The sequence below is a fragment of the Lissotriton helveticus genome, chromosome 9 (genome assembly GCF_964261635.1).
Source record: "Lissotriton helveticus chromosome 9, aLisHel1.1, whole genome shotgun sequence".
Classification (NCBI taxonomy): domain Eukaryota; kingdom Metazoa; phylum Chordata; class Amphibia; order Caudata; family Salamandridae; genus Lissotriton; species Lissotriton helveticus.
The window spans coordinates 839,974,429-840,118,607 of record NC_136070.1 but is presented as its reverse complement, the minus strand read 5'-3'; positions in this window follow the sequence as shown (position 1 = coordinate 840,118,607).

The window sequence follows — 144,179 nt, the reverse complement described above, 5'->3', positions numbered from 1 at the left end:
ATTACATGTATATAAACATCTTAGTCATTTGAGATATGGGAAAAACATATAAAGAGTACATTATTATCGCATATTTAACTCCCATATATGTTGTCAACATGTAATCCTCGTGGTTCTAAAAGGCTTATGTGTTCAGAGTCAAAATTCAAAAAATGTACACCACACCACACCACATTAGTTACTATGGATGTGGTGTCCTTATATACCAGTATTAATCCTAAACTGGGCATGGAAGCCATTGACAAACTACTATCAAACAGACCAGCATCACTATGGGCTCATACTAAGATGCTATTGAACATGATGGACCTAATCCTGAAAAATAACTGCTTCATTTTTGATCGGAAATGGTACCGTCAGAAAAAGGGCGTTGCCATGGGTTCGAAATTTTCCCCCTCCTTTGCTAATCTCTTTATGGGAGCATTGGAGGCGGAATACATCTGGGGTCCAAAAGGAGCGAAATATATCGACTCTGTGGTCTACTGGGGTCAATACATCGACGATTGTTTTCTATTATGGTCTGGTACTGAAGAAGCACTTTATTCCTTTTTTGAATATTTGAACTCAAACACTTGGGAAATCAGCTTTACGATGCAACACAGCAAAAACAAAATGGAATTTTTAGACTTAGAATTTTATGTCAGTGAAAACAAACTACATAGCAAGCTATACAGGAAACCCACTTCCTGCAATTCCATTCTACATGCTACCAGCTCTCATCCACAACACCAAATACGCTCCATCCCATATGGCGAATTCCTAAGAGCCAGACGTAATTGTAGTGAACAAACTGAATTTGAACAGTGTATCACCAACATGCATGGCAGATTTCTACGAAGAGGTTACTCTAGAGATTCTGTGATAAAAGCTGAGAAGAGAGTAAAACGCACCACTAGACCAGATTGTTTAATGACACGCACCAAATCTACATCCTCCAATCAACAAGTGAGATTAATCACTGAGTACAATGCTTTACATCATACTATAAGGAAGAGCTTCAACAGACATTGGAGCCTACTGACAGCAGATCCTGTCCTTAAAGAATGGGTACCCAATAGACCTGCGATTACATACAGAAAGGGCCATACACTTAGGAATATACTTAGTCCCACTGTTCCCCATAATACTACAGTCCATAATTGGCTAAGTACTAAGAGCATGGGATTCTACAAATGTGGTTTCTGTTCTATGTGTATATGGGGTAAACATGGGACTTTCACCTTTAAAGGTTTTGACAAAACGATGTATAAAATCAAACAGAATATCACATGCTTGACTAAGTATGTAGTTTACATTATCGAATGCCATTGTGGCAAAATATATGTTGGCAGCACCATCAGGGCTCTGAAGGATAGACTGGCTGAACATATGAGAGCGATACAAAAGAGAGACCCTAAATATCCGGTGGCCTTACATGTTGCAGAGTGCCAACCTATGGAGGATGACATTAAAGTGCGTTTCTACGGCATTGATGTAGTTCCACTGAATATTAGAGGTGGAAATCGAGAACTGACACTAAGACGAAGGGAAGCCATGTGGATCATGCGCTTGCAGTGCGTGGAACACGGGCTTAATTATGACCCAGAATTGCAATTTTTCTTGGGCGATTGATTCTTCCATTAGAATTCCCAGGGATCCACGATTTACTGTACATTTTTTGAATTTTGACTCTGAACACATAAGCCTTTTAGAACCACGAGGATTACATGTTGACAACATATATGGGAGTTAAATATGCGATAATAATGTACTCTTTATATGTTTTTCCCATATCTCAAATGACTAAGATGTTTATATACATGTGATGCACCAAGTCACACACTGCGGAACAACATCACCTGTTTTCCATACGCACCACCTTTGTACAGTTATAATGCATGAAATCACGAACCCTTGAAATATTGGGGCACTTTACAATTGAATGACAAGGTTTTTCCAATTACTTGACGTACCACTGTATTGTTAGAGAAATTCTTCTATCTTTTTTCGCTTTCTAAATCTATATAAGACAACATCATTTTTCTACCATTTGCTAAACCATTGCACTGGTACAATACATAGAGTCATGAATCATTTTATTTTAATGCACAATATATCAGAAGGATACTCTACAACATGCCAATCACATGTTGACTTCCGGGATGTTTATTTACATCTTGCCATCTATGTATACCTAAAGATATCAACATATCGGAAGACTGACTTCTTTCACATCGTCTTTAATGAGGGAAACATCCGTTACAACGCGGATGTTTCCCCGCGGTGCTGTTACGACGCGTCCGTAACAAGGCAAGTCGTTACCACGACTTGCGCTGGAGGGCGCTAGAAGATTAAAAATAGTAAATTTACTATTCCAACACCTTCCCTAGTGTCCACGGGGACTGGTGTTAGAATAGTAAATTATACTATTCGACATCCGCGCCCCCAACGCAAGTCGTGGTAACGACTTGCGTTGTAAGGGGACGCGTTGTAACAGCACGCGTTGTGACGGTACGCGTTGTACCGTCATACATCCCTTTAATGAGGATGGCAATTTTTAACACTCCCGTTTTTACGTTTTCCATTTTTTTCGTTTTGTCTTCCTTAAACCTGATTGGCATCTTTTACTTTCATATTTATTCTACGCACACTGAGGGCATTATACACAATGGCCTGTATGCTCTGAACGATTGTTTATATACATATACCAGAATAGGCGACTACCCAATATGGTGGATACGTTTTTTCTTGCACGGTCTAGTTTACTGACAAACTTTTGCACAGATACACTTCCTGTTTCCGGTCACGTGTCCGTTCTTCGGTAAACGGCGACCGGGAAACTTCGGAGGAGGGATACCGCGATTCTGGTAAGAACGCGTTTTTTTTTTTTTCTCTCACTTTGATAACAGAGAGTCATTTAGACGATCTTTTGTAGAAGGGAAAAGCATTACTTCTGCTGACTAAGTCACCATAGTGACCCCTTCCTCCTTTTTCTCTACCAGAACTAAACACAAAGACTGCGAGAGATTTTCCCATTGAGTGAACGAATTTGAAGTGGATCCCCTCCCGGTAACTGCCTAATACCTACACGTATTAAGGTACAGTGTGGTTTTTGTAGCCCTTAAAGCCCTGGAGAATTTAAGTCTCACGTGACATAATGTACTGGTGGTACTCCGCCATTAATACCAAACATATGGTTTTCTTTACACAGCATAATTTATTAATACCGACAACTCGGCATGCTCACCCTGGACAGAGGCATATACTCTTGTTCTCTGGTTCCCTGAATGTTGAATTCTGGTTTACCTTCCGCGTTATCAATTATCTTTCTATAACTACTGGTAAGCAGAATTCCAATTCTCTCTCTCAATGGAGATTGTACTATTAGTAATTTTGCCCTCTGCTTATGTTTCTCTTGTAATTTTAATTCATATAGATTCACATCTACTCTGATTATTTATTCGTCAAGTCCTGGTTACACACAGGCTTGCCACAAGGTAGGCCTTTTTTTCTCGCTTACGAATATTCTATCCTTATGTCCTATTTTCATCCCTCAGCATGCACCATGGAGTTGCATGCAACCACTAAATAATCAGACAAGCACTTTTTACTCTGAGATGTTTTGTATTTGATTTAATGTTTACATTTATTGATTGTTGTCAATACGGCACATGCAAGTCCACGTCATTCAGAATTACTTGACTTGAATAGTCATATAGAGGTAGGAGATGTTGACATGAAACACTTTAATGTATTTGAAATGTCTCTTGTAATCAGTCACCCTAGTCACAGTACTCCTTCACAAACCTTGATTTATGGGGACGAACGGCACAGTATGGGTGTATTACTAGCCACACTCAGTCACCATTTCGATTTGGAAATGTGCTGTATTTTTCAACATTTTTCAACATATTTCTATACACACTTTGTTGTTTTCTGTCACCAGCCCTGAAGAGTCGTTGTGAATAATTTCCACACGACGAAACACGTGTCGGCTGGTTGCGGATCTATAAGGCCAATTGTGGACCTATTAAACAACCCACCTTAAGACATACAACCAAGAATCTGCATCTGTCCTTTTCTTGCTGCATTTAATTTGTGTTGACTACCATTGCCTACCAGTTGTAAACTCTGTGTTATTGTGTGCGAGAGCATTGCTGTTTTTCAGTTTCTGTGAAAGTCTTTGATTTTCATTTTGAGTGGTTAGGGTTTTTTTTCCGCTCGCTCTGAACGCACCACATTATCATTTAGCATTCAGATACCTGACGTATACACCAGGCAGAGCGCCTCACTTTAACTGAGTTTTTCGAAAAAATCCTTCATTGCTGCATTCATTTTGGTACTCAGTTTGAGCGCCTCCACGTCCTTAGTAGTTTCATTATCTACTAAATCTACTCTTATCTTTCACTTGCCACCATGGATAGAGCCAAGGCAGCTGCAGATCTATTTGATAATTTAGCGAAAGGCATGCCTACACACCAGGCTTCAGCCAATACAGGTCCCACACGTACAGAAGGTCTCAGAGATAAGTTTATTAAACTTGAAAAACTAAAGAAACAAGAGAACTCCCGCTGGTGGGATGGTACTACTCTCAAACACTACATAAGAATTAAACGAATACCTAGGGGACTACGTTCCCAGGTTTTCCCTACTCATGAAGATTTAGACCTAGATCTAATGACCAAATGGGAAGACACGCTCAACCACAATTCCATGACACTAATGGACATTCTGATCGAAAGTGCTGAGCGCAAAACAGTGAAACTACAAAAAGATATCTCTATCTTAGAACAAGAGATAAAAGATCTTAATTTACCTGAAGCCACAGTCAAGAATTACACCTTGCTTGATGATATTTTACTTGCACATCAAGCTGAGTTCAAAAATAGAAAGGCACGTCAGATCAAGAGAGACGAGGCTGACTACAGAGATGGTAGGGTCTATACCTTTGATCGTAAATATGATTCCATGATCCCAGGCCACAAACAAGGGTCACAAACAGGTAGACTAACCACCTCTACTTCGGTTAATTCCAGCGCCACTTCATTGAGCTCTACTGGGCTCAGTGAACCAGAAAATGAGGTAGCGGGGAACACTAACACTACACGCATGCCTTTTTTATTAGAAATGCAGCGTATCAGGAAGGGCAACAGAACAATACCCTCAAGAGGCGCAGTAGACCCAAAACCCACAGGGGTAAACGCAGGAGTAAACGAGGATTATCGAAAAAAACTGAGATCAGGGACACAGAGGAATTAACTGAAACAAATAAAGAAGTACAGGTTATTAACCTTTCCTCTTTCCCTTTGACTAATGACATGATTTCATTACTAGGTAAGGGCCTAAGCTTCAACCCCTATGCCACTGGTGATATTTGTCAAGCGAAAATTGATGTTTTCAAATTTGTACGCAACCTCAAATTAAAGAAACATTTTGCTGGACAGCACATTTCTACTAAGCACTCAAAGAATATTTCCAATGTTTTTGACATTGAATTACTGACAATTAAAGACGTGCAAACAACACACTTGCTTCTTTCTTTAACAGACTTAGAAGAAAGTCCTTATGACATGGAAAGATTATTAGAAGAGCTTGATGTGGAAACTGACTATGGTGTGAACAGTGGTCTTAAATGTAAATCCAAGTGGACTCCCACTTTACCAGGGGGTAACACAATTGATAATTTTCATAGACATGTTCAGGAAGATTTGAATAGGTTAAACATCAGTAATCTAGACATGAAATTCAAATATAGAGACAACTTGACCAAAGGGGAACGCTCAGCATTATCAATCTTGAGCGATAACTCTAGCATTATTATCAGAGAGGCAGACAAAGGGGGCAATATTGTGGTTATGAACCTTGCAGACTACAATAACGAGATACAGAGCCAATTGAGTGATGTTTCTTGTTATGAACCACTGTCTCATAACCCTATGGGTGCTTTAACACTATTAATCAATGAGTTTTTACTAAACTGGAAACAATCTGGTCTCTTGGACAACGATGAGTACCTTTACCTTTAAGTATCCAGACCCACGTATCCTTGGTTATATACCTTGCCCAAGGTACATGAAAACCTTCCTTTTCCCCCAGGCAGACCAACAGTCTCAGGCATAGGGGGTCCTACAGCAAGATTGGCGGAATACGTTGATCTTTTTCTAGGGCCTCTTGTGAAAAATTTGCCCTCATACATACAGGACTCAAAACATATACTGAGTATTATGACAGATATTGAATGGCAACAGGGCACCACATTAGTTACTATGGATGTGGTGTCCTTATATACCAGTATTAATCCTAAACTGGGCATGGAAGCCATTGACAAACTACTATCAAACAGACCAGCATCACTATGGGCTCATACTAAGATGCTATTGAACATGATGGACCTAATCCTGAAAAATAACTGCTTCATTTTTGATCGGAAATGGTACCGTCAGAAAAAGGGCGTTGCCATGGGTTCGAAATTTTCCCCCTCCTTTGCTAATCTCTTTATGGGAGCATTGGAGGCGGAATACATCTGGGGTCCAAAAGGAGCAAAATATATCGACTCTGTGGTCTACTGGGGTCGATACATCGACGATTGTTTTCTATTATGGTCTGGTACTGAAGAAGCACTTTATTCCTTTTTTGAATATTTGAACTCAAACACTTGGGAAATCAGCTTTACGATGCAACACAGCAAAAACAAAATGGAATTTTTAGACTTAGAATTTTATGTCAGTGAAAACAAACTACATAGCAAGCTATACAGGAAACCCACTTCCTGCAATCCCATTCTACATGCTACCAGCTCTCATCCACAACACCAGATACGCTCCATCCCATATGGCGAATTCCTAAGAGCCAGACGTAATTGTAGTGAACAAACTGAATTTGAACAGTGTATCACCAACATGCATGGCAGATTTCTACGAAGAGGTTACTCTAGAGATTCTGTGATAAAAGCTGAGAAGAGAGTAAAACGCACCACTAGACCAGATTGTTTGATGACACGCACCAAATCGACATCCTCCAATCAACAAGTGAGATTAATCACTGAGTACAATGCTTTACATCATACTATAAGGAAGAGCTTCAACAGACATTGGAGCCTACTGACAGCAGATCCTGTCCTTAAAGAATGGGTACCCAATAGACCTGCGATTACATACAGAAAGGGCCATACACTTAGGAATATACTTAGTCCCACTGTTCCCCATAATACTACAGTCCATAATTGGCTAAGTACTAAGAGCATGGGATTCTACAAATGTGGTTTCTGTTCTATGTGTATATGGGGTAAACATGGGACTTTAACCTTTAAAGGTTTTGACAAAACGATGTATAAAATCAAACAGAATATCACATGCTTGACTAAGTATGTAGTTTACATTACCGAATGCCATTGTGGCAAAATATATGTTGGCAGCACCATCAGGGCTCTGAAGGATAGACTGGCTGAACATATGAGAGCGATACAAAAGGGAGACCCTAAATATCCAGTGGCCTTACATGTTGCAGAATGCCAACCTATGGAGGATGACATTAAAGTGCGTTTCTACGGCATTGATGTAGTTCCACTGAATATTAGAGGTGGAAATCGAGAACTGACACTAAGACGAAGGGAAGCCATGTGGATCATGCGCTTGCAGTGCGTGGAACACGGGCTTAATTATGACCCAGAATTGCAATTTTTCTTGGGCGATTGATTCTTCCATTAGAATTCCCAGGGATCCACGATTTACTGTACATTTTTTGAATTTTGACTCTGAACACATAAGCCTTTTAGAACCACGAGGATTACATGTTGACAACATATATGGGAGTTAAATATGCGATAATAATGTACTCTTTATATGTTTTTCCCATATCTCAAATGACTAAGATGTTTATATACATGTGATGCACCAAGTCACACACTGCGGAACAACATCACCTGTTTTCCATACGCACCACCTTTGTACAGTTATAATGCATGAAATCACAAACCCTTGAAATATTGGGGCACTTTACAATTGAATGACAAGGTTTTTCCAATTACTTGACGTACCACTGTATTGTTAGAGAAATTCTTCTATCTTTTTTCGCTTTCTAAATCTATATAAGACAACATCATTTTTCTACCATTTGCTAAACCATTGCACTGGCACAATACATAGAGTCATGAATCCTTTTATTTTAATGCACAATATATCAGAAGGATACTCTACAACATGCCAATTACATGTTGACTTCCGGTATGTTTATTTACATCTTGCCATCTATGTATACCTTAAGATATCAACATATCGGAAGACTGACTTCTTTCACATCGTCTTTAATGAGGATGGCAATTTTTAACACTCCCGTTTTTACGTTTTCCATTTTTTTCATTTTGTCTTCCTTAAACCTGATTGGCATCTTTTACTTTCATATTTATTCTACGCACACTGAGGGCATTATTACACAATGGCCTGTATGCTCTGAACGATTGTTTATATACATATACCAGAATAGGCGACTACCCAATATGGTGGATACGTTTTTTCTTGCACGGTCTAGTTTACTGACAAACTTTTGCACAAATACACTTCCTGTTTCCGGTCACGTGTCCGTTCTTCGGTAAACGGCGACCGGGAAACTTCGGAGGAGGGATACCGCGATTCTGGTAAGAACGCGTTTGTTTTTTTTTTTTTTTTTTCTCTCACTTTGATAACAGAGAGTCATTTAGACGATCTTTTGTAGAAGGGAAAAGCATAACTTCTGCTGACTAAGTCACCATAGTGACCCCTTCCTCCTTTTTCTCTACCAGAACTAAACAGAAAGACTGCGAGAGATTTTCCGATTGAGTGAACGAATTTGAAGTGGATCCCCTCCCGGTAACTGCCTAATACCTACACGTATTAAGGTACAGTGTGGTTTTTGTAGCCCTTGAAGCCCTGGAGAATTTAAGTCTCACGTGACATAATGTACTGGTGGTACTCCGCCATTAATACCAAACATATGGTTTTCTTTACACAGCATCATTTATTAATACCGACAACTCGGCATGCTCACCCTGGACAGAGGCATATACTCTTGTTCTCTGGTTCCCTGAATGTTGAATTCTGGTTTACCTTCCGCGTTATCAATTATCTTTCTACAACTACTGGTAAGCAGAATTCCAATTCTCTCTCTCAATGGAGATTGTACTATTAGTCATTTTGCCCTCTGCTTATGTTTCTCTTGTAATTTTAATTTATATAGATTCACGTCTACTCTGATTATTTATTCGTCAAGTCCTGGTTACACACAGGCTTGCCACAAGGTAGGCCTTTTTTTCTCGCTTACGAATATTCTATCCTTATGTCCTATTTTCATCCCTCCGCATGCACCATGGAGTTGCATGCAACCACTGAATAATCAAACAAGCACTTTTTACTCTGAGATGTTTTGTATTTGATTTAATGTTCACATTTATTGATTGTTGTCAATACGGCACATGCGAGTCCACGTTATTCAGAATTACTTGACTTGAATAGTCATATAGAGATAGGAGATGTTGACATGAAACACTTTAATGTATTTGAAATGTCTCTTGTAATCAGTCATTCTAGTCACAGTACTCCTTCACAAACCTTGATTTATGGGGACAAACGGCACAGTATGGGTGTATTACTAGCCACACTCAGTCACCATTTCGATTTGGAAATGTGCTGTATTTTTCAACATTTTTCAACACATTTCTATACACACTTTGTTGTTTTCTGTCACCAGCCCTGAAGAGTCGTTGTGAATATTTTCCACACGACGAAACACGTGTCGGCTGGTTGTGGATCTATAAGGCCAATTGTGGACCTATTAAACAACCCACCTTAAGACATACAACCAAGAATCTGCATCTGTCCTTTTCTTGCTGCATTTAATTTGTGTTGACTACCATTGCCTACCAGTTGTAAACTCTGTGTTATTGTGTGCGAGAGCATTGCTGTTTTTCTCTTCAACATTTATGTTGCCCCACTGGCCAGGGTTGTCAGATCCTTTGCATTGGAGGTGTTGTCCTATGCCAAAGACACACAAATCATGGTGTCTATTGCCCACAGCATCAGGGAATCTGCAACTAACTTCAAAAGCTGTATGCAGGCAGTCTCCTCTTAGATGGTTGAGAACTATCTGAAACTTAACGGGGACAAAACAGAGGTCTTGATCTTTGTGAACCAACTGAATGTTTGGTCCAATGATTGGTGGCCAGACACGCTTGTTTCTTGTCCTTGTCCTGTATCACATGTAAAGAACCTAGTGGTCATAGTGGAGAATTCTCTCTCTCTGAGTCTTCAGATTAATAGAACAGCGTCCACCTGTTTTGGGATTATTACGATCCTCAGAAAGATTTCCCATTTTCTTTCCTTTGCCTCCCAAAAGCAGGCAGTTATTGTCTTGGTGCTGTTCAGACTGGACTATTGTAATACCCTTTATTTGGGCATTAATAAAGGCCTTGTGCATGGTTTGCAGCTAGTGCAGAATGCAGCAGCCAGGCTGGTGATGGATCTTCCTAAATACTATTCAATCTCGGCTTCTCTCAACAAGCTGCACTGGCTCCCTTCAAATCGAAGAATTTTGTTCAACTCTCTTTGTCTTACTCATAAGGCTTTTTATGACCTAGGTTCAGATGGTATGAAAGGGCTTTTTCAGTGCTATGTTCCCTCTAAACAGCTTAGATCAGCCAGTAAAAACCTGCTGGTAGTGCCTAGGTTTAAAGAGTTAAATGGGCAGACATAGCCTTCTCCATCGCTGCTGCTAGGCCCTGGAATTCCCTCCCTGTTGATATTTCTGGAGAAGTGTCTCACTCTCTGTTCTGTAAGGCCCTGAAGACCTGGCTTTTTACAGGTTCTCTAGTCTGAGCCCTACTTTTATCGCTGTCCAACAGACCCTCGCGCAGTACCTTGACACCACCGTGCAAAGATTGCACTTTAGAAAACTAATATTCATTCATTTATGTGCAAATTTTCTGAGAAAGAACATATCAATATATACAATAAAAACTGGCCTTCCTATTCACATAAAAGTAATTGAGTGATCTCTTTTCAATCCCAGCTAGACACATTGGCCTTCAGAAGTGACAAAGCTCCATTCATAAATTTTACAAGGATTGCTGTCATTGGAAGGTCCTCCCTGCTCAATCCATATTTCAACGCTTCTAATTCCCAGTACAGAAAAGTTCTCCGCTGTGTAGTCTGTGTTTTTTCTTATTTTCACTTTCTCAATATCCCATGTAACTAAAAGGGATTTTACCTGTTTTCTGACTATCTGTTTGAATTGTCATTCAGAGATTCCTTCGTCCTATAGCTCTTTTAGGTGCAACGTTTGAAGAGCACTTTTTAGATAGGATGACTAAGGTTGGGATCTCACATTGGAAGTGCTCTGAATTGTTTCTCTTAAGGTCCGTACCTTAGTGCACCACATTGTAGTCAGGAGTTGGGTCGTATGTTTCAGTGACGGTTGCTGGAGGTTAAATTCTGGCCTTATTTTTGCTTGCCAGGTGGAATTAGGAAGACAAAATAGGTGGCTTAGCAGAATGAACTATATACGGTATAACCAAGTACTCAACTTCCATGGGATCGCTGCTAGCCCATATGTAATAGATGGAAGACATTTTGCATCGAGTACCGTGAGTAGTAATTTCATCGTTATTGGTTCCAAATTATTGTTAAGGCAAAGTAAGGCAAATGAAATTGAGGCAGATGTTGTTTTGATAATCAGCATCAAATACTTTATTGTTGGTCAATAGACTTTAAAAGTGCAAAATAAGCAACAATAAAGAAAACATTCTTGATGTCATAAACTCCAACTCACCCTCATGTATGTACAAAATGCATAACAACACATAAAAAAAAAACAGGGGCAAAAATAGTAAAAGCATATGTACAATAATTGGGGAGAGAAGGAGTTAATATGATATTAAAAGAGCTCACAATAACATCAGATGAATAAAAATTAGTTTAAGTTAAAGGGGGGGGGGGCAGCTCAGCTAAAAATATTGGAGGTTTTATCAATTCTACCCTCTACAATATTTTTTTTTAAGTGACCTGCACATACACCACATAGAGAGTAAAAAATGTGACACCGCAAATACAATGGGGCATTGGGTATTGTATTTCAGTAACCTGATTGCCGCTACACAGCGTTTAAATTGGTTCCCAAGTTTCTACAGAGTTGTTTCAACCAGCGGTGCCATGATTTTTGATAACGGGGGCAGAAGAAATAAACATGCAACTCTTCCTCCTCTGCATGGTTACAGGCAACACAGACTAGAGCAAGTGTGCCTGCCCATTTTTAGGAAGAGACACGCAATAGGAGAACCCCATGCCTAAATTGCACATACAATTTCCTTGCTAAAGAGGGTTGTATCTCGTCCAGGGCGGCCTCTAGGCTGTACTGATCTTTTATTCTCAGAAATGCAACCGTTAATGTACCTGTTGCTGAGCACCCCTGTAAACTGGCAATTTGGTCCCCTCCTGTAACTCTGAAGTAGTTCCTTCCTGGAAACTGTAACGCCGGCTTCCAGGATTTTGTTTTCAAGTTAAGCCAATATTCATTGACAGAGCCATTTGCAGTGATCCATTTAAAATACAAATAAAAATAAAAGCATTTTGCCTGCTTCTCAATTGAGAAGTTACAAATTCCCCACCTTTCCACTTCACAGTGTTAATTACTAAACACTAAAGCTGCTGATTTGCCCACATTGACTTGTTTTCTTTATTTTATTTTCCAAGGGCTACTAGAGAGGTTTGAAGACCCGTGGCAGTACGGTCAAGTATAATCAGATCGACTGCCTATTGCATTGACTGCAAAGGAAGAGTATTTAACCTTGGGGGGATGAATTCCCTCAAATCTGATGGCATTTGCCAAGCCCCCAATATACAGGCTGAAAAGCAGGGGTGCACATATACACCCTTCTTTTAACCCCTCCCCTGCTGGTGACGGAACCACTGCGTCATCAGCTGCGGTCGCGCTGTGCTGATGACGGAGCGGTTCCGTCACGGCCCGCACGGCACGCCTGCGCGGCGCGGATTCCGCGCCTGAGCTGAGCGTTCCATTGCGCGGGCAGGGCCGTGACGGAACCGCTCCGTCATGAGCACAGCGCAACCGCGGCTGGTGACGGAGCGGTTCCGTCACCAGCATGCACCCGCCCCGCCCCCTTAGCACTGCGGCGGAATAGCCGCCGCAGTGAAGGGGTTAAACCTCTGTTAGTCTTTATCATGTTTGTGACATGGCCATTGCGAGCCAGTTTGACCTTTACCCATGTGTTCTAGTACAAATACTGGATAGTCCTCAGTAATGGTGCTGAAATGACCCATCTAGCAAATTTTGATCATAGCTTGGTATGGTCCGCACCATCGAAAGTCATATGGTAAACGATGAAGCAGACCAATACATTGTCTCGCTTGTATTTTGTTTTCTAGTGTATTAGCGTAAATAGTGCCAAAATATTGGCTGAGTTATTACTGTTAAACCATCTTTAAATTATTAATATTAGATTTTTCGATCCAGTCTTCCAGTTCCTTTAATAAAAACTTTGCATAAAAGTTGACATCTACATCCAATAAAGCGATCATTCTGTAGTTTGTAACCAGTCATGGGTTTTGTTTTTTGTATATGGACTGCAGTATAGATCCATGCCAAGATGAGGGGATTGTTTGGGTCTTAAACCATTACTATATAGGGTTCGAATAGTAGGGACCCAGACATGGATATTAGATTTGAAAAGAAGGGTAGGGAGGCCACTGGGTCCTAGGGCATTATCTGTTTTGAAGCTTTTATAACATGTTGAAGTTTGATATGTTTGAGATTATTTATACATTGCCAACATTTCTTTGGGCATCACAAACAACATTTTTGTGTTATTCTCCCTCATCAGGCATTGGTGTAAAAACCTGCTGTGTATATTGTTTCCTTATAGCTCTGATTTCCATTAGTACATTTGCTGGAGGCATGGAACTATTCATTTCTGTTTCTGCTTTTTAGTTTTTGTGTGTACCAGATTTTATTGGTTGGAATTCTATGTCTCTTAAGCTGCAGGACATTTTGCAACATTAACTTGTACCCACCCCACACAGTATTGCAATTAGCTTGCATAAGCCCCTTTTCCAAGAGATACTTAATTTGTGTCAACCCGCCTTACATGTCCAACCATTTTGTGAAACTATTAGATGTTGCGTGAGACCATTTAAGAATTTTAATATATTATGGTTACATCACTGATTGGTGTAATCACTTGATGTCTCAATGGCTGGTTTGTTAGCTGTATTATTTAAGCCATGTGGCCACTTTTCTACTCTTGCAATAATTTCTAATGGCACTATGGGTCTGATTACGATCCGGTTGGACCGACCGCTGCGGCCGCAATCTGATTTTACCAGCCAAGGCTGGGAACGTTCCCCCCACTGTATTTCGATGCAGCCGCTGCTACTGCGGTGGTGTCATCTATGTCAGTGGACATACCCCCGAATACGTCGCTGCAGGTGCGTGCCAGATCACAGGAAACATGTGATATGTACACAAATGTATAACATATGTGGGGATATGCCTTGTGCACCATGTACCCCATTGCTGGAGTGTGGCGATCTGTGCACAGTCCAGTTAATGGGGATACATGCCACCTACAGATTTACTTGCATTCCGGTGCCCACAGAGTCGTAGTCCTTGGGGTTCTGCTGCTGTGGAGTAGGGGGGACCTGGAGAAAGGGATGCATGCCAGAGACTGTTGGGGAGAAGCTGATTTGGGTGAGAATGCTCCCAGACCTCTTGTTTCCGACTCGAGGCAGGAGGTCAGACCGTCACGGGCGGGTCGTCGTAAACACACATCGTAATACAGACAGCAGTCGGAGATCCTTGTACTGCCCAATGGATGCTGTTTTTCTCCGACCACCATCTCGGCAGTCAGAGAAAGGCATTTGGGGTCGGCGGTCTCTCAGCGGTTGTCAGAGTACAGGATGTATACATCCTAATCCAGCGGTCGAACCAATGGCTTCCAATGAGACGGCGGTGGTCGGACTGCCTCCGACAGGACCGCGGAAGCCGGCCCGACCAGCATCGTATTCCGGCCTTCGTTTCAAAAGTACTCTGCTGAAACAAAAGTGTGGTCAAAATCTGCATTCCAATACTTCAAAACATGTGTGTATCTCATCGATCTGTCAGAACAAAACCTGCAGTTCACAAAGTAGGTTGAGTCACTGTAATGACCTAAGTAGGATGAAGCACCTTGATTCATTCAGTGATATTTGGGGGTTTCCCCAAGTAATCTTAGCGTGGTGGAAATTGCCTGCTATGATCAAGCACACATTTCTCCTGCGCTCAAAGAGCGAGTTAAGTGTGGCATCAAGATAAGGTATCTTAATTGCTTTCTGCTATCTAGCTGGATGAAGCTAAATATTTCTTAGGAGCAGTGAGCAAACAGCCCTTCCTGTTTGTTGTGTACCATGTTAATTAACTACAGTGCTTCTAAATTGTCGCAAGCTAGATCTTTTGGATTTGCTACACAAACCACCACTGATAAATGATTTCATCACCAAACAAACAGGTATAATATCCTCATATTTTAGGAGCCCGCGCAAACCTGCCATTGTTCCATGAAATCATTGATAAAGACCTCCGTCCTAAGTCGCTTTGCAGTCTAGGTAGTCTTATGTAAAGAACTTCTTTACTTTACTTAGAGTACTAGCCAACCAACTCCAATCTGCTCTGTGATCTGTTTCTTGGATGTAACTTTGTTTTGCACGTGCCTGTCTCCTTGTTTGTGGGCTTCATTTAATTATATAGATCGTTAGTTGGTAAATTTGAAGATGTAGGGCCTTGATTGGCTATGAGTATTGACGTGGGCTTGGTAATGGTATGTGCAACTGTAGATGAAATATGGGCCAGTGATCCAGGATAACACACTATAACTGGTTTACACACTATAATGCCCCAAGTTGCGAAAAAGTTGTATCTCTAAACCAGACAGGATATTTCTGGGTTGGCCCAAGTTACTCTTGTGAACTCTTTCTCCGTAAACTCAATCCCTTCCATGCTGTATGTGTTTAAGGTCTTTAGGTCATCATGTGATTGCTGGAGCCTCAGTATATTTCCGCTAATCAGTATATCTTGGTGGCCCCAAGAATGATATTCAAGTGTCAAGAAGAGTGACTGAGAGTGGTTATAAGTTCTGCTGTACCTCCATTTATTAAACTGAAAGTCATGATTGAGACTTTTGTGATTAACAGACCCCTGACGGCCATCCGGGAGAGATTGTTAAACAGGCAGTAAGTTTGGAGGGGCTTGTTCTGTGATGGGGCATTCAAATTGTTATGTAAATTGTCTAAGATACAAAGACGTTTTGTGTTACTTGAACAGTGAATGGGTCTACTTTGTGTCTAATTTTATTATTCTAGTTGGTTCTTGTATTTTAAATTGTGATATACGGAGTGAGGATTGTGGGAGCCTATTCTCTGGCTATAACTGGGAAAATAATTCCTCATGCTGGTTGGAAGTAGTGGTTATGAGTTTAAGTGGCCTATCTGTTGCCCTTTATGAGGTGTGTAAAGAGTTCCTGCTCAATTTTCCCATAGTATTGTTTTTACTTTGTTTGTGATTCACATGATTCACTTGTCTCAGTTGGATCAACCACATTGTTCTCCTTCTCCATTTCTGTGAAGGCATTGGCTAATGTGTTGAACTTCCACTGCCTATAAAATACTGGTAACACAAAATAACAACAGAAGGGAGGTAGAGTATAGAGATAGGATTCTTACTCAACGGGCACTGTTACTCAAACAAAAGGAATCCTACTCACAGTGGACAGGGAGAGTGTAGACCACGGAAGTGGGGGACACTCTGTGTTTTGTAAAATACCCCTCACACACAAACAGGCCCCTTGGTGTCATGCTTCATCATCGGGGTCTTCGCACCCCTCTAACGGGATGCGGCGTGCTGCGACCTGCGACTACGCGGGAGCACTGAAAGTATAGACTATGTGTGGTGCATGTGATGGGAGTGGTTGGGTATTTTAAATGTGAGTGGTGGGGTATGGTGAAGGTTAAAAAGTATCTGGCTCGTAGGTATCAGGAAAAAATTTTATTCACTACCTCGGGCTGGTACTAATAAAAGAAGTGCAGTATGAGGTAGTTAATTGTCGTAATTATGGACATTACCTCTGGTGTGTGTCGACATGTTTTGGAGCTTGTGCTCCTTCAGGACGGGGGCACAACTTCCCCACCTTCTTCACGTTTCTCTATTGATAGTGTAACTAACTAAAAGTGAAAGATTATTTACAGTGATAAATTAAGGCTATAATGTGCCTACAGCGGTATTGGTCCATGCAGTTGACACCCAATGTGTGTCATTTTTGTTGTGTGTCTTGTATGTCCTTTTTTCCTTTACAGGATCAATACATCATTGGGGCTCCAGTTGACTGCACCTGTGTGAGCCAGCCTAATTGGGGCAACCAATTTATTTTTCTGTCTTTTGTTCTTTCAGGTCATGCAACTGCATGGACCAAAACCGCTGTAGGCACATTATAGCCTTAATTTATCACTGTAAATAATCTTTCACTTTTAGTTATTTACACTTTCAATAGAGAAACGTGAGTAAGGTGGGGAAGTTGTGCCCCCGTCCTGAAGAAGGAGCACAAGCTCCGAAACATGTCGACGCACACCAGAGGTAATGTCCATAATTACGACAATTAACTACCTCATACTGCACTTCTTTTATTAGTACTAGCCCGAGGTAGTGAATACAAATTTTTCCTGATACCTACGAGCCAGGTACTTTTTAACCTTCACCATACCCCACCACTCACATTTAAAATACCCAACCACTCCCATCACACGCACCACACATAGTCTATACTTTCAGTGCTCCCGCGTGGTCGCAGGTCGCAGCACGCCGCATCCCGTTAGAGGCGTGCGAAGACCCCGATGATGAAGCATGACACCAAGGGGCCTGTTGGTGTGTGAGGGGTATTTTACAAAACACAGAGTGTCCCCCACTTCCGTGGTCTACACTCTCCCTGTCCACTGTGAGTAGGATTCCTTTTGTTTGAGTAACAGTTATAAAATACTGGTTACATCTTTATACAGAGATTACTCTTATTGAGTTAGTTCTCAAAGTTCTTAGTGCTTTAAAGGTTCTGCAAAGTTTATTTTTAGACTGAACAGTTGCTTCTAAAGTGTGGCAAGTGTCGATAAGGTTCTGTTTATAGCTGTTGAAGTGGGGCCACTTGAGAGATGGTAGGATGTGTTTGACAAAAGAGTAAGGGTGTGCATGGGTGAGGAATTACAAAGCTGTGAAGCAGGAAGACTAAAGGTCAGTATCTGGGGAGAGATTCGCCTTAGTCATAGAAATAGTGGTCTTTGATGTAGTCTTTACTCCTTTATCTGTGTTTAGAGGGACTTGAATGATAGTGTAATGAAGAGTAATGTAGTGAAAGAAATCTGATTACAATGTGAGCTTTGATTTAGTATATGAGGTGGGAAAAGTGGGAAAGGTTTATCCTCTGCCGCATGGATTTTTACCTGGACGTTCAACGTGTTGCGGCTAAAAACTTCCCCACCCTTATCTCTCGTAACACGCTGGATGGGAGTTTGACTAATTGTAACCCTCTTAGTTGTAGGGTCAGTGCAAATTATGTCCTATGCTGCTTCTATACTTTGCATGGAGAAAAAAGGAACCAAAACCTTTTTTATTGTTTAAGTGAAAGATCCTTGTTAGCTGTGGGAAGCTTTTGCCCTTTTCCGGCTGTTCGACTTCTGTGGCAAGCGTTGTACGTCGAAACAGCCAAGATGTTCTGGCTTAAGTCATTATCAAGGGGAAGCTGTGTCCGAGGGCAACAGGAATCAGAGAAAGCTGGAAGAGACCAGCAACCGCTGTAAAAGTAACAGGTAGTGCAGAAAAAATATAGCAGTCTCTTTGCTTACCTTCTCGTCCCCATTAACATTTTGCACTTAGTTCTTCCCCTGTCACCTCCATCCTCAGCTAAGAAATGTCTTTTTAATGCATGCTTAGTCCATCCCTTCTGACGACTCAGGGCCCTTAGCTGTTTAAAGATGCTTTGAATACTTATCAACCTGACCAATTTTATACTAGGATATGTCTGGATGAGGGAGAGCAAACTCAAAGTGTTTCAGTCCGGGCCGAAGTATGCTCTGTTGTGCCCAGTTATGCCCAGCACTGGAATTTTATTTATTATTCTGTTGTAAATGGCTAAATCTAGCTGCTGCTTCTGCGGCAGACTAACACTGCCAACAAATCGCCTTGCCTCCCGTTCACACCCCCCCCCCCCCCCGCCGGCTTGCCAGGGTAAGCAAACTCGCAGACAGGAGGGGTTTCCGGAAATACGAAGGAAACCTGCAGCTGGTTTACGATGCTAGAGCTGGGCTGGAGTTGGGAGCTAGACCAAGCCTTCTAGAAGCCTTCAGGAATTAATGTCCTAATGCAAAATGCATCGGGGGTCCGAGGTTGCTAAAACTTTTCCAAAGACCAAATTCCACTCAAAACTCAATTGCAGAATGGAGATTAGAGAGCAGAGTCGCAGCTGAGTCTCTGCAAAATCTGACAATCTGTTGTCCTGCATCTGCTGCATCCAATGCGTCTACAACAGCATTTCCCAAACTGTGGGTGACCGCCCACTGGGGAGACACAAGCTGATTATTAGTGGGCCATGAAAGTCCACGTAGTAAATAGAAATTCCTTGAAATTCTGTATTTACGTTTTCACATTCACTGCTCTTCAAGGAGCAAGCTCAAATGTGAGGCTATGTCCTCTGACAAATTGCTGCGTATTGTTTTAACATAGGGATTGGTGTTTTCAAATTCCTCCCACTTTGCAGTCAGAGAGAGAAAAGTAAAGTATTATATACGTGGAGAAGTGTGGCTCAATGGTGTCGAGAAGTGTGGCTCAATGGTTAGAGCGGCAGACCCTGATGCAGAGGTCTAGCCCGGGACCAGGGTTCAATTCCCTGCCTCTGTGGGTCTTGGGCTAAAAAATTCCACTGACCTGATAATTCTCACCTCGGTGCCTATTCCAATCATGGAGTCCCACTCTGCAACTCTCGGCAATAGCTTGCTTAATCTCCACAACGGCCCCCACAACGCTAAGGATGCCTGGCCTCCACCTTGGGGGTGCCCAGGAGTGGACACCTCACAGGGAAAACCAGGATGGGGTCCACAGTGGTATTTGTACAAGCGCCTTGAGTCCCTTGCGGGTGAGTAGTGCGCTATACAAGTATCAATTTACATATATGTGGCAATCATACTGGATAAAGGGAGTGTAAAAGGAAAGGATGTCATTTTTTTTGTAACACGACAAACTATACATACCTGTAACTGAAAAGTACACATTCAGCAGTTAGGAAAGCAAAAAATAAAGCAACATTTTTTGTACTTCTAAAGCATGATGAAAACAAAGATTTTAAGAGGATCAAAACAAAAGCAAAACACTTTACTTGGCGATGCACACAATATAAATATTCACTGAAACACGATTTTCTCATATCATTTGTGTGCAATATAGTTTTATCAGTAAAACTATATGACAAAGGTTAAATGCCATTTCAATGGGAAATATGCTGTCTGTAATTGACAATGTACTACCACACAATGCTTTAGCTATATTAAAAAATCACCTACCTTATGTCCATTAAAACTGGGTAGGCCATGAAAGTTTGCTGTTCTAAAAATTGGGTCGTGGTTCGAAAATGCTTGGGAAGCTCTGGTCTAGAGCGCTAGAGGGCGGGCAGAAGTATAGTACAGGACTAGAGAGAAGGGCTGCCTATGGAAGAAGGGAGTCCTGATGAGAGTAACAGATAGGATTGATGGTTCCTTACAAACTGGTCACTAACCATTGATATATGGCATTGAGATTGTAAGGTAACGGGGGCGTGGCTTAGCGCCCAAGACGGATGGACGCCTCGGGGTGAGGCTCCGTCTACGCCGAGGACTTTCAGCGGTTCCAGCCTTCACTGGACGACATGCTGCACCGCAAACGGCGGCGGAATACTCCGGGAATGTAAGCAGTGCCTCGCTGCTCTCTGGTTCTTCCTCCCTGCCCGGCATCTTCAATTCTGCTTCGGTCGCGGCTCTTTCACCGCCGCGACCGCCATTTTAATGCCTCTGCCGGCGCCTGCATGAAGAGCGCGCACATTGCGCATTTTGCCTGTAGCAGCGGGCATACTTCTCCAAATCGGCCCGAAATTGCAGGAAATGACGGCGCTTCGCTGACACAATCAAAGGTGACTTTCTCTTTCATATAGAACTATTTTTTTTTGTTTTTACTCGACTTACAGCTCTCTCCTCAGCTTTGGCGGCCATTTTGCGCTTCCTATCCACTCTTTTGATCGACCATCCCTGCTATTTACTTGGTATTGCTCAGGCTGCGCACATTTCTTATCCATTTCTTCCTGGCTCGTCCTGGATTTACCACCACTTCCTCCTCTCATTGACTTTGTTGGTTTTTCCTCACTTCTCTGGTGTGTATCTACTATACTCGCTCCTGGGGCTTCCACATCATTGCAGTCTACATGGCGCAGGGTCCTGGAAAAACCCCTAAGCGCAACTTTGTTAAAAATTCGCGGCTATTTACCGCGTTGGCTCCATTAGAAGCCTCTGCGGGCTCCTCCAGCTGCGAATCTTCTGTTAACATGGACGTCCCCCTCCTGCCAGGAGCGAAAACTACTCCTAAGAGATTGAAACACAATCCTCCGTCTCCCCCGAAGTCACCATCTGACCTCTCCATGGAGCTTCTCCTTGAGGAAATACGAGCACTGCGCCCATATATGGAGGAGACCAATTCAAAACTTCAAATTTTGACTGACAACTGGTCGTTAATGGACACCAGAGTCTCTGCAGTGGAAAAGTCTGTGTCAACTCTCCAGGAAACTGCTACCAAGTCGGTGCATATGGATATGCAACTCAACACCCTCCAGAAGCAAGTGGAGGACCTTGAAAACAGGAATAGGCGCAATAATCTCCGTCTTTACGGCCTGAAGGAAGGTTGCGAGGGGAGTGATGCCATCGCCTTCTTCAAGTCCTTCTTGCCCAAGCTCCTGCATCTTCCTGAAGGCACTTCTCTTAACATACAGCACGCACATAGGCTTGGTAGAGCTCCCTCCAGTATTTCTCCTGCGACAAAACCTAGAGGCATCATAATGTACTTTCTTGAGTACACAGATCTGCTGAAAGTTCTTTTTGCAGCTAAAGCAATACCTCACTTGAAATGGTCGGATTCCACTTTGTTTATTGCCCAGGATTACGCCAAAGCTACTGCCTCTCGCCGCAAAGCATTTCTTGACATGAGAGCGGAACTGAGATCCATTGGAGCCAAATATGGTCTTTTTCACCCTTGTTTATTTAAAGTCACTTATAACAATAAGACTATGACTTTTGAAGACCCTCTCCGACTTCGCAGTTTCCTCAATTCCTGTGGTCCGGCTGATATGGAATCTTCTGGCCCTTCTTCTTCATTTCCACCGTGACTCTGCTGCTAGTATAGCCCGCCTTTCCTGGAATTTATGATATTTTGTTGCTCTTATAACGATATGTTCTTTTTTCCACAGGTTCCTTAGTTAATGTTGGACCTCATTGGTCCCAGCTTATTCTCGTTTATATTTCTTCTCCAATTGTTCATTCCTGCGCTTTTTCCCGTTATATAGCCGTTTGTTTGTTCTAATCTCACTGTTTTTCTTCTCCTCGCAGATCGTCTTCTTGTGTTCCGTCATGGTCCTCCGGTGGGACGTCCCGTGCCCCGTTTGCTTGTCCTCCGTTGGTTGGCCTTCCCTCCCTCCTCACGTCTCCGTTGCTTCCCTTCTGTTTCCTGTCCTTTGACAACCCACCCCTCATCATTTTTTGTAAGTATTGCCCCATGTTTTCTCTCCTCATTGTTCACATGTCCCATGCATTTCCGCTGGTTTTTGTCTTCATCGTTTCCTTGTTCTTCCACGTTCTTCTGAGCTCTATTTTCTTTCGACCGTTCTTGCTTTGCTTTTCCTTTCTTTTTTTCTCTTTTTCATCCTCTCTCATTTTCCTTCAGACATCATTTCTATTACTTTTCTGCCCCTTTTTCGGTCATTTCTACTTATCAGCTTTAACTCCTACTCTATCAACTTTTTTCCTTACTGTTTTCCCTCTTCAGCACTTTCCTACCATTTTTCCAACACGATTCTCTTTCCTTCTCATTAATTCCATGCTCTCTTTTTTTCGCACTTCTCTTCATGTTTTCTTCCTTACACTTTCCTACTTCCATTCTTTTTTTCATTTCTTCCCTCTCGAATCCTTTGAGGCTTCCTCACACCTTTGCTCTGCACTATCCCCTTTCATATCTCCTTAATGTCTGTCCGTATTGTTTCATGGAACGTTAAAGGTTTGCATTCGCCCATCAAGAGGCAAAAGATACTCTCTCATTTAGCTAAATTCAATGTTGACATTGCCTTTTTACAGGAAACCCACTTAACTGATAGTGAAGCTGCTAAACTCCAGAGAGGTTGGGTGGGTACGGTTTTTTCCGCCCCTGGTGATGGCAAAAGAAATGGTGTTGTTTTGTTAATCCGTAAATCTTTTACTCATTCAGTGCTACATTCTGACTTTGACCCTGAGGGCAGATGGTTATTTGTTAAACTTTCTTCTAAAGGTGTACCTTTCTCTTTGCTTAATGTCTATGCCCCTACGGGTGGGAATCCTATTTTCTGGAAAGCATTTGCCTCTCGTATCACTGATTGCATCAATGATAATTTCATTTTAGCAGGTGACTGTAACTTACCATTAGATCCCTTTTTGGATAGGCGTTCCAAATCTCCATTTGTCCCTAATAAATCCCATCACCTTTTTGCACACGCCATCTCCCAGCACAAATTAATTGATGCATGGCGACTTTGTCATCCAACAGACGAAGAATTTACGTTCTACTCCCCAGTCCATCATTCCCAATCCCGTATTGATTATATATTTCTCTCACACCATATCTCCCAATCCCTTACCCAAGCGGAAATTGGTCCCATTGTTTTCTCTGATCATGCCCCTGTCCTGGTCAACATTGATTTTTTACCCAAATCCAATGTTCCTAAACGATGGCGCTTCAACAATTCCCTCCTCACTGATCCCAAATTTACCGCCTCCTTTATTGACTTCACTAATGAATTTTTTGTTCTTAATGAGACTCCATCCTTGTCTGCTCACACTGTCTGGGACGCTTTCAAAGCAGCTGCCAGAGACTTTATCCTTAGACATGTTGCGGCAAAACGTAAAATTGCTCGTCAACGCACTACTGATCTTCTATCTCAGATTAAACTCCTAGAGCACTCCTACTATACGTCTCATACTCAAGAGTCTTTGACAGCTCTCATCACTGCCAAAATGAACTATAATAAACAGTCCACTGATGATGCTTCCCTGTACCTCCTGAAATCCAGTTCGAAATTTTATGGTGGGAAAAACAAGGCGGGGAAAATTCTTGCCAATTATTTAAAAGTCAAACAAAACAAGTTGAATGTTGAATCTGTTTTTGATGTCCATTCGGTATTGCAACACAAAGATGCTGACATCCTGGGGGTATTTTCTCATTTCTACTCTGCACTTTATTCCTCTGACACTCAACCTTCTGCTCACTCTATTTCCACCTTCTTATCCAGCATACATCCTCCTTCTACCTTTCCTATTGATTTGACCTCCCTTGAAACTCCCCTTACCATTACCGAACTCCGCACCGCACTCCATTCACTCAAAAAGGATAAGGCTCCTGGCCCAGATGGCTTCACCGTCGAATTTTACCAACATTTTGCAAACCTTCTACTACCCAAAATATTTCACCTTCTTGATTCCTTCAAGACAGACGATGCTTCCTTAGGCACTTTCTCGGATGCTTACATCTGTATCATACCAAAGGAGGGCAAGGATCATCAACATTGCAAGAACTACAGACCAATCTCCCTTGTCAATATTGATTATAAAATATATGCTAAATCTTTGGCCATTAGACTTGATCCTTTTCTCCCAGATCTCCTTGGCCCTGAACAATCGGGTTTCGTTAAGGGTCGTTTTATCTCCGACAATACCAGGCTCCTTTTTAATGTCTTATCTAAGTCCCCACGATTCAATGGTTCCTTAGCTGCTATTGCCTTAGACGCCGAAAAAGCATTTGACAGGGTAGAATGGTCATTTCTTTTTTCCGTGTTAAAATGGTTTGGATTTGGCCCCAATTTCATATCCCTTATATCCATCCTCTATGCAAACCCTAGAGCTGCGGTGTGTGCCAATGGACTCATTTCTTCATTTTTTTGACTCGGTAGAGGCGTCCGACAAGGTTGCCCTCTCTCCCCTTTTCTTTTCAATCTCGCCCTGGAACCTTTCTTATCCCGAATACGTCAAAACCCGAACATTCATGGTTTCCCTCTTGCTCAAACGCAGGTTAAATTAGCTGCCTATGCAGATGACATTTTGCTTTTCATCTCGAATCCATCTGTCTCCATCCCCGCTTTCCTCGCTGAAGTCCGTACCTATTCCCATCTCTCTGGATATAAGCTCAATAGTGATAAGTGCGAAATCCTACCTCTCACCAAATTCACCTTTAAACCTGACTTTGCTGCCTCCACTTTCACTTGGAGTCCAGCTCATATCAAATATCTTGGTTTGCACATTACTCCTTCTACCCCAGACACTATTTCGTTATGCCTTACTAAATGCTGTCAAAAATTGTCTGACCTTACTTCTAGATGGCACCCCCTCTACCTTTCTTGGTGGGGCCGTCTTGACACTATTAAGATGATGCTGTCCCCAATTATCCTTTACACCATTTCTAATTTACCGCTCTCCATTCCTGCCAAATTTTTCACTAAACTAAATTCCATACTCTCAGTATTCTTATGGTCTGGTAAAAAGCCACGTATGTCCTTGTCGCGTCTCCGCCTCCCCAAATCGGAAGGTGGGGTTAACTTCCCAAACTTTCCTGCCTATCATAAGGCGTTCCTCCTGAGACAAGCAGCCGTTTGGCTCAAAGATCCTACTGATCCCCTTCCTCTGTGGGCTAAACTTGAACGTCTTTCTCTTTCTCCTTTTTCCTTTGCTGAATACTTATCCTTCTCTCGTAAGCCCCAATTCTTGTCCAGTCCAATTCATAAATACACCGCGAAACTACTTTTAGCCATTTCTCCGGCTCCTCCCTCTTCTGTAGCAGAACTTCTCGCCACTACGATTTGGTATAATAATAGCATTCTTATCAAACTGAAACCTTTCTACTGGAAAACCTGGCGACAGCGTGGTTTAATCTGGGTCGCCCAACTTTTCACTGGATCTGTCTTTACCCCTTTTCCGGTTCTACGTCAACTCTTTTCTCTCCCTGCCTCCTTTGTTCATAAATACACTCTACTTAAACATGCAGTTATGTCCGCCTATGACTCTCTCTCCAACTCTACTCCAACTGTGATCCCTAATGCTCCCGTCTCTTCTCTACGCACTCAACTACGCTCTAACCCATCAGCGTCCTCCATCTACCACTCCTTTTACGATCCTCCATCACCTCGGCCTAAATCCAAAGTTGAGGAGCAATGGGAATCTGATTTTGCTGTCTCGTGGCCCACGTCCTTGTGGGATAAAATATGGACTAAACTTCGCAAGTCTTCCAGGGCTGCTTCTCTCACACAAACACTTTTTTTCATCTACAATCGCCTTCTGTACACGCCATCTCTCCTTCACCAGCGTTTTCCCCTGACCCCAGATCTCTGCTGGTCCTGTTCGCACCCCAACGCCACACTTTTTCACATGCTCTTCACATGCCCTCCCACGAATGCCTTCTGGACTAAAGTCTGGAATCAAATCAATTCTATTTTCAATACCTCCATCCCTTTTTCTATCCCTGACATTTTCCTTGGTTCACTTTCCTTTTCTTGGACTGATGTTGCAGCAAATGTTCATATTGTTGACCTATTATTGGCTGTTGCGTTTCAGCAAATTACTGTTAACTGGAAAGACTCCAAGGGAATTACTTTTAAAGCTTGGTGGTTCAATGTCTGTTACAACCACAGACTAGATACTGCATTTGTTTATCCCACTTCCCTAGCTCCGAAAAGGCTTTCATTATGGCTCCCCGTTACCCTTTACCTAGATACATGTGCCAAACGTTCCTTTCAACTGACCCCAGTTCAACAAGAAGTCTCGAAACCCCCTTGAATGACCTTTTGTTCCTTATTATTCATTAATGTTTATTCAACTGCATATTTGTGCGTTGCCTCTACTGTTATATAGCTTCAATGCTTGTAATTTTTAAAGTTTTAGCCTCATTCTTATCTCCCTTTCTTATCTCTCTTCCCTATCCTCCCTTCCTTCCTTGACCCTCCCCCCGTTTTCTTTTATCACATATTTTCTTTTTTATTTTTATAATGCTCTCAGTTATTACCCATGTTATTCCTGTTGCTTTCACTTTGTATACTATGCTGCCATTATTTGATTATCTTAATAAACTTTTCTTTGAACTAAAAAAAAAAAGAGATTGTAAGGTAACAGGAGGACACTGCTTTCATTCACTTTCCTCGTTGTTCCAAATCCCATTGGTAGTAGAAAGGTTTTCCCTCATTACCAATGTGCCTTGGTACATTGCAATTTCTAGTTTATGGTTGGCAAGCCTGTGATATTGCCATTCTCAGGCTTTGCGACCCCAAAACCAGTGTCCACATTGGCCCCCTTGTGTTTTGTTTCAAAGATCAAAGCACCAGTTGTGATTGTTACCATCTTTTAACCCTCCAGACAAATTAACTGATACTCTTTCCAGTTTCCTAAACCATATCTGCTAGTGAACACTCATTCCAAATCAGAGATTCTTCCTGTCTGCTCTGTCCATATATAGGTGGCATCATGTATTCTTATCTGTGCTTAAAATTCACTGGATGGCTATATGTTACTGTGTTTGACCTATTACCTGTTTACTGATAACTAATTCCCAAATTCAAATATTGCACCCAATGCTGGATCCAACACGGATCCCTGAATTCTATGCCACAGCCTAGTCTTTTCATTGCTGGGTTGTGATCCCCATTGCAGAATTTTGGCTGCATTTTGTCCACAAATCTTTTTATGCTACATCTGTTGTTTTAAGTACCAGCGGAGGTCCTCTGCTGATATATTCTCAGAAAGTACAGCCCTAGTTTCCTGGGGCATTGACCATGCAAGGGAGATCCTTACTCCACTTGTCTCACATCCACTTAATGAAAGCTCCTCCATTAGTGATTGTAGACCAAGTGGCTGAGAAGGTTTAATGAACATCAACCTCCATTGCTTTCCCAAAGTATACAGTCTCAAACTGGGTATGTCATCGTCCAGATCTTGATTACTTGAGCATGGACACCCTTGTCTTCAGTTGTTCACTAGGGCCCTTTCTCCTACCTAGTAATTAATATCCCAACAAGGGTGTACCTTAGCTTCCTTCCATTACAATACCATAACAGTGTGCACTACCTACTAGTGCACACTGTTATGGAGCATTAAAAGCAAGGTGTTGTTAGTGTGAGCCTGAAAATGTGAAACCCCTGATGTACACTAAACCAGTTAAAGCCTGTTTTATCTTTAAGGGTCAAATTTTCAGCAGGCTGCAGACCTAGTTTTTTCTCTCTTTGGCAGAAGGACCGCTGGGTGAGTAGTAATTCGATGCGTCTCTTGGAGCCTCATTACGAGTTGTCAGTTATTTGGGGAGGTGGTACCACACCTGATATACAAATACCACTTGGTATGGTATTTAGATGGGGCAGTATTAATTCCCACACCTTGGAATGAAGAATAACAAGGTTATTCTACATGTCGAGCTGCAGAAATATGAATATCACCGTATTTAAAAGGTTACATTTCAACATGTTTTTCCTACTGAAATTTGTAAAATTTCTAAATTTAAACATTACTTGTAGCACCGATTCGTTTGGGCCTAAATCGAGACTACTAGGGCGCTCAGAATATTGACCTCGGTGCCAATTTAGAGATCCTGGCAAAGATCAGGAAGGAAGGGCCAGCTAACACCTACTTTGAAAATGTTGTGATTCTACATTAAATCCTGCGTGTTACCCCATTAGGGCCTTTCCCCCCCAAAAATCTTTTCTTCACTCTCTTAAATGAATGCCTAGGTTTTAAATTCTAACTGTTTTGGAATTCACAGTGTAGTTAAAGAGGAATCCTATAAAGCAGAGAAAGTGTAATTTTTCCTTTTTTTATACATAAATGTAGGTATAGTAGATTTACATGTAATAACCTTGTATTTGAGCATTTTTGCTCTAAAACTTTTTTAACTCTTGTTCCCCTTCAGAGGTAACTAGATGTCTAGAACTAACCATGCAATCGGTTCCGCCTGTCTCATTGTGTTTGAATAGCAGCTAATCCTTCATTGTCTCGTCTATTACTGCAGTAATTTAAGTGCTGGCACACATCTCCTGTGCTTCCCAGCCCTTAAAAGCCAGATCCAGCTGAGCATGCACACAAGAAAACTTGGCCAGTAGAGAAGCTCTGTTTTTTGTCACAATTCGCTGACAGAAAATGAAAATTGGGCCAAATGCGCACCCTCCTACATCATTTATTTCTCGAATCTATCAGCTCCTGTGCTCCTCTGATGAGCCGGGATGGGATGGGAGGTTATCAGATCAGCTCCCTCCCTTGCCCAGCACCCTCCATGAAGGCTTCCTTCCCAGACTCCCCGGTGGGAATTGTGTGCCCTCGGCCCACTTAACATCCTTCTTGGAAGATGGGCAACCCACCAGATCTTTGACATTGGCTCACTGTACGAGTACACTTCTTTTCAAAATGTTGCAAATGGCAGTCTAATCTGACACAAAGTAACCACAGCTGGGATTTTAAAAATTGCAGCTAGGCTGTTTCATTAGTTTACCCGATCCCTGAACAAAACAAGAGATGCTGGCTCTCAGATTCGTTAATTTTGTGCATTTAAGTAGTGATTAGGCTCTGGGAGTTGAAATCTGACCCTTGTGCAAATAGGAGTTTGCACAGGACTCAGATGTCTAAATTTAATGATAATTATTGCACCCTGCTGTTTCTCCTGATAGATTTTGGCAGCTCAAACCTGGGGAGAAAAAGACAGAAAAAGAGGCATAACCTGTAATTGAGTCCAATAAATACCTCGCAGGGGTAATGGGATTTAACAAGTGCAGTAATACTTTAACTTTTTTCAGCCCTCTCATAAACGGGGCATAAGGGCCTAATTAAGAGTTCGATCTACCATTGGAATCCTTGAAAATATTGTCAGTATCCTACCAATTGGTTCTTATGGATTGCTTAACTCCTTAGGCAACCAAGCGTTGGATCAACTAAGAGAATATGAGCTTGTGTCTGGTTTAAATAGCTATGGTAGCATGGTGGAGTAAGTTCCACTGTAGGATCATTCTCTTGATTTATTGCATCATTCGGAATCCACTTTCTGAGGAGCTCCCAGTGCCTTCCTGTTCAGAATTTTCTTCTGTCTCCATACCTACTGGCTAGGGGCACCTACATTGCACTACCACCCTCCCCAACCTATGTGAACTTCCCCATCCCAATCTCAAAGACTCCAAGAAATCCTGCTGTGACCTCGAGAAAGCCTGACGCCACAATCAGTCAACGGATAACATGACAGCCCTCAAGAACGCCACCCGCAAACACCACCAGCTGATCCGCACCACCAAAAGGTCATCCTTCAGAGAACGACTGGACAACAACACCCACAACAGCAAGGAACTCTTCAACGTGGTGAAAGAGCTCTCCAACTCCAACGCCAGCAACAACGACATCACGCCTTCTCAAGACCTCTGCAACTTTCTGGCCACCTCTTTTCACCGTAAGTTCGTCGACAAACACGACAGCTTCGGTGCTCAGAACTCGTACCCCACCACCGAACCTACACCCCCCACCACCACCCTGTGCGCCTGGACTCAGGTCAGCACGGAAGATACCACCCACGCGATGAACACCATCCATTCGGGCTCCCCAGCCGATCCCTGCCCACACCACATCTTCAACAGCCGACTCCATCATCGCACCCAAACTTCGGGACATCATCAACAACTCCTTCATATCCGCCACCTTCCCGGAGAGCTGGAAGCACGCAGAGATCAGCGCCCTCCTGAAGAAACCCACCGCAGACCCCTCAGACCTCAAGAACTTCCGCCCCATCTCGCTCCTCCCCTTCCCTGCAAAAGTCATCGAGAAAACCGTCAGCAAACAGCTGACAGCCTTCCTGGAGACGAACGGCTCCCTCGACCCATCGCAGTCCGGATTCCGAGTGAACCACAGCACCGAGACTGCCCTCATCGCGGCCACCGACGACATCCGGACCCTGCTGGACAACGGAGAAACCGCCGCCCTCATCCTGCTTGACCTTTCGGCTGCGTTCAACGCGGTCTGCCACCGCACCCTGACAACCCACCTCCGCCACGCCGGGATCCAAGGAAAGGCCCTGGAATGGATCACCTCCTTCTTCTCCGACAGAATCCAAAAAGTCCGTCTCCCGCCCTTCCTCGCAGAAGCCACCAAGATCACCTGCGGTGTACTTCAAGGCTCCTCACTCAGCCCCACCCTCTTCAACGTCTACATGAGCCCCCTTGCAGCCATCGCACGCAAGCACAACCTCAACATCATCTGCTACGCCGACGATACCCAACTGATCCTCTCCCTCACCAACGACCCCACCTCCGCCAGAGCCAGCTTCCAGGACGGAATGAAAGACATCGCAGACTGGATGAAGCTCAGCCGCCTGAAACTGAACTCAGACAAGACGGAAGTCCTCATCCTCGGCCCGTCCATCTCCGCCTGGGATGACTCCTGGTGGCCCCCTGCTCTGGGCCCCCCACCCAAGCCCACGGACCACGCACGCAACCTGGGCTTCATCCTTGACTCCTCCCTCACGATGACCAGGCAAGTTAACGCCGTTACCTCCTCCTGCTTCAACACACTCCGCATGCTCCGTAAGATCTTCCGCTGGATCCCCACTGGAACCAGGAAAACGGTCACCCAGGCCCTCGTCACCAGTCGTCTGGACTACGGGAACGCCCTCTACGCTGGGACCACCGCCAAACTACAGAAAAGACTCCAGCGCATCCAGAACGCCTCAGCATGACTCGTCTTTGACATCCCCCGATACAGCCACATCTCCGCCCACCTGAGGGACCTGCACTGGCTCCCCATCAGCAAGAGGATCATGTTCAGACTCCTCACCCACGCACACAAGGCTCTCCACGACTTGGGCCCCGAATACCTCAACAACCGCCTCACGTTCTACACGCCAACCCGCCAGCCCCGCTCCGCCAGCCTCGCCCTCGCCCCTGTCCCACGGATCCGCAGAACCACCACCGGAGGAAGATCCTTCACCTACCTGGTGGCCAAGACCTGGAACACCCTCCCCACCCACCTACGACTCACCCAGGACCATCTTTCCTTCAGGAAGCAACTCAGACCTGGCTTTTCGAGCAGTAGCAGCCCCCCCTCCCCCAGCGCCTTGAGACCCTAGCGGGTGAGTAGCGCGCTTTACAAATACTCTTGATTGATTGATTGATTTGATCCAGGAATTAAGATTTCAAAGTCATAAAAGAATTGTAAATTAAGGCTCAACTGTGTCTACACCGACAGGCTGGGAAGGCTTTTGCCTAAAATGTAATGCCTGGCAGCTGCTATGTTATGGCGAACCACTCTACATTTTTTTGGTTTCCGAAAACAAACACCCAAAATGGAGAGCTTGTATTTATTTTAAGTGTTATACTCTTGTTCCCGGGCAGATATTAAGGCAGTTTACATAGAACTAGAACAGTTGGTTGACATGAGTATGTCAAGGAACACCAAGAAACAAGGAGAGTGGGGCTGGGTGGGGGAAGGGGCAGTAGGATGGAACAGGATGAGGTAAAAAACATTAAACAACTGCACCTAAGTCATTAACAGCCTGATTCATCAAGCCGAATTGCGCTCGCAAAGGGCCAGATTCTGAGAATCTGGCCCTTTGCGAGCTCAATTTTTGCATTTGGGATTCATCATCCCAAATGCAAAAATCGGTAATTGCTAATTCGCTAAATTGCGAGGAATTACATTTAAGGAATCTCTATTTGAGATTCCTTAAATGCAATTCATCAACCATTTTTAAATTGCTAATTCGCAATTTTGGGCCGCTATTTACCGAGAGGTCAGACCTCTCGGTAAATAGCAAAAACTTAGAAAAATGCTTTTAAAAGCATTTTTCTAAGTTGCATGTTGCACACACACATATCCTTTGGACATGTGTGTGCGCAACACCTGTTTCAATTTGCATTTAAGGGGTGCTACAGGGTGTCCTTTGAACACCCCTGGCACCCTTTAAATCGCTATCTTATTTGCGAGTAGCTAATTGCTAATCGCAAATAAGGAATACTCCCCATTCATTCCTATGGGCCTTTTGGCCCATAGGAATGAATGGGGAGTTATTCCTTATTTGTGATTAGCAATTTGCTACTCGCAAATAAGGAATGTGTAGGAATCGCTATTTATTTAGGAATTCCTACATGAATACCGTTTTGCAAGTCCTTAATAGCGATTCGCTATGAATCGCTATTAGGGGCTCGCAAAACGGGCCGTTGATGAATAAGGCTGTAAGTCCATTCAGGTGTGACTGTAAAAAAAGATGTGCTGATTTTGATGAAAGTGGGGTTCTAGGCCTCTGAGAAGCTTGTTTAATCATTCTAGAAGTAAGATTTGAAGAGGTAAATCCTTTCCTGAAAGATAGAATGTCGTGAGGGGTTGTTTTGGGAATGTAAAAAAGAAACATGTGTGAATCCCAGGGAGATTTTGCGCTTGTGAGACATATTGTATTCTGTGGTGGATGGGCTGCTGATGCGCCATTTCAATGAGTGCAGTCAGCTGAGACTTTGATTTTGTAGACTGAGTTATTCCCCGCCTGTGAAGGAGGCAATGAAAACATGAGGTAGGTGAATGCAGCATTCTCTAATTGTAACACATTTTTAATATTTGGCAACCTCTATTAGCTTACAATGTTTTCCCCTCTTTTATGCAGGAAGGACAGACAATTTTGTAGCAGAAAACACTTATCCATTTCTTAACATGCACGTGGGCTGATTTTTTTTTAGTTGTTCTGTAGCATAGACATAATTCAGAAGAATCAATCAACAACGAATTTAGAAGGTTCTCTTACAGCACTGGAAAACTGATTTACATTGTATTATCCTTTCTGACCCTAGGTTAACAGGTTAATTATAAGGAATACTTATTTACTTTCTTACAGGTTTGCTTAAACCAGAAGTATACCAGAGCGATTTACAGAAATCAATGGATAATGATACATTGGAGAGCTACATTCACCAAAGTTGATCGCACAAAGATGGAGCTTAATGAAAGGGGAAGGTAATAGCATTTCACACAGTGAGTGGTTGTGATGGGAGTTAGTCCTAAACAGGAACGATGGGACACAGTAATGGTAGCATATTAGGTAAGACAAGAAAATGTATGATTATAGATATGAGACAGTGAACTACAAGGATATTTTTCACCGAGAGGTTTTGAGCGACAATGAAGAGACAACGAGAGCGAAGCTTGAGGTGTCTACAATGTCACTCAGAACCCTGAAGGGTAAAACTTTCCTATAATTCACTTTTTACCCATCTATAATTTTATGTTATGTATGGCTCCAAAATCATCTACCTCTGCCTTCAACTACTGCTCTGGGGCAGAGGCTAATGGGAGAGTGTACATAACATGCCCTCTCTTCCCTGATGCAGATGTGAAAAATGACTATCTTACCTGTTATCCTTAACCAAAACCCACTACTTTCCTTGTCTTCCTTCCCCCTCCTGCAGCTGTGCTTTCTGCTTTCAGTCAAAGCAGACAAGCAGAGCTGCACTGACAGGCTCTCAGAGAGCCCTGTCACCTGGCCAGGGAGTCCTTTATGACATCACAACAGTTAATTACCGGTATTGTTATCAACTGTTGTGATGTCATAGTAAGGAGTTATTACTTTCAGAAACTGAAATAAACGATAAAGGCTCTCTACCATGATCATACATAACATAGAGCATAACAGTTGGCATGGAAATCGAGAACAACTTATATTAATAGATCAAGCCTCATAGATGACCATGAATATCTCATGTTGTTATGAGCGTAAAATAGAAGTGTCATTAGGGATACAGGAGAGAGAAGGAATGAAAAACAGAAAAAGGAAGATGGTAGATATTCTCAAAACAACAAAGGTATGTTTTAAACATCTGCTGGATGGGAAAATACTTGACATGAGAAAATCAATCGGAGCAATCGCAAATTATGCACACAGACTAGGCTCATGGTCACCAGGGGTAATTTTAAAATTGTACAATTAATTCTGCATTTCTAAGGCGCTATATGGAAGTGAGGTATGGGGTTATTCACTGGCTAACAAACTTCAAACCACAGAAAATAAATATCTTAGAAGAATTTTGAAAGGGCCCCAGTGTACCACCTCATACACAGTACACAAAGAACTCGGAATGAGGTATATACTGGATTTGGTGGCGGTCAACCCGTTATTATGTTGGGTGAAGATCTGGACTAGCCAGGAGGTGGGTTTTAATCGATTAGTAATTGAGGACTGTCTGTCAGTCAATCATGGATTATAAATCCCATGGCAAAGATATGTCAAGGATACCCTTACGTCTCTAGGCAAAGCAGATATCGTCATGCGATATGATACAGTGAAACGACAGGACAAGCATATAGTGAAAGATTTATTTTTTAAGTATGCTATGGTCTCCAGGGAGGAAAATGAGCTTAGAAAACCTTTGGTAAGAGGGCATGCCATAGGGAAATCAGTTTTGGGCATGGAGTCCTATTTATTGATTTTAACAAATGCTCATGACAGATTTTAAATAGCCCATTTTAGACTGAACTTGTTGCATCATCTACTGGCATTACCATCTGGCTTTGTCACACATGTAGAAGATAGAGTCCCTGTGGCTGCAACAATAGGTGTCCACAGGATAACCTACATTTTGTTTTTCTATGTAAATATTTTACACATCCAAGGTGACTGTTTCTTAAATTGCTTTTGAAAGAAATTAGATTTCGGCATGCCCATGTAGCTTCACTGTATCTACAGCTTCTGCCTAATGCCCGTACGCTGTTTTGTGTGGTTAACTTTTTAAGAGCTGCACTAAAATTTAGACATTCCATGGGTGATTAAAAATGTATGGCAATTGATGATTTTGCACACTTCATGTGATGAGATGGCTCAAATGAATTGTTCTTGATTTTAACCATGGGCCATTTTGTGTCAACGGTCTTGATAGATTTCTTTATCTCTACTGTATCTGTACTTTTACTTGATGGAGGGACGTGACTAATGTTTATAATGTTAACTTGCGAATTTTGGCACATTTGGCATTATGCTGCTAACAAATGAACCTGTTGCTGAGGTTTCATTCTCTTTTAATGTAGCTTCTTTTATGGCTCCGACTAATGCGACTAATGCCGAATAAAGATTATTATTAGTATAACAAAGGTAAGTTACAGCTTTCGTAGTTATGGTTGTAGAGCATCTTAGAGAATAAAGGGTGATATTGACCAACACTCTTGAAGCATAGAATCTAAGAACAGATCTTCAGGAGGGTTTTACATTTTTCTATAGTAGATACTTCTTGAGACAGTTTTGTTGATGCCTCAGAATTTGCTCACCTAGCTGAGATTTTGACTTTATTCTTCAAATAGTTTGGCATGTTCATTTTCCCAGCCAATAAGATGATTTTACCCAGACATGAAAATCCAAGCGGTTTTGGGAGAGTCTTTTAAGAAGAGTTATCATGTAAGTGACATGCTGAGAATTTTAGAACAGCAGAATATTCTGACACATTCAGGAAGGACCAGATTTAAAGCGAATTGTTGTAGCACACGGACATCATAGAGAATGAATATCAAGTACTAATATTAAGACGTAACCAGTAGCTGGAGGTCCTTCTTTAGATTCTCTTGTCGAATGGGATACATTCCTTTTCAGATCTCCTCTGTCATAACTCATATAGGGCCCCTTTAACATTGGATTTAATTTGAGAATCAAGGTTGACTTCATTCTTCAGAATGAAACTTATGGATTAGTTATTATCTCAGTGAAAAGATCAGTGCCACAAAGGTTTATCTGCTGTAACCTTATTATGCTATATTTAGGGTCGGGATGTCTATGAGGAAATTAGATTTGTGCCCTTCTTTAGTCATCCAGATTGTTTGGATTAGACAGTCATAAATGTAATTATTAGAATTATCCTAGTTAATGCTTAAATTATTTGAATCATAGTGTTGTCTGCATATCAGTGGTAGGAGACATGCCATTTCGGAGTATGGATTTTGGAACTAGCCATGTTTAATCTTCTTACAAGTTCCTCCACCTCACTGAGAACATGAGGCAAGTTAAATGTTTTGGCAATTTGTGTCTAGGAACATACAACACACATGCATCTGAGAGGGATCACTGACATAATATCGACCTCAAAAATATCGAGATACCAAAATATCGAGTCTAAAATATCGAGGGACAAAATATCGACTGCCTATCTTCAAACAGGTAAGTACTAAAATATCGACTCCAAAATATCGACTTACAAAAATATAGACTGTAAAAATATCGATTTTTTAAAATGTCTTAAAATTAAGTTAAAAATAATATATATAAATATATTTAATATAAACTTAGAAATAATTATTAAATAAATGTAATATTAATAAATAATTAATATAAATTAAAAAATTATATCACCAAAAATAATACATATATATATATATAAAAACATATTATTAAATAAACATATTAATATAATATAATTTAATTTAATTTCATTTCATTAAATTAATTTAATTTAAATTTAATTTTACTTTATTTTTAGACTGTACCCCTGTACCCCAAAAACCCAAAACTGACCCTGAACCCTAAAAATACCCCTTTATCCAAAAACTAAAAACTGACCCTGAACCCTAAAAATACCCCTTTACCCAAAAACTAAAAACTGACCCTGAACCCTAAAAATACCCCTTTACCCAAAAACTAAAAACTGACCCTGAACCCTAAAAATACCCCTTTACCCAAAAACTAAAAACTGACCCTGAACACTAAAAATACCCCTTTACCCAAAAACTAAAAACTGACCCTGAACCCTAAAAATACCCCTTTACCCAAAAACCCAAAACTGACCCTGAACCCTAAAAATACCCCTTTACCCAAAAACCCAAAACTGACCCTAAACCATAAAAATACCCCTTTACCCAAAAACTAAAAACTGACCCTGAACCCTAAAAATACCCCTTTACCCAAAAACTAAAAACTGACCCTGAACCCTGAAAATACCCCTTTACCCAAAAACTAAAAACTGACCCTGAACACTAAAAATACCCCTTTACCCAAAAACTAAAAACTGACCCTGAACCCTAAAATACCCCTTTACCCAAAAACTGAAAACTGACCCTGAACCCTAAAAATACCCCTTTACCCAAAAACTAAAAACTGACCCTGAACACTAAAAATACCCCTTTACCCAAAAACTAAAAACTGACCCTGAACCCTAAAAATACCCCTTTACCCAAAAACCCAAAACTGACCCTGAACCCTAAAAATACCCCTTTACCCAAAAACCCAAAACTGACCCTGAACCCTAAAAATACCCCTTTACCCAAAAACCCAAAACTTAAATTTAATTTCCAAAAGCATTTACTTTTATTTACGAAGTAAATTTTATTTAATGGTCAATTATTAATTAATTAACAAATTTAATTAATTAACATATTTAATTAGTTATTATTAAATTACTCCTCACCCTATCCCCCTATAAACTCACAACCCACTACAGAAAATAATTGACTAATTATTATTTATTTGTTCCTTAAATATTTATAATTACCAATTATATTTTAATTATTTAGCAAATAATAATTAATTGACAATTATTATTAATTTACATATTTAATTAATTAAATTTAAATTACTTCCCACCCTATTCCCCTATAAACCCACAACCCGCTACAGAAAATATTTTACGAAAATGTAATTATCGATCAATTAATAAATTATTATTAATTACTAATTATATTTTAATTAATTAAGAATTAATAATTAAATAACAATTACTATTATATTACAGATTTAATTAATTATATTTAAATTACTTCCCACCCTATTCCCCTATAAACCCACAACCCGCTACAGAAAATATTTTATGAAAATGTAATTATTGATCAATTAATCAATTATTATTAATTACCAATTATATTTTAATTAATTATCAATTAATAATTAATTAACAATTACTATTATATTACAGATTTAATTAATTGTATTTAAATTACTTCCCACCCTATTCCCCTATAAACCCACAACCCGCTACAGAAAATATTTTACGAAAATGTAATTATTGATCAATTAATCATTATTATTAATTACCAATTATATTTTAATTAATTATCAATTAATAATTAATTAACAATTACTATTATATTACAGATTTAATTAATTGTATTTAAATTACTTCCCACCCTATTCCCCTATAAACCCACAACCCGCTACAGAAAATATTTTACGAAAATGTAATTATTGATCAATTAATCATTATTATTAATTACCAATTATATTTTAATTAATTATCAATTAATAATTAATTAACAATTACTATTATATTACAGATTTAATTAATTATATTTAAATTACTTCCCACCCTATTCCCCTATAAACCCACAACCCGCTTCAGATTTATATTACACAATTAATACAAATTATAAAACACTTACCTTATTTTTGATATTTTTGTTGTCTATATTCTATCTAATCGATATTATGTCTAGTCTATATTTTTGATTCGATATTTTGGCTATTAATATCGATAGTAATCGATATTTTTGTAGTCTATATTATGTCTGGTCGATATTTTGTCTATTCTATATTTTTACCTCGATATTATGTCCAGTCGATATTCTTGTGGTTGATATTATGTCTGTTCACCATCTGAGAGCACTGCCACTATTTCCCTTGTATATAGCTATGTCATTTTAGTAAGGTGTATTCAATGGAAACAATCTAATCAGCATCACAAATATTACAGCTCATGCAATTATGAGCTGAATTATGAGCTGATTGAAGTAGCATACAGATTAATGATCAATAGTTTTTTTTGTGAAAGGGTTTTGGTTAATGTGATGTTCTTGCTATTATTGAATAACTCAGAAAGGCAGTGATATGTGTATTGATACCTCCTCCCTTCCCCTGCCATCATTTGTCTGCCTCCATTTCATGTACCTGCACACCATTTACATTATTAAACACTTAGTCAGATTTCTCAAACCACAAAAGAAATCATGGCAAAGAATTCATAGAAAAAACTAATTCAAATAAAGAACAACCATTTTAAAACCCACTAACAATATCCACTGACTCAGACATAAAATGTCCACTAACTAGCCCAAGATCAGCTCACTCACACACTTTTAAAATCTCTGATTTCCAAAAAAAACATGACTTAGTCATGTTTGGCCATATCACTATTCCCTCATTTACAATACTAATAACAAATCAGATTGCTTGACAATCTAAACCCATAAAAAATCCAGAGAAGAACTTTAAAGACTACCCATCCAACATCTCTTAGAAGATCTCAAAATAATAAACATTTCTTCTACTTTACCAAGCACTGTGGCTTCCCTCACCTACTACTGCAATGAACCAATCATTTTCTACAATCCTGCAACATTACAACTATAATCCATACCGTGGTACTCCAAAGACCTCAACATCAGCAAATGGATTACCAGAAATTTAGAAATGATCTGGGAAAGAGGAGAACCAATTAGAATCTCTCTTGGCCCTCAAAGAGCAAAAGAGTGTCATTTAATCTTTATTCGGCTATCACAGAAAGAAACAACCATAGAAATACAGACAAATATTATATCTAAAAGAGTATTAAAAGGCATATATTTACAATAAAACAAATTAAACAATTATTTTGCAACACTATAACACAATACTTTTCCTCACATTAATCGATTTCAGGTTAAACAATGCAACATTATAGCATGTTAGAGGATCATCTAGTGTCACCAGGAACTTCATTGCTACTTTGTGTGACATGTTGTTATGGGCAATAAACAATTTTTAAAGATAAAACACCTACAATTATGACAACAGTTACAAAACAATAAAAAGTGCAACATGCTTTGTTTACTTTTGTTATTGCAGGGGCATGGTTCCAAATCAGATGGACGGGACTTCATTTTTGGAAATACAACAAGATAATGAGCAATGACGCATTTCAATCTCAACAGTACAAAATGATGCTGTACATAAATCACATGTGACAAATAATTATTGGCTCCTTCCTCTAAATTAAAAGATTTGTACAAAGTAACAGTCAGTTTATTCTGCTCAGCCATTGCTCTAAGATCCAGTCTGTGCTTCAAATAGGAATCTTTAATCTCTTTCTTTGTATGAGACAATATTTTTGGGGTATCCGCCCAGACTGATATCTTGAACAGCCTTTCTAATGTGGAATTAATATATAATAGCCAGGGAATTCTTAGTGCATCGTTCAGATTTAGACAGCCTAAAATAATTGATCTAGTGAAGGCCGTTTCTTCCCTCTTCCAAAGTGAGGCCCACAATAGCAGCGGTTTAACCAATAAAAGATCTTCTAAAATCCCAAGTCCCGCCTCATGATGTACAATGGTATTTGAAACAAGGGACAGTAGATATAGTAAACGTTTTTAAAAACAATTTTCTTCTGTTGGCAATGCCGTACTATTTGCATAACCCCAGAGACCAGCCCCATAAAGGGCTGTGCTTACACCTTTTGCTTTGTATATGGCGACCATTTCATTGATTGGTCGATTCCATATTTTGAGGAGAATTTAAAAATCCCTTGGGTTGCCCTACTCATTTTAGCTCTAGTGTTTAAAATATGTTAGGACCATGTGCTGTTTCCCAAAAATAAAATACCGATGTAGCAAAAGGAATTCAAGGAGTGTCATAAAAATATTGTGCAAAAAATGAAAACCAACTATTTAGGACAAAAATTAATGAATCTACAAAATGTCCTAAAACACTTTTCAAACACAGTAAAGCATTGCACTAGCGCCATCTCTTCAACACAAATCCGAGCTAACAGACAACTCCGCATAAAGTAAACCAAATTGATCAGGAACTTTTAGTAAAAACCAAAGACGTCAGACACCTCTACTGTTCCTAAAAGTCTAATTACCACGTGACTCTCCTTTTGAAACTTAAAATGCAAGACATCATCCAGCTCATTGCTTCTATCAACCCATCTTCTCAATCAAATTTCCCAATCCTTGCATCGCTATTAAAAGTGTTGACACACATTGATGCTATGAAAGGCCTGGTAACCTGCTGTTGATGTAGAACTACCCTCAGCATCTCTAGTAGATGCATTAGGCAAGTCCCTGTAGAAAAACAGGAATTATACAATAGACCTCTACATTGCGGCCTAATAAATGCATGATCTGTAAGCAAAAACGCACTCCATATTTACGACCTCCTGAACACAGGAAAGCTAGATTGTCTATTCATCACAGAAACATAGATGAATGAGAGCTCAAATCCAGATACTGTACAAGCTCTCCCACTAGGCTACACATTGACCAGACAAGATAGAAGTGGACAAAGAGGAGGAGGCCTTGCAATAATTTATAAGCAGGACCTGAAATTTATAACAATCAACCCCATAGAACTAAAAGAAGCCGAGAGCCTCTCTTTTTGCTTCCAATTAAACAGTAGTTCTACGTTCACTGGGGACAGCATCAGCCCCCTAGTGATTAGATATTTTGGGAGATTTTAATATACATCTAGAAGCCCAGGACACTTCCAACTCTAGACAGTTCTGTGATATTATTAGTACCATGGGTTTGAAACAAAAGATTGAGGGTCCCACGCATGACGCCGGACATACCCTTGACGGCATTTGCACCAGTATGACCAGTCTATCTGTGGACTCTCCCACCACTATTACCTAGTCAGACCACAAATTTATCCCATTTAAAATAGATCCGGATAAAACTCAAGCAGAGAATTCACGAGGTCTACTAGACCACACGGTGATCCGCAAGTGGAATAGTATGCTGGAACATCCCGAGCTCTTACAATGGCTGAAGCAAGCAAACCCACCTTTACGGGCATCCCCTCTATTGACAATGACAAGCTCAATGAGTGGCTGACATCTCTGGCGGATAACTTAGCACCAGTTGTTTGCCCCAAAAAAGGCCAGTCTAATAAGAAAAAACAAGCCCTTTGGTTATCCCTCAACTAAAGGAATTACAAGGTAAATGAAGGAAACTGGAAAAAATTTGGAGGAGAAGTTATGAATCAGCTGATCTGATTCCTTTTAAAACAGCCCTTAGACAGTACCATCTTAATATAAAATTGGAAAAAAAGACATTCTATTCCAATCAAATAAATCAAGCAGGAGAGAACCAAAACATTTTCAATATTGTCCAAACCTACACAAAACCCAAAATACAAGAAGACATACCCTCACAGGATTTGTGTGAAAAAATTGCTGATTATTTTGAAAATAAAATCATTGATTTAAGGAAGGACTTCCCTGAGATCACCCCCCACATGAATCAGCCTGCTCCCTTAAGGACCACAGGGATATTCTCCTGCTTCCAAGAGATCAGCTTGGATCAATCGAGATAAGCTATTCTTGCCTGCAAATCGGGCTCCCCTTTTGATCCCTGTCCTCCTAGAGTACTTCAGGTACTTGTAGACATAATCAATCCGCCCATTAATCAAATAATCAACTCATCATTTGAATCCTCCAACATACCAGACATTTGGAAGATTGCGGCAGTAAAACCCCTCCAAAAAAGAAAAACGCGAATCCGGCCACACTTACCAACCTCAGACCAATCTCACTGTCAACATGGCTGAGTAAACTAGTGGAAAAACTGGCTAACTTACAACTCAATGACTTCCTGTCGAAAGAAAACATCCTCCATCCAAAACAATCAGGTTTCAGACCCGGCCATTCAACAGAATCAGTGCTGCTTCACACTACTGAAACATTAAAGCTTGCCTTAGATCAGGGCAAGGATGCAGTACTGGTTCTGTTGGATTTGTCTGCCGCATTTGACACGATTTCTCACGCCATTTTACTTAACAGACTCCTAACCAGTGGCGTCACCAATAAGGCGCTAGCCTGGTTTTCCTCTTTTTTAGAAAATAGATGCAACATAGTAACCCTCGGCCAACACAAGTTCATAGAAAACAGCTCCTATCGAGGGTCCCCCAGGGCTCTTCCCTAAGCCCAACGCTTTTTAATCTTTACATAACCCCACTGCTTGGCTTGATAGACTCATTTGATGTCGAAGCTATTACCTATGCTGATGATACCCAGATCATCCTCACCCTTGATAAAAACTCTTCAATATCGGAAGACATTTTTTATCACTGCCTAACAGCAGTCATGAACTGGATGAATCGTAATCATCTAAAATGTAACAGCCAAAAAAACGAAACCATGCTTTTCGGGAAAACAAATATCTTTATGCCGTCTATGGTGGCCTGAAAACATGGTTCCACCGCTGAATACTGCAGACACTGTACGTAACTTAGGGATCAAGTTTGATCATTCCCTATCATTTCACAGCCAAGCATTAGCAGTAGCAGGCATGTGCTTCCATACTATATAAACCCTGAGGAAGTGTCTGGACCTATTGCCCCTAATGCTAGGAAACAGTTACGGTAGCCTTAGTTCTTTCGCGTCTGGACTACTGTAACAGTTTATATGCAGGAGCTAATAAATTGACAATAAAAAGGCTACAGGTAGTACAGAACGCAGCGGCCAGGCTGGTGCCTAGGTTACCGAGAGGATCTTTCTCTAGAGAAGCACTCCAAAGACTACATTGGCTACCGATCCACAAAAGAATTCTGTTTAAAGTACTAACTGTGAGAAGTTGGCCTGATATATGATGCTCACTAGTTCTAGTGATCACCTTGTATCAGTCCAAACAACCCTTATGGTGATTGGTTGTAAGTCAACCTTATAGACCAGCTATCCTAATGGTAGCATGGACAAAGCAGTCTTAGGCTAAACTCTTTTGGCATGTGAAGCCAGCTGTTTTACCACAATATAACCCCTTGAATACCAGATGAAAGGACACCACACAGGTTGTTATGAAAATAAACAGTATATTTATTAATAACAAACACCTCTGAACTCTTTATGAGATCAGAGGGCTAAGCACATGACAATCTCTTAGGAAAAATACGATAAGTTGCACAAAAGTACAATGGTGCCCTAGGGGCACGACAAACCATATACTAAGTAAGTGGAATGTGAAAGACGATAGAAGGAATGGAGCTGTCCAGAGGCTGTAGGATCGATGGGACCAGGCTACACTAACTCTAGGTAAGTAATAGGAGGCCCACGGAACTCGTGTGCAGAGTGTGAACTCACACGCGAGATGCGTAACAACGTCTATGGACAGTACAGTTCAAGTAAAAGAGGTAAGTACGGACAATCCTGACTAGTTAGAACTAAAACCACTGTGGAACTGGACACTAGGACAGTTAGACTACCCTTGAGCACCGAAATGCTCTCGTTACCTTACCCACGGGCTGCGGGTGCATAGGTGCCAAAGTGTGTCGGGTTCTCGCGTTGAAATCAATGGAGCCTGAAAGAAAAGATGCTGCAGGCGACCAGGAGGAAGATGTCCCGTGCGATCCAAGGGTGGATCGGTGAAGAAGAGGACCTGATAGCAGAGGGGACAGTGTTCCAAGTCACTAGCCAGTGACCAATGTGGAACCAGGAAGGAACCAGATGCTGTCGTCGCGATCAGGTGAAGAGTGGACGCTTGACTCTGCAGCCACGTGGACCAGGAGGTGTCTTCGAAGACCAGGATGGAGGCAAAAGCTGTCCCACGCAGGCTCTCGCTGTCGGCGGTGTTGGATCCGGAATTGGCGTCAACAGGCCTTGGCAAAGGCAACCCACGCGGTGAGTGAAGAAAGCATCTGGTGCGGACTAGGAGAGTCCGGGGTGCCCCTCTTTTGGAAGGGAGCAAGGGCCAGTCTGGAGCAACCAGATCAGCAGCAAGGATTTCAAAGTTCGTCGTCTAGGAGGCCACTAGCCAGCCGGCAAGTGACCAGACAACGCGTTGAGCAGCAAACAAGCAGAAGGGCCCCACGCAGATCTCGTGGATGCTGGAGGGCTGATCTTCGGTGCAGGGGCTGCTCGGGGATGGGGCTTCTCAATCCCCAAAGCACTTGGTCGAGTTTACCTCAGGAGTCGTGCTGGAAGTGAAGTGCTGGTTCGTTCAAGATGGCCGGTCCCACGTGTCTCGTCGCACCCACGGGTCTCAGCTTTGCTGCAGATGTGAGTTGAGGTCGGAGAGGTCTGGGAATCCGGGTCTCATCAGGCTCTGAAGTCTGGATCCCCAAGGGAAGACGAAAAAGTGAAGCTGCTGGATGCTTGATGGTGCCTGCAGTTGCAGGGTGGACACTCCTTGCCCACAAGGGAGATTCTTCAGTCTTCTGTGGAGCAGAACGTCGAAGTCCAGAGTTTCTTCTCGTACAGTTGTTCAGGATAATCTAATTTGGAATGGGACCAGCTCCTACCTTTATCCTGCTAAAGGGGGCTGCACTACGATTAGGTCCCTCCCCTGGGTGGGACCAGGAAGGGGGGTGGTTACACCCCCTATCCTTTGTCCGGTTTCCCGCCAGAGCTGGGGCTGGGATGCCCCAGCAACTGGTTTGAACCGGTGTGTGCACAGGACACCTTGTGTGCCCCAGGCATGTCTCATTTCTTTCAGGCCTATCCTACCCAATACACAAAATCCTGTCTGGGGTGGTGCTAGCACCTCCCAAGGCAGGAAACCCTTTGTCCAAGCCTCCCTCGCTGGAAGGACTCCCAGCAGCAGGAGGTCAGACTTGTGTCTGTGGTGGCAGCATCCATTTTGTGATGCCAAGGCTCGAGTTAACTTTAACCGGGGTTCACAGTTACATACATGTCGTGCCCCTCTAGAAGGGTGGAATGCTACCCCCGTCGCCAGAATTGGCGAGGGGGTAGTATTCCAATTCGTATGACACCTTACTCGACATGTTTTGATAATGTTATACCAGAGTTAGCATTTAACCGCGAGGTTGATAATGCACTTAAGAGTATATGGTATAGCGTTATCATGGAAACAGCTAAAGGACTTGTTCCGAAAGCTGTAGACAGGCTCAGCTCATGCTAGAGCACCATCTCACATAATTCCAAGCACTCTGCCTTCAGGATTGATAAGGCCTGCCATAGGAGTGACTGATAGGAGTATATGTGTCCATTTTGGGGTTAGATATAGGTATACTATATCTATAGCAAAGGGTGATTACACCACCTTGCCCCAGCTGTCTTGCAGCCAGTTGTGTCAGTTTTAGATGGCCAGCCAGGGGTGGCATAATACATGCTTCAGCCCCTGGTAGGCCCTGGGTACACCTATGCCCTGGATACCTAAGGTACACTGTACATGGACTGATAAGGTGACTCAGTATCCAATTGGATATGTACCTAGGGTACATGGAGTCCATTTAACAGAGAGAGCAGGAAGCCTGGGGTCCTGAATAGCAGGATCTCAGGCCAACTAAGTCAAAAACCAGCAAAACACTAGGCAAAAAGTTGGGGGTAACCATAGTCAGATATCCACCTTCCTACATAACCCCCCCCCCCCAAACGAAAGGAGATAAGGCCTATATTGCCTAAGTGGCCATATAAGGAAGTACCAGCACTGGCATGGTTACCCCCTATCTCATGGTCCACTAAGCAATCCCTCACCCTAAGGGTATCTGAGGGTCTCCACCATAGGGAATCTCTACCTGTGGTGTGTTTTGGCAAAGTAAAAGGCTGGTGCTGAGATGGAGTACTGAAGTGAGGCTCCACTAATGTTGGGCTCAGCTTCCTCCAATCATCATCCACCCTATAGGCCTTTCTTTCCAAGACTGAGTTGTGTTGAGCTCTCAGGGTCAACCTCTGGCTACCTAAAGCTGGAGGCTGGGTCCCTCTGTTTGGCTTACTGGAGGGACAGGTCAGGTCTGGGGCCCTTAGGTCCCAAGTTTGGCTGTGCCCAACAGAGTCCATCTGGGGGAGGTCCCTAACTACGTTTAAGGTGGATCCCTCAGGAGTTTCTAACTTTTTCACCTGGCTAGGGCTGCTAGCTTTGGTGTCCCTAATCTGCTGATGGGGTTGTTTTATTGGGCAGGGGGCCCTTTGGGGCTCACTGGCCTCCCTGACCTCTGTAGCCCTGGGCTGACTGAGGCAGACGCCAAGACGCCCAAGGGCATACGCTGCGCTTTATAAATTTTAAAAATAAATAAATAAATAAATAAGGGTAGATAGGGGCAGGTTACCTGCTCCAGACTGGGTCCCACCTTGGAAGGGTCCACTGACATCAGGGGCTCTGCCAGGCTAGGCCTGACTACCTCTGGGGCAGTTTCTTCACAAGGGGTAAGATCAGTTCTCTGAGGAGGCTGATCCTTTCCTAATGTCTGGTGGGAGGGAGATTTCTCTTCCTCCTCAATGCTCTCTGTTTGTGTGGAGTGATCAATAGTTTCAGGCTTCACAACACAGGAATCAGTTTGAGTTTGGGCTGTGGCCATCACAGCCCCACCAACCTTTTCAGGAAGGGACTCAGTTTGGGTATGGGCTGTTACCATCACAGCCCTGCTAACCCTTTCAGGGAAGGAATCTGTTTGAGATTGGGCTGAGACTGGCACAGCCCTCCTAACCTGTTCAGGAAGATTTACCATGTTAGAATGGGTTTCTTGCTCCACCTCAGCCCAGGCTGAGATCTCTAAATCATTCCCCAGTAGGCAATCTACAGGCAAGTTTGATGACACTGCCACTCTCTTGGGGCCAGTGACACCTCCCCAGCTGAGATTTACCACTGCCATGGGATGATTTTTCTGCACTCCATCAATGTTTGTCACCTTGTATGTGGCACCAGGTATAAGTTGCCTTGAGGGGACTAGGCTCTCAGTCACCATGGTGATGCTAGCCCCTGTGTCTCTATAGGCCTCAACTTTCAGACCATCGATGAGGGGCTCCTGCCTGTATTTGCCCAAAGTGTTGGGACAATCAGTGAAGTTGGCAAACCCCATGCCATTTTCACAGACAAGAGTATCTGAGTTATGGGACCTGGTTAGGCCAGAGTCCCCAGGAACTCCCAAAGTAAAGCCACCCAAATTATTGGGGGCACTCCCACCACCTGGGGGATTACTACTATTAGTAACAGGAGGCTTGGGAGTGTTACTTGGGGGTATGTTCTCCTTATTGTGGTTCTTTGGGCAACTGCTGTCAGTTTTCCAATGACCTACCTGTTTGCAGGCATGGCAATAGGGTGTCTTCTTGGTAGAGGAAGTGTCTTGGGACCCACCCCCATTCTTGGAGTTTTGGGGCCCTAGGGAAGTCTTCTCTGTAGATTTATCCCCACCTTTCTCTTGAGGCTTGGTAGTCTCTTTCTTTTGGTCACCACCCTGATTCTTAGGCCTAATCCTGGTTCTGATCCATTTGTCTGCCCTCTTACCCAATTCTTGTGGAGAGGTCAGATCAGAGTCCACCAGGTGCTGGTGCAAAAGCTGGTTTTGACAGTTAAGTAAGATTTGCTCTCTCATTATGAGATTGTACAATCCTGTGTAATCAGTAACTTTACTACCCAATAACCAGCCCTCCAGAGCCTTAGTAGCACAATCTACAAAATCAGTCCAATCCTGAGCCTGAGTTTTCTGGGTGTCTCTGAACATTAACCTGTACTGTTCAGTGGTTAAGCCAAACCCATCAATCAGTGCATTTTCAGGACTTGGTAGTCATTAGCATCCTCATCTATGACAGTGAGGAGCTTGTCTCTTCCTTTACCTTCAAAGTAGAGCCACAATATAGCTGCCCACTGACTCTGGGGTACCTGCTGTACTTTGCAGGCTCTCTCCAAAGCAGTTATCCACTTGTGGATATCATCTGCTGTCTTATAGGAGGGCACTATTTTACTCAGGTGTCTATTATCAAAACTCCTGTCTCTATCCCTAGGGATATTGCTGCCACCAGTGGGGGACTACCCCACTCAACTATTGCTCTCTAGCAAAGGCAAGCTTCTTTTTGGCAAGGGCAAGTTCTTCCCTCTGAATCCTCAGATTAGCTTCCCTCATCTTTGCTTCATGCTCTCTCCTCTGAGGCGAAGTCATTCTCCTCTGAGCAGATGCATGAGAGTGCACAGATCTGTAGGAGTCCCTAGAATGAGATCTATCTCTTCTAACTCTAAAGTTAGGCCTGCTAAGGGTCAGCACTGTGGGTCCCCCAGTTCCTTCCCTATGCATGTCTAAGTTGGCCCTGGTTAGTCTGCTGATTACTACAGGACCCTTGTCTGCCTCATCCACAGAGAGTTCCTCCTCCTCCTCCTCCTCATCTACATCTTCTGTTTCAGGGAGATCTGGATCACCACGAGTACCTTCTAAGGCTGGCATGCTCCTATATGGATTAGAGGGGTCTGTGTCAGCAGCCCTTCTGGCATCATATGTCTCTAAGAGACCTAACAGAAAAGGAGTGGTAGGGTTAGAACCCTGTATCAATTTCCTGGAGGTACACAATTGTCTCATCTCCAGGAAACTGAGAGCTGCATATCTGGAAAGGACCTGTGGAGGGTCACTAACCACTAGGGGAGTCTCTGAAGTCTCTCCATGGGTAGAGATGCTTTCTAGTGAGGTGTAAGTGATGCACCTACCTACACTATGGGTTTTCCTACTGATCCCTTGCTAAGAGTTGTAGTCAGGGTGTGCTAGGCCCTTTCTACTACAACAGCTGGTTCAGTAGAACTCAGAGTATTTCTAAGCTTGTTATATGTACCTATAGTACCTTATGTGATCTTTCAAATGATATTTCAAGATTATACATGGTAAAAACAACAGCAAGCTCAAATCCCAACCGCTGCACAACAATGTGAGAAGTTGGCCTGAAATATGATGCTCACTAGTTCTAGTGATCACCTTGTATCAGTCCAAACAACCCTCATGGTGATTGGTTGTAAGTCAACCTTATAGAAAAGCTATCCTAATGGTAGCATGGACAAAGAAGTCTTAGGCTAAACTCTTTTGGCACGTGAAGCCAGCTGTTTTACCTCAATATAACCCCTTGAATACCAGATGAAAGGACACCACACAGGTTGTTATGAAAATAAATAGTGTATTTATTAATAACAAACACCTCTGAACTCTTTATGAGATCAGAGGGCTAAGCACATGACAATCTCTTAGGAAAAATACGATAAGTTGCATAAAATTACAATGGTGCCCTAGGGGCACGACAAACCATATACTAAGTAAGTGGAATGTGAAAGTCGATAGAAGGAATGGAGCTGTCCAGAGGCTGTAGGATCAATGGGACCACGCTACACTAACTCTAGGTAAGTAATAGGAGGCCCACGGAACGCGTGTGCAGAGTGTGAACTCACACGGGAGATGCATAACAACGTCTATGGACAGTACAGTTCAAGTAAAAGGTAAGTACGGACAATCCTGACTAGTTAGAACTAAAACGACTGTGGAACTGGACACTAGGACAGTTAGACTACCCTTGAGCACCGAAATGCTCTCGTTACCTCACCCACGGGCTGCGGGTGCATAGGTGACAAAGTGTGTTGGGTTCTCGCGTTGAAGTCAATGGAGCCTGAAAGAAAAGATGCTGCAGGCGACCAGAAGGAAGATGTCCGGTGCGATCCAAGGGTGGATCGGTGAAGAAGAGGACCTGAAAGCAGAGGGGACAGTGTTCAAAGTCACTAGCCAGTGACCGATGTGGAACCAAGAAGGAACCAGATGCTGTCGTCGCGATCAGGTGAAGAGTGGACGCTTGACTCTGCAGCCACGTGGACCAGGAGGTGTCTTCGACAACCAGGATAGAGGCACGAGCTGTCCCACGCAGGCTCTCGCTGTCGGCGGTGTTGGATCCGGAATCGGCGTCAACAGGCCTTGGCAAAGGCAACCCACGCGGTGAGTGAAGAAAGCGTCTGGTGCAGACTAGGAGAGTCCAGGGTGCCCCTCTTTTGGAAGGGAGCAAGGGTCAGTCTGGAGCAACCAGACCAGCAGCAAGGATTTCAAAGTTCGTCGTCTAGGAGGCCACTAGCCAGCCGGCAAGTCACCGGACAACGCGTCAAGCAGCAAACAAGCAGAAGGGCCCCACGCAGATCTCGTGGATGCTGGAGGGCTGATCTTCGGTGCAGGGTCTGCTCGGGGCTGGGGCTTCTCAATCACCAAAGCACTTGGTCGAGTTTACCTCGGAAGTCGTGCTGGAAGCGAAGTGCAGGTTCGTTCAAGATGGCTTGTCCCACGTGTCTCGTCGCACCCACGGGTCTCAGCTTTGCTGCAGATGTGAGTTGAGGTCAAAGAGGTCTGGGAATTTGGGTCTCGTTGGGCTCTGAAGTCTGGATCCTTGAGGGAAGACAACAAAGTGAAGCCGCTGGACGCTTGATGGGGCCTGCAGTTGCAGGGTGGACACTCCTTGTCCACAAGGGAGATTCTTCAGTCTTCTGTGGAGCAGAACGTCGAAGTCCAGAGTTTCTTCTTGTAAAGTTGTTCAGGATAATCTAATTTGGAATGGGACCAGCTCCTACCTTTATCCTGCTAAAGGGGGCTGCACTATGACTAGGTCCCTCCCCTGGGTGGGACCAGGAAGGGGGGTGGTTACACCCCCTATCCTTTGTCCGGTTTCCCGCCAGAGCTGGGGCTGGGATGCCCCAGCAACTGGTTTGAACCGGTGTATGCACAGGACACCTTGTGTGCCCCAGGCATGTCTCATTCCTTTCAGGCCTATCCTACCCAATACACAAAATCCTGTCTGGGGTGGTGCTAGCATCTCCCATGGCAGGAAACCCTTTGTCCAAGCCTCCCTCGCTGGAAGGACTCCCAGCAGCAGGAGGTCAGACTTGTGTCTGTGGTGGCAGCATCCATTTTGTGATGCCAAGGCTCGAGTTAACTTTAACCGGGGTTCACAGTTACATACATGTCGTGCCCCTCTAGAAGGGTGCAATGCTACCCCCGTCGCCAGAATTGGCGAGGGGATAGTATTCCAATTCGTATGACACCTTACTCGACATGTTTTGATAATGTTATACCAGAGTTAGCATTTAACCGCGAGGTTGATAATGCACTTAAGAGTATATGGTATAGCGTTATCATGGAAACAGCTAAAGGACTTGGTTCCGAAAGCTGTAGACAGGCTCAGCTCATGCTAGAGCACCATCTCACATAATTCCAAGCACTCTGCCTTCAGGATTGATAAGGCCTGCCATAGGAGTGACTGATAGGAGTATATGTGTCCATTTTGGGGTTAGATATAGGTATACTATATCTATAGCAAAGGGTGATTACACCACCTTGCCCCGGCTGTCTTGCAGCCAGTTGTGTCAGTTTTAGATGGCCAGCCAGGGATGGCATAATACATACTTCAGCCCCTGGTAGGCCCTGGGTACACCTATGCCCTGGATACCTAAGGTACACTGTACAGGGACTGATAAGGTGACTCAGTATCCAATTGGATATGTACCTAGGGTACATGGAGTCCATTTAACAGAGTGAGCAGGAAGCCTGGGGTCCTGAATAGCAGGATCCCAGGCCAACTAAGTCAAAAACCAGCAAAACACTAGGCAAAAAGTTGGGGGTAACCATAGTCAGATATCCACCTTCCTACACTAACAATCATTTATAAAGCAGCAAAATCATCAGATCCGACATATCTTAGATCCAGAATCCGGCCATACACAACACAACGTCTTCTGCGATCATCTTCGGGCAACTATTTGGCTGTTCCCAGCTATAGACTGAAAACAAAAGGAGGCAAAACCATAGCTGTTCTAGGGAAAAAGAGCCTGGTGGAACAGTCTACCTTTACAGCTGAGACTAGCGAAATCAGAACGTCTCTTCAGGAAGCTCCTAAAAACTTGGATGTTCGCTGCCCCAGTCAGTATTGTGTTTCCCCTCAGATGACACTAGATATGAGTTCACAGTTTTATTCTTATGCCCTCGTTTCATTCCTGTTTTTGTTTCGATCCTCTGTTTCATAGCGCCAAGATGCTCTCTGGAGTGAATGTAGTGCTTTACAAAAAAATTCATTCATTCATTCATTCGTTCATTCATTCACAAGACCTCTCCTCTCCTACACAAAACTGTAAAGGCTTCCCTCGAATAACACTCCACTCCTCATTAAACCTAACTTAGATTCCAATAATTTTAAAAGCCTCGTATCAGTACTGAAACTTCTATACCTTGGCAAAATCATTGAGAAAGCTGTTGCCACACATCTGCTAAATTACATTTCTATTGCTTACTTCCCATGCCCTTTTCAGTATCTTTTCCCTTCCAAACACATCACAGAAACTGATACAATGTATATACCGATGACTCCCTGAATATTGGATGATGGGTATTCCTGCCTTTTGGTACTTCTTAAACTTTTAGATGAGTTTGACATACTTGATCACCACACACTTCTTCATATACTTAATGCTAGAATGGGAATAAAAGGAACTGTTCTTATTGATTGTCTTACCACAGGGCCCTAGGATTGGTCACTTTACTTACACCAGTACTCTGATGATACCAAGTTTTACCTTCGAGTGTTGGCCGTCCCTACCTTAACAAGCTTGAAAGTTTTTTATATGAACTAATCAAATGCATGTTTTCACTCCCAGGAAACGAACCCGGCCAAAGCAGAATTTATTTTGCTTTTCTCATACATCTCTCCACATCCAGTAAAGTAATGACTTGACATGCTACATCCACTTAGTATTTTCCCTTCTCTCTTTCACATTCAAAATCTCTCTGCATCATTGACCAGAATCTTAGTGATCACATTGCAAAATTAACTAAATCTGCCTCAAACCAGCTACATCTACAAAGGAGACTTAAGCCGTTAACCCCCCCTTAGACTTTAGAAATACAATAGAGGAGCTTGTTCTGACTCATTTCTATCGAGGAAATGCAGTGATAGCAGCCATTCCTAAATCCTCTGCTACTCTGCTATGAGCTATACTGCGTCCTGCTACCACTCTTATTTGATGAGCCGAAAAGATGGACCACATCACCACTTCCATAAACCACAAAATAAACCATAATGGCTTACCTTTCCACTTGAAGTATAAACTACAACACACAGGTGGACAATGCAATCCAAGAAACAGAAGTAGACTAATTTTCAACATTTCTAAATCTCTAGGTTTCAGTAATGTTATAAAAATACACCTTCTCAAACTATTTGACACGGCCTAAAATCTCAATCTGTTCTCTCTTCTTCCTTTGACTGGTTTTCTTTTTAGTATTTTTATGCTACCTTCTGATATTTTATTTGTAAATCACTCTGCTGACACTGTGGCTAGGTCCGAGCTATAGAAATACCACAAATAAATAAAATAAATATTTGGAACTTACATGCTCTTCACTGTTTCTAGGTCCTAACATGTTTAACTAATTTCTGTTGGCAATATACTGTACAGTGATTGTGTAATTCGGAATACAGCACCCACTGGTGATGGGGCAGCTCCCAAATTCCTCCAACATATCTGTTGATTCTGGGAGTTCAAATGTTTTTCCATTAGTTGTTGTTTCAGGAGGTCTGAGCACCAATTGCGGGTTAGCCAATCAGATTTAAACTTGGCTCAGGTTATTCTCTGCAAAGTACAACAAGGGAAGTTTGTGCAGTGAGTGTCCCTCACTAACAAACTCATAGGCCTCAGAGTAAGTAACTGGACATCATTTCCTGGAACCAGGCGTGGCAGCCTGAAGGTGGGGAGTAATTTAATAACCTGGCTTTCGTTCAATGCATCAATATCATAATTAATACTTAGCTGCAATAAGCAATCCACTGCGGGAAAATTCTAACAAATACCGGGTCATTTTCTAGACCCGGAGGTAACAGATCAGGCAAAAAATAACAATACACAGTACCATGGTAGACTCTACGGGTGTAGACTGTATTTTGGTCACTACTCCCCTTGAGTTCTCATATCCTAAGTCTGGGCCTAAAGGTATGCAAGGTTGGTGCACATTGATAATAAATTGGTATCATGAGAGGTGTTGCTCTTTGGTTGGCCCTTGAGGTATTGTGAATAGCTGTTGTACTTTGGTCCCTATTCAGCATTAAAAATGAAGGGTTGTAGTGGCTGCACTGTGGTTCTGGTAGTGGATGGCAATGCAACAGATTCCTTATCCCAGGTGGATGGTGGTGGGTGGTGGTGGTGGGTAAGGTGTGTGGTTACAAAGAACGATGCCTTCGACAGGCTGGCAAGTATGTAGGATGAGACCTCAATTCGGGCTTGTGATACAAGCTGGGACCAAAGCAAATAGGGTATTCAGAGAAGCTTTCTTGTTTGATGAAGTGAAGCAGGATATAATGTTGTCTACAAATGAATTATCGTGATCCACTCTATCTTGGAGTGAAATGAATAGACCTAGGAATTTATATATTTGAGGAGGGTAATATTATGAAAAGTCTGCTGAAAAGAACACTCCATGGAGGAGTAAAGACCCATACAACAGCAGGAGCCAAACTATATCTTGCCTTAAAAAGATAAGTTTCTTATTACCCCGAATATCTTGGAATGGGTGTGACTTTCCCTTACATGTCTCAAGTCGGGGCTAAACGTTTGAGGAACATAGTTATCCACTCCTGATCGGCGTTGATCCCGGCTCGAGAATCTTTGGATAGAGAAAGAGTGTCTTGGAACGTAATGGCCATAGCTTTTGTGAAATAAAAATGAAGTACTCTGTAATTCATGTCTTGTTAGATTGCACCCTCTTTCTGGATGAAAGGAAAAGAATATTGCGCCCGCTTTTAATGAAGTATGGCGTAAGATCACGTAATGAAGCACAAGCCACTTTATTTGCTGTGAGTCACGTGACATTACATTTGCAACCGCTAAGTATCTGCTTATTCAAAGACAGAAGTTTTAAAGGCAAGTCAGGGTTTTTAGTGCGATATGTTGAAAAGATCGTTTAATTTTAAGATATGCCGTACTAATTTTGTTAATCAAATTAATGCTTTATGGCAACTAATGCAGGAAACCAATTATGAATTCTTAGATTTTGTAACGGTTGATAAATTTAACTTTTTTTAAATTAAAGTATGGAAATGTAATATTGTGTTTTGTATTTTTTATTGGGGAAAGATGAAACATAATATGGATATTTTTTTAAGATGTGTTTCTTGGAAATAATTACATTCATTATTCAGATACTTGAAAATTTGGGTGCATTACCACACCCACACGCTTCAAAGGCAACAGCTGGAACTAACTTTTGGCTTAGTCATTAGGCCCTGAGGATCCCTTGCAGACTAGTCCTCTCCACAGTGTGATTGCATATTGTTGAAAGGAGTGCCCTTATAATATTTTATATATACAAGGAAGACCAGTGTGAAAATGCAATGCAGAACATGCCAGGACAGCCTGATACAGAGGGAGATGGGCATTGGGCTCCAGATGTAAGACAGTTGCAGTGTAACCTGTAGCACAAATAACAAAAGGATGACCATTTCTTACTCTGTGACACTTCAGATAGCTGACAACAGCTTGATTGTCGAGTCTACAATGTGAGACCATAGCACCAACATACTCTCATTTTGATATTCTCGTTATAGTACAGCTTGACGACCTAGAACAGATCTCTGTTATCTTCTAGTGTCTTCATGATATCTGTCAGAGAGCAGTCAATCACTGGGGAAGGGCATCAGATTTGCCCATTAATTTCAAGTTTGTATTGGGGTGTGCCCACCACTCAAATTGGGTGTCAATGATGTAGCAACTGTCAAGTTCGGCCTTATCCCTGACACACTTGTCCTGATGGGTTTTCTACATCAGTTATGGGTTGTACTAAAATGCTAATTCTTCTAGACCTGCCACAGCCTAAGACACCTTCAACCACAATATATGGAACATGATTAATGAATCACTTGAAATAGAATGGCTTTGATGGATGTGCCCACCAATGGTGCCACTGCTTCTGAACATAAATGTTGCACGGCTCCAAGGAATAGAATAAAATGGTCATTGAAACTCTCTTCCACCCTTTCATTTAATAAGTGAGTTGTGTCCCTAGACAGGCATCCAATTTTAAAATAGGCTTTCAAGAGACCCTATCAGGTGGTGGCCAGCATCTAGGTGGGATTCATCTTGTGTAAGGCAGGATTTGTTTTCCTCTTTTAAGGTGAATTGTGATGGTTGCACTGTGTAAATGGGAGCAGTCAGGATGAATAGATGTTCTTTTGAGGCCTAAAAAAATTATAGAGTAGGTTACAACATGTTTGAGCAGTCTCTCCGGACTACAACAACTTTTTGGCGAAATTTCCGTCCCCGTCATAGTTTTTCCTGACAGAATGCTCATGACCTCTTGGTATCACAAATTTACTGTGTGGAGACCGCTTTCAATGAGGATGGCACCCAGATTTCATTGACTGTTAATGAGAGATTTTGGAGATACGAAATCCTCAAAGAATTAAAGGTAACAAGAGAGTTAATCTCCGGGTTCTGGCAATAATGATAATCTAGAAAGGGCTGTTACCGAAAGGAACCTAGAGCACTGTGAACTCTTTTCCAAAATGGCTCTATGGGGAACACTATTAAGAGGCACAAAGGACACTGGTAAAGGACAAAATCGATCCCACAGATTTCTTGAAGATACCAGTGTTTCTGGCCAAGGCAAACTTTGAAGAACCCTAATAAAATGAATCGAAAGAGTGATAATTCTAGGATTAATGAAAATGTATACTTTATTATTGTTTTGAGATTGTTTTACTTTAGCAAGGGGTAGATATAAAAACAACATCTCTTTGTTTTAGAACCTGAGCCACAACATCTTATTTTTCCTGGGAAACAAGCCAAAAATGACGTTTCAGTTGGTGACTTACTCAACCAGTCCCTAAGAGGAAGAACAGCTTTGAACCAGATTTCCTGAATACAATCACAATATAGTTTTGCCTAACTAAGGGGACTATTAGGATGGCGGGCAGACTTTTGTCCGCCCGCCACCCTAGCCATTCTGGGACCAGCCGCCAGTGGTGTGGCGGTCCCGCACCGGCAATTAGGATGCCACCGTCATGGTGGCATCCCCCATCCACAACATTGTGGCAGGTGGTATTCACAGCACCACCCGCCATAATGCTGTGGATGCACCTTGTGCATTTGCATACACAATGTGGCAGGCATGGCGCGGTGCCTGCCATGTTGTGCATGCAAATGCCGGGTGGTATCATAGGTACCCCCATGTGCATCCCCCACCGCCCCAACACCCTGGGGGCCCGCAACAGGCCACCACAATCAGGTACTGCATGCCTCTCCATGGTGGCAACGCCGCCATGGAAAGGCACATCTCCATCTGAATTGTAATATGGGTGGCGGTGTCTTGCAGAGACCGCCACCATATTCAGCCCCTTTTCCGCCTGGTCGACTCGTCGACAGGCGGAAAACCGGTGGATGGTCTTTCCACCCGCCGGGATCCCCCTTGCCATCGTAATATGGCTGGTGGAAATAGGAGGCGGGCAGTAGATAATGGGGGGCGGATCGCCACCGCCATACGGAGTCCCAGATACCTGCTCACTCCCTTGCCACACCTTCTATAACACAACTTAAGTTATCACATCAGTACCTGGTCTGGCAGGATCGAGATTCCATTTATCGCTCACAGGCCTACGGTCAAGATCTGCCATTGCCTGGTAGGTAGAAAATGTATGATGGTACCCAATATTGACTTATATGGGGTATGTTTGAGTTAACAGAAAAACAGATATTGTAATATGCAAATGTTGGAAGCAGGCCAGAAGAGAAACAGCATCTCAAAGAACTTGTTGAGCCAGATTGTTGTATCATATCGCTGACCACTAGTACAGTCTGTCATTTTTGCAACTTTATGCTTCACACACACTCAGTGACAGACAACAATTTTTAAACATCAGATGGCTCGGTAAAGTAGTGTAATCGGTGGAAGCGTTGAAAGCGGCAGCCAAATAGAATAATAATACACATTCTGTACTGCTTGCAAGCTGTTTGTCTGTTAGTTTCCCCAAACCCCACCCCCTCTTTCAGACAGATTGAATTTGCATCCATTTGTCACTTCTTGTACCATACCCTGCCCATGAGACAGCCTGAGTTTCTTTCACAGTCCTATGAAAAAGTACAGTCAAGATCCGCATAAATCCACCAGCTTATGTTCCCTTTCCTCAAAGTGTTCTTTTGTTGAAGCACCCGTGTCCAATTAATTCCTGGGGTTAACCTCAAAGATGAAGGTGGGGTATGGCCTAGTACCAAACTGCTCCACTGTTAAATTCACCCCCACCTTACCCAAACTGTTACCCACTTTGTAGTATTCGGTTTACTATTTACGAATGTTGTGTTTTACGTCTCCAGTTTCATACATGTACGCATGCATACACAGTGCTGGAGTTGGAAATAATTTACTCTAGGAACCCATAAATTGAGGGACAAGGGGTGACAGAGGAAAGGGGGTGGAGTCGCAAGGGGTAGAGCTTGAAAAGCAGAGTCTGACAGTTAACATACATTTATTTTAAAATAATCTGCTGCAAAGAAATTAACAAATGTGACAGTAAATCTGTTCTAGCTTACTTATTTGGTCACAAAGAGGCTGAATTTTAAAATGCAGAGTTAAGACACCTGCTGCAGAGATAATTGTGCGCCTGACAACATTTTGAGGGATTTATAATAGCAGTAAGATAACTTTAGTGGTTTACATGGTTCTAGGAGAGTTTTGTGTTTTGTCCAGTACCAGTTTTGATTAAAAAAATAGCATAGACATAGAGGGTTAAAGTACCGGCTTCAAAGCATATCCTGTAACAACCACATCACGAATTTGTATTTTATATAGATAGGTAAGTGGGCTACAGCTTTTGACACTGAGATCAGTTTGTTAGCTCAGACACCACAATCACTGCATTACTTTTTATATGCTAATCTTGTTTCTCCCATCCATTCATCCTTAACATATGATGTCTAGAAGTATGGGCGATATGTGATTTCTACCTCTTAAAACCCTTATTGTCTTATGTAATATTTCCTGTAGCTTGATTAATGCACTTGTATTATTTATTGTGCCTCTGGTTGCGATGTAAGTTCTCTGATAACATACGCTTGGAATAGTAGCGCTATAAAAGAAATAAATGATAAATTATTAGCTTCTCTTTAAATTAATATTCATTTAAATTACTCATACACACAGATAAATCTTGCATTCTTAATGTGCATTCTCATCTCTTTTATAGGGGGGTTGTCAAAAACCTGTGTTCAAGTCATAGTTTTTTAAAAGTACTTGTGAAGTAATAAGCTGTGTAACTTTGCTTCCTTCCATGGCATTGGCATCTAGGTGTTAGACTTCAGATAGCTCCCAGCCACAAATATAATGCTTGAACAAAAGAAGGGCTGATGGCCCTTTAAATCAGACATTTGTTTTGGGACCGACTGAAAGCGAAAATAAGAAAGCTTCCTCGCTGCCTACAAGTTGCTGCCCTGAATGGAATGCAGTCAGCAAGGCAAATTCAGCATGTTTCTGTGGATGGGCCAGAAATAGCAGCCGGAACATGGTTTCAGTGGAACCCCCATACGTTACAGCACTGTGCATACATACAAGCATGACCATATTTTTCTATGAAAGGCAAGATGGTTGAATGGTTAGTGAAAATGATAAAAGTGGCAACTTGACAAACAGTATTCTGGCCATAAGAGTTATGTAAATGTAATATAAACTCGACATCCTAATGTGCTAAAAAAAGACATTATTATTTTTTAATTTTATTTTTTGTACTGTTTTTATTGGGTTTTACAATACATACAACAGTTACAACAGGGGACCATCGTCCTCAAGCAATGTAACAGAAATAAGTTATGTAAGCAAGCATTAGCATGTTGATAAAGTGCAATAACACTTGGAGTGTATTGAGTATACTAAAATAAGGTCTGTGGTAGAGCTTTTATAACAAGCATTTACAATGCAACGGTCTCGCCTTTGCAAACGTTAGAGCTATTGGCATTGTAAATGACAACATTTTTATTTATGTGTTGGTTTTGAAAACAGATAAATAAATGGCATTGTCATTTACAATGCCAATAGCTTAATCTCTCGCAAATGCCACACACAAACACACAGACTCACACACAAACACACAGACCCACACACACACAGACCCACACAAACACAGACCCCCACACACACACACAGAGCCCCCCCAACACACACACACAGAGCCCCACACACAGAGCCACACACACACACACAGAGCCACAAGGATGTGAAATGAAATTCAAGGACAGATATTACTCCAAACTTTCTACGAGAGGGTACTCTCATGATTAACAGATGTCAAAGTAAAAAGTGACCACACCTGGGAAGTAGCCCAAGGCTTTAAAATGTAACCCCCAAATCACTAACAGCTATTAAGAGTCCACCCTTACACAAAGTGAGGCAAGTGCATAATTAGCATGCTGTAACAGGTTTACAGACCCTACCATAAGGGCTCATACACACAGCCACATTCACAAGCCACTTTTGAACTACGTATTTGAAGTTTTCCATAGAGATGGGCTACCCAGTACCACAAGGTGAAAAGCATGGTTCAGAATGGCAGTGCTCAATCTAATGCTGCACACCAGCTGTTTCAGGTAAATAAACTGGGGGGAGGGGGTCTTGTTTGAAATTTACAAACATTTTTGATAGGTATTTAAGGCAGCTTTAGGTTGTATTTAATGTGCCTCATGCTGTAACATATTGCTGGTGGTTTTTGGTGGCACACTAGGCTGTGACCTTAAGGCTTTTACAGCTCATAGAAACTATTTTCCAGGGTGTGTGTGTTTTTGTAAGGGGGAACAAAGCATTCGAATATACCAAGCAATTTTACAAATAAAACCAATGCTTGCCTGTACTCACCCGAGAGACTGGGGTTGAGGGTTGTGTCGCTGAAATAGCAGTGGTGGTTCCCGTTGTCCTGGCCATGGAAATGTAGCCCCCAGAGCCCGCCGTAGCCGTGCAGTGCTCTGGGCTGTGCTTCGTGTGCTGGGGCTCGCTGCCCCCAGTCAGGCCGATTCCTCCCCAGAGCCTGCTGCAGCTATGCCGGGCCCTGGGACCTGTGTGCTGCCTGGTTCTCCCGCTGGAGAATGCGGTCCCTGTTTCACAAGCCATGCCCCCAGAGACCGCTCCGCCAGTGTGGCGCTCTTGGGGCTGGGGTCGGAGCGGTCCTATATGTGGCCCCGTTGTCCCAGAGATGCCAATCCAGCCCCACCAGAGCCAGATTAACCGTGTGGTGCTCGGAGGTCTGTGCTTCAGTGCTGCCCGTTCCTCGAGGGGCCTCTCGGGCCCCAGAGACGCTTCATCTCTGTGGAGCTTGGGGGTTGTTGTTGTTGTCATTTGTGGCTCATGCTGCTGGCCAATAAGGAGCCTTCCTTCCGCATTGTCGTGGAGCCGCGCCCCCGTGACATTGTCGTAGTGAGCCTCTGACAGCATCACAGGGACGGGGCTGGCCTTCTTTGAGGACACAGGAGACCAGAACTGCCCACCATGACGCCGTCCTTACGTGCCTTCATAGGGGGCTCCCAGAAGGGATTCGTTTCTGGCAATGGTAGCCCCCGCGGTGCACAGACATAATATCGACTCCAAAATATCGTTTGGACAGAATATCGAGTTTGAAATATCGTTTGGACAAAATATCGACAGGACAGAATATAGACAGCCAAAATATCGTTTTTAAGGTAAGTGAAGTAATATCGACTGTAAATAATATAGAAAGTGAAAATATCCAAGTATATAATCTAGATAGTAAAAATATCGTTTTTTAAATAATATTTAATTATTTACAGTGTTTTTTCATGTTATAATATGTGTGAAAAGTGTCATTTTATGTTATAATTATTTTTAATTAATGATTTTTTTAAATTATTGTGTAATTTTATTCTGTAGCGGGTTGTGGGTTTATAGGGGAATAGGGTGGGAAGTAATTTAATTATAATTAATTAAATATGTAAATTTATTAATTGGTAGTAATATTTAATTAATTGGTAATTAAATAATATTTGTTAATTATTTAAAATTTAATTGGTAATTAATTTAATGTAATTGATTAATTGCTAATTATGTAAATTTAAATAATTTATTTCCTGTAGCGGGTTGTGGGTTTATAGGGGAATAGGGTGGGAAGTAATTTAATTATAATTAATTAAATATGTAAATTTAATAATTGGTAGTAATATTTAATTAATTGTTAATTAAAAAATATTTGTTAATTAATTAAAATATAATTGGTAATTAATTTAATTTAATTGATTAATTGCTAATTATGTTAAATTAAATTATTTATTTCCTGTAGCGGGTTGTGGGTTTATAGGGGAATAGAGTGGGAAGTAATTTAATAATAATTAATGAAATAATAACATTTATTTAATTGTATTTAATATAAAATAATTGTACATTAATTTTTAATTATCAAATAAATAATTGGTAATTAGTTATAAATTAGTATTAATAGGTAACTAATTGAAATATTTATAGTTAATTAGTAATTTTAATATATTAATTATTATGTTATATTAAATAGTTAAATAGTTTTAAATAAATGTATATTTATATTATTTTGTAATTTTAATTTATTTATTAATAAATAGTTTTTGGGTAAAGGGGTATTTTTAGGGTTCAGGGTCAGTTTTTATTTTTTGGGTATAGGGGTATTTTTAGGGTTCAGGGTCAGTTTTTGGTTTTTGGGTAAAGGGGTATTTTTAGGGTTCAGGGTCAGTTTTTAGTTTTTGGGTAAAGGGGTATTTTTAGGGTTCAGGGTCAGTTTTTAGTTTTTGGGTAAAGGGGTATTTTTAGGGTTCAGGGTCAGTTTTTAGTTTTTGGGTAAAGTGGTATTTTTAGGGTTCAGGGTGAGTTTTTAGTTTTTGGGTAAAGGGGTATTTTTAGGGTTCAGGGTCAGTTTTTGTTTTTTGAGTAAAGGGGTATTTTTAGGGTTCAGGGTCAGTTTTTAGTTTTTGGGTAAAGGGGTATTTTTAGGGTTCAGGGTCAGTTTTGGGTTTTTGGGTAAAGAGTTTTTTTTAGGGTTCAGGGTCAGTTTTGGGTTTTTGGGGTACAGGGGTACAGTGTAAAAATAAAGTAAAATTAAATTTACATTAAATTAATTTAATGAAATGAAAGTAAATTAAAATATATTAAATTAATTTTAAATAATTTAAATTAAAAAAAAGTATTATATACTTATTTTGTTACTATATATATATATGTTTTAAGAAATATGAATAAAAAATATTATTTTTTTACTTTCATTAATTATTTCATTATTAAAAGTTATTTTAAGTATTGTTAAGTATATTTTAGTAATTAATTTTTTATATTAATGTAATTAAACATTGTTTTTAATAAAGTCGATATTTTTTACAACTATATTTTTGTAGACGATATTTAAAACTCGATATTTTTGTACTTACCTGTTTGTACATAGAAAGTCGATATTTTGACAGTCTATATTTTGTCAACGATATTCTTGAAGGTCGATATTTTGTCACTCGATATTATTTCAGTGATCCAGCCCCCGCACATAGTTTTACAGCAGCAGTCCCAGGGGCTGTACATCAAATGCGGGACTGCCATGCTCTTTGCCTCATGCAACTTCCAGGAAAACACATAAATAAATAACTACTAAAAACAAGGCGTTCTCGGAGATCCCGGGCCAATGGTGGTATCAGCAGGCACAGCGCTCCTGTAGATCGCGGGCCGACGGCGATGCAAGCGTACACAGGGCTCCTCAGACTCCTCACAACCACGGGCAGAGGAGGTCACGGAGGAAGCTCCCCTTTGGCAAAACGGGCTCTTGCAAAACACACGCTGGGTGCAAAACACACACAGCGATGAGCTGATGATTCTTTGGAAACACGGGGAGGGGGAAACAGAGTTCTCGCGAGGAGCGTTGGGGCCCGACTTACTGCTGCGATAAAAGCTTTCTTATCTTCTTTATGGGGCGAAACAGATGGCCCCATAAAGAAGATAAGAAAGCTTTTACTGCAGCAGTAAGTCAAGTAAGCCAGTCTGAAAAGGACGGGGCTTAGCGAGAAAGAAAAACGTCACCAGGACCTCTTCTCCAATGGCTGGTCACCGTTTAGGAGGTCAGCCAATGGAGAAGAGGGGCGGGGCTTAACCTCGCTAGTAGAAAATACGCTACCTCATTAAATCTCGCCAGCTCAACTACGCATGTGCGCAGCCATTGCAGGCTGAGACCTAAAAATGGTGAGGTTACATCTACGCCCTGTCTCTGTAGTATTAACATAAGCTGTGAGGAGGAGAGGGCAGAATAACGGCATGGCAGCGGCAGGCAGGAATATGTGAGGGGCTTACAGGGACATGGATGTGTGGTAAGTGAGGTTGATGTTGACAATGGCCCTGCAGTGCCAGCCTTGGGTGGGTGGGTCAGCAGGATAGAATCCTGAAGGGAGTGTTCGGGCCCGCGGGTACGTATGGATGAGCCTCAAGTGGGTTTTAGTGGTGCAGCGTATGGCAAGAAATGCGGGCGGTGAGCCGCAAGTGTGTGGTATTGTAAATATACTCATTATTTTATAACAAAAATTGTGTATGGATTATACTTAACACAAATTATAAAGGAAACGAAAAGAGAGTAAATAAATAAAATTATAAATGAACTAAGGAGGAATGACCTAGGCTAACAATTTCCCAGGCATAAAATGATAATCACTATCCGCTATCACTTTTTGTGTGAAAGGCGATTACTCTTATGCATTCATAGCAATGGCACCTTCATTGTCAAGAAATTGTGTTGGTTAATGATTGTCACAAGCTGCCGTACTTCTGTGATTGTTGTATTTCGAAAAAGAAAAGTATAGCAGGTTCTTAAATTGTTGTTCTTGTTTTTTTTAAATGTTTCTCTTCATTAGTTCCAATTAAGTCATCCACGATTTCTTCCAAAATATATTGTCAATGCGTATTAGAGCCTCATGCTCCTTGTAGAGGACATCTCTTTTTAATTTTATATAATACTCAGTAACAGAAAAACAATCTACAAAACATTGTACACTTTTCATCAATATAGATTCCACTTGCTCTCCTAAAAAGTGGTTCCATTCAAAGGCACATTCATTTATATTCATACATAGAACACTCACGTTCTTTAAATGATGTTGAAAATATCGGTAAGAAAGCTTCAATAAACTGTTCAAAAAGTAAGTATTCACACTGCTACATTTCAATAAAGTATTACATTTTTAAACTCTTTACCTAAGCTACAAACTCTTATAGAACGGCAGTGTTGTACTAGTCTGAGCTTTCTAGCAGCAGGTACCCTGCAGAACCGACATCTTCTGTGACACTGGTTATACTCCATCTTTTATACCATTAATTGTGCACCTCTTCTCACAATCACTCTAAAGAGATTAGTTAGTCAATATTCTATTGATTGCAAATCTTCCATTTCCAACCACACTTTCTCAGCCACTTGACTGTGAAAGGCAGGATTTCATCTTCATGTATTCCCATCAGGACTATGCTGTCTAGAATATCAATCCAAAGCATTTCTTTCTGTGGTACCTTTCATTTAGGGCACCTCTTATTCCTAAAGACTTAACCTAATCTACAACTTCAAACAACATCTGAGCTAATGTGTGTCCTCTTTTGCAAAAAACATGGTAAGTACCAGAAGGCCACAACAGTGGTAGACGTGTGACATGCATGATGAGATAATATAAATGTGATGTGTAATCCAAAGGTAAAGATCCAGACGAAAGATGGTAAAGTGAGCTCAAGCTTTATTATCATAGGAGGAAACTCCAGCCACTGTTACATAGGTCATCATCCTCGGCCTTCTCCAGCCATCTCCAACTTCTACTTTCAAAAGATACATTCAAAAGAGAATCCTTATGGCACAATTACAATACAACAAAGAGGACTAAAGAACATACCAATAAAACATCAAATAGATATAAGATGCCAAATACCACACTATCATTTCTGCTTGATTATCCCTTTAAAAATGCATTTACCGTCGCCATTTGCTGGAACAGGTTTGTTTTTTGTCTTCACCACTCACCGCTCCTGATGTAACATCTCCAAAAGCTCTGTGTGCCTACAGATTGTGTCAGCTTGCCTCATTGTGTCTGCTAGCCTGCCCTCCAACGCATCCAGGATACCACTTTCCTCCTGGGGACCTTATACTGTTACCGGGAATAAACTGTGAGCTCCTCCTTTAGAGACTTCAGTCCTTCTGGTAATGGGATTCATGGTCATCTCATTCTCAAAAAAGTTACATCTTGTCACCAGAATTAAATCCATACTCCATTTTAAACCCGCAAATCAAGGTATACTGCACATCAGGTTGAATTTCCACCTGCAGGTAAAGTTATGGCAAAAATAGAAAGTGCATCCATTATTGTGCAAAAATGTCTCCGAAAAGGAAATTGACAGGGTATATAACCCACTTAAACAGCGGTGGCGGCAGTGGGGAAGGGGAACGAATGTTACTAGTGGATGCTCACTGTCTTTCTGCCACTAATTTTGCCCTCAGATCCATGCTAGATTTTTTTCCTGAAGTGCACACATTGTCCACCTCTTCCAATAGGCTTTTTATAGGTACCTCTACCAATAGCTTCTTTTTGTCTAGCTTAATATCTCTTTGTCCTGCTCAGCTCAATCTTTTTATATTCTTCTACTACTTTCTCCGTCACCTAAGTTATACACCCAGTGGCACTTTGAGAAAAAAAAAAGAAATACAAGTAGGCTAGCAGAAGAAACTTAAGTGTCAGATGAGAATAGAAGGCTGTTGGACCAGTGCAATCTTCTCCTGTGCTTGTAAATGGAGTCATAGATAATACATCTACATTGAAGTTTGAAAAATCTGTTGGAGTTTACAAAATTGCTAAACTATGTATGTAATTTTCAAAATGTGCAACAAACTGAGATATTAGTGCAGGTGTGGACTACAGCTGTCCGCCTCGCAGCAAGATTAACACTCAATGCCACAATCCATCAGTTATCAAAGTTGGGATCTCCAAGAGGACATGCCTGTTGCGGTCCTAGCCATTCAGATTGCATCCTCTCTGTCATTGGTCTGCACCTTTTTAGAGCCCTTCTCAGCCGAGATGACTCATGCTAGAGCAGAAAGGTGAGAGTTGTACTCTGCAGGTATTCTCAATGTTCATCTCCTGTACAATCCTAACTCAAGTATGGAGCTCACAACACTTGAAACTTCTTATTTTGCAGGGTCTGAGCCTGAAGCATGTGATTACACCTGGTTTCTGGTCCAGTGGCATTAAAAATAATGAGTCAGATCTTGGATAATGTGTCAGATCTTGGATGCAGTATTACTGCACCCAGTAGTACAGGGTGTGGTAATGCCATGCCATATTACCATTGATGTGTGAAATGTGCATCATTAGGACACTGTTATAAAGACAGGAGGTATATCATGTTGAAGAGTCTTATGGGCTCAGGAAGGCAGACCTGCTGAAAGGAGCACATCAACTCTGTACTTACCTGCCCAGCACATTCCTTATTTGGGGGCTTTGTAGCCAGGCCCCTGCCAATTCTGGCCTCGTTTTTAATGCTATTTTGAAGTTCTGAATCCAAATCCATCCTCAGCAACTAAGTGCTATCTGGAGCTGTAGACCTCGACATGTTCACAACACAGCCTCTGGAAGGCTCTTTAAAGTTAAATTAACAAAGATGGAACTTGAAGAGCTAACGAGGGAGGCTGTAACGAAGGCACTTAGGCTCATAGAGTACCTCCTCAAGAATTCAAGTGCAAAAGTATGGGTGTATAGAAATAGACCACTGACAAGGTCAACACAATGTCATCACATTTATCCACTGCAGCTGAACCCACACTGCAACACGCTGAGCAACTTGTAGCAGGAAACTTCACAAACCTGTAGGACCCAAATACATAGCTAAGTGTAACAACAATGTATTCTGTCATCATAAATGGACCAGTTTTAATGACATTGTAAATGTTGACATCTGCCTCAGTTTCAACACTACAGATACTGAAAAGTGCTGTAAGTGACTTATCAAATTGGAGAAAACCTGGATGATTGTGATTGGGTGATGATGCAACTGTTCCCAATGAATTAAACGCATGAGTGTCAAAGTTCTAAAAAATGGTGGTGGTGGGCATTTGGTGAAAGTAGATACAGGGGTCTAAATAGTATATTGATTGCTTGGGAGAATTCATGTTGAACAGCCATCGCATCCAATAGAGGTGGAAATGGTATAGTGAGAGCATATAATTAAATGGTGACAACAGCTATCTAAGAGGAATATAGCTAGTTTAGACAACAGCCCACATTCTGAGCCGCTTCCATGTAGCATATTTCAATTCTGAATGACAAAGATTTATGTGCATGAGGCCTTTTTCATGGCTACCCAGGATCTGAAATGCAATAACTAGACAACCGGCCATTTGGGATTTATTACATGGGTCATGTATCAGCCTAGGTTAAGGGGGTTTCCCAGAGTCACCTAGAGGGGATGGAAAGGTAAGAAAAATGTACATATATTAGACAAGGGGAAAAACTGAAGTACTGTTAGATTGTAATGTTGCCTACATTTGTCTGTAGCTTACATCCACAAAATCTATTTGGGCAGTACTAATTCATGCTTAATTTGTGCCGGTGCTTTCCGGTGCTTAGCACGGGCACCTAATTATCATGGCCGGGTCTACACGCATGGCTGCACCTAATTGATTTGATAGTAATTTACTTTGCTAGGGGTCTTGGCAGTGGTACAGAGTGTTACTGTTGAACTTGTGTTCAACTACTTTTCGTCCACAGACTCTGCAGTACTGTCTTCTGCTGCTCGACGTCGTCCATCTCCCGACCCTAGTTCCGAGTTACGAGTCAGTCTGTCTGACTTCTTAATGATTTCTAAGTTGATATTTTGATCATGCAGTGGCACTGGCAGCCCTTAGTTCAGTGTTTCCGACTCAGTGGGCGGGACACTGAGTTGGGCTGTTTTCGGTCCTCTGCAGGGGTTGGGGCTGTGCGCCGCAACAGGCAGCGTGCACAGAGTTTTTCAGAATGTGGATTGCACACGCATTCACCTCATTGCCACGCCCCAGCACAGCCACATCCGACCACCGAGTCCTCGTGGTTCAACTGCCGTTCACTGTCTTCAAGTTTGAGCGTGACCCGGCGGACATTGGCGTTGAGCCTTGAGTAGCAGCCAGTACTGGTAACAGCTGCACCAGGTGAGACAGGGCCTGGTAGGCCTAATCAGTTAAGTTAATAAAGTTGCGCAAATGCGTAGCAGCCTAAGGCAGTGCACAGATTCCCACGTCCCACTCAATATACTGGTCCCATCCCACTCCCAGTGAAGTGTGTTGCGGATGCGCCTGTGAGCCTCAGCCGGCCTGGCCTGCCCTGGCTGAGCCAAGAGGAGATAGACTCATTTGTGGATCTCAAAATCTGACTATTCTGTTGATGGCTTGGCGGCCGTTAGTTCGGTGTTGCTGCCTGGGGTCAGGCTGGATTTGGTTCTACAAATCTGCGAGGGAGGGGGGTAACTCTTAAGCCAAAACTAGAATCCAAAGGAGGCTCAAATTGGTTGCAGATGCTTCTGGAAGCGCACCGCCTGCACTTTCTTGGTGCAGCTGGCAGAATTCTAGGAGCTCAAGCCTTTGGTAAACAATTTCAGCCTCCAGTCTGTCCTAGGACCACAAGCTGCGGCTGCCCCATTGTCATAAGTTTGGCTCAGAGTAACTGGTGCTGGTTCACTTGATGCTCTGCATTTTCTTATTTTCTTCATCATGCATTGTTTTCCTGCCTTTCAAATAATGTTAATCATGAAGTAGATTAAAGAATACTTTAGCGATTGTTGCAGTCAGCTTGTCTCACTCAGTTTTATCTGCCCTGACAAAGTAATTGTGGTTTTTAGCACCAACATGTTTATCGTATATCATAAAGGCAGTCCTACCCTTTGCAAAGGTGACTCTCCAATCCAAGAACTTTTCATTTAGACAGGTACACGTACACCAAAACGTTTATTCGGGCACATAGATTGTATGCTACTGAGAGAGCGCCATATTATTTTGAAATTTGTAGGGGTGCATTATAATCATTCGTAGTCAGCACCCACATATCTAGAGGACTTTTCACTAATGTAGTTTAGAATTGTAACGTTCGGGCCGGGGATCAGTGCAATAAGTAATGGAGTGTTTATTAATCATAGATAAAATAGTGCCTTAACAACAATAGAAGTTTGTATAACGTAGAAAATGTAGTCACAGGTGAAATGTCGCATTAATTGTAATTTGCCTAGGTAGAAATACATATGCTTATTAATGAGTGAATTAACCTAGGTTTTTAATATGAAAAGATGCTTTGCTTGCATTGAAAATAGAATTAACGTTTAGAACGATGAAATGTAATGTTATGCTGTGTTAGAAATGCATTCAATGTATAAGGCCCTGAGATGTGATGAAGGCAGTAGAGGCCTAATTGTATTTTTCCTTGGTTAGCCTTAGTCGAAGAAAATGTTCTCTTATTATTGGGAAAGGCTGTCCTCAGCAAATGTTGAATTGTAACTTCGAATGTTGGAAGGTTTCTTCTCACGTACATCAGCCTGCAGGTGCAAGGCCACTGGCCTCGTTAGGTAGAAGGAACCATTGTTTAGGAGTTAGGTTGGTAGGCGCGAGTGCAGAAAGGATGCCAAGGAATTTGGGAGTGCAACATTTAGCGGAGAAGGTGCCTGGGACCCAAGGACACTCCAACGGACGCTTGATGGAGAGGAGCCATCCTGGAAAAATCCGAAGACCCACACCTGCAGAGGGGCGTGCCTGAAGGCGTGTCAACTGTTTTTGGGGTTTTGTATTAGGGACAGCACCGGAGGGTGGAGTTTTAGATTCGAGTGGGTTCTAGCGGAGAGCAGACTAGAGACAGAGTATGGGCTTTGGGGAAAGCAGGATGTAGGCAGATTGTGAACTCAAGGCAGAGTAGGGTGTAGGAAGGAGCATCTTAGGACGAGCTCGGTAGTTAGAAACTACTTTTGGAAATGTAAGTGTACTTTTGAGGAAGTCTTCACTGCTGACACCTTTATTCTTGCCTGGGTACAATGCTAAGTAGGGATGTCACCTTAGAGTTAGTGTAGGGACAGCCTAACCAAAATGTCTTTTTCCTTTTGTAAATGCAGTCTCGGACTCAAGTTGGGATTGTAATTCTTTGTCTAATGATCCTTGAATTGATTTTGCTTTTCATCTTGAGTTGTCTGAGACTCCTGCGTAGGATCATGTATGTATTAGTTCCGGTTTATTTCCTGAATCTTTTGCTGAGATGTTTGTACATCCAATTATTTTTGGCTGTGTAATAAATTCTTAAACATTCCACTTTGTAGCCAGTGGTCCTTTGAGGTTAAGTTAAATTTGGATTGCAATGTTGTTTAATGATATGATAACAAAGATCTTCCCTCTACGCTTTTAAGACAGGGAAAAAGGTTCAGTCGACCTGACCTTGGATTCTAGAACTTTGTAAGAAAATCTAGATGAGAATCCCAGCTTCTCCAGTTGGTAGCAGAGGATGGTTTCCCTTCTAGTGCGAGGGCAGATCTAGACTAGGACAAGAGTTTCCCCAGGCCCATAGAAATTAGGTGATGATTGCCCAGTGGATTGTTGGCGGAGAAAGGCATTTCATGGAAACCGGCGGAGAGTGACGGTGCGGCGGAAGCAGCAGTTCCAAGGAAAGTGAGTATGAATAGGGTCTTATGTTGTTAGATTGTGGGGTTTATGTTTTGCGCTTTGTGTTGTAATGTCTTGCGGAGTCGGAATGCCTGTTGTATGAAAGGAGATCAGGCTGTGAGCGCGCGCAGCCCGGGAAAATCTTAGGCTCAAGGAGTAGCTTAAGTGGTTCGGGTGTATCGAACACCCATAGTAATTGTCGACCATTGTTAAGGGAATCGTGAGGTACCATCGATTGCCTGCTGGACCGAGATAGGGGGAACGAATGTGTGAGTGCGTGAGTAACTGATGCTGGTTGTGAGTTGCTGTGTGGTTGTAACCTATCACTGAGGTGATTGTCCGGTCGTTTTGTGGACAGACAGTTGCCAGTTCGGTGACAATTACGCGACTGTGGACGTACAGTCAGACTGTGGACGTACAGTCAGTAAGGTGATTGCTTGGTCGGAAGTGATCATTTCAGTGTATGATTGGGACGCGTGTGTGAGTGAGGGATGAGTTGCAAAGGAGGGGAACAGCTGCGGAGCGGAGGCGAGTTACGTCAGAAGGTGCTGCGCTGGAATAGGGCGGTTGGTGTGGAGCCACGCTGGGATTGGTGGATTGTCATCAGGAAGTAAAGGAGTGCTGCGAGAGAGAAACGCGGGGTTTCATCATGAAAGGTTTTAAAGTTTTACGAGATTTGTGTAGAAGTGAGAAAAGACTAGAACCCCGGGGGGGAGAAGAAGCCCCCCCCCCCGAGAATACTTCGGCTCACTACATTGCTACGAATGTTGGGTTGCACACCATATTGTGGCTTGAAAATTGGGCTAAGATGACGGACGGAAATGAGGAGTTGACTTTTCCCAGATATGGAACTTTCAGATTGGTGGTGTTGTATCAGTTGAAATCGATCATGGGTTCCTTGTGACAGAACCCCCACTGCGTTGGCACTGATGTTCTGATGCCCATCGGGCAATGTCGGGCCGCCTCCCCCCTCCACTCCTCCCCCCATGGAGTGAACTCGCCTTCCTCATGACCACAATTACCCCGAGCCACTGTTACACCACTGACTCATTACCTCAACAGAAATACATTGACAGTCCGCCCACTACACTGTCCTTTCATTCTCACCCTTCCCCTCTAGGATTTGTTGCCCCCTTTCTTTTTATTATTCCGCCCCCCTGTTCAGTTCGAGGGTTATGACAGTTTCCCCCCCCCGACACATTTGTTATAATGTTGAGAATATGGTATTAGTTACATGCAACTGTTTACTCCGGACCAAACACATGGCGACCTCGCGATGGAGGAAGTATCACATACTATTTGAAGGAAGGGACCAGGGGTAGACGCACGGACGCAAGAACATGCCGTCCCACACCACATCCCTATGCCTCGGCTTGCAATGCGCTTAACGCCATGCAATCACACACTTGCTAAAGATTCCAGTACCTATCACGTAATCCATCGACTGTATCGAAGTACTGTGGTGTGACACAAGCTCATTTTCTACTATCATTGAATTGCATAGTCGTTATGGTGTGAAGCAAATTATGCGTAACATTTTCTTTTATCCAATGCCTTAAATTTGTATTGTATTGACAATAATTGTTTGAAAACTAATAAAACATATTCAAACAAAAAAAATGGGTTCCTTGTGACCCCTACCTAGACCGACACAGTTTGAAGCCTTGAATACGTGGATCAGGGCAGCGCATGAGAGGAACCGAGACAGGCGACAGGAAAGAGTGAAAAGTTCAGTTAGGGCAGTCCAAGATGCAAGGTGGGATGCATTGGAAAAGAGATGAAGAGTACAGGCGATTGATGGAGCTAAATTGTACCCGCTATTGGTCAAGACAGAGGAAGCGCAGAAAAACAATATTGAGGATGATGAAAGTGATACCGATGATAGTTTGATAGAAAGGCTGTTGTCCGAGAGACCACCTCCATACAACCCAGAGTCAGGAGAGGAGAGGTCAGCCCCAGTAGAGGAAATTAGGGTACCGCAAACTCCTCCTAGAAGCGAAGTAGTGGGAAAGCTCTCAGGAGGAGAAACGCAGAATGTAGAGTGTTTCAATTCTCAGAGGTTGCCGGATGCTCTTACAGTACCGGTTATTATTGGCCCCATAGTGTCAATATACAATCCAGAGCAGGTGCAAAGTGAAAGTCCACCACAGACAGGAAAGGAAAGCTGTGCTAGTTATGGAAGGAACAGTGTGGTGGATGGACTGAATCAAATTTCAAGACCCGTAGAATCAAGTACACCGTTACCAGCAACGGCAGATTCGTTGGGAGGACCGATGGATATGAGGGGACCAAGACCAAAATCTTTTGGGGAATTGAGGCCAGATTTGAGATTGTGGGAGACAGTTGAAGGGTCTCAGAGCGACAGGCCAAGAGAGGATTGAGACCATGGGAGCATCGAGAATGGGAGGGTTCCCCATAACACCCCTGAAGTGAGCAGGCGTGGGGGACGGGACAATGAGTGCAGGGAGTCAAGTGGTGCATCTAGTCGAGGTACTCTGAGTGCAGCAATAAGGGCAAAGAGAATTGATGTGATGCGGCTAAAAGCAGAAGTGGATGAGATAGTGGAAGGAAATTTGCCTATAGAGAGGGTTGAACTCTACGAACCCGATGAGTTGCTGTTTGTAGCGAAGGATGTGACTCGAAAAGCTAGGCCAGCTCATGAGAGACTGACTGAATTGGAATATACTGATCAGAACTTGGAAGAGAAAAGGGTGATCGGACTAAAGACTCACATTAGGGAGTTGATTATAGTGATACGGGCTTGGAGCCGACTTGATAAATGGGAAGAAAGGTGGTCAAAGAAAAAGAGCGCTAGAAGGAGTGTGACGGAGACCCCTCCTCCAGGAGGAGGAATGGCCGGGGTTGGAGTATACCCCTTATGGGAGGTAGTCAATGGGGGCTATGTGCATGTGCCCTGGAGTCGGGGAGATTTGGCTGCCTTCACAAATGATTTCCCAAAGCTGAGAGAGAGCCCAGTTGAATGGTACAAGCAGGTAGAGAGGTTTGTCAAGATCTCCAAAGTACTGTGGATTGATTTGAACACCCTATTTGACATTGTGGTTCCGGGAGATTTGTGGGTAGCATTCAAGGTTGCTATCGAATGGCCCGCTGCGTAGCCAGATAGAGATGCGATCACAAATGGACCGTCACCTCTGGTGATGAAAAAGTACGAACAGGTGATTACTTGGTTAAAATCCAAAATATCACTGCAGTACATTGATTGGGTGAAAATAGATCGTACGGTCCAGGAACCGAAAGAGACAGTGCATGAGTACTACGAGAGACTGCTGTAAGTCTTTAAGCAGTACAGTGGTTGGATGTGATGGATCCTAAGGACATAGGACAGTTTGTTTCAAAGTTTGTTCTAGGATTGAGACCTGATATTTGTCTTATGATCCAGCAGCATTTGATTTGTTGGCAGAACAAACCGCTGGAGATTTTGAGGTATGCTAGGTACTGTAGTGACGAAATAGATTCAAGGACTAAGAAGCTTAAAGATAAGCTAATGCTAGTTCAGATGCAGACTGCTGACAAGGGAGGTCAGGTACAGACAGATGGAGGTACCCTAGGGAGAAAACAAAATGGTCAGAAAAAGGGAAATGGGGATGACTCCAAGCCAAGGGTAGATCTAGCGACTCTGAAGAAGACTACTGAGTGCCACCAGTGTCATCAGATTGGACACTGGAGACGTGAGTGTCCCTTTAACCCTGAAAATCATGCGCAGTTGGAAGAGCAGGTGGTTCAGGCGCAGGTACCTCAGGTGACAACGCCGGCGGTGGCAAAGACTAAGGCGATAAAAGGGGGGACTCCGGCTCCTCGAGTCCAGGTTCCCCAGCCACCGAGGATTTCGGCAGGGACTCGGACTTACCAGCAGATGCCTCTCTTTGATGAGAGCAATGATTGTTATTCAGATCCGTTGGCATGAAGGTGCCTGGGGGAGGAGGAAGACTGCACTCTTGGGGCAGTCTTGGAGGTAGACCAGAGGGGACCATTTGTAGAGGCTGATGTTGATGGTCACCCTACCACCTTTTTGGTTAATACTGGTGCTACCCGTTCTACTGTGCGATCTGAAGTAGTCCCCAACCTACCCCTCTCGGGACAGACCATCCACGTTGTAGGCGTTGCAAATAGGAAAATGACGAACCCACTGACAGAACGGATTCCTGTGAAGATAGGAACGTTCAGAGATAAACATCAATTTGTGGTGTGTGATTCGAGTCCGGTGTGTTTGCTAGGGAGAGATCTCCTGTGCAAGCTTAATTGTACCATCTATTAAACTCCCAAAGGAGTGGAATTGCAGAAGAATGACGATGATGCTGCCTTTAAGGTCGCCAATCAGCATGTGTGCATAGAAATGTACCCTGCCTTGACAGTTGAGGAACTTCCTTATGATCTGCGAGATTCAGTTTCCCAGGTGGTGTGGGATTTTACTGGAGAAGACATTGGGTGGATCAAGGGAGTTGAGCCAGTCAAGATGCAGATCAAGCAGAATGTTGAATTCCCAAGGACCCCTCAGTACAGTTTGACGCCAGAAACGATTGCAGGGCAAAAAGCCTGTGATTGAGTCTATGATTAAACAGGGAATTTTGAAGGAGGTCATGGGCAGTAAGCATGGGCGTAAAATCCGTTCCGCTCGGGGATTTTGCGGATTTTCGGCAAATTCGCAATCCGCGAACTCTCGCGAACTTGCCGAAAATTCGTAAATCCGCACGAAGCGGATTTTTTGCTTGGTCGCACTTGCCAAACTAGAATACTATACAATTTTGCGGGAGTAAACACTTGTGAACACGTAGATGCGGAGGGCAGCGACAATCTCGCAATTGCGAGATTGCAAAATTTACAATTTCGCACAAGAAATCCACCAGCAGGCAGCATAAACCTTGAAAATTATTATTTTTATCAGAATAACTCCCCAGGTTGACATTTGCCTGCACTTTTTTTTTGCAAGGAGTCCATTTGGGGGGGGGGTGGGAGGAAGGAAGTGCCCCACAGTCTCCAACTTCCTGTTCCTGTCCAGCAGGCTCCTCCCAGTGCTTTCTTCATGTGCTGGTCACTTAGATTTGGATCTTGACCTGGAAGGATTACTTTTTGTGGATGCTGCTGGATATTTGGATTTTTGCAAAACTGAAAGCACTCAGCAGGTGCAAAAGTTCAATCTTATCATTAGTAACCATTCCCTGTAGTGCCTGGAAGGATTACTTTTTGTGGTGCTGCTGGATATTTGGATTTTTGCAAAACTGAAAGCACTCAGCAGGTGCAAAAGTTCAATCTTATCATTAGTAACCATTCCCTGTAGTGCTTCCTGAGGGGCCCCTTCAGAGTTCAGTTGCCTACTTGCAACTATTCTATGACCCTGCTCTGACCCTCACAGCAGGCTCAGAGAATAGCTACAAGTATACAACAAAGGTCCTGTTAAACAAATTACACTGCAACAGAAAGCAATTACAGATAAGGAAGCAGGTGCCAGCCTGGAAGTTCAAATTCAGTGACACATTAATCAGCCCCTAATTCATTCTTGTCGGTTGAGGCAGGGCAGGTGTGCTTTTCCCCACATAATCTACAGTGATGAACTAGAGGGTGGCATGGGTGACCCAGAGGGTGGCATGGGTGAGCCAGAGGGGGGCAGTGGTGAAACAGAGGGTGGCAGTGGTGAAACAGAGGGTGCTGTGATGAAAAAGACGTAGAAACAACATGGTCGCGACCGTTGCTACCCGACAAGTACGTTCGCGTTTGCGAACTGGTAAAAAACCCTTGCGAAATGGCAGAAACACTTGCGAACACAAAAAAAAAGGAATCCGCAAAATTCGCGAGAGTTCGCGGATTTTGCGGATTGCGAATCCGTAAATACGCAATTTCGCGGATTGCCAATTCGCAAAATCCGCCCATGCTTAATGGGCAGCCACTGTAATTCACCAATTATTGGATTGCAGAAACCGAGCGGAAAGTTTAGGATTGTACAGGATTTGCACCGGGTGAACAACATAGTTGTTCCCTGTTGTCCAGTGCTACCGAATCCAGCTGTAATCTTATGTCAAATCCCGTGCCAAGCTGAGTGGTTCACTGTCATTGACCTTTGTCAGGCGTTCTTTTCGATTCCTCTGCACGAAGAGAGACAGTTTCTTTTTGCTTTTAAGCTGGAAAATCGGGTTTTAAGGTGGTGTCGTATCCCTCAGGGGTACACCGAGAGTCCATCGATCTTTAATCAGATCTTGAAGAAGAACCTTGAGATTCTAGTGCTGCCGCAGAGCTCCGTTCTCGTCTAGTACATAGACGACCTCCTTGTTGCGTCAGAGACAGAAGATGCGTGCAGAATTGATACCATTGCTTTACTGAACCATTTGGCTGAGAATGGACACAAGGTGTCGCCAATTAAGTTGCAGTATTGTCTGAATGAGGTGCAGTATCTTGGTCACCGAATTGAGAAGGGCAGAAGGAAGGTGTCACCTGACAGGATAGAGGCAATCATGAACATGATGGTGCCTTCAGCCCAGAGAGAGGTCAGGATGTTCCTAGGAATGGTTGGCTACTGTCACCAGTGGATTGCCAACTTCTCATTGAAGGCAAAGGCCTTGCAGAGACTGACGCACAAGGATGTGAGTGATCCGGTACCATGGGACAATGACTGTATGACGGCTTTCCTTGAGTTGCGAGAGGACCTTTGTCGTGCTCCTGCACTGGGAATGCCTGATTACAATAAGTCTTTTTCGCTGTTTTGCTGTGAACGAGAGGGTTGTGCATTGGCAGTCCTAGTTCAAGATCATGGAGGTGTCCGTAGACCAGTTGCCTATTTCTCAGCTACTTTAGATCCAGTAGCTTCAGCGTTGCCCGGACGTCTCATATCCTTCTGCAACGGGTGTCAGCATTCAGAGATGTGAGAGCATTGTTATGGGACATCCATTGACTGTTTATGTACCACACTCAGTTGAATTGTTAATGACCAGGACCAAGACACAGCACTTGACGAACAATAGGCTCACACGCTACGAGCAGGTCATACTTGCTGCGGAGAATGTGACTCTTAAGAGGTGCTCTGTTTTGAATCCTTCTACCTTGATGCCGTTGCCAAACACACTTGATGAAGATTGTGAGGATCACGACTGTCTCGATGTGACTGAACTTTGCACCAGACCGAGACCTGACATTGTTGATGAGCCATTGACTGACCCCGATGAAATTTTCTTTGTCAATGGTTCTTGCATAAGAGACAGTGTTGGTCAGTTGAGAGCAGCATTTGCTGTATGCACTATTACTGGAGTGGTTGAAGCTGCATGCCTGGAAGGAGTACACTCCGTTCAGGTGGCTGAAATCATTGCTTTGACTCGTGCCTGCTTGGCAGCAGACAAAATTCGGATCACCATCTATACTGACAGCCAATACGGATTTGGTGTGGTTCATGATTTCGGATAGTTATGGTCCCAGAGGGGGTATATGACATCTTCTGGACCCCCTATCAGGAACGGCAAATTTGTCAGGTTGCTTTTGGAAGCTTTGCAATGTCCCAGAGAGATTGCAGTTGTGAAGTGCTCAGCTCATGGTAAAGGGACAGATTTCGTGTCACTTGGAAACCGATATGCGGATGAAATTGCATGAATCTGTGCTGAGCAAGGTTATAACTTTACTGAGCAGGAAATAAGTGGGCTACAAGAAAGAACAGAGTTGAACATGATACTTGAATTGGCCAATACTTGGGATGATCTCAAGAATGTGCAAGAACAGGTGTCAGACCATGAGAAGACTGTGTGGATCAATTCAGGCTGTGTGAAATGAGATGAGGACATTTGGGTCTCGAGTGATGGGAGAGCGGTTTTGCCGGATGAGCTGTTGAGCCCGATGGCAAGACAGATTCATGGCGCAGTGCATTTGGGAAGAGATGCAATGATGCGAGTGTTCAGACAGACATGGTACAATCCAAAGTTCCGTGCAGTGGCGGAAGCTGTATGTCGGAGATGTGTCACGTGTCAGCAGATAAATGTTGGGAAAAGAACTGCAGTCACCATGAGTCACATTGGGAGGTCTGGAGGGCCTTTGAACCGGATGCAACTGGATTTTATCGAGATGCCCAGATGCAACCATTTGAGATACATTTTGGTGGTAGTGTGTGTTCTCACGGTGGGTGGAGGCATACCCGACACGCAGGTGCGACACACTTACAGTAGCTAAGCTATTGTTGAGGGAACTAGTGCCTAGGTTCGGGGTTCCGACCTCCTTGGAATCGGACAGAGGGACTCACTTCCATAGTGAGATCATGAAGATGCTTTGCACGGCACTGAACATTGATCAAATACTCCATTGTAGTTATCGTCCAGAGGCTTCTGGGATAGTGGAGCAGATCAACAGAACTTTGAAAGCTCGAATGGCAATGGTGTGTTTGTTCACATCCTTAAAATGGCCGGACGCTTTGCCTTTGGTGCTAATGAGCATGCGCAGTACCCCAGACAGGAGAACAGGTCTCTCACCTCATGAAGTACTGATGGGGAGGGCAATGAGGTTACCTTCTGTATCGTCGACAGCCTTGCTGAGTATCACAGATGATCTGATCCTTGACTATTGCAAAGGACTTGCTGATGTCATCCGTTCTGTGTCTCATCAGGTGCAGGCAGCTGTGGTCCCGGCTTCCAGTGATCTCTGCCACGACCTGAGTCCGGGGGACTGGGTGTTGGTTCGGTAGCACATGAGGAAAAGCTGTCTGGATGTTTGTTGGAAGGGACTCTACCAGATTATTCTTGTCACGAATACTGCTGTGAAGTGGGGAGGGCTGCCGAATTGGGTGCATGCTTCACACACTCGTCAAGTTACAGCACCCTTGGAAGAAACAGCTCCTCTCCCAAATGAAAATCCAGCTGAAGTGGCAGGGCCGCAGGGGAGGACAAGCCAAGCTGTGAGGGTGTCTGACGAAGTTGGTTGCTCACCAGATCAGGCTGAGGAGGGTCACAACAGGAGCAACACTGAAACGCACTCAGAAAAAGGAAGTGACTGTGAAGGTGACCCAGAGACAACCTCAGCTGAGTAGAGTTGCGAGCAGAGTGAGCAAGAGAAGAGTAGGAGAACCAGCGGAGCAGAGGAACAGTGGCCCGAGAGACAAAGGCGACTGAATCTGAGGTTGGTTCCCGAAAGGGACCTTGCTCCCGTGTCTGAGGAGATACAGTCAGACGAAGGAGAAGCAGAGCGAGTTCAAGGAGGTCCGAGGAGATTGAGGCGAATGAGGGTGCCTTGTTGGAGGTACGTGACTCCTAAGTGGACCTATCTTGTGACTGATGCCAGGCGTACTGAGATCGGGGAGAGTGAGGGCAGTGACGGTGATCAGTAACAGTCCTAACATCAAGTTGGACGTGTTGTTGTTGGTACCAGGACTCGAGATTGAAGGGGTACTGACCATCACTGTTCCGGATCCTCTGATTTTAAGCAGAATTCGTCATTTGATTTTGAGTAGATTGCTTTTTCCAATGTTTGGCCCGAAAATTTTGGCTCAAGAATCCATTGTTATTCGTTTTGAACTTTTGGAATATGTGCTAGAAGCGGTTGGAACAAGCCTTATCATTGATGAATGAGACTGTTGTGAATATTTGCTGTAAATAACCTAGATCCGAGTGGAAGAAGAAGAAATTTAGGGACTTCCCATAGAGGACGGAGAAGGGTTAGGGTTGTCTGTTGTTGCTGTAAATAAGGAACTGAAATCAAAAGGGGACTTTCAGCTTCTAAGGTGTGGTTTGAGTGCTTCGAGCAGCTGAAGAGGAAAGGAGACTCTTGTGTGTTGTTGCTGAACGACAAACTGAAAATAGTCCTGAGACCATGGAGGCTGGAAACCCGAATCGTAGAGCTAGGTGCATTGTAGGCACACTTGTAGGAGGAGTAATACTCTTCATCGTTTTAGTAGTTGTAGTCTCATACTTGGCACCACATGAGCAGGCAGTAGAGGTCGAGGATACACCTACACCTACTACTCCTAGCAAAGAATAGGTAAAGGTAGGACGTGATAGAGCTTTGCTGCTAGAAGAAAGTCGTAAATTACATGTAGATCTGTCCAAGGGGAATTTCAAGCTTAATGCGTATGTGAAGTTGTTGTATGAGTACATTGATGCGATGGATGCGAAAGACTGTTATGTGTGTATGCAATTGCCTGCTTTTGTAGATGAGGGTATTAGATACCATCATCTCCCATTGACTTATGGAATTTCATGTAGTTTGCTGCTTAGCATATTTTATGGTCGTAATAATTTAGAATATTTCTTTTCAAATTATGATGCGGTGCTTCCTGAGGTACCGGCTTATAAGCATTTGAATAAGTATGATTATTATAAGTCAGAGGACAGGCTTGGAACGTATTACATTCCGACCCAGGAGTTGGATACAGCTTATGCGCACTGTCATAATCTGACGTGCTTGTTGTCAGATACAGAGAAGAGGTTCATTGATCACGTTGAAGACAGATACCGAAAACAAAAACAGTTGCGAGATTCAGGACAAGGTAGAGTGGACTGGACTGGACTGATGAAGAGAAGTTGCACAAGTCGAAGGAAAGTTATGGTCCGATAGCTTTAGATGAGGTACAGAAAGGGAAGTTGTGCATTCACAGACCAAAGACATATTATGAGAATGGCAATGTAGGTCACACCATGTGTGAGCATACATTCAGTCTAGAGTACTATGCAAAGGACTTTTTGCAAGGGGTGGTGCAAGTGATTCCGACGGTGTATTTCGTCTGTGGGAGGAATGCTTATGTGCAATTGCCTGAGAAGTGGTATGGAACGTGCTATTTAGTGAATATATTCCCTAAGATTTACCATACGGAAGACTTTGAGCTAATAGAAGGAGGACAACACATGAGAGTGAAGCGGGGTGAAAGTGCTGGAGCCATAGTTGGAGATGTTTTTGGAGCAATGATACCCATGGTGGGAGTGATTCTGAATGATGTGAAGATTCGAAGGTTGGCTACTGTTGTAGTCAAATTATCCATGAATACAGCTAAGTCCTTAGTGTTGGTTGAGGGTGAGATGTTGTCGATAAGGACTATGGTTTTACAAAATCGTCTTGAATTAGACCTTCTTCTAGCAAAAGAGGGAGGAGTCTGTAAACTTTTGAAGGTCCAAGAATGTTGTACTTATATACCAGATAATAGCAAGGATTTGGAGAAATATATAAGCAACATTACTGCAATTCATTATGAGATTGAAGACTTGACTGAGGAAACTGTGTGGGAGAAAGTTGGCAAAGGATTTGGCAAGGTTGGAAGTTGGTTTGCAAACCTTGGCAAGGGAATTCTTGGTTACATCCTGAAGCCGATTATCATAGTGGTATGTTGTGTGATTGGATTGTGGGGTCTGGTACGAGCCTACAAGTGGTACAAGTCAAGTAGACTTGAGAGGTCAATGAGAATGTAGGAGAGATGAATGGAGTATCAAAGTTTGAAAAACATGGAGATGCTCAAGAGATCGAAAATGGCAACAAGTTCTCTCTGAATAAGTTCTTACCCTTAGGGATGGTGTAGTGTGTGATGACACAGGTCATCAAAGGGGGTAACTGAGAGAGCGCCATATTATTTTGAAATTTTTAGGGGTGCATTATAATCATTCGTAGTCAGCACCCACATATCTAGAGGACTTTTCACTAATGTAGTTTAGAATTGTAACGTTCGGGCCGGGGATCAGTGCAATAAGTAATGGAGTGTTTATTAATCATAGATAAAATAGTGCCTTAACAACAATTGAAGTTTGTATAACGTAGAAAATGTAGTCACAGGTGAAATGTCGCATTATTGTAATTTGCCAGTGAATTAACCTAGGTTTTTAATATGAAAAGATGCATTGCTTGCATTGCTTGCATTGAAAATAGAATTAACGTTTAGAACGATGAAATGTAATGTTATGCTGTGTTAGAAATGCATTCAATGTATAGGGGCCTGAGATGTGCTGAAGTCAGTAGAGGCCTAATTGTATTTTCCTTGGTTAGCCTTAGTCGAAGAAAATGTTCTCTTATTATTGGGAAAGACTGTCCTCAGCAAATGTTGAATTGTAACTTCGAATGTTGCAATGTTTCTTCTCACGTACATCAGCCTGCAGGTGCAAGGCCACGGGCCTCGTTAGGTAGAAGGAACCATTGTTTAGGAGTTAGGTTGGTAGGGGCGAGTGCAGAAAGGATGCCAAGGAATTTGGGAGTGCAACATTTAGCGGAGAAGGTGCCTGGGACCCAAGGACACTCCAACGGACGCTTGATGGAGAGGAGCCATCTGGAAAAATCCGAAGACCCACACCTGCCAGAGGGGCGTGCCTGAAGGCGTGTCGACTGTTTTGGGGGTTTTGTATTAGGGACAGCACCGGAGGGTGGAGTTTTAGATGCGAGTGGGTTCTAGCGGAGAGCAGACTAAAGACAGATAACGGGCTTTGGGGAAGGCAGGATGTAGGCAGATTGTGAACTCAAGGCAGAGTAGGGTGTAGGAAGGATATCTTAGAACGAGCTCGGTAGTTAGAAACTACTTATGGAAATGTGAGTGTACTTCTGAGGATGTCTTCACTGCTGACACCTTTATTCTTGCCTGGGTACAATGCTAAGTAGGAATGTCACCTTAGAGTCAGTGTAGGGACAGCCTAACCAAAATGTATTTTTCCTTTTGTAAATGCAGTCTCGGACTCAAGTTGGGATTGTAATTCTTTGTCTAATGATCCTTGAATTTATTTTGCTTTTCATCTTGAGTCGTCTGAGACTCCTGCGTAGAATCATGTATGTATTAGTTCTGGTTTATTTCCTGAATCTTTTGCTGAGATGTTTGTACATCCAATTATTTTTGGCTATGTAATAAATTCTTTAAAATTCCACTTTGTAGCCAGTGGTCCTTTGAGGTTAAATTAAATTGGGATTGCAATGTTGTTTAATGATATGATAACAAAGATCTTCCCTCAACACTTTTAAGACAGGGAAAAAGGTTCTGTCGACCTGACCTGGGATTCTAGAATTTTTAAAGAAAGTCTAGATGAGAATCCCAGCTTCTCCACTAACCTGACATGATATTCTTCCATGGTTCAGTGAAGTGAAAGCGAAAAATTGCAGAGCAGAAAGAGAGGGGGACACATAATCTGATTTTTAAAATGGGGTAATTCCGGTGGCGATAATCTTCCGAAACTCAGAGGTCAAATCGACGGACATCAGAAGTCTTTACACAAGTGGATGTGACATAGAACTATCTAAAGGTGAGACGGGCTGGATGGTAAATCGAGTGAGAGAGAGAGGTGAGGGATGATCTATTTTTGGAGACACTGATGTGGATAGACGTAATGATGGAGCTTTATCGTTCAGTGAATTATGAGGTTGGGAGGAAATACATATAGATTGATTACTTACGGACAAGCATTTGTTGTGGTTTGCTGTCCTACTCGTCCACTAAGCTCTTCTTTTCTATTACATTGTTATTAGGAAGGGGGTATAGGTTGTTGATAATTGGAGGGACAGACAGGGGTTGGGTACTGAGTCAACTGACGTAGTGCCTTGAAGGGCTTCGGGTTCATTCAGCACATCCGGCCACTGGGAGGCAAAGTTCACTCCATCAGCTAGTATGCTCTGCCACCTCTTAAGTTCGGCATCTTCCTCTGGCTTCTGTCTTGAACATTGTACCATTAATGCCTGCATTTGAGGAGGTCACCGGCACATCAAGGGTGTCATGGGTTAGCAAAAGGCTAGCTTCAGTGGGGTCGGTTGGGCCTGTTACACTCCTTGGCCTATTTATTGCCACACCTGCTGCACTAATTATGATTCTAAACAAAAAGGGGGCTAGTCAGGTATGATTTATTTATATTTTTCTGTGAACACACCCAGCCTACAAGTGCTGTATGGTCAGTATTTTCTTTTATATTTATTTTTTATAGTTTCAAGAGATATATTTTACATTTTTCTTTTGTATATCGTGAGAAACAGACAATCATCAAACAATAAAGAATGCATTCAAAAGACAATGTGCACAATATATACAGGTGATCAATATCTACATCATCAATACAAAACGATTTCAAGGAAACCAGAACTAGAATGGTATTGAACAAATTAAATAAATATGATGCCTAAGTGAAATTATTTTAATAAAGGTAGGCACCAGTCCTTCTGATTTTGTAACTGAAGACCAGCGGGCAACACATTTCATAGAAACTGCCGGCTAGTCTTGCTGAGCCAGTGATTAGACATTGATGTAGTTGCACAACTAGGGACTAGAGGTGTGGCTTTGTTTGGGTCTCTAGTGGCACTCTTCCTCTTTCTCACTGGCTCGTGGTCAACGCGTTTCGAACCACAAGGTGATTGGGGGTTCTCCTCAGGACGTGGACTGGATATAGTCGTGACTGAATGTAGTCTTCACGGTTGAGATGTGTATGGGGGGGCGCCAGCTTCACATGGTACTCCTGTTCTGCACTTGGTCATTAAGTGGCATCCGTGGTGTAAATCTGGACAGAGGGAGTGGATTCATGTGCCACGTGAAGTATCTGTCTGAATGATTCGCGCTGGCGAAGGAAGAAAGGCATCCGTGGTGTAAATCTGTGCTGAGCAAGGTCTCTCACGCCGGAGGTAACGCTGGGAGGAGAACGCTCGCATTACGACGCCTTTTGAAATTTCCGCTGGACCGCACGGCCAGACTTTCTTCCTTCGCCAGCGCGAATCATTCAGACAGATACTTCACGTGGCACATGAATCCACTCCCTCTGTCCAGATTTACACCACGGATGCCACTTAATGACCAAGTGCAGAACAGGAGTACCATGTGAAGCTGGCGCCCCCCCATACACATCTCAACCGTGAAGACTACATTCAGCCACGACTATATCCAGTCCACGTCCTGAGGAGAACCCCCAATCACCTTGCGGTTCGAAACGCGTTGACCACGAGCCAGTGAGAAAGAGGAAGAGTGCCACTAGAGACCCAAACAAAGCCACACCTCTAGTCCCTAGTTGTGCAACTACATCAATGTCTAATCACTGGCTCAGCAAGACTAGCCGGCAGTTTCTATGAAATGTGTTGCCCGCTGGTCTTCAGTTACAAAATCAGAAGGACTGGTGCCTACCTTTATTAAAATAATTTCACTTAGGCATCATATTTATTTAATTTGTTCAATACCATTCTAGTTCTGGTTTCCTTGAAATCGTTTTGTATTGATGATGTAGATATTGATCACCTGTATATATTGTGCACATTGTCTTTTGAATGCATTCTTTATTGTTTGATGATTGTCTGTTTCTCACGATATACAAAAGAAAAATGTAAAATATATCTCTTGAAACTATAAAAAATAAATATAAAAGAAAATACTGACCATACAGCACTTGTAGGCTGGGTGTGTTCACAGAAAAATATAAATAAATCATACCTGACTAGCCCCCTTTTTGTTTAGAATATGGCAGTGGTCCAAGCTAGTCAGAGACTGGACCCAAACCTTCTTCGGTTGCACTAATTATGATGGCACCCCAAGCCTCTCTCCTCCGGACACTTACTTCCTTAAAACTGTTGGGCCCTGTACTTTCCCTGTCTTAGAACTCTGGCCCACCTTGCATTAGTGTTTTTAAGGGTGCCATGGACTCTAATGGAAGCAAGCAAAATTGCTCCTGTATCCCCTCTTTGGTAGTAAAACAGCCACAAGTGGCGGGCATTGGTGCCATCACAACACTGGCGTCTGGCCCCTCTGACACTTACGTAGAATCAGGGACCCTGGACTAGGGCTGTGCCTGACGCCTCTTTGTACTTTTGTCTGGTGCTTTTATGGGGCCGGACCCTTCCCACCAAGGAGCCAGAAAGCCCCTTTGCAGTTCAGCTGCTTCTTTTACTAAGCAGCACTGATTTTGTATTGAAAAATGGTAACTTGATTTCCTTTGTTCATTTAACGTTTGGATTGTTCTACATTGTTCTGATTGTATATCAATGATCATATGCAGCGAAGAGAAGAACAACAATGATTTACACAGTTCAGAATCTTGTTTCTGTCTGTGGACCCTACCTCTGTTGTTCCAAAAGCTGGCTGTTAAGTGGCATTGGTGAAGAAAACCCGAGTGATACAGATAGAACGAATATTACAATAAAAACGATATGCTCTCAGAATAGATATGTTTGGATTTAACTGTCTGTAGGTCATAAATGAGTGTGAGCGCTCGGCCTATTATGGGGTTTGTCAGTGTTTCTTACAGACCTGTGCATTAACCTTTTAACTTTGAAGCATCCAGCAAACATTTCTTCCCTGAACTTTGTAGTCGAACCGATGTCTTCAAAATGCCAAGGCTTGTTTTCCTATACGTGCTCTGTCTGAACTCAAAGCTGACTATTTTCAGCTTGATTGAGCTTTTAATTAACAAGCCACATGCATGCAAATGGGAATTCGAAGTGCACTGATGCAATAATGTTTTATGATCATAGCACTGTTATTTCTTTTGATTTCTAAGCCACAGAGGAATTACTCTCAGATTTGTGATCATATGACAAAATGCATGCGAACCTGCTTCTATCGCGGTCACGTGACTGGTGCGGCGCCTTCTCGGTTACCTCTCGGAATACTTTGCAGTTTTCTCTCCCAGTGCCGCCTCTTCCATCAAACCCAGTAGCACGTGTCACGACGCTCCTGATTTTGGCCATGTGTGTCGTGTTAGAGGGTATCCAGGCCCTTGGACAGGTGTGTAGGTGTGAGGTCATCGAGGTGTTTATGTGGAGAACTAGGTCTTTAGCTTCTTGCGGACCTCAAGAAGCGAGGAGGTAGCTCTAATGTCTTTAGGCTTGTGGATGTGGCTGGAGCCAATAAAGGACGTGGGTGGAGTCACTAGAGGTTGTGGGCAGAGCCAGGGAAGTGGGCATGGCCTACTAAAAAATGTGAGCACCTGCACTTCATATTTTACAAATTAAGCACTGTATGTATCTCTGTAAGCTCACCAATTATTTCTTGTTGCATGTATATTTGTTGAGATATTTACGTCCAGGTTTCACACTCCAACCTCTTAATACTCTGAAGGTGCTATTGTAATGTACTCCAGGATCAAGACATCCTTTAGCGTATTTCAGAACTTCGCACTTGAAAGTTGTTATTTCGTGGGAACCTGGGTAGACCTCTAGAAGGTCCATGACACATTGCAAATGTTCCAGTTGTATCACCTCTGAGACAAGTGTGTGCATGTGTGCGAGCTCTCACATTCCTAATGTCACACTGGATTCCCGTTTTGGGTGACATATTGCCTATCCTGTGAGACAGTGGGTTCTGACATGCTCACTTTGTAGCCATGTCTTGAGAAGATAGTATTTCTCCATAGTGTAAGCTATTGTGTTGTTCCTCGTGTTCTTTGAGTCATGAGTGAATCCAGGAAGTTGGGTGCAGACTGTATAAACACCAGGTCTGCATCACACACCATCTGCACATTGATGGCATTTTAAGTTTTACCATTTATGTAGAGTTTGTCCGTGGGCCCACGTTTTACAGGTGGCATATATGTGCAGTTTATCATCCCAATCATGTCAGGAAAAGGCCCAGTCCCATATATTTTTACTTTGACAGCATTTATCATCTGGAGTGTACTGAAAAAAACTGCTTTGGGGCACAATACCTTAACGAAAGATGAGGCGACATGGTGTGCAGATGTCCATCTGGCTTTGGTATCCGCCAATGCAGTGTAGGAAGTAATTTCACAAAGAGACAAGGGTGGAGGTTCTAACGCCAATGATATGCCCAAGTGTATTCCCAGGGACTTGCAGAAGGACATAAACTTCTAGCGCAAACCTAGAGTATACCCAAATTAATCTCAAAAGGCACGGTGCTCCAAGGAGAAAAGAGCGGCCACCAACACTCTCAACTTGATGAGGACAACCTCAGTAACTTTAGATTAATGCAACCCCAAAGCAGCCAAATATTTAAAACTGTAATTTATGAGTACAAAAAACATTTCTTTGTTCTTCGTTTTTTATTTTCTCTGTTCTTCACATTTCATTTGATGTTTTAATACACTTAGTAACCACTCTGGTAACTTCTGTAGCCAACACGTGTTTCGTAAGTTAGGTATATTAACCTCTTATTTCATCAGTGCTGTTCTCATATTAAAATATAACAACGTATTGCTAACGCGGGATTACTGGTTACTAATTATCTTACCAAATCCCATCTCTCTGTCGACTGAATCGTTGGTACCTGTCGTTGAGTAAAAGGTAATCTCGCAATAAGTCAATCAATTTAAGAACTTACACTACTCTAAATGACCACTGACCAAATTTTAAGTTTTAAAGATTTAATATAAAGTCAAAGATAACTGAAGATACAAACTTCTCAAAATGAGATTCAAAAGGTAAATTGGTATCACTATAAACATGAACTTCTTGAATAATCTAAGTCTGAAGAACAAGATAATAAGTACAAGCTCAAAAACCATTAGGGTTGTCAAAATAGATATAAGTTGCAATCTCAAAGTCATTACAGAAAAGAAAATTAAGGTTAGTCTGTCCCTACACTATCCTAAGTGACATCCCTACTTAGCAAGATCTTTACCCCTCTAGGTGTCAGCCGTGGTGACTTCCTAAGAAGATCACGCACTTCTCTTTGTCTCTTCTCTGATAATGGGTCTCTCCTGATCAGCCTATCTGCCTACCCATCCGCTTCCTTAAGCTCCCAAAATCATCTGCTCTGCTCTCCTCCCGGGTCACTTTCCCTAATACCAAATCACATTTCCAACAGAAACGCCCCTTGGGACGCCCCTCACGTGGTATCTCTGTGCGCGGCAAACTCCATGATGGTACTCTTGAAGACCCTCGTTAAAGTTGACCTTGGTTCCCAGGCTTCTTCTTCCAATGCGCCGATACCCCCTAAATTCCTGGAAACTCCTACAGGCCTGCGCAAGGCGCCACTGAACAAAGTCCCTTTCATTCGAGCTGATTAGGACCCTCGCACCTGCATACAGCTCATCCTGCAGTGGGCCTCAAATTCCAGACTCCACCATATCTTTAGTCGTAAAACACTCTCAAAGCTCTGTGCTGGACACCTCACGACCTCTTCTCTAACGAGCACATGGCAATTTAAACGACATGACATTATCTGCTCTGGCCTACTTGATTTACATGCAGCAGGTCCCTGCACTCTTAAAACGTTAACTTGATTTAAACAGCAAACATTCTTAACTAGCATACGTTTCTAAAATAACACATCTATAAAGCATATACTTTTAACCCTAAGTTCAATAGTACATTTGGAAGAACCACGTCAACCTTATCTCACATTATTTTAGCAGCACGTTCAGGTTTGCTGTGAATTGCCCTAAGGCCTACACATTATACTGGATTTCGAAGTTACATTTAATTCGGACATGATTCTTTTAACATGAGAACATGAGGTTTTCACATATATTCCAACATTTCTACATTAATCTCACACCGTTATAATTATAGTTACTCCACTTAACATTCTATACATTTCACTCCTGAATATAAAACACTCTGTATATTTCACTCCTGGATATAAAACACTCGTGTGCAAAACATGTTTAAACTAACTACGTGCTTGTAAATATGGCGTACTTATACATTTTTTTTCAAACTTGTGCTCTCTCAGTCCCCCCTTTGATGACCTTCAGGGGTCATCATCACCAGGACACCAAAAATGTAGAACCCTTCAAAGTGAAGACATGGCAGTGCCACCTCTTTTCATACTCTCTAATGCTTTCAGACTCTTATATTGAGTGTCCTGCATCGCTGTCAACTCTTCTTCCTGTTTCTTCATAGCTCTCTGCAACCTATTTGCTCTATAACATTGATACAAACGCACCAATCCCCACAAAGTGATTACACAAATCACTATTATGATGATGGGTTTCAGTATGTACCAAACGATACCCTTTCCTAAGTTGGCAAACCAACTTCCAACTTTACCCATTCCATGACCCACTTTTTCCCACACATTTACCTTTGCCAGGTCCTCAACTTCGTAGTGTATGGCAGTGATGTTTTGTATATACTTCTCTAGAGGCTTTGAATTGTCTGGAATGTAAGTACAGCATTCCTGGACCTTCAAGGCCTTACAGACTCCTCCCTCTTTTGCTAACAGAACGTCTAAAGCAAGTCGGTTCTGAAGAACCATTGCCCTAATCGATTGCATCTCCCCTTCTATCAGCATCAAGGATCTTGCAGTACTGGCAGATAGTCTATCTATGACTGTAGCTAACCTCCTGATCTTAATGTCAGTCAATATCAGTCCTAAGAAAGGGAATGCAGCACCGAGTACATCTCCAACTACTTCTGCTGCACCCAGCCCTCGCTTCCATCTAGTTGGTATTTCTTTCTTTGGTGTGTCTAAATTCTCAACATGATATATTTTAGGGAAGACAACAGCCAGATAGCATGATCCGTACCAATTATCTGGTAACTTCACATAGGCATTTCTTCCGCATACAAAGTATACATTTGGTATTGCTTGCATCCCTTTCAAAAAGTCCTTAGAGTAATACTCCAATTGAAAAGCATGTTCACAATTGACTTGACCTACATAAAAGTTTTCATAGTAGGAGTAACTCCTGTGAATGCACAGTTTCCCCCGTTTCTCCTTATCCAAAGCAATTGGACCAATACTACCTTTTCTTTGATGTGCCCTTTCCTCCTTGGTCCAATCTGTTTCCCATTGTCCTGATGCCTTCAAAATCTTCTGCCCCCTGTATCTAGTATCTACCTGTGCTATAAACTTTTTCTCAACTTCTGATATTTGACAAGTCAGATTGTTTCTTCGAGCATGTGAAGTATCTAACGTTTTCCATGGAATAAACCATTTGTGTAATCTGTCTTCGCTTTTGTAGTAGTCCCATTTGTTCAAATGCTTGAAATTCGGAACCTCTGGCAATGTCGAGTCGAAATTCGAGAAGTAATACTCGAATCCTTCTCGTCCATAAAACATGCTCAACAATAAACTGCACGTTATTCCATATGTCAACGGAAGATGATGGTATCTGATACCCTCCTCCACTGAAGCTGGTAATTGCATACAAACGTAACAATCCTTCACTTCCATGGCATCAACATATTCATAAAGCAATTTAGCATAAGCATTTGATTTGTAATTTCCCTGTGACTCATCTGTGTGAAGCCTTTTTATTTCTGCATCTAACAATGCTTTGTCTTTCTCATTGATGTTTCCCTTCTCCTTAATAATGGTAGTTTTCGGTGTTGATACTCCCTTATCCTCCTTGACTGCGGTTTCATCCCCCTCGTGTCCCACTAGGAATGAAACAGTTACCACTAAAATTATAAGAGAAACCACTACTCCTAAAAGTGTAACAGCTATACATTTTGCCCTGCGGTTCGGGTTGCCAGCCTCCATGTTCTCAAACAGTGTCGCTTTGGACTTTTTCCTGCATCAACTTCTTTCTCGTTTTTAAACAAAGTCTTTCTCTCTTGCAATGTCTCTCTTTTGAACACTTGGAAGCTTGACAATTTGTTTCCGCAAAACAGTTCAAAGTCCCATAGAAATTAGACAACCCTAGCCCTTCTCCATCCACTAAAAGGAAACCCCTATCACTTTTCTTCTTCCACTCGGCGCTAGGTTATCTTGCAACAAGTTTACAATTTCTCTTCAAAAGTCTTATTTTCATCTAAAGTTATGTATGGCTCAAGGAGTGACACTACGTCTTCATAAATGTCCATCCGAAGTATCATTCCCTCAGGTTCTGGGCAGTTCGTACCACAACATGGAAAGTCAACTTTTTCTAGGATTATTCTCCTTATTTCGCTCAAGACAAGTGGACGGACGAAATTGAGAGTTAACGTTTTTTCAATTTCTACTCCTGGTACTATCAGTTCTACATCCACAATTACAAAGGGGTCCGTTCTAATCAGGATCACTTTCTTCACCTTTCCAGTTCTGCGCCCCTTTGAAGACATTCGTAATGGTATTAATCCACAACAATAAGCGCTCCTAGCATTTCTACTACTCGCTCAAGCATTTCCAAACGAAGAAGAGTTCCCTCCAATATTGGATATCGTGAACAGCAAACTGGAAACTCAACTGTCTCTAAAATCAATTTTCTTATTCCACTCAGGAGAGCAGGATGAACGATGTTGAGTGTCAGCAACCTTTCGGTCTCCGCTCCTGGCAGTAGAAACCTTATTTGCACTGTGATGATCGGGTCAGTTCTGATCAGTTCCACTTCCCTGATCCTCCCTGTTCTGTGTCTCCCAGACATCTGCAACGAGGTAGGTCCAGTCGGGAGTAGAGTATCTTCTGCTAGGCACTCGCACCCTTCTTGATCTTCTAAGACCCTCCTCGGCTTGATCCTGGATATCTTCTTCTGGATCGGAGTCTTCGGATATAGGAGCAAGCGTTTCTTCTTGGGCCGACCTCAAACTTAGCCTTCTTCTCCTTGCTGGCCAAGTGGCAGCTCCAAGCCTTATTCTCCTATTCCTTGTCCTCTCACTTGGTTCTTGGTCGCTCTGATACGGATCTGAGTCTGAGTCGTATTCACTTCTGCTCTCTCCTTCAGTTGCGTCTTCCGTCTCACTGCCGTCCTGCCTTCGCTCTGCTTCTGAATCCGATGCGTTCCCAACTTCTTCCGACACCCCCTCAGCTGCCTCAATCCCTTCTTGCGACTCTTCTTCCACTTCCGGGCTTTCGTCTGGGATGGGAGCTGTTCCTTCTAGAGGTGCTGGAACTCTTCGAGTATGGGATGCATGGATCCAATTTGGCAGCCCCCCGCACTTCACCGCGGTGTTCGTTATCAGGATTACCTGAAAGGGCCCACGCCAGCGAACATCTAGGCAGTTCTTCCGGACGTGTTTTTTAACCAAGACCCAGTCCCCTGGGTTCAGATCATGACACAGGTTCCTCGATGCTGGAACTTCAGCCGCATGCACCTGAAGGGACACAGAATGGATGGCGTCAGACAGTCCTTTACAATAATCCAAGATCAGATCATCTGTAATATTCAATAGGGCAGTAGTTGGAACTGTGGGAAGTCTCATGGCCCTACCCATCAGGATCTCGTGGGGAGAGAGACCTGTCCTCCTGTCAGGGGTGCTGCGCATGCTCATGAGCACTAGAGGAAGAGCATCTGGCCAACTCAAAGATGTGGATGCCACTACTTTAGCCAATCTATTCTTCAAAGTACCATTCACTTGTTCCACAATTCCTGAAGCTTCTGGTCGATAACTACAATGCAGCTTTTGATCGATATTCAGTGTGGAGCACAACATCTTCACTATTTCGCTGTTAAAATGTTTTCCTCTGTCCGATTCCAGAGAGGCAGGCACCCCGAAGCGCGGTATCAACTCCCTGAGCAACAATTTAGCCACTGTGAGTGTATCGCACCTACGTGTAGGGTACGCTTCAACCCATCTGGAAAATACGCATACAATCACCAACACATACCTAAGGCGATTGACTCTTGGCATTTCGATGAAATCTAATTGCATTCTATTGAAAGGCCCCCCAGACCTCCCAATATGACTCAGTGTGACTGGTGTTCGTTTGCCTACGTTCAGTTGTTGGCAGGTAACACATCGCTTACATACTGATTCTGCTGCTATTCTAAATTTAGGGCAATACCAAGTTTGCCTAAACACTCTCATCATAGCATCCCTTCCTAGATGTACTGGACCATGTATTTCTCTCGCCATGGGATTAGCTAATTCTTCAGGTAACACAGCTCTCCCATCTGCTGAAACCCAAAAATCCATTTCACTTCGCACACAACCTGCTATTTCCCATGCCTTTTTCTCTGTTTCAGGTGCGTTCTCCTGCATTATTCTTAAATCCTCCCAAGTGTCTACAGTTTCTAACATCATGCTTAATTCAGTCTTTTCTTCTGCACCTTCTATTTCCACCTTTGAGAAAGAATAATTTTGTTCCGCACAATAGCGTGCGACTTCATCAGCGTATCTGTTGCCTTGTGACACAAAATCTGTATTCTTAGTATGAGCTACACATTTTACTATTGCGATATCAACTGGACCTTGTAATGCTTCTAACAACAGCCGCACAAATTCTCCATTTCGAATGGGCGAACCAGAGGAGGTCATGTAACCCCTCTGAGACCACAACTGCCCGAAATCATGAACCACACCGAAACCATATTGGCTGTCCGTGTAGATGGTGACTCTCTTTCCGTTTCCTGCTATGCAGGCACGAGTTAGGGCAATAATTTCTGCTACCTGTGCGGAATGTACTCCTTCCAGGCAAGCGGCTTCCACCACTCCAGTAATGGTGCAAACAGCATAAGCTGCTCTCAACCGACCAGTATCGTCTCTTAAACATGAGCCATCAACAAAGTAAATTTCATCAGGGTCAGACAACGGCTCATCCACAATATCTGGTCTGGGTTTCGTGCATAGTTCAGTCACATCAAGGCAATCGTGGTCTTCACATCCTTCGCCTTCTATTACAGTAGGTAATGGCATCAAAGTAGCAGGATTCAAGACAGAGCATCTCCTGAGGGTCACGTTCTCTGCGGCAAGAATGACTTGCTCGTAGCGCGTGAGCCTACTATTGGTCAGATGCTGCGTCTTCGTCCTGGTCATTAACAATTCAACTGAATGTGGTACATACACCACTACTGGATGTCCCATCACAATACTTTCGCTCCTTTCAATGCTGACACCCGTTGCAGCAACGGATTTGAGACATCCGGGCAACGCTGCGGCTACTGGATCTAATGTAGCCGAAAAATATGCAACTGGTCTACGGGCATTTCCGTGGGTCTGTGCCAAGACTGACAAAGCACATCCCTCTCTCTCACAGCAATAGAGTGAAAATGACTTTTCGTAATCTGGCATTCCCAGAGCCGGAGCACGACATAAATCGTCTCTCAGCTGTAAAAACGCCACCAGACATTCTTCATCCCATGGTACCGGATCACTCACCTCCTTGTGCGTCAGTTTCTGTAAGGGCTTTGCTTTCAGTGAGAAGTTAACTATCCACTGTCGGCAGTAACCCACCATTCCTAGGAACATTCTAACTTCTCTCTGTGTTGTAGGCGCATTCATTTTCATTATCGCCTCAATCCTCTCCGGGGACACCTTACGTTTCCCTTTTTCTAACCTGTGCCCTAGATACTGTACTTCTGTCAGACAATACTGCAACTTGCTTGGAGATACCTTATATCCATTTTCGGCTAAATGGTTCAGTAAGGCAATTGAATCTGTTTTACAGGCTTCCTCTGTCTCTGACGCAACAAGTAGGTCATCTATGTACTGGACCAGAACCGAGTTCTGCGGCAGTACTAGATTTTCGAGATTCTTCTTCAACAACTGATTGAAGATGGATGGGCTATCTGTGAATCCTTGTGGGATTCGACACCATGTTAAAACGCGATCTTCCATTTTAAAAGCAAAAAGATACCTGCTCTCTTCATCCAATGGGATTGAAAAGAAGGCCTGACAAAGATCTATCACTGTGAACCATTCTGCTTGACATGGTATTTGAAACAGTATCACTGATGGATTCGGTACCACGGGACAACATGAAACAACTATGTTGTTAATCTTTCGTAAATCCTGAACTATCCTAAACTTCCCGCTAGGTTTCTGCAAACCCATAATCGGGGAGTTACAAGGACTACCCACGATTTCTTTCAGTATTCCCTGCTGTATCATTGACTCGATCACAGGTTTTATTCCCGCAATCGTTTCCTGGGACAATTTGTATTGAGGCGTTCTTGGAAACTCAACATTTGGTTTTACCAAAATTTTTACCGGTTCTACCCCTTTAATCAATCCTATTTCTTCTCCTGTGAAATCCCATACCTCCGACGCCACTGCATCTCGTAGATCTTGGGGAAGATCTTCTATTGTCAGAGTAGGATATAGTTCTACACAAGATTTTGAATTGGCCACCTTAAAAGTAGCATCCTCGTCGGTAGTCTGTACCTCCACTCCTTGCGGGGTGCAGTATATGGTGCAGTTCAATTTGCACAACAAATCCCTTCCTAACAGACATACCGGACTCGAGTCACAAACCACAAACTGATGTTCGTTCATATGGTTTCCAATTTTCACGGACACTGGTTCTGTCAAGGGACTAGTCATTCTTTTATTTGCGACTCCTACCACCTGAATTGTTTCCCCTGACATTGGCAAGTCTGGAACCACCGCTGATCTCAGAGTCGAACGAGTAGCCCCAGTATCCACTAAGAACGTAGTGGGACACCCTGCCACTTCTGCCTCAACAAATGGCCCCCTCTGATCCACTTCTAGAACTGCCCCGAGGGTACAATCCTCTTCACTGCTCACCCGTTGTCCTGTCAATGGATCAATGTAATAACACTTTTCTTCCTCGACAAACAGAGGCATTTGTTTAAAGACCTTTCCCCCAGCTGCTATCTTCGGTGGCTGTGGGAATTGGGCCCGTGGAGCCGAAGTCCCCCCTTTGGCCACCTTACTACTTGGGACTGTCACCTTTTGCACTGGGACTTCTTGGACCTGCTCTTCTACTTCTAGCTCTCCATTTTCAGGGTTAAAGGGACACTCGCGTCGCCAATGCCCCACCTGGTGACACTGATGGCACTTTGTCGTTTTCTTTAAAGTGGCAAAGTCTATCCTAGGTCTCTGCCCTTCTTCATTGTCTTTTTTCTGACCGTTTGGTTTTCGTCCCATCCCCTGCTTCTGCTGGCCACCCTTCCCCGCGGACTGCATTTGCACCACCATCAATTTCTCCTTTAGATTCTTGGCTTTAGAATCTATCTCGTCACTGCAGTACCTCGCATAACGTAAAATCTCATCTAGTGGTTTGTTCTGCCAACAGATTAAATGTTGTTGTATCATCAAACAAATATCAGGTCTCAACCCCAAGACAAACTTTGACACAAACTGTCCTATATCTTTGGGATCCATTACATCAAGTCCACTGTATTGCTTGAATGTTTTCAGCAATCTCTCATAAAACTCATGAACTGTCTCCTTGGGTTCCTGCCTTGTTCGGTCTATTTTTACCCAATCTATATCCTGAGGTGGTACCTTATCTTTCAGCCAAGCTATTACCCTTTCATACTTTCGCATGACAATCTCAGATGGTCCATTTGTTCGAGCATCCCTCAATGGTTCAGCATTTGGCCATTCGACACTGGTCTTACAAGGGGTCCACAGATCAGATGGGACCACGATGTCAAACAACGTGTTCAAATCAATCCACAATACCTTCGAGATTTTGACAAACCTCTCTACCTGTTTATACCATTCTACTGGATTGTCCCGCAACTTCGGAAATGAGTTGGTAAATGCAGCTAAATCTCCTCTACTCCAGGGTACATGTACATAATTTCCGTTTGATATTTCTCGCAAAGGGAATGCCTCCATATGCATTACCCTTCCCTCGGGGTCATCACATTTGCACTTCGTCTAACCGTGCCCTTTTTCGACCACCTTTCTTCCCATTTATCCAGTTCCCTCCACACTCTTATCCCTGATACCAGCTCTCTTATGTGTGTTTTTAATCCAGTAGTTCTCTTCTCATCTAGATCCTGGTCTGCGTACTGTAATCTGTGGTTACTCTGCAATGCCCTTGTCCTAGACAAATCCACGGCATATCTATCTGCCAAATCAGTCAGTTTCTCATGAAACGCTCTAGCTTTCCTAGTAATATCCTTTGCCATAAACAATAACTCATCCTGTTCATACAATTCTATCCTTTCCAAAGGCAATGTTCCATCTATTATCTCATCAACATCTGATTTTAAACTGGTAACATCAAGCCTTTTTGCCTTAATTTCAGCTTTCAAGACACTCAATTTAGCTCCTCCATCCGCATCTCTCCCATCCCAGCTCCGAGATCTACGTTTAGGTATTGGTGAGTTATAGGGAGTCCTCCCCTGTTCCCATCTCTCTAGGTCCCATGCCTTTCCATCTTCTCGGGGTGGGTGGTGAAACACTCCTTCACGCCTCATAGCCCCTCTCTACCCATCCTGGCTAGTTTCACGGGATGCAGGGTAAGATGTTCCATTACTCCCTCTTTCCTCCCTACTTCCCTGTGATTCCTGATTATTCGAGGCGTGGCGGGACCTATCGCTGTTCTCCTTTCTCCAATGTTGAACGTCTTCCCCGAGTGTATGATGAAGGCACCTAAACCTATTCTGAAAAGCCCGTACCGCCTCATCTCCTCCTTTCCCCCAGAGACGGGACATTTCCTCACATTCTACATTCCTAGTATTTTGTTCGGGCTGTTCTCTCTGATTTGTAGGACATGCATCCCCTCTATTCTCTTGACTTTGGCCTTCACGTCCCTGACTGCTTTCGCTGGCCCCACAATGAGATACAGTCCCGTTACCCCTGCTTTCCCACTCTGGTTCCGTTCTTGTCCTGTTACTCGGAGATACTATGGACCCGTCCCATTCCCTCAAATCAGCTCTTAACTCTGAAAAGGATCTTGGCCGTGGTCCCCTTAGATCCATTGGTCCTCTCGGACCTCCCTGTTCTGAATTGGGACCGACAGTTGTGTCTAATGGGGTATTCCATGTTACCGATCCTGGCAATTGTTTCCATGCATTTGTCACATTATTCCTTCTTTCTATCTCAACCCTTTCTCTATCCAATTGCCTTTGTTGTTCCTCTCTATCTCTCTCAGGGTTATAGATCGAAACTATGGGTCCTATGGTAACAGGCACCTGAAGAGCGTCTGGCAATCCCACAGACTCAACCCTTTCGGTGGTTGGCGTTTTCTGCACCACAAACCTTCCCACTACACTCTGTACAGTGTTGTTTGGAGGTGTTTCTCCGCCTTTGATAGGTGTCCATTCCGATATAGGGAGTGGTGTATATCCCTCTATGTCATTCCCATCTTCCCTTGCGAGCCCTCTATCTTCTATCAACCCCACTCTCGGAGGTGGTCTATCCATTAACAATCTGTTTATCAGATTGTCCTCCGACTCGCTTTCCTCGTCTTCTTCCATGAGGTTTCCTCCTCCTCCTGCCACCTCCCTCATCGGATACATTTTTTCCACCTCAATAGCCTGTACCCTCCAACGCTTTTCCTCCTCATCCCATTTGGAATCTCGCACTGCCCTTACCGATCGCGTCAGCCTTTGTTGACGCCTATTCAAATTTCGGTCGTGTGCAGCCTTAATCCATGCATTAAGAGCCTCAAACTGTGTTGGTCTAGGTGAGGGTTTCAATGAGGACATGGTTGCTTTTAGCCGATGTAACACCTCTAATTTAAACGTCCCGTACCTCGGGAACTGCATTTCCTCGTTCCCTTCCGTAAGCTTATTCCAAGCCCCAATCCACAATATGGTATGCAGCCCCACATTCGTTGCCATATAATGAGCTGGCGTACCCTCTGGCGGAGCCTCTTCCCCATAATAATGTTCACTTCGTTTACGTTTAAAAATCCCTTTCAAACACTTAAAACACTTCATGATTTCTCTTTTCTCCGCGTTTGTTTACTTCCTGATGACACTCCACCAATCTCAGCGCCGTTCTCACTAACTGGCCTATCCGTACGCGACTTTCCTCCGACGTCACTCTAGCCGCCCAACCAGAGCGCGGCTCTAGCTAACGTCACACCAACCGCTCAATCACAGCGCGGCTCTAGCCGACGTCACCCGTCCCCCTTCGCAGCAGTTCCCCTCCTTTCTCAGCTCGTCTCCTCGGTCATGCACGCGTCCCATTCATACTCCGAAAAATGATTACTTCCGTCCAAGCGATCACCTTTCTTTGACTGTACGCCCACAGTCTTTCTGTAGTTGTCACCTTAACTTGGCGAAATGTCTTTCCGTTTACTTCCAGACAATCGCTTTCTCCGATAGGTTACTCACACACAGTAACTTTCGACCAGCGTCCGTTACTCATACACTCACCCTTACACTCCCCCTATCTTGGATCCACGGCGGTCAATGGTACCTCGTGACCTCCGTACTATGGTCGACAACTACCCTGGATGTTCGATACACCCAAAACCACTTAAGCTCTGGCCTGAACTTAAGATTTCACCAGTTCACCCGTTTACCAGGTTACCAGCTTACCAGGTTGCGCGCGCTCACAACCTTCTCTCATTCACACTACAGGCATTCAACTCCGCAAGACATTACAATACAAATACAACACAAAACACCGCAATCTGTTCACGCATGACCCTTTTTATACTCACTCTCCGATACTGCTGCTTTTCTCGCACCGTCTGCACCTTTCGGCACACGATTCTTCCGCTGCTCATCTCTCGACGTCTAGGGGCCTTGGGGTAAACTAACCTCTCTAGATTACCTTCCTCAAGAAGATAACCATCCTCACTCTGCTACCAACTGCTAACGCGGGATTACTGGTTACTAATTATCTTACCAAATCCCATCTCTCTGTCGACTGAATCGTTGGTACCTGTCGTTGAGTAAAAGGTAATCTCGCAATAAGTCAATCAATTTAAGAACTTACACCACTCTAAATGACCACTGACCAAATTTTAAGTTTTAAAGATTTAATATAAAGTCAAAGATAACTGAAGATACAAACTTCTCAAAATGAGATTCAAAAGGTAAATTGGTATCACTATAAACATGAACTTCTTGAATAATCTAAGTCTGAAGAACAAGATAATAAGTACAAGCTCAAAAACCATTAGGGTTGTCAAAATAGATATAAGTTGCAATCTCAAAGTCATTACAGAAAAGAAAATTAAGGTTAGTCTGTCCCTACACTATCCTAAGTGACATCCCTACTTAGCAAGATCTTTACCCCTCTAGGTGTCAGCCGTGGTGACTTCCTAAGAAGATCACGCACTTCTCTTTGTCTCTTCTCTGATAATGGGTCTCTCCTGATCAGCCTATCTGCCTACCCATCCGCTTCCTTAAGCTCCCAAAATCATCTGCTCTGCTCTCCTCCCGGGTCACTTTCCCTAATACCAAATCACATTTCCAACAGAAACGCCCCTTGGGACGCCCCTCACGTGGTATCTCTGTGCGCGGCAAACTCCATGATGGTACTCTTGAAGACCCTCGTTAAAGTTGACCTTGGTTCCCAGGCTTCTTTTTCCAATGCGCCGATACCCCCTAAATTCCTGGAAACTCCTACAGGCCTGCGCAAGGCGCCACTGAACAAAGTCCCTTTCATTCGAGCTGATTAGGACCCTCGCACCTGCATACAGCTCATCCTGCAGTGGGCCTCAAATTCCAGACTCCACCATATCTTTAGTCGTAAAACACTCTCAAAGCTCTGTGCTGGACTCCTCACGACCTCTTCTCTAACGAGCACATGGCAATTTAAACGACATGACATTATCTGCTCTGGCCTACTTGATTTACATGCAGCAGGTCCCTGCACTCTTAAAACGTTAACTTGATTTAAACAGCAAACATTCTTAACTAGCATACGTTTCTAAAATAACACATCTATAAAGCATATACTTTTAACCCTAAGTTCAATAGTACATTTGGAAGAACCACGTCAACCTTATCTCACATTATTTTAGCAGCACGTTCAGGTTTGCTGTGAATTGCCCTAAGGCCTACACATTATACTGGATTTCGAAGTTACATTTAATTCGGACATGATTCTTTTAACATGAGAACATGAGGTTTTCACATATATTCCAACATTTCTACATTAATCTCACACCGTTATAATTATAGTTACTCCACTTAACATTCTATACATTTCACTACTGAATATAAAACACTCTGTATATTTCACTCCTGGATATAAAACACTCGTGTGCAAAACATGTTTAAACTAACTACGTGCTTGTAAATATGGCGTACTTATACATTTTTTTTCAAACTTGTGCTCTCTCAGTATCATTGCGTATAAATGATCAATCACAAGTTCTTCAGTGAAACTATGATATATATATAGAAAGAGAGAAACAGAAAGGGATAATAAATTGACCTTGTGTACTGGACAAGCTGTGTGGTGGTCCTTGTGTCCTGCGTGCCGTGCTTGGAGAAGCAGGAAGGAGTGGTATATATATATATATATATATATATATATATATATATATATATATATATATATATATATATATATATATGTATATAAACTCTGCTCCTCCTCTTCAGTATAGTAAGCCCTATATGTCAGGATATCAGTTTGCCTGTATCTTAATCTTGCACTCAAAAGGAGAGTACTCCAATCATGGGTCTGTACCGGCGATGCAGGAGGTATACGTTAGTGACCATGTCCAACTGATATATAAATAAAATGTAAATTTTAGGACATGCTGAAGGGTTAAGGCATCTCCTAATAACCCTGGGCCTTACAAGAACCTAGATGGTGACAGTACACTTTCATCTTCATTTGCAATGTTGGGTCAGCGATTGTGCTTCATAACACCTGAAGTAATGGTTGATATGGGCTTGCTCCACAGCCTGGTCACGAGTGAGGGTGGACATTTATAGTTCATGTGAATATCTGGAGACATGTGAGTTCTAGTGTCCCCTGTAGTGCTATAGTCAGCAATGGTGTTTGTAGAGTGTGACATAAAACGTTTGAAGTTTTGCTATGAAAGTCATTGGTCTTAACTGCATTGCTGTTATGTGATCGTGCTGATTTTTTAGATTGCCATTATTTACCACCGCACTAAGGTGGAAGAACACTACGGTGGTAGTGCCACATCTTCGGGACGTCACAACTACTTGTAATCGCTGTTAAGTTGTTTTTAAGTTTACCGAATTACCATATGCAATATTGCCGCAAGGAGTGAAACTGCAATCGAAAATACAGATGTTTTTGGGGGTCGGGATTTCACAATGCAGTGAATAGCTTTGGAAAATCTTGGAATCGAGCCTCATAATGAGACCTAAACAGTGGCTTAGGAAGGGGGGTTCAGGGGCGGCCTTAGGCATGTGCAAGCTGTGCACCTGCACAGGGATGCCAAACCCCAGGGGCCACCACGCCAATATATATCCTTGATATAATAATCCTCTGAGGATGGATACATATTTGCGTGGCGGCCACTGGCAGGGATTTGGCGGCCTCCGGCTCTGTTCCACTTCCAAACACCCTGACCCCCCCTCTTCATTGGCCTCCGCGCTCCGCCCTGCCCAGACCCCTCTTCCGGGGCCCCCTACCTACGCTCCCTGCCCAGGGTCGCCATGAGCCTAGAGCCGCCCCTGTGGGGTTGGGCTGGCTGGCTCCCCTCAGACGGCAGGAATTTTGGGGGCTACAGCCTCCAGCAGGGTTGGATTGGGATACAAAATAGGCCCAAGCACGCAGAAAAAAAGTGGCCCACATTTGCGGATTGCCTTTCCGTAAAACACTGCTATGGTGAACTTATATGAAAAGAAGGGGGAGGGCGGGGGTGGGGTGCTGGGTGGTGGTCTCTTGACAGATGCATCTTTTCTTAACTTCACTTAGATTTAAAAAAAATGCATGGATAAATTCACACTGGTGAACCCCACCTGAATTCAAGTTTGACCACTTCTGCTCAGGCCCCCTGCCCCGCTCAATCTGCATACATTAGCAGCGAGAGGAAGGGAGTGACACCTCTGCCCTGTCGGTAAAAAGTAGGAAACAGAGGCCCATCTGTCTGTCTCCAGAAATGCCACTCGGGCACCCACTAGGCCACTGGCTGCATCCGAACAGCACAGACACCACCTACATCGACCCCCCCCAGGCTGCCCAAAAAAGCGGCCCTAAGCTGGAACTTGGATACCGGCTCCTCAGCCATTGCCTGAGTGCCCGCCTTAGCAATCTGACCATGAACTTCAGCCCCCTTTCCATCCGCCCGCAGCGAACGGCAAATGCAGGTGCCGCCATGGCGGGCATAAGGCCTAGCTACGCAATTGGGCCTAAATCTGCATGCACAGGCCGGTTCATGTGGAACAATTGGCTCAACAAAAGCCTCCTCCCCCAAGATGTACCCTTGCCACTCTTTTTCAGTGGACAGTGGTTTGGGGGGATTTTAAACTCCGCAAGAGTGAGAGGCCTCACTTTTCCCTGACCCTCTTGTTGCATACTTCCTACTAGACACTCTTTCATAGCTTTACAGTGCTGTGTTACACACTTCTAGTACACAGATTCTCCAATGGAGAACACATCCACAAACAAGATGGTGATCCAAATTTGGATATGCGTGAGGTTCACACACATTTTCCGTTCATTAAAAGGGAAAAAATGATAAAATATTAACTGCACCATTTAAATCCGATGATGCCAATTAGAATTTTAAATTGGTGAACAGAAAAAGACACTACTGTGTGTACCAGGTGCCCTCAACGCCCATGAAAGTGCTGCACGCGCCAATAGCCTACATCTATTTTCCCTCGCCTGCTGTCCTGTCACAGTGGCGCAGTTAATAAACAGGGACAGGGTCGCCTTAGAAACAAGCATACACACAGACACACACATCCCACTCAGCTGCACCCTTCTGTGCTTCCAGCCAGGCACTTTTAGCATTCCCAGGAGCGCTCGCTCCATTTGATTTCGTTTTAGAGCAGTTGACACGAAGATGACGGAGTGATTTATGGCGTGTGCTGTCGGGCCAACCACAGACACTCCCCTGCTCCCACTCAGACCTAAATCATCAAAGGAAATGAAAATCTTCCCCTGGTCAAAGCGTGTATTAACGACTGCCCTACCTCCCGGTGACCCGGACTAGGCCAGCACTGGGGCACTGTGACTTTGGCACATCTCTGCAGTATGTTTGTATCTCTCGGTATGTAACTCGAGGGCACCTCCCGCTGGAACTTGGCAGGGCAAGAGGGGTCCTGCCCACAACGAGCATCTGTTCCCACAGCCCGTCTCAGGAATCCACCGCGCTGTCCGAGGGGGCGGGCACGGGAACAGGTGTACCACATGGAACAGCACCCTGACCCACTACTCGTCTAATCTCAGCTGAAAGGATTCATCACTTGTCCACCTCCACACATTGCGGTCAGGCCGCGCGCTGCTGTGCGCCAAGAAAAGATAATTCAATATGTCTCTGGAGGTCAGGGTCTGTCAGCCCTCTTGGTTCCCAGACCGGGTGAAACAAGAAGTCTAGGGAACATGATTCAGCTAATCGGGGCCAGAGTACCACTGCACTGGGGCAAATGTGTGCATCATTTTTTAAACTTGTGTAACAGGAAAGGCCTTGCTGAGGCAAATGTGTATGTACGAGTTGTGCGTTGATGTTGACGTTTGTGTGTAGGAGTGCACGTTTTTCCAATTAGACAAGGCGCAAGTACATTCAACTTACATTTTAAATTTATATATTCTAAATGCTTTTATTTCTGAATAAAGCACTTGTACCTGAAACGCTGAGCAGACACATGTGGTGTTAATTTAGGGATGCATAGGTGAAATTGGGAACTTTTTAGATCTGGCGTTAACGAAAACCTTTTGATTTTACTAAAATGACATATATTTATAAGATACATAAAGGGGCTTTTAAGCTTCCCTCGTCATCATTTGGTCTGTCGGTGTGTCCTTCATATATTTCTTCCGTGAGGGAGTATGTCAGCTCACTTCAGCCATTGGCTAACTTCACTGTGACAGCTTTCTGAATAAATAAATAAATAAATGGAAAAATTGTAAAGCGCAACGGAGACCCTAATACAGGTATTTTTGCACAAAGACCACTTTGAGGAAGGAAGTAACTGAGGGGCATATGCACAAGGGACGTGGCGGAGAGAGGAGTTGGCCTTCCTGGCTTAACGCCTCTCTCAGCTACTTCAGAAATGCAGGGCTGCACCATATTTACAAGAATTTGGTGCAGCCCTGAGTTTCCCCCTGCGCTGGCGCTACACTTAGCAGCCTGGCGCCAATGCAGGCACCCTTGCACCATAGTGCAAGGGTCTCTGCATGCAGGGGAATATTGTTTATATGCAGAAAGGTCCCCCTTCCTGCACATAAACAATCTTTAAATGCCGTTTTGTAACTTCTATATGTGCTTCTTAATGCAGCACTCACAGAAGTTGCAAAATGTCATTTAAAAAAAATGATTGTATATGTGCAGGAAGGAAGGCCTTCCTGTACATAAACAATGATTGGCCTTTTACTGTTTTCGTGAGTGCTTCCAGAATTCCCTAGACACACATAAACCCCATGTACAGCATCACACTTCTGAACCTTCACCCTGCTACCCTGCTTGATATTCTATACTGGAACACTCTCCCCTGGATGTGAGATAAAAAACTTGCTAACAGTCATTCAACAATAACCGGAAATCCCGTCTCTCAAGCCAGGAGATCTGATTGTAAAGAAGGTTTGGGCCACAGGGACCTCTCTGCTGTTTCCAATGGCTTGTCCGTGGTTCACAATCAGAAACATTTCTCCTCACCTCTGCTGTTAACAATTTATCAGTTCATATGTATCTCACTGATTTCTATTGTACAGCTTTTACTGATAAAATGCTCTATATTGGAACATAACTAGGAATACAAATCGTGATGAAGTAGGAATGTTTGAAGAGGACGGGTCTACACATTTGAACGTTAACTACTGCTGAGAATTGTGTTAATAAAACATTGGGCTTGATATGATAGATGCAATTATCGTATGCCTTCAAGAATTGTGGGACTCCTATGTGTATAATGTTCTTGACTGGTATTTACCTGAGGAGAAAAAGTTGGTTATGATATCTGCGGAATGTTTTGCTTCTTCCTCCCTGGCCTTCTTCGATCCTAGGAGTACTAATCATCCCTCCCTATTATGTTATGCAGACTGGCAGAGCACACTGGCGCTGAGCAGGTGTGTCTAGGTACAACTAGTTCCTAGTGGGACTACTCGAAAGCCAGATCTTCAGCTTCTTGCGGAATTCAAGAAATGAGGAGGAGGCTCTTATGTGCAGCGGGGGGGGTCCCAGACCAAGAACATAGAAAAATGTTTTAAATCACATAATTATTTAAATAGATTCAAGAAGCAAAAGGTGGTGCTCAGTGTTTTTATTATCACTGCACCAAAGGACATTCATTGTTCGAAAAATCATACATATAGTACACACATTTGGGTGCGCCCACAAAAGGGAAAGGGGGTGTGAGAAAGGAAGGGGGTGTATTTCAATTAGTTATACATCACTAATCAAATATTCATAAAACATTAAATTCAACATTCAAAACATGATTATCATCGATCCACAAGGAAGGGGTCAAATAACACTCAAGTGCAATGAACCAATTTACAAAAGAAAAGAGACTCCCATATTGATTATTACTATCAGGCTGGGGTTAGGAGTTCTTGATTGTAGAGGATGGTCTACGTTTCGACCCAATGGTGTAGGACTGTAGATCCTTACTCGCGGGTCTTCATCAGGACGTGAGGGGCAGGGGGGTGAAGGTAATGTGGGGCTGGTTCCTAGGCACAAATTTAAAACACCAAGTTACTTGAAACGGTCTCAAAAGAGTCCCGACATAGTCATTCATCAAGACACCCAGAAGGGGTGTTAATTTAAGGATTAAAGGAGGAGTAAAAGGTTTGGAAAAGAGGTTCGCTTATACTGAGGAAGAGGTCTAGAAAAAACCAAGTTACGTGGTATGGTTTACCTGACGGTGCAGGTAGAAAAAACGGCCTGCCCGTTGGGCGCGGTCCGTGTTCAAGCGGTCCCTTGTTCCAGTGTGTTAGCGTCTGGGAATCATAATGGAGAAAATAACATTGAAGTAACAGGTACCAATTGATTGAAGCAAAAGGTACACGGTCTGGGGCGTGATCAGGGGCCTACCTTATTAGATAGACACAGTGGTAAAGATCACCGATATTGCCGTCGTGCCTTGCGTGATTGAAAAATCTCACAATACGATATAGAATCGTGCCATGTCTGAAAAGACCGAAAATTTAATTAAAAAGATTATTAAAATTACACACGAAGTTATAATCATATGCGGGTAGCGTTTTGGCTCGAGGCACACTGTAACACATGGCCACTCACCCGATGTTGAAAACGACAAAAAATTACAGGGAGGGACAGTCGGGCGTCTCCGCGCGTCTTCTGATTAAGGGTTACAATGTCCCCGTGTAAGTGCGCTCATTGGGTTAATCAGGCACACTCGTCAGTTATCTGTAAAGACACCAAGTAACAGATGATATCAGCGGTGCGCCCAAGGATCGATTATGTGGTAAACGTGGGAAAGAACTTCTGCTATTGAAACTCACCCGAGGTAAAACCGGGCCGAACTTAAGGAGCCGGCGTCTCTACCGCATCTGTCAGCACAACGAGGAAGTGTTGCCCAGGAAACCGGGTTAGATTTGTAAACTCGTAGAGGAAAGACTCTAGCGCGTTGCTAAGAGACCGGGTAGCGTCCTAAAAGAATGTGCGGGGAGGAAAGACTCCCATATTAGTTTGAGCGTGGGGTAGGCCATATCATTAGAATTAAAATTAAACAGATCCACCAGAAACGTCAGATGCGGAGTGCACTACGTACTGGGACCTTCAACCACCGGCTTCAGAGGGCGCATAATTGATAATACCGCATATCTGGCTGTCAGATTATTGGATGCCTGAAGAATTGGGGAAAGGCCAAGGGTCCGACCATTCTTACATAGTGGAAATATACACTAAAATGAAATAAAGTGAAAGTGAAGCCCTACACGCACAATAACTGAGAATAAGGGATAATTTGGTCGCGAACCTGCCGAAGGGCGGCGGTCAGGCGCTATATTATCACTAATTATAGCGTGTTAGTCTTGCAGATTTTAGGTTACTATTTACACCATGTTGTACGTCATAGGGGGTGGTACTTTACTAACGCGGACCTGCCAAGCATGGTAGTCTGGCGTTCATAGGGCATCAAAGGCACTCAGAGAAATGAATAAATAAACGCAATAAATACAAATTGCAAGCAGAATTTAGGTTACTATTTACACCATGTTATAAGTCATAGGGGGTGATACTCTACTAACGCGGACCTGCCAAGCATGGTAGTCTGGCGTTCATAGGGCATCAAAGGCACCCAGAGAAATGAATAAATAAACGCAATAAATACAAATCAAGTGGTCAAGCGTACATTGTTCCGAACTTTCTTGAAAAGTACCCTCATGTCCAACAAGAACATTGGCTGAATAGGAGTCGCGGACATGCCAAAAACAAGGCTGTCAGGCGCTCGGTATTCACAAACAAGGGAGATAAACATTCCTTACTGACACTGTATTAGCATGATAGGCATACACTCATAATGGCAAACTGTCGTTACCAAATAAACCAGGTTGGTAAAACATTGGAGTAGATGCTCTGCTGGCGCGAACCTGCCAAGCATGGTGGTCTAACGTTCATGGAGCATCAAAGGCACTCAGAGAAAGGAATGAAAGAATGGGGTACAGTAGAATGGTTACAGGGGAACACAATTTGTGAGGGGTCCGAGGTATTTGGTTGGACACCTATCAATGTTCAAAGTGTTGCCATTTGTGCAAAACTACTCTCTGATTCATTCAGGCCCCGAGTGACAGAATCAAAAAATCGGATCCATTTTATCTCCCTTACATTAAGGACCGGTTCTATATTACCACCCCTTGGGCCTAGTTTAACCTGTTCCAAAATTGTCCACTTCAGACTCTCAGGGGGGTGATTGTTGGCATTGCAGTGGTCAACCAAAGGGGCACCAGTGACCTTGCACCTGACACGGCTGCAGTGCTGCAGGAAGCGTACTTTAGCACGTTGTTGTGTCTGTCCCACATATATCAAGTCACAGGGGCATATTATACAATAGACCACGTTGGTGGAATTACAGTTCGTGTGTGACTTGAGAGGAACTTGGTGTTGTTTGTGGCTAAAGATCTTAGTCTGAATCGTATTTGGGCATGCTTTGCAGGACCCACATCGGTAGTGTCCTACAATGGGAGGCAAATGCCACATTGTGGCAATTGATGGTGCTTCCGGAGTCGTGAGGAAGGAGCGCACCACATGGTCTCTAATGTTCCTTGCCTTTTTGAAGGCGTGCAGGGGCGGGCACTCGGTGTTGAGATCCTCAGCTATCAGGTTCCAATACTTATTGATAGTTTTTTTTATCATATTGCTTTTTGTGGAGAAGGTTGTTACACAGATGAGGCGTTCCTCCTTGTTGTTGGATTTTTCTCCTGATTGTAGTAGAGTTTCCCTGGGGTTGAACCATGCTCTTTTCATGGCTTTCTTGACCAAACGCCTTGGATATCCACGTTCCAACAATCTGCCCATTAGTATTCCTGATTGTTCCATGTAGTCATCCTTCCTACTGCAGTTACGGCGGATCCGCAGGAACTGGCCGAATGGCAGGTTATCACGGAGGCCCCTCGGGTGATGGCTGGAGTACAAAAGTAAGGAATTTCTCTCCGTCGGTTTCCTGAAGAGGGTTGTTTGGAGGGTCTCATTTTCCACAAAGACTGTTAGGTCCAAAAAGTCAATGGACTTCTTATCAAATTTAATGGTAAATTGTATATCAGGGGACCTCGCATTGAGCCAGTTGAAGAAGGTGGTGATTTCATCCTCGGTACCTGACCAGACGCAGATGATATCGTCTATGTACCTCATCCACATAAGTATTTGAGATCTGAAAGGGTTTGTCTCGGCGAATATGAAGGTATCTTCGTACATGGACATGAAAATTATGGCCAAGTCCGGGGCAAAGGCCGCCCCCATCGCCACACCCTTGGTCTGAAGATAGAAACAATTCTGGAAGATAAAAAAGTTCCTCATCATAGCTATCTTAAGTAATAGGATAATGAATGATGTAGGTACTCGGACTGGTGCCTCCCGTGTGTCCAGTGCTCTTGTCATTGCCACAAGGGCCTCCTCCTGGGGTATACTGGTGTACAGTGACACAATGTCACAAGTTGCCAAAAGGTGTCGGCTAGATTCAAATGGATGTCCATCGATCAGGTTGATCGTGTGGGTGGTGTCTCTCAGATATGTTGTTGTAGCCTCCGCAAGTGGTTTTAGAAAAAAATCTATGTACCTGCAGAGGGGTTCCAGCACTGAACCACATCCAGAGACGATAGGTCGTCCCGGAGGCTGTTGAAGATTTTTGTGGACTTTGGGTAACGTGTAGATGGTGGGGAGTCGAGGGTGCTTCTGGTTCAAGTACTGGAATTCGTGTTCTGTAAGGAATCCTTGTTGTCGCCCATCTTGTGTGACCCTCAGAATTTCAGCCATCAGATCTTTAGAAGGATCTCCTCCCAGTTTTTTGTAGCTGATCCCGTCGTTTAATTGTCGCAGAATTTCCCGGGTGTAGTTGTCCAAGTCCTGAACTACAATTGCACCGCCCTTGTCAGCTGGTTTGACAATTATGTCCGTGTTGTCACTTAGAGATTTGAGTGCGAACTTCTCAGTTCTGCTGGTGTTGTGTTTGACAAATTTCTTATCTCCCAGGATTGTCTTTACATCGCGTAGGACTAGACTTTCGTAGGCCAAGATTCGCTGGGTCATGGCATACGTGGAGGGTACAAATGTAGACGGTATCCTTAGGTTAGTTGTGGACGTGGAAGGCTGATGAGGCTTGTCCTTGAAAAAGTATCTGAGTCGTATCTTCCTAAAAAATCTATGAAGTTCGACCACAGTGTTGAAGGTATCCGGTGTAGAGGTGGGAACAAAAGACAGACCACGACTTAGCACTTTTGTTTCATCCTCCTTGAGAGTGTACTTTGAGATATTAATCACAGGGGAGGTCTTCTCTACCATCTGTAGGTCTTCCTGCGGGTGGATCTTTCTCCGTGTTCCTCCTGGAGAAAGATCCACCCGCAGGAAGACCTACAGATGGTAGAGAAGACCTCCCCTGTGATTAATATCTCAAAGTACACTCTCAAGGAGGATGAAACAAAAGTGCTAAGTCGTGGTCTGTCTTTTGTTCCCACCTCTACACCGGATACCTTCAACACTGTGGTCGAACTTCATAGATTTTTTAGGAAGATACGACTCAGATACTTTTTCAAGGACAAGCCTCATCAGCCTTCCACGTCCACAACTAACCTAAGGATACCGTCTACATTTGTACCCTCCACGTATGCCATGACCCAGCGAATCTTGGCCTACGAAAGTCTAGTCCTACGCGATGTAAAGACAATCCTGGGAGATAAGAAATTTGTCAAACACAACACCAGCAGAACTGAGAAGTTCGCACTCAAATCTCTAAGTGACAACACGGACATAATTGTCAAACCAGCTGACAAGGGCGGTGCAATTGTAGTTCAGGACTTGGACAACTACACCCGGGAAATTCTGCGACAATTAAACGACGGGATCAGCTACAAAAAACTGGGAGGAGATCCTTCTAAAGATCTGATGGCTGAAATTCTGAGGGTCACACAAGATGGGCGACAACAAGGATTCCTTACAGAACACGAATTCCAGTACTTGAACCAGAAGCACCCTCGACTCCCCACCATCTACACGTTACCCAAAGTCCACAAAAATCTTCAACAGCCTCCGGGACGACCTATCGTCTCTGGATGTGGTTCAGTGCTGGAACCCCTCTGCAGGTACATAGATTTTTTTCTAAAACCACTTGCGGAGGCTACAACAACATATCTGAGAGACACCACCCACACGATCAACCTGATCGATGGACATCCATTTGAATCTAGCCGACACCTTTTGGCAACTTGTGACATTGTGTCACTGTACACCAGTATACCCCAGGAGGAGGCCCTTGTGGCAATGACAAGAGCACTGGACACACGGGAGGCACCAGTCCGAGTACCTACATCATTCATTATCCTATTACTTAAGATAGCTATGATGAGGAACTTTTTTATCTTCCAGAATTGTTTCTATCTTCAGACCAAGGGTGTGGCGATGGGGGCGGCCTTTGCCCCGGACTTGGCCATAATTTTCATGTCCATGTACGAAGATACCTTCATATTCGCCGAGACAAACCCTTTCAGATCTCAAATACTTATGTGGATGAGGTACATAGACGATATCATCTGCGTCTGGTCAGGTACCGAGGATGAAATCACCACCTTCTTCAACTGGCTCAATGCGAGGTCCCCTGATATACAATTTACCATTAAATTTGATAAGAAGTCCATTGACTTTTTGGACCTAACAGTCTTTGTGGAAAATGAGACCCTCCAAACAACCCTCTTCAGGAAACCGACGGAGAGAAATTCCTTACTTTTGTACTCCAGCCATCACCCGAGGGGCCTCCGTGATAACCTGCCATTCGGCCAGTTCCTGCGGATCCGCCGTAACTGCAGTAGGAAGGATGACTACATGGAACAATCAGGAATACTAATGGGCAGATTGTTGGAACGTGGATATCCAAGGCGTTTGGTCAAGAAAGCCATGAAAAGAGCATGGTTCAACCCCAGGGAAACTCTACTACAATCAGGAGAAAAATCCAACAACAAGGAGGAACGCCTCATCTGTGTAACAACCTTCTCCACAAAAAGCAATATGATAAAAAAAACTATCAATAAGTATTGGAACCTGATAGCTGAGGATCTCAACACCGAGTGCCCGCCCCTGCACGCCTTCAAAAAGGCAAGGAACATTAGAGACCATGTGGTGCGCTCCTTCCTCACGACTCCGGAAGCACCATCAATTGCCACAATGTGGCATTTGCCTCCCATTGTAGGACACTACCGATGTGGGTCCTGCAAAGCATGCCCAAATACGATTCAGACTAAGATCTTTAGCCACAAACAACACCAAGTTCCTCTCAAGTCACACACGAACTGTAATTCCACCAACGTGGTCTATTGTATAATATGCCCCTGTGACTTGATATATGTGGGACAGACACAACAACGTGCTAAAGTACGCTTCCTGCAGCACTGCAGCCGTGTCAGGTGCAAGGTCACTGGTGCCCCTTTGGTTGACCACTGCAATGCCAACAATCACCCCCCTGAGAGTCTGAAGTGGACAATTTTGGAACAGGTTAAACTAGGCCCAAGGGGTGGTAATATAGAACCGGTCCTTAATGTAAGGGAGATAAAATGGATCCGATTTTTTGATTCTGTCACTCGGGGCCTGAATGAATCAGAGAGTAGTTTTGCACAAATGGCAACACTTTGAACATTGATAGGTGTCCAACCAAATACCTCGGACCCCTCACAAATTGTGTTCCCCTGTAACCATTCTACTGTACCCCATTCTTTCATTCCTTTCTCTGAGTGCCTTTGATGCTCCATGAACGTTAGACCACCATGCTTGGCAGGTTCGCGCCAGCAGAGCATCTACTCCAATGTTTTACCAACCTGGTTTATTTGGTAACGACAGTTTGCCATTATGAGTGTATGCCTATCATGCTAATACAGTGTCAGTAAGGAATGTTTATCTCCCTTGTTTGTGAATACCGAGCGCCTGACAGCCTTGTTTTTGGCATGTCCGCGACTCCTATTCAGCCAATGTTCTTGTTGGACATGAGGGTACTTTTCAAGAAAGTTCGGAACAATGTACGCTTGACCACTTGATTTGTATTTATTGCGTTTATTTATTCATTTCTCTGGGTGCCTTTGATGCCCTATGAACGCCAGACTACCATGCTTGGCAGGTCCGCGTTAGTAGAGTATCACCCCCTATGACTTATAACATGGTGTAAATAGTAACCTAAATTCTGCTTGCAATTTGTATTTATTGCGTTTATTTATTCATTTCTCTGAGTGCCTTTGATGCCCTATGAACGCCAGACTACCATGCTTGGCAGGTCCGCGTTAGTAAAGTACCACCCCCTATGACGTACAACATGGTGTAAATAGTAACCTAAAATCTGCAAGACTAACACGCTATAATTAGTGATAATATAGCGCCTGACCGCCGCCCTTCGGCAGGTTCGCGACCAAATTATCCCTTATTCTCAGTTATTGTGCGTGTAGGGCTTCACTTTCACTTTATTTAATTTTAGTGTATATTTCCACTATGTAAGAATGGTCGGACCCTTGGCCTTTCCCCAATTCTTCAGGCATCCAATAATCTGACAGCCAGATATGCGGTATTATCAATTATGCGCCCTCTGAAGCCGGTGGTTGAAGGTCCCAGTACGTAGTGCACTCCGCATCTGACGTTTCTGGTGGATCTGTTTAATTTTAATTCTAATGATATGGCCTACCCCACGCTCAAACTAATATGGGAGTCTTTCCTCCCCGCACATTCTTTTAGGACGCTACCCGGTCTCTTAGCAACGCGCTAGAGTCTTTCCTCTACGAGTTTACAAATCTAACCCGGTTTCCTGGGCAACACTTCCTCGTTGTGCTGACAGATGCGGTAGAGACGCCGGCTCCTTAAGTTCGGCCCGGTTTTACCTCGGGTGAGTTTCAATAGCAGAAGTTCTTTCCCACGTTTACCACATAATCGATCCTTGGGCGCACCGCTGATATCATCTGTTACTTGGTGTCTTTACAGATAACTGACGAGTGTGCCTGATTAACCCAATGAGCGCACTTACACGGGGACATTGTAACCCTTAATCAGAAGACGCGCGGAGACGCCCGACTGTCCCTCCCTGTAATTTTTTGTCGTTTTCAACATCGGGTGAGTGGCCATGTGTTACAGTGTGCCTCGAGCCAAAACGCTACCCGCATATGATTATAACTTCGTGTGTAATTTTAATAATCTTTTTAATTAAATTTTCGGTCTTTTCAGACATGGCACGATTCTATATCGTATTGTGAGATTTTTCAATCACGCAAGGCACGACGGCAATATCGGTGATCTTTACCACTGTGTCTATCTAATAAGGTAGGCCCCTGATCACGCCCCAGACCGTGTACCTTTTGCTTCAATCAATTGGTACCTGTTACTTCAATGTTATTTTCTCCATTATGATTCCCAGACGCTAACACACTGGAACAAGGGACCGCTTGAACACGGACCGCGCCCAACGGGCAGGCCGTTTTTTCTACCTGCACCGTCAGGTAAACCATACCACGTAACTTGGTTTTTTCTAGACCTCTTCCTCAGTATAAGCGAACCTCTTTTCCAAACCTTTTACTCCTCCTTTAATCCTTAAATTAACACCCCTTCTGGGTGTCTTGATGAATGACTATGTCGGGACTCTTTTGAGACCGTTTCAAGTAACTTGGTGTTTTAAATTTGTGCCTAGGAACCAGCCCCACATTACCTTCACCCCCCTGCCCCTCACGTCCTGATGAAGACCCGCGAGTAAGGATCTACAGTCCTACACCATTGGGTCGAAACGTAGACCATCCTCTACAATCAAGAACTCCTAACCCCAGCCTGATAGTAATAATCAATATGGGAGTCTCTTTTCTTTTGTAAATTGGTTCATTGCACTTGAGTGTTATTTGACCCCTTCCTTGTGGATCGATGATAATCATGTTTTGAATGTTGAATTTAATGTTTTATGAATATTTGATTAGTGATGTATAACTAATTGAAATACACCCCCTCCCTTTCTCACACCCCCTTTCCCTTTTGTGGGCGCACCCAAATGTGTGTACTATATGTATGATTTTTCGAACAATGAATGTCCTTTGGTGCAGTGATAATAAAAACACTGAGCACCACCTTTTGCTTCTTGAATCTATTTAAATAATTATGTGATTTAAAACATTTTTCTATGTTCTTGGTCTGGGACCCCTTTCGTATACCCTAATCAATTACCCAGGTCCCAATGACTATATGGGTCTAACCCTTCTAATCACAACATCTTATGTGCAGCAGCAGGCCGTTCCATGCATACCTCCATCGCCCTAGCATTGGAGGGGCGCACACAGTGATTTCACGCTGGCCTCTGCCACCACACAACATACCTTGCAGCTGGGCAGAGAGCCTGCCAATATCCTAGCAGCCTCTGTGTGGAATGATTCATCTCCCTTTGGAGCCCAGTCGTAATAACACTTTGCTTTGTCGCTGTCTATTAAGGATAGGAAAGTCCAAAGGGAACTGAGGGGTCTGGCAGAACTTACAGGGGGTGACGGCAGCAGTGAAACACAGTAAACCCATTTCCATCAGATACCTCTCCGTGTTTCTTTTTTTAATGGGTACAGTGACACTTGTATTACATAAAAATTTCAATGTGAATAGTACATTTGACATGCCAGGCAGCGCATACATTTTGCCAATGGTTGCATGTGGAGCTCAATTTTGTGCACTAGGACCTATCTTCCATCATCAGACTACGACCATAAATACAGAAAAATGAGAAGAACCATGAAGAGAAAGGCAGGAAAACAGTGACAAGGGGGAGTATGGATGAAAGAGGACCCGCGAGGGCCATGTAGAGACAGGACGTATATATAGTGTGTAGGAAGAACGAGACATGAGGTGGGAATTAAGACCTGGCCGCCTTGGTACTTGCCAACCCCGCTGACAGTGGGCTCCAAAGAAAGCCTGCGGACCCCTGCCTGACCTCGTGTTTTTTGTGTGTGCAAATTACGCACACTTTCAGACTATACCGAGGCTGATTGTTTGCACCGGCTGCCGCCCTGCCTGCACCCAAGACGCAGGCTGGTTGCTTTAAATAGGCCCCGGGCTTCGCTTCCCTCTGCTATTGGTTCCCAAGTGCGCGCGTGAAAGATCTTCAGCTGCATCTCTCCCCGGACCGGATTGGAAGTGAGAGAAAGTGCTGGCTCCGCGCGCATCCAGCCTGCGCTTCTGCCTGGTGATAAGCCCTTTTGCCTTTACTGTCTCTCAGCCTGGGATTTGTTGCGCTCGCTGCCTTGACCACGGCCTGCTGCCTGCCTGCGCATCCATTCCCTGCATGCAGCCCCGCCGCGCTGCTTAGCCTCACCGAGGGAGGTGCTGCTGCCAAGCCCGCTGCTAGAGGGGGCTTCGTCGGTGCGCACGCGCGCTGCAGCTGCTGGCGCTGTCCAGCGCGCGCCTTTCTACACACCGACCTGCCAAGCTCTATTAACTCTTCGTGACTTTATTTTCCGCGTCTCCCTGACGCTGGACGCATCCCGCTGGCTATACTGTTTGCTCCGACGACAGTAGCTTGTGATTTGCATACCTCCGAATGAAAAGAGAGCTCTGGCCACATCGCGAGTTTGTGATTTACCCACTTTCAAGTAATTAGTTGTAAAAAATGCTTAATATGTGAAAAAAAGAATACGTGTAGGGGCCCTAGGCTTTTCATTAGCCCTGTGCTGGGATGCTGAACATCAAGGCTAACTAGTTTTGATTCCACCCCATATCTCCTTCTTCCACTCCTACACTTCCTGTTTCTTTACCTCATTCTTGCAGGTTATTTTTCCTCCCCTCCCATTGTCACTGTATTCTTATCTTTCTCCTTCTCTTTCTTTTTTCCCTTTTCAGTCATTCACTCTCTTGTTTGTGTCAAGTCTGATGATGAAAATGAGTTTCCGGTCCCCAGAAATGAGTGCCAGCAACCACCACAACCTTCGCACAAATGAATGATCTGCAGGGCCGTCTAACAGCATTTTAGGCCCCCAGGCACACTGGGCCTTGCCTACACAACCACTCACAGGAATACAAATGTTTAATGGAAAATGAGTGTGAATTTCTGGTCTGCAGGGGCCCTTAAGCTCGTGGGGCCCCTGGGCAACTGCCCATCACACCCATGCCTTAAGGCAGCACAAATCACTGGGCTTGTAAAGTGCCTTGGTTGGTAACACCGCACAGAGTAAAGTTAACCTTCTTGAGTTCGTAGCACTTGGCAATTCAAGGCACTTTCAACCAACTCCAACCAAACATGAATCAACACCAGTTCCATTGTCTCCTTCAGGGCCGGACTGGCCATAGCGGGCACCGGGCAATCCCCCGGTGCACCGCACGGTGGGGGGCGGTTTTAGGCCCCTGGGGGCCGTTTTTGTTACAAGGACGTTTTTGCAGAATAGCTGCAAAATCGGCCCTGTACCAAAATCGTCCTAAAACCGGCCCCGGCAAAGAGCTCGGCGACACCTCCAACCCCCCCCCCCCCCTCCGAGTGGGGAGGGGGGCCGGCAGAGCACTTTGCCAGGGCCGGCTGTGGTTCCCAGTCCGTCCCTTGGCTCCTTCACAGTGCCAGTACGCTGGAGCATTCTAAATTGCACATTTTCTCCACTTCCGGTGTTGCCACTTGTTAGTTTTTAAGACATTAGATTATTCACCATGCTTTAAGGGACTGAATTATCAAGCACCATGGAAATGCCACAGACAAAAAGAGGCTTGCACAGGGAAGAGAGGTCATGAGTACAACTGCTTTTCCTTGGACAAAGTAAATAAGAGTATTTTGAAAGGATTTCCCTGCCAGGTTGTTCTAGATCTTGTGGTTCAATGATCTGAAACAACATCCCTGTATCCATGTGGACTGCGCGCTACCCTTCTACAATTTAGAGGAGCGGAAGGCACACTTCTTTAAAAAACATTAGGGGGCCTACTGACAAAGTCATTTTGGAGTGCGTAAAGTAGTATTGTGTAGTACTCTTTCATGTACTCTTGCGTGCTTTTGTGAATTGGCCCAAAAACATCTAAAATGGGAATATTCATATGCAATTAGTACAAATAAATCAGACAGTGCCCTCCTTGCACAATTGCTAGCAAGGAAGTAGTAATTTTACAGAGTATTCAACAAGACATTTAAGAGTATGTAAAAGAGTGCTCCTGTAGTATTTCTTACTGTACTCGTAAATGCTTTTTTATGACTAGGCCCCCAAATCTCAAGACCATGAACAGTCCACCTTCCCCCTCAGAACCGTAGCACTTAATATCTTTGCTTTCATTCTTTATAGTACTCTGCTGACTCTTCTCTCTGGACTTGCACTATACAACAAAACATGCAAACATACATATATCAAAACCTATCTAAGAGACCTGCGCTGCTGAAAAAGGTTTTGCTGTCACACCCTCACACATGTTTCATCAGCATTTTTTCATTTATCCTAATTTTATCCTCTCTGTTTTCCTGTACTTTTCAATATTGAGACTTTATGTTGTATATAAATACATTAGCGGTACAAAAGGGGGTGGTGATGGATGGAGCATCTGAATCAATCAAACACTCACACCCAGTCAAAAGATCTGGGTTTAATCCATCACCGTTCTTTAGCCCACTCTGCCACCCCAGTTCAGATATGGCTATATGCAAATCAGTCTGACCCTGTGCCTCATGGGAACAGTCCAGCCCGAACTGCCAAGCCATGCCTTCCCTGGACCGGAAACAAGCTTCCGAGGACCGGTTTCTGGCATTCCAGCTATCTTCAGCCCGGCTTGCTTGAATCCAGTGGCAAAGTGAGCAAGGGACTCACGTCTGAGCATACCCTGCCACACTTATGGAGGCCGAAAGCGGTACAAAAGGGGGTGGTGATGGACGGAGCATCTGAATCAATCAAACACTCACACCCAGTCAAAAGATCTGGGTTTAATCCATCACCGTTCTTTAGCCCACTCTGCCACCCCAGTTCAGACATGGCTATATGCAAATCAGTCTGACCCAGTGCCTCATGGGAACAGTCCAGCCCGAACTGCCAAGCCATGCCTACCCTGGACCGGAAACAAGCTTCCGAGGACCGGTTTCTGGCATTCCAGCCGTCTTCAGCCCGGCTTGCTTGAATCCAGTGGCAAAGTGAACAAGGGACTCACGTCTGAGCATACCCTGCCACACTTATGGTGACCAAAAGCGGTACAAAAGGGGGTGGTGATGGACGGAGCATCTGAATCAATCAAACACTCACACCCAGTTAAAAGATCTGGGTTTAATCCATCACCATTCTTTAGCCCACTCTGCCACCCCAGTTCAGACATGGCTATATGCAAATCAGTCTGACCCTGTACCTCATGGGAACAGTCCAGCCCGAACTGCCAAGCCATGCCTTCCCTGGACCGGAAACAAGCTTCCGAGGACCGGTTTCTGGCATTCTAGCCGTCTTCAGCCCGGCTTGCTTGAATCCAGTGGCAAAGTGAGCAAGGGACTCACGTCTGAGCATACCCTGCCACACTTTTGGCGGCCAAAAGCGGTACAAAAGGGGGTGGTGATGGACGGAGCATCTGAATCAATCAAACACTCACACCCAGTCAAAAGATCTGGGTTTAATCCATCACTGTTCTTTAGCCCACTCTGCCACCCCAGTTCAGACATGGCTATATGCAAATCAGTCTGACCCTGTGCCTCATGGGAACAGTCCAGCCCGAACTGCCAAGCCATGCCTTCCCTGGACTGGAAACAAGCTTCCGAGGACCGGTTTCTGGCATTCCAGCCGTCTTCAGCCCAGCTTGCTTGAATCCAGTGGCAAAGTGAGCAAGGGACTCACGTCTGAGTATACCCTGCCACACTTATGGCGGCCAAAAGTGGTACAAAAGGGGGTGGTGATGGACGGAGCATCTGAATCAATCAAACACTCACACACAGTCAAAAGATCTGGGTTTAATCCATCACCGTTCTTTAGCCCACTCTTCCACCCCAGTTCAGACATGGCTATATGCAAATCAGTCTGACCCTGTGCCTCATGGGAACAGTCCAGCCCGAACTGCCAAGCCATGCCTTCCCTGGACCGGAAACAAGCTTCCGAGGACCGATTTCTGGCATTCCAGCCGTCTTCAGCCCGGCTTGCTTGAATCCAGTGGCAAAGTGAGCAAGGGACTCACGTCTGAGCATACTCTGCCACACTTATGGCAGCCAAAAGCGGTACAAAAGGGGGTGGTGATAGACGGAGCATCTGAATCAATCAAACACTCACACCCAGTCAAAAGATCCGGGTTTAATCCATCACTGTTCTTTAGCCCACTCTGCCACCCCAGTTCAGACATGGCTATATGCAAATTTATTTATTTAGCGATTTGTAAAGCGCCTGGTGACCCGAAGGCATCCCCGCGCTATATTGAATGTATTATCCAGAGGAGAGGGGAAAAGAGGGAAGGGTCTTTATTTTGGGAACAAGAGTGTTTTCAGTTTTTTTCTGAAGATCAGATAACTGGGTTCCAGTCTAAGGGTACGGGGGAGGGAGTTCCATCCGGCAGATGCCTTCACTGAGAAGCGTCGGCCTCCCGTCCGTGTCTTCCTGTATTTGGGGATGTTGGCCAGACGCTCATTCTCAGACCAAAGGGATCTGGGGGCCTTATAAGGAGTCACCAGGTCATTAAGGATCGTAGGACCAACTCCATTCATCAATTTGTGTGCAGTGCACATGGCTTTGAATTCCACCCTTTGGCGCACTGGCAGCCAGTGCAGGGCCTTAATAGCAGGTTTGGCTGATACTCTGGAGGGAAGGTTCATAAGTAGTCGGGCTGCCGCATTCTGTGTGCGTTGAAGTTTAGCCAAGGTGGCATCTGGAGCTCCCAGGTATACCATGTTACTGTAGTCCAACCGTGCCAGTATTAAACCTTGGACTAGGAGTTTTCTAGATGCGGGCGGGAGTAGGGGAAGAATCCTCCGGGTAGTCCGCATAAGCCCGAAACAGGTACCTGCTGTTTTGGAGGCTTGCGTTTTCATCGTAAGCTCGGGTTCCAGCCAGACTCCTAAGGTCTTAATTTCTTGTTTCGGGGTAGGAATTTCCCCGAACACGTCTGGCCAGACCGATGGGGGGATAGTCGCCCATTGCTTTCCCATGAGCATAACTTCGGTCTTTGACCCGTTTAATTTAAGTGATGATTCACACATCCAACTGTGTATTTCCGTGAGGCAGTTTGCCAGGTTGTCCGGGTGGTCGTCCAGTTGGGATAGAGAGACGACTAGCAGTGTATCATCTGCATAACTTACTATTTTAATCCAGAAGGGGGTCACCACATCCTCAAGAGGGGCCATATAAGCATTAAAAAGCGTGGGGCTTAGAGACGACCCCTGTGGGACCCCGCTCATGAGGGGGAGGGTGGTCGAATGGTGATTGCCATCCCATACCTGGAACGAGCGTCCGGTGAGAAAGGACTCTATCCACCTGATCACCGCCCCTGTGAGCCCTGCTGCCGCCAACCGATGGAGAAGGACATGGTGGTTAACTGTGTCGAAGGCGGCACTAAGATCCAGGAGGATCACTGCCACTGACCCTCCTGAATCCAAAATGCGCCTTGCCTCCTCGATGATGGCAAGAAGGGCGGTATCTGTGCCATGGCCAGGGCGAAACCCAGTTTGGGATTGCCGTAAGATGTTATTTACCTCGAGAAATTGTGACAGTTGTCCATTGACCAGTTTCTCGGCTACCTTGCTGATGCAAGGAAGGAGTGAAATTGGCCGGTAGTTTGCCATATCGGCTGGGTCCAGCTGGGGTTTTCTTAGGAGTGCTTTAACTACTGCACTCTTCCAGCTAGAGGGAACAGAGCCCTGGGTGAGCGAGCTGTTTATGAGCTCCGTGATCGTGGGTATGATGACTGGGGCTACGGTTTTGAGGAATCTAATGGGTGCGGGATCCAAAGGCGATCCGCTTTTCATTTTGGCCATGGTTAAATCTACCTCGTTACAGGTTACTGCCCTGAACGTCGCTAGTTGAGGGCGCAGGCTGCTTTCTGTCTGACTGGTTGATGTTTCATTGTCCATGTGACTTGATAGACATGGAGGGGGAAGGGAAGCTAAAATGCGGGCTATTTTGTCATTAAAATAGGTAGCTAATTCGTTGCTTCGGTCTATCGGGGGGGAGTTGGAGGCTGAAGGAGCTGGTATTTTCAATAGCTCTTTTACGATAAGGAAGGATTCCCTTGTTGAGTTGGTGGAGTTTTTTATCCGTATATCGTAGTGGGAAGCTTTGGTGTATTTCAGGGTTGATTTGTAAATTCTCACTGATTTCTGGTAAGCTTCCTTGCTGGCGTACTGCCAGTCTTTCCTCCATAGCCGCTCGGCTTTCTTGCAATTTTTGCGTAGCATCCGAAGTTCCGGGGTGTACCATGGAGCGGATCCTGGTTTCCCGTTTTTCTCCTCCCGGGTTCTAATGGGAAGTATGGAGTCCAGGGATGTGACAATCCACTCTCTGAATTTACTATCAGCGATAGCCGGATCTACCGAGTAAGTAGGGGTAGTTGATTTCAGGGTTCTGGCCCAGTCTTCAGTGGAGAGCTTGGACCATGTCCTGTCCCTGGTATAAGTGGGAGGTTTGTGGGGTTTCCTGAAAACTCCTGGCAAATGGAAGGAGACTAAAAAATGGTCCGTCCAAGGGAGGGGAAGGGACTTACTAGCTTGCATGATGGGGATGCTCGTGAACACCGGGTCCAGCAAGTGGCCTTTGTTATGTGTAGCTCCGGAATTTAAGAGGTGGAGGTCGTAGGCCGCCAGGTCTGTAATCAGTTCGGCTGCCCCTGTATCTAAAGGGTCATCAAAATGAATATTCAGATCTCCTAGTATCATGAAGTTGGTGGTGGAGTGGGCCTGCGATGCTACCATATCCAGGAGAGCGCTAGAAAAAGAACCTGGGTGACCAGGAGGGCGATAGACTAAGAGGCCTGATAATGAGTTAGTCGGGGTCAACTGGATCGTAAACTGAAGGCTTTCAGAATCAAGGACGTGTGCGTCATTGGTTTTGCAGGGGAAATGGTCCCGATAGATGATGGCGACACCACCACCCCTACCGGAGGGACGAGGTAGGGACTGAATAAGAAAGCCCGGGGGGGTAGCTAGGACCATATCTGAGTCCGAATGAGAGGAGAGCCACGTTTCCGTCAAGAACAGAACGTCGATCTCATGGTCTTCTATGAGATGGTTGATTAACATTGCATGTTTGGGGAGAGAGCGACAGTTCAGAGTGGCGAGTTTAAGGGCTGAGAGCCTGTAGGGTCGATTGGAGAGTTTGAGCTGGACTGGGTGACAGAGGGTGCAGCTGGAGAATGGTCCTTCAGGATCATGTACATACTTACAAGAAGTAGCGATGGTAGGTCTGAGACTTAAGAGGTCCCGACGTGAGTAGGTTACTTTAGAGGCAGCTTTATCCGACAGGGATTCTGGCCCTAAGCCCGGCCGGACGCGGACGGGCGCAGACGGGCTTGCCTTAGGCGCTCCCGCTGCGCTCGTCCGCTGCGCTGGTATGGCCGACACATTTGTATTGAGTGTTATGGGCGTGGCCTCGCAGTGGGCGTGGCTCCGCCTTCGAACCGCGATGGCGGTATGGGCGTTTACCCTGTGTCAGCGCTGGAAGTCGCTGTATCAGGGGGGTCTAGGAGGGCTGCTCAGCGCGTGTAGGCTGGCGCTGTCAGTGCAGGTGAGGTCAGTGCTTTTTAAAATCAAAACAATGAAATACAAAGTTTTAAAAACATGAAGCAAACAGCAGTCCTCCGGCTTTCCGCCTCAGAGGATGAACAAAACAATAGTGCGTCGCGCTTTCAATCAGCGTTTTTAAAGGTTTCCTGGTAGGCGTGGCCTCGCAGTGGGCGTGGCTCCGCCTTTGAACCGCGATGGCGGTATGGGCATTTACCCTGTGTCAGCGCTGGAAGTCGCTGTATCAGGGGGGGTCTAGGAGGGCTGCTCAGCGCGTGTAGGCTGGCGCTGTCAGTGCAGGTGAGGTCAGTGCTTTTTAAAATCAAAACAATGAAATACAAAGTTTTAAAAACATGAAGCAAACAGCAGTCCTCCGGCTTTCCGCCTCAGAGGATAAACAAAACAATAGTGCGTCGCGCTTTCAATCAGCATTTTTAAAGGTTTCCTGGTAGGCGTGGCCTCGCAGTGGGCGTGGCTCCGCCTTCGAACCGCGATGGCGGTATGGGCGTTTACCCTGTGTCAGCGCTGGAAGTCGCTGTATCAGGGGGGGTCTAGGAGGGCTGCTCAGCGCGTGTAGGCTGGCGCTGTCAGTGCAGGTGAGGTCAGTGCTTTTTAAAATCAAAACAATGAAATACAAAGTTTTAAAAACATGAAGCAAACAACAGTCCTCCGGCTTTCCGCCTCAGAGGATAAACAAAACAATAGTGCATCGCGCTTTCAATCAGCGTTTTTAAAGGTTTCCTGGTAGGCGTGGCCTCGCAGTGGCCGTGGCTCCGCCTTCGAACCGCGATGGCGGTATGGGCGTTTACCCTGTGTCAGCGCTGGAAGTTGCTGTATCAGGGGGGGTCTAGGAGGGCTGCTCAGCGCGTGTAGGCTGGCGCTGTCAGTGCAGGTGAGGTCAGTGCTTTTTAAAATCAAAACAATGAAATACAAAGTTTTAAAAACATGAAGCAAACAGCAGTCCTCCGGCTTTCCGCCTCAGAGGACAAACAAAACAATAGTGCGTCGCGCTTTCAATCAGCGTTTTTAAAGGTTTCCTGGTAGGCGTGGCCTCGCAGTGGGCGTGGCTACGCCTTCGAACCGCGATGGCTGTATGGGCGTTTACCCTGTGTCAGCGCTGGAAGTCGCTGTATCAGGGGGGGTCTAGGAGGGCTGCTCAGCGCGTGTAGGCTGGCGCTGTCAGTGCAGGTGAGGTCAGTGCTTTTTAAAATCAAAACAATGAAATACAAAGTTTTAAAAACATGAAGCAAACAGCAGTCCTCCGGCTTTCCGCCTCAGAGGATAAACAAAACAATAGTGCGTCGCGCTTTCAATCAGCGTTTTTAAAGGTTTCCTGGTAGGCGTGGCCTCGCAGTGGGCGTGGCTCCGCCTTCGAACCGCGATGGCGGTATGGGCGTTTACCCTGTGTCAGCGCTGGAAGTCGCTGTATCAGGGGGGGTCTAGGAGGGCTGCTCAGCGCGTGTAGGCTGGCGCTGTCAGTGCAGGTGAGGTCAGTGCTTTTTAAAATCAAAACAATGAAATACAAAGTTTTAAAAACATGAAGCAAACAGCAGTCCTCCGGCTTTCCGCCTCAGAGGATAAACAAATCAGTCTGACCCTGTGCCTCATGGGAACAGTCCAGCCCGAACTGCCAAGCCATGCCTTCCCTGGACCGGAAACATGCTTCCGAGGACCGGTTTCTGGCATTCCAGCCGTCTTCAGCCTTTGGCCGCCATAAGTGTGGCAGGGTATGCTCAGACGTGAGTCCCTTGCTCACTTTGCCACTGGATTCAAGCAAGCCGGGCTTAAGACGGCTGGAATGCCAGAAACCGGTCCTTGGAAGCTTGTTTCCGGTCCAGGGAAGGCATGGCTTGGCAGTTCGGGCTGGACTGTTCCCATGAGGCACAGGGTCAGACTGATTTGCATATAGCCATGTCTGAACTGGGGTGGCAGAGTGGGCTAAAGAACGGTGATGGATCAAACCCAGATCTTTTGACTGGGCGTGAGTGTTTGTTTGGTTCAGATGCTCCGTCCATCACCACCCCCTTTTGTACCGTATATAAATACATAGCACAAATGTTTTCAAAGCACAAGGTCATCTCAAAAAGTTTTCTCTTGCTAGCTCACCAAGAGTCTGATGAACAGAAACGGAGATTCTTGGCTGTTAAGAAGTTCACTAGATAGAACCTTAGGGTCCTTTTTGAGTAAAAGCACTCTAAGTGTGTTCTGAAAGAAGGAACTTGATCATACGTAGGGCACCGACCTATACATTTCCTGCAGAATTATGGATTTACTGCACTTGCCTTTCAATCCACCATATGCAGCATCATTTGCTTGTTGCACAAAAAAGGATTTTATTTCTAACTGAGAACGATCAAAAGATACTTAGGAAAACCACCACAAATAGTGTTGTGCAAAAGTAGGACCTTTTTCAAAGGTTTCCTGTAACTTTTCATTTGCTGATTGCTGTAATCGGGGTAAAACTGGTATTACTGAGATTATATTTTTGCCTAGATGGTATTAATGTGTGTTAACGTGTGAAATACATTTTAGACAACATGGGCCTAAGTCACCTGTGGTCTGACCCTGAAAATAATGTTTTCCCTTCCAAGAAGGAATTTAAGGATCTTTATTGGGCGGTCAATAGAAACAAGCTTATTGTTGAATCTAATTTATCATCTCTGACCGGTAGTTTTTTGACTCACAAGCTTGATCCTTGTATGAAAATAAATGGGATGCTATCACTAAGAGTAGTGACAGGAAGCTCTATCATCAGTTTAGAGTTGGGTCATTACCATTGAGATCCTTTATATATAAGTGGCGGGGTCAGTCTAGGAACACTTGCCTGTGGTGCAATGATCAGGAAGAGTCTATCGGCCATGTCTTTTTCATTTGCCCCGCATATGTTGCCTCCCGGAGAAAATGGTTAAAACCAATTTGTAAAAACATGAGGACACGGGTGGGTAAGGAGGCTCTATGGCTGCTGAGGACGAATACATCTGTCCCTGTGGCCAAAGCAGTAGCAAAATTCTTAGGTTGGACATGGGTTATTAGAGCTAGGCACCCCATTGACATTGACATCTGTTAGTTTTTTTTATTTGATTGGTTTATTTTATTATGCATATTCTGGTACGTTATTTTTCGATCAATTTAATTCTGTTTTATGTATCCCAAATAACCATTTATTTGTTTTTTTTTAAACTTCATAAAAAAAGTGTGTAAATTTATTGATTGGAGTGGTGTTTTGGCACTTAATGGTTAATCATGCTTTCCATTGTACTTTTTATGGTATATTTTGTAATTAGCTGAAACCCATTGTTTTTATGTTGCTGTCTTTTATGATGAATTATATCGAAATAAAGACGTATGAACTGTGTTAACGTGGCAACATAGTGAAATAATATTTCCATGGAATGCCACATAATAATAATAAGACCATAGAATGTTGATTAATTTAGTCTACCCTGCTTCAAAATTTCGTCCATTGCCACCTAAGTCTAGTGGCTCTAAATAAAAGGGATCTTCTTTGCTTCTGTGTAATCAGGGTCACGATAATGACCCCTGTGACACATAGTTTCATCAACTTTAAAAAATAGTCAAAACTACTAACATTGTGGACACAGATCAATATCTTACTGTTAAATCTATTCTGCTCGAGTGTTGCACCCAATGAGGTATTTGCTGCCTATGCCCCACTTTACCACCATTTAAATACCTGTGACATAGTATGTACTTATGTGTAGCCACAATAATCAAATTAGGAGCTAGAAAAGGAAACTGGAACTCGGTTCTCTTTTGCTTGTGTATGCCACAAATAGTCTGGTATCAGGCCTGCTTTTCAACCACCTCACTGAATATGCTAGAGGTCACTTTGTTTGTGGTCTTATTACTAGTATATCCTCGTACAATTTAACCATCTGCTTGTGACCCAGGGATAACTGTAATGGAACTTGCGTTGTATTGGATGCGCTGTAAAGGCATTGCGCTATAATGCCTGCGTTGTAATGTATGTATCCCAACACCAAACAATAATAAGCATTTTAATACACTTAAAACCAATCATATACAAGAAATATTAACCCCTTCCCTGCTGCCGTCGGACGTTGGACACCGCGCGTGCTACCTCCCTGGTGCTGCGCACGTCCAACGGCCGACGCGCCTCCCCCACCCTTTAGAACGCCCGCACCGCGGTGGAAAAGCCGCCGCTGTTAAGGCGCTAACCACAGCTCACCATTTTACTCAAACAGATAGGATGTCAAAAAGACCATACTACTACCTCTGTTCACTTGACACAACAGTAAGTGTACCACACAGTCGCCAAATTAATGGTTGGACTCTTTAGTGTGGATCCTGGGCCATAAGCTCTTTTAGGGGCGCAAAGTTCAAAACCACAGGCTTGCCTCTCTGGCGTACCATCTTGTCTGGGTCCTGAGATATTGTTCCTATTATTGGATAATACATAATTATTGCTGCAGGTGGATAGCGCTCAGCAGCTTTATTAGGCACACACTCGAGCAATAGAACATGTGACTCCCCTTCACTCAATTGGCTATGAACTTAAATACAGAACATCACAGCGCAGTAATGAAATCCAGGCACTAGAGTTATGCAGCTAAAATGATCAACAAAGCCCTACTGCTCCCACCCATCTCTACAAACCCACAGTGTCCATCATCCCTCAAAGCTTTAATACAATACATTGTGTACATTTTTCCATTGATGATGTTACATCATTAAAACCTCAGACCTATGGACCTTTCTGGTGCCGGAGACCCATTTGTATGAATATACAAATACATAGCAAAAGTGACATTAGGCAGTAAGAACATGAGAGTTGCAAACTACATATGCCAGTTGCTAAGAGATCATATCTGAACCTCAAACTCTTGACGGCTTCCAATTTAGCAAGAGTCCTCGTCCTTGACTAGCCATCGAACAAACTACTATTATGTAAAACAAGCATCTTCAATGCAATAGGTCTCACATTTACACACGTTTGAGCTATTCGCATTGTAAATAACAATGCCTTTTATTTATGTTTTGTTTTTTAAAACATAACTAAAAGCCTAAAAGGCATTGTCATTTACAATGCCAATAGCTTAAACTCTCGCAAATGTGAGACCTATTGCATTCCAAATGCTTGAATGCATCGCTGAGTTGCCCACTTCTGTCTCCCATGGTCCCTGAAGATCTCCCGTTTGCTACAAGTTAAATAAATAAGCCGGTGGTCACAACTGCGCATGAGAGTCCCTCCTACAGTAAAAGAAACTCATTAAAGAAAATAGTGCTCACAGACTAAAGAAGACGTACTGTGTAACAACCAAAGTAAAAGGACCAGTCCTCATGGGAAGTTACAAATGAAGACAAGGCGGTACTAAGGAGGGACTAACATGCCTAATAATGATTCATAAGCCAGCATTTACGAAGGACAATGACACAAGCCAATGACAAATATGGGTGGAGAGTGGGCGGGGCTCAAGTACATACTCCAATTCAGCACAGCTCGCAGAGCAGAGCAAGCGCTGTCCAGGCTCGACCTAAAGGTGTCACTTTAATTTTGGTCACTGACAAGGATAGGACGTTAATTAATATGTTACCCCCAGTGTGGGCAGAAGTAACCATAATGCATTGTTCCACCTGGAAACAACCATAATGAAATAGGTAAATTCCACCCAAAAGATGGGACTGATGTACACTCAGATTTCGGGTGGAAGGATGTTGCTCTTGGGACTCTGCACTTTGCATAAACCTCTCGGAGTGATATGTATCACATTCAAATCTATAACCATAATTGTTCTTGGGTAACCAGATACTGATCAAAATATGTAGGGTGTTTTACGTTACCGTGAACTGAGTCATGCCACCCTGTTGGGCAACACAAAATATGGAGCCTCTAACTATCAGGATTGTCTTCTGGGGCACGTTGATGTAGGGCCAAATAAGCACTCAGAAAGAGAGGATGCTGAGTGCCCTCTCAAAGAGTGCTCTCAAAACAAGATGTGCAGGACAAAATAGATCACATTTAGGGCCAGATGTAGCAATATTAGGAATAGCGATTAACTAAATTTGATTTACTGTGTATCACAACATAATTAGTGATTCCTGGTGAGTTGCAAATAAACCTACCTCATGAGTATTAATGAGGTAGGTTGCAATTTGCGACCCATTATGAATCACTTAAATCACAGAGATGGTGGCCTCCTGGAGTCAACAGACCACCACATCTGTGATTGCTTTTGAATAAAGCATGCATTTTAATTTAAATGTAGCCCGTTTTCCTTAAAGGAAGATGAGTTGCGTTTAAAAAACAATAATGAAGCTTTCTTTTAAAATTTCACGAGTAGACAGTGGTCCGTGGAACCACTGCCTGCTCTTAAAAAGCGCATTTACAATCATTCACAAAGGGGAAGGGGTCCCATGGGGACCTCTTCACGTTTGTGAATGGGTTACCACCTACTTGAAGTAGGTGGTAAAAGTCTAATGTTTAGCGACTGTATTTAGGTTGCTAAAAATTCTTACATACAGCTGCGATTCGCCCCTTCTTAATACCAAATCAGTATGTATTTGCAAATCCAAACTGCGATTTGGTTACATGTTACTGAATCACAATTTGGGAATGATACATAACAAAATGCATTTTTCCAGTTGAAAACGGCCCAATTCAGTGAATCTGGCCTTTTGCAGCTGGAAAAATGCTTGATACCTCCGGCTTTAAGATCTTTGACATAAAGTATGAATTTCCTGTTGCTACATTAATAAAATTACAGCATAAGTTGTAACAAGGCACTAGAAAGTATGCAAAAACAATTCACTAATTTAACATAGTAATCACACAAAGAAAAGTGTAATCTCAGAAGGGAATCAGTAATCGCAAATCAGAATAATAATCGTACGAGGATACCAATAATAAAATTAAACAAATTGTAGCAGCATTTAAGACAGGACCCCTGAATACGATTTCTTTATAACCTACATGACGCTTTAATGTTCACAAGGACACAGTACAGCAGAGAGCAGTGTGGAACAGGTAATATGATTATGGGGTCTTTGCAAACTCTACTGGCTGATTGAGAGCAAACTAAGTTATTGCAACAAAAGGAGATCCAATCTCCCTCTAAAATTGTTATTTTGTAGTGATCTGGAAACGGATAAGCTTCCCTCCCATTAAGTAAGTAAATATCTAATGAGTAGAAAAAACCCACAGCAGCAACATCAATTTCAGCTATGGTATACCTGTTGTGTTTTACCGAACACAGGGCCTCATGTACATAGCTTTTTTCCGGTCGCAAATGGCTAGATTCACAGAATCCGGCCATTTACGACCGGAAAAATACATTTTCCTATGCACCAAACCGATTATACGATTCATTAGCCAATTACCGTGTTGCAAAATGGCTAGCAATTCGGTATTAGGAAGGAGCGTGTTAAGGACATCCCTTCTTTAGCTTGGTCTACCAGGTCCTGGATCTGTTCTTGGACTTTCTGGGCCTGCCTATTTATGCTCCCCTTGATCCTCTGGTCTCCTTAGTCCTGATCCTCCTGATGCTGAACCCCCTGAAGCAGGACCCCAAAATAGTGGTCCAACTAGTCCAGTTACCACTTGTCCTGGGGCACCAGCTTCTCTTGACTCCCTGATTCTATTTTTTGTGAGGTGATGGTTTCTTTGATAGCGGCCCGCTTCGTCCTTGTCCACTTGGCCTTCGTGGCTTTATCCTCCAGGTCCTAGACTTCAGAAACTTCTCTTTCTCATCTTGAAGGGGTAGATCATGGAGTTTCTCGTCTCTTCTGAGAACTTTTCTACCTGTAAATCGAACCTTTGAACCCTGAGGAATCAGCTCACCCTATCAAAATTCGGAGGTCTTTAAAAGATTAGATCTGAGTTGGAATCACAATAAACACTATTTATTACAGCGCTTCGAAGTTTCATGATGGTGGTTAAGCACCCTATGAATATGTCAACATGATCACCAATAGGCTACTCTTAGAGGGTGAAAAAAGTAGAAGGGATGTGACAATTTCTCATTTTCATAAACATATCACAGCATTTGGCTGGCGTCTATGCAAAGTCTAGTCCATATGTTACATTGAAAAAATAAGAATGGTTAGTTGGTGGGAGAATGACCTACCTATCACCTTAAAACAAAATACGTTTGCAAATGTAGCTATACAACAAGGTACAGGTCCACTTGCTTGGAAAGATAGATGACTAGTTTTCTACGTTTGCCTGTAAAATTACAATTAGTAATTTAGTTTTGTATTTAGATATTTTACAAAAACGCCGCATGTTCCTTTTCGGTGCGCTTCTAAGCGCGGAAACAGTAATGCTGTTTTGTTTTCTATACATTGGTGTGCTCATGCTATGAAATTGAGTGTTACAACTCATTCATAAAATGTCGTCGCTTATTTGCCTTTAGGGAGTGAGTTAGTAACGTGAAGCTCCAAGCAGGTTTACTCTGCACTTAACGCAGCTGCATCAGAGAAGCAGCCTCTATTGCCCCCTAGCGGCAGACAGGTAAAAGCACTGTGCTGATAAAACATACAAGCTACCAAACTGTTCTCCCACGAAATGCTGTTGTATCGCTGCTAGCGGTGCTGTTATAAACTCACACATGCCTACAGCAGCGTCGAAGTGATGAAAGCGTAATATGGGAACTGTGATCCTGGGTACAATTGGGGCGTTCTCAGCGAGTCTGTGGTTGGGGGTCATAGACATAGCTAAAAAGAACAAACTAGTCTGTCACTATTTTGTTGGCCTTTCACATACAGGTAAACGCATATAAAATATAATGTACGCACCTTAAATGAAAAATAAATGCAACTTGATTTATTTGTGGGAGATGCAGTATTCTGGGAGGACAGCTCAGTTGGTTAATGCAATCACTTCAGATGTTAGAGGGTGTAACTGGACCGACACTGATTTGAATTCTCGTCGATGCACTGGTGAATAGTGTTTTGTATTTATAGTGCTAATAGGTCCAAGTATGCAATAGAAAGCACTGTGAATTAGTAAGTTTTTAGTTTACGAAATGTATTACATACAGTCAGTGGTTAATTTGTAAAAGAAATAAGTGTCAGGAGGCCACTGCAGCTTCCACCACCCATTGCCCCTGAAATCGCTGTCAATGACAGTCCCAACACAACTACTAACCATCACACTCCTACCAGTTTGACAATTCATAATATTCTTAGATCCCCAAAGCTATAGGAATAGCTTGGGGTGCAGGTATTAGTCATTTTTAATGTATATAGTATTAATAAACTGCTGTTGTGCTCATTTGTAAATTAGACAAGCAGTGCTAACATGTGGCAGACAATTAAGTGTTGTGCCGAGCAACGGAAACCACCGGTTCAAATTAAGCACTGCATACAGTATACGTTAGGTTGCACACAGTGTAAATAGACTGTCACAAATGTGCAAAAAGATTTTGTTTAAATATTTACAATGCTTTCAAATGTTATGTTTTTAGTAATTTGCTGGTTGCACCCTGTGCAAGCCTTATTTAGTGGTTTCCATTAAATAAAAGGACACATTTCAGGTTGCCGGTACCATGCAGAGAAGGCTTGTTTCTTCTTTACCTGCCTCTTCCTTCTCTCGCTTCACATAGATGAGCACCTTTTCTCCCCTTTCAACCCGCAGCAACTCCACCATATAGGAACAATAGTTTTTTCATTAAAAAGTATGGGAACTGTTTTGATCAAATTAATAAAGCTTAGGAACGCGTTCCCTCATTCCCCTGCCCACTTTGTCTGCCTACAGCCCTTGATAGTTAAGAGGCAGACTTTCTATTTTTCATCCAAAATATAAATATGTTTCTATTTTTTTCAAGTCATCCCATCTAAAATATATTTGGCAGGACATATAACTATTCTTGCCACTGGATAGTCAATTTGAACCGTCATTAGTGTTGCAAAATATATAAGAATATCCATACAAATTCATGTGTATACACTTCAAAAGATATCATGCTTAGATAGATCACATTAACATGAGGCCTGGAACCCAAAAGGGCTTACTATCTGACCTTGACTGGACAAGCTTCAATAAGATATTTTGTACCCCCTTACAGGTCACCTTGCTTGTCCTGACTACATGATATTTCTTAATCTGGTTGTGCAAGTTGCTTACATGGTGCTGAGCTAGCCTTTCTGGTCTGCCCATATCTGGCTGTTTATAATTTGCATGGTGCAGACATTGCACATCCATGTTAGCCATATTTGGCTTGGTGCCTTATTCTAGTTCCGCTGACATGGCATTACTCAATGTATATAGCACCTAGAAACCTGTCACTCTGGGAAGAAGCAGTCTGAGAGCCCCTAAAGATGGAGACCTGACTGCTTCCTTGCTAATTAGCAACGATGCATGCTTTTGGTACCAATAAATAAAGTTCACTCTGTTTCTGAGCAAACCTGCTATGTCTGGTGAGTTTCATTTATTTGCTCCTTGGAGGGTGCCAGTATTTCCCCATCAATTAGCTTACTCTGTGGTCTGTAAGTGTACAGTGATGGAGCACTTATTAACGAGGCCCTTGAGAACGAGTTCCCGAATATCAGCATTCGCTAGCATTGTAGAAAACAAGCATTACCAAAGTGTGTGTGAGAGCTATTGGCTTTGTCAATTTCTTTTAACAATGTTATACTGAAGAGCGGCTGAATGTTACAGAAAGAAATGCTATGACGTATCCAGCACTGACCATGAGAGGCAGTGACCCTTTTTCATAGTGTAGGATTTTTCTCTCCCTTTGCCCAAAAAATAATTAAACATTTTTAGGAGCAAATTACAATAACAGCCTGCCAGCAAATTTAACCAACAAGATGCTAAAATACACCTTCATGCATCGTTCTTTTTTAATGGGGCAGGAATTGTGAGCCAAAGGCTGAGGGTGCTGGGCAAAACAAAAGTTAAGCAATAGTAACAAAAATAAATGACAACTGCCTTCCATAAATGGGTGTGAGGGCAACAATCTACTTAAAGTGGTCTGATCTTGTCTAAAGCAAGAAGGATCATGGCATGGTTGCCATATATGAAACATACAAATACATAAAAAGCATTCAAGGGAAAAACTCACTTGTTTAAATATCTTACCTCCGACCTGATGTTTGGAGCGTTGGCCCTGCATGAAGACAGCACCAAAAAGGCGATGCAGAGCAGGGACCACAGCACCATATGCATCTTTGCAGTATCTTGAATTCAGTTGGTGTGACTTTTGGGTGCTTTTTTTCGGTGGATTGGACTGGGCATGAATTAAAGGAGGAAGGGCTGGATGGGTCAAGCAACAATACGGGAGAGGTGGACCGGACAAACAACAATGTTGGAGAGTGTTTGAGGGGTGGGGCAAGCAGCAATCCAGGAGTGGGAGGGCGAAAGAGGTGCAAGTAAAAGGAAAAAAGTAACCATGAAAGTGAGGAGTAGTGGAAGTGGACTGGGCATGGTTTGGACTGGGCATGGTAGCAGAAGTTCGCCCTGGGACGTTCTCAGCAGGTCTGGGGGTGGGGTCAGAGACATAGCTAAAAAGAACAAAATAGTCTGTAACTTTTTTGTTGGCTTTTCACCTACAGGTAAATGCATATAAAATATAATGCAAATGAAGAAGAATGGGGACCCCCTCCCAAATATACTTGGAGGTCAGAGAGTAGACAACCAGAAGCAAAAAAGAGAACTCCCTCTTGACCTATAACCACTTTGCTATTGGGAAAAACCTCTAATGGCACAGGCATACTTAACCCCTTCGGTGCTCATGACGAGCTGAGCTCGTCATGAGGTATACCTCTAGGGTGGTCATGACGAGCTGAGCTCGTCATGACCACACCCATTTACATTATGGCCCAGCACAGCAGAGGGATAGCTCAAGCAGGCAAGGTGATAAACCACATATTCATCTTTTTTTGGTTATTAATTCATTTTTATTTTTAGAGTCTTTTTTATCATTCATTAAGTCATTTTTTTCCTCTTTTTTTGAAAACAGGTAATTATTCACTGTATTTCATATAATTTTCTTTAAATACATATACAAAAGTTCATTTTATAATTCCATTATACAAATAAACATACATAGCTTTTATAAAAAACGAGACAGTTATGATCCAGGTCGAGAACCACAAACTAATCCACTCACTCACACATCCTAATCATGCATAAATCCACTACAACCAAAAGAACACCCTGTTGTTTTACACCAGTTTGTCCACTATACAACCAAAAGGTTGGATCTAAATAAAGGAATGGCCGACGCGTTTCGGTGGAGGAACTGCAATGAAGACCACCTTCATCAGGACCAGCCAGGGGCAATTCAACAGTTTATCTCGCAACCTGGAGTTAGTGTCTGTAAGAAATTTTAATACAAAAAAAGTTTTACTAGTATGCCCAAATTAATTTACAAAACCTTTTGAGACAACAGTGACATGGACCATACGCACCAAGCTCACATTCTATACATATAGTGCCACCTTATAGCCCCAAGGACGTGAAAATACACACTTAGGGGGTCATTATGATTGCGGAATTCCCGCATCCTCCGGGCCGGCGGAAGCCACCGCCGGCCCGGAGGATGCGGGAAAACCGCAGCGGAGCCTCCACAGACCCACCACCAAATTAGGATGGCTGGTGGGTCTGATAATCTGTCCGCAGCTTTTCCGCCGCGGTCGGAAGGCGACCGCGGCGGAAAAGCACTAACATGTCTGGTGGTGTCTATCAGACACCGCCAGGCATATTAGGATGTCTGCAATTCTATGCTTTTCCACGGCGGCTTTTCCGCCGTGAAAAAGCATACGGACCTTCACTTCGGGGGCCCGTTGCGGGCCCCCTGGGGGAAGGGGTGGTGGGGGTGCACATGGGGGGTACCTATGGTACCCCCCTGCATTTGCGTGCACAATGCAGCAGGCACCGCACGGTGCCTGCCGCTTTGTGCACGCAAATGCTGTGCATGCATTTTTACGTTGGGGCGGGTGCAGCTTGAAGCTGCACCCGCCGCAATGTTAGAGATAGAGGATGTGACCGCCACCCTGGCGGTCACATCCTAATCAGATCGGAGGGAACGCCGCAGCCCATGCGGACGTTCCCTCCTCCTCAGGGGTCGCGGACGGACTCAAGTCCGTCCGCGATCCTAATCGACCCCATAGTGTGTTAAAACAAAGAGTAATAACAGAAAAAGGGGTAAGGGGGGGTAGGGTTTTTTTTTGGCCACAGAGTCTTACAAGTTTGTGGTTCTCGACCTGGATCATAATAACTGTCTCGTTTTTAAAAAAAGATATGTATGTTTATTTAGATAATGGAATTATAAAATGAACTTTTGTATATGTATTTAAAGAAAATTATATGAAATACAGTGAATAATTACCTGTTTTCGAAAAAAGAGGAAAAAAATGACTTCATGAATGATAAAAAAGAGTCTAAAAATAAAAATGAATAAATAACCAAAAAAAGATGAATATGTGGTTTATGTATGCCTGTGCCATTAGAGGTTTTTCCCAATAGCAAAGTGGTTATAGGTCAAGAGGAAGTTCTCTTTTTTGCCTATAAAATATAATGCATGCACCTTAAATGAAAATAAATGCAACTTAATTTATTTGTGGGAGATGTAGTTTTCTGGGAGGACAGCTCAGTTGGTTAATGCAATCACTTCAGATGTTAGTGGGTGTAACTGGACCGACACTAATTTTAATACTTGTCGATGTGCTGGTGAATAGTGATGTGTAGTTATCGTGCTAAGAGGTCAAAGTATGCAATAAAAAGCCACGTGAATAAGTGAGTTATTAGTTTACGAAATGTATTACATACAGACAGTATATGTTAGGTTGCACACAGTGTAAATAGACTGTCACGAAATGTGCAAAAAAGATTTTGTTTAAATATTTACAATGCGTTCAAATGTTATGTTTTTAGTAATTCGCTGGTTGCACCCTGTGCAAGCCTTTTTTAGTGGTTTCCATTAAATAAAAGGACACATTTCAGGTTGCAGGTTCCATGCAGAGAAGGCTTGTTTCTTCTTTACCTGCCTCTTCCGTCTCTCACTTCACATAGATGAGCACCTTTTTTCCCCTTTCACCCCGCAGCAACTCCACCATTCAGGAACGATTGCTTTTTCATTAAAACTATGGGAACTGTTTTGATCAAATTAATAAAGATTAGGAACGCGTTCCCCCATTCCCCTGCCCACTTTGTCTGCCTACAACCCTTGATAGTTAAGAGGCAGACTTTCTATTTTTCATCCAAAATATAGATATGTTTCTAATCCTTTCACGTCATCCCTTTTAAAAATATATTTGGTAGGACATATAAATTCCTGCCACTGGATAGTTAATTTGAACTGTCATTAGCTCACTTTGTGGTCTGAAAGTGTACAGAGATGGTTGCACTTATTAACAAGGCCCTTGAGAACAAGTTCCCCAATATCAGCATTCGCTAGCATTGTAGAAAACAAGCATTACCAAAGTGTGTATGAGAGCTATTGGCTTTGTCAATTTCTTTTAACAATGTTATACTGAAGAGCGGCTGCTGTGCAGAATAGCTGAAAGTTACAGAAGGAAATGCTATGACGTATCCAGCACTGACCACGAGAGGCAGTGAAACATTTTCACGATGTGAGATTATTCTCTCCCTTCGCAAAAAAAGTAATTAAACGTTTTTAGGAGCACATTACAATAACAGACTGCCAGCAAATGTATCCAACAAGAAGCTAAAATACACGTTTATGCATCGTTCTTTTTTAATGGGACAGGAATTGTGTGCCAAAGGCTGAGGGTGCTGGGCAAAACACAAGTTAAGCGATAGTAACACAAATAAATGACAACTGCCTTCCATAAATGGGTGTGAGGGCAACAATCTACTTAAAGTGGTCTGATCTTGTCTAAAGCAAGAAGGATCATGGCATGGTTGCCATGTCTGAAACTTAAAAGTACTTAAAAGGCATTCAAGGAAAAAACTCACGTGCTTAAATATCTTACCTCCGACCTGATGTTTGGAGTGTTGGCCCTGCATGAAGACGACAGCACCAAAAAGGCGATGCAGAGCAGGGACCACAGCACCATATGCATCTTTGCTTGGCAGTTCGGGCTGGACTGTTCCCATGAGGCACAGGGTCAGACTGATTTGCATATAGCCATGTCTGAACTGGGGTGGCAGAGTGGGCTAAAGAACGGTGATGGATTAAACCCAGATCTTTTGACTGGGTGTGAGTGTTTGATTGGTTCAGATGCTCCGTCCATCACCACCCCCTTTTGTACACCATATGCATCTTTGCAGCATCTTAAATTCCCTTGGTGTGTCTTTTGGGTGCTTTTTTCGGTGGGATTGGACTGGGCATGAATTAAAGGAGGAAGGGCTGGATGGGTCAAGCAACAATACGGGAGGGCTGGATCGAACAAACAACAATGCAGGAGGGTGTTTGAGGGGTGGGGCAAGCAGCAATGCAAGAGGGGGAGGGGGAAAGAGGTGCAAGTAAAAGGAAAAAAAAGTACCCCTGAAAGTAGTGAGTAGTGGAAGTATGCTGGGCATGGAAGCAGAAGTTGGCCCATGGTCCAGGGTAGGAAGCTTATGGACATTTGGACAACTTCATCGTGATTAATCAAGTCAAGTTGAAACACAAATGATTATCTTGAATAAAATGAACTAAAAGCTGAAAAGTTTGGTACACATTTTTTCTGAAGCAGTGCGAATGGGTTTGCAGCATATTGATGCTGCATGTTGTTCATTCCAGGGTAGGAACAAACACACATAGAATAAGTGAAGCAGGCACTTGCTGACCAATGAGAAGTAAGAAGAAACTGAGAGTGATGAGGAAGTCACCAATAGTATGTGATGGGTGGGCTAAAAGCCCCTGTAAGTAAAC